General features: G+C 39.1%; 7 protein-coding genes, 1 long non-coding RNA gene and 1 pseudogene across 12 annotated transcripts; 3 read left to right on the top strand and 6 right to left on the bottom strand.

The window, feature by feature from the left end:
- Positions 1–27,044: 27,044 nt before the first annotated feature.
- On the top strand, positions 27,045–30,847 carry kpna7 (karyopherin alpha 7 (importin alpha 8)). The gene is made up of 12 exons (XM_085460921.1): positions 27,045–27,132; positions 27,227–27,382; positions 27,457–27,527; positions 27,787–27,955; positions 28,126–28,225; positions 28,434–28,516; positions 28,958–29,044; positions 29,139–29,315; positions 29,497–29,730; positions 30,110–30,292; positions 30,409–30,555; positions 30,712–30,847. Exons 1-12 carry the CDS (start codon positions 27,067–27,069, stop codon positions 30,796–30,798), a joined length of 1,560 nt encoding a protein of 519 aa, XP_085317047.1. The 5' UTR covers positions 27,045–27,066; the 3' UTR covers positions 30,799–30,847.
- A 625-nt stretch (positions 30,848–31,472) lies between these two features.
- On the bottom strand, positions 31,473–35,947 carry xpa (xeroderma pigmentosum, complementation group A). The gene is made up of 5 exons (XM_085459872.1): positions 35,549–35,947; positions 34,201–34,306; positions 33,518–33,683; positions 32,579–32,696; positions 31,473–32,484 (listed from the first exon to the last, which is right to left on the bottom strand). Exons 1-5 carry the CDS (start codon positions 35,817–35,819, stop codon positions 32,330–32,332), a joined length of 816 nt encoding a protein of 271 aa, XP_085315998.1. The 5' UTR covers positions 35,820–35,947; the 3' UTR covers positions 31,473–32,329.
- Positions 35,948–40,759: 4,812 nt separating this feature from the next.
- Positions 40,760–53,081, bottom strand: LOC146708119 (sodium/potassium/calcium exchanger 2-like). 2 transcript variants are annotated; one of them, XM_085460919.1, is made up of 9 exons: positions 52,125–53,081; positions 46,866–46,901; positions 46,397–46,514; positions 45,059–45,142; positions 44,138–44,217; positions 43,843–43,980; positions 43,536–43,625; positions 41,243–41,409; positions 40,760–41,130 (listed from the first exon to the last, which is right to left on the bottom strand). In XM_085460919.1, the coding sequence occupies exons 1-9, from the start codon at positions 53,043–53,045 to the stop codon at positions 40,881–40,883; spliced, it is 1,884 nt and encodes a 627-aa protein (XP_085317045.1). In that variant the 5' UTR covers positions 53,046–53,081; the 3' UTR covers positions 40,760–40,880. The 2 variants fall into 2 exon arrangements, with proteins under 2 accessions (XP_085317045.1, XP_085317046.1); XM_085460920.1 differs by having other exon boundaries at positions 46,403–46,514.
- Positions 53,082–59,995: 6,914 nt separating this feature from the next.
- Positions 59,996–65,866, bottom strand: LOC146708118 (N-acetylneuraminate-9-phosphate synthase-like). Its single transcript, XM_085459868.1, has 6 exons — positions 65,616–65,866; positions 64,775–64,990; positions 64,597–64,696; positions 61,781–61,935; positions 61,168–61,434; positions 59,996–61,041 (listed from the first exon to the last, which is right to left on the bottom strand). Exons 1-6 carry the CDS (start codon positions 65,745–65,747, stop codon positions 60,832–60,834), a joined length of 1,080 nt encoding a protein of 359 aa, XP_085315994.1. The 5' UTR covers positions 65,748–65,866; the 3' UTR covers positions 59,996–60,831.
- Positions 62,891–79,538, top strand: LOC146708116 (uncharacterized). Of its 2 annotated transcripts, XR_014920921.1 has the most exons (4): positions 62,891–63,055; positions 71,325–71,394; positions 74,380–74,480; positions 78,694–79,538. It is a non-coding gene; the product is annotated as an uncharacterized LOC146708116 (long non-coding RNA). The 2 variants fall into 2 exon arrangements; XR_014920920.1 differs by lacking the exon at positions 78,694–79,538 and having other exon boundaries at positions 74,380–75,791.
- On the bottom strand, positions 70,061–75,519 carry LOC146708117 (N-acetylneuraminate-9-phosphate synthase-like). Its single transcript, XM_085459870.1, has 6 exons — positions 75,320–75,519; positions 75,028–75,243; positions 74,368–74,467; positions 73,797–73,951; positions 71,869–72,135; positions 70,061–70,949 (listed from the first exon to the last, which is right to left on the bottom strand). Exons 1-6 carry the CDS (start codon positions 75,449–75,451, stop codon positions 70,764–70,766), a joined length of 1,056 nt encoding a protein of 351 aa, XP_085315996.1. The 5' UTR covers positions 75,452–75,519; the 3' UTR covers positions 70,061–70,763.
- A 20,460-nt stretch (positions 79,539–99,998) lies between the features above and the next one.
- LOC146708115 (uncharacterized) lies at positions 99,999–101,404 on the top strand (annotated as a pseudogene).
- Positions 101,405–101,894: 490 nt separating this feature from the next.
- LOC146708114 (N-acetylneuraminate-9-phosphate synthase-like) lies at positions 101,895–105,410 on the bottom strand. The gene is made up of 6 exons (XM_085459869.1): positions 105,177–105,410; positions 104,854–105,069; positions 104,440–104,539; positions 103,824–103,978; positions 102,838–103,104; positions 101,895–102,644 (listed from the first exon to the last, which is right to left on the bottom strand). The coding sequence occupies exons 1-6, from the start codon at positions 105,306–105,308 to the stop codon at positions 102,459–102,461; spliced, it is 1,056 nt and encodes a 351-aa protein (XP_085315995.1). The 5' UTR covers positions 105,309–105,410; the 3' UTR covers positions 101,895–102,458.
- A 4,522-nt stretch (positions 105,411–109,932) lies between these two features.
- clta (clathrin, light chain A) lies at positions 109,933–122,819 on the bottom strand. Of its 3 annotated transcripts, XM_085459865.1 has the most exons (7): positions 122,510–122,819; positions 121,825–121,853; positions 120,665–120,782; positions 120,012–120,123; positions 115,422–115,475; positions 112,641–112,676; positions 109,933–111,260 (listed from the first exon to the last, which is right to left on the bottom strand). In XM_085459865.1, the coding sequence occupies exons 1-7, from the start codon at positions 122,685–122,687 to the stop codon at positions 111,089–111,091; spliced, it is 699 nt and encodes a 232-aa protein (XP_085315991.1). In that variant the 5' UTR covers positions 122,688–122,819; the 3' UTR covers positions 109,933–111,088. The 3 variants fall into 3 exon arrangements, with proteins under 3 accessions (XP_085315991.1, XP_085315992.1, XP_085315993.1); XM_085459866.1 differs by lacking the exon at positions 112,641–112,676; XM_085459867.1 differs by lacking the exons at positions 112,641–112,676; positions 115,422–115,475 and having other exon boundaries at positions 122,510–122,816.
- Between the last annotated feature and the right edge of the window lie 6,525 nt (positions 122,820–129,344).

Below are 129,344 nucleotides of genomic sequence, written 5' to 3'. Positions count from 1 at the left end.
GGTGATACTTGTACAATTTTCTTTTGATCACAGAAATACATTTTCAATCAGCTTCATTTTGAATATAATATTGTTAACTTTCACATCAGAGTGGCTGCATTGAAATTTTCAATACTACCACAAGTCTCAAATCATTTTACTCATCAAGTTAAGAACCTGTACTTGTGGATTACAGATGGGTTTCGGATGCCAGGTTGCTGTTTATAGTGGGTTTTATAACCTTTAGTTCCCCTCATTGTGAAGCTTAAGAAACTTCTAGATCAAATAAATTGGATTGTTTTCCCTTTTTAACTTATGTTACATTTTATAGATGGGAAGTGATACCGTAACTTGAGAAACAATGAAAATGTTGGGGGGGGGGGGGGGGGGGGGGGGGGTAATGAAGGAAAAGAAGGGATTAAAGATAAGACAGTAGACACTTAATCCCCTGTGGTTCTCCACCCTTGTGATGTAAAATTATTTATGAGGCTTACTGTGAACATGTTTGCTCAATGTTATGGATTCGTGGACAAATTCACTCTTAAATTCTTAATAGGAGGGGAACTATCCATTAGCATACGACACAAAGGGGACTACAGGGAGAAAGAGTGCAATGAGGAAGAGAAAACAGAAAAATCAAATTTGCATTTAAGAGAAAACAGAAGAGAACAAATATGAGTGCTAAGAGGATGATAACTACCAATATTATGCTTGAGTAGAATATAATATTCACCATTTACAGCATATAAAAGATAACATTTGATTAAAAAAATCTTTTTTTTAACTATATAGATAAATATGTTGAGTTGATATTATTCAGTTTCATTTAAAAAACTACTTTGAAAGGTCAGTTTCCAGTTGTTTTGGCTTTGTTAGCTTGATGTAAAAGAAGCAAGTAAAAGGACATATTGTGTGCGCAATTACATTTTTTGGGAGTAACCCATTCACCACAGAGGAAACAGATCTGGAAGATTCCTTTGTAAAATAAAGGGACTGTATGTTCTTTGCTTTTTAATTTAAAGATTTATGTGTGCAAAACAGATACTCTCCATCCCTGAATTTTTTTCTCTTGGGAAACTAATACTTCCTCTTTGAAAAAAAAAATCATAACTCTCACCTTTATGTTGCTTGTCCATGTCTGGAGTCTGTGTCCTCTTCTTTACCTCATTGTGGTGCATCAAACCCTAGTAGACTTGTTAATTCTTCTTATGACTGGACAGTTGTAAACACCAGTCAGAGTTTGATGACTGCTGAAAAAAGCAGCAGCAGTGAGTATTTTCTCGCCAGCAGGGACAAGTGTTAACAACATAGCATTTTGTGAAGCGACACAAAGGTGAGACAGGCATTTTATTGGGGTTTCAAAGACTGATCCAAACATAAAAACTCTAAGGATAAAGAATCATAGGTTAGTGTGGCAAATGTCCACTTACTCACTTGTTAGTGACAGCCTGCTGTGAAACTTCAAGCTGTGCATTTCTGGCATCAATAGCTTGGTGTTTTAAAACCTGACATGACTACCAAGGGGCTGATCTGACTGAGTAAACGATGAACGTCCCACGCTCGCTGGGAACAGTAATTTTACAAAATAAGCATCGCTTTGATTTAAAAATGACACGAAAGCAGTGAACAATATCAAAAAGCCAGCAGGTATGTGTTTACAAGCAGGGAAAGGCTGCTGGGCTTTTTCTCATGGACATTTTTAAAATCAGACTGCGGGGAGTCCTCCTGTGGTGGCCTTTGGAAAAAAAATGTAGGTTTAAGGCAGCTCTGTATTGTTTTGTTTTGGGAGGGGGGTTAGGTCAAAGAGTGAGCAGCAGTGCAGATACCTTGTTGATACCTGAGGTGAAAAGAGAATGGTCACACAACTTTGAGATGACAGGAAGGTAGTAATTTGTTACTTTCAACATATGTAGAAGAGCATCTTTGAATGCACAACAAATTGAATGTTGAAGTAGATGGACAACAGCAGCAGAAGACCAATGGGTGCCACTCCTGTCAGCTAAGAACAAGAAACTTAGGCTAGAAATTAAACAAATTAGACAAAAGAGTCTTAAAAGTCTTTTTTTTTTAAATGGTGCCTGGTCGGATGTGTCTCACTTTCTGCTGTGACATTTCAATGGTAGGGTCTGAATTTGGCATAAACAGTAAGAAAGCTTGGATCCATCCAGCCCTGTAGCCCACACATTATATGGCTCAGGTAGTATAATGTGTGGGGGACGTTTCTTGGCAGACTTTGGGGTTCTCAGTGGGAACTGAGCATCTTCTAAACACCACAACCTACCCAGGTGTTGTTGCTTTAAATGTATGACCAATTGTACCCATCTTCTGATGGTTGCTTTTTGTTGGATAACTAAAACTCAGTTTTCAAACATGACACTGAGTTAATTATACTGAAATGGGCTCCACAGTCACCAAATCTCAGTCTAACAGGCCACCTTTGGGATATGGTGGAATGGGAGATTCTGCGCCAACTATAAGTTGCTTTCATGTCAATATGGACCAACATTTCTGAGGAATGTTTCCACACCTTGAAGAATTCAGACAGTTTTGAAGGAAAATGCTTTGATGACATGCTCTATAAAACTGCACTCAATCACATTACACAGTTTTTCGTAAGCCCTGTCTACACAAACCCCGAGATCAGTAATTTTATTATTAGTTTCATGTGTTCTAACACACGGACACGCATACACACATACACATGGTGGAAGTAATTAAAGCAAGTGGAGCTAAATTGAAGTGTATTGAACTCTTCTCTCACACGCTCCTACTTTGTCGATAGATCACTCACCAAGCGCTATCGACCGCTACAATGAATTCCCACTGCAAAGCCCTTTGCAGTCCATGTGATATGTTGGAGCCTACAGAACATAGGGCAGGGAGGCAGAAAAAACACTGAAAAAGTCAGGAAAACAGATTTTTTGTGAAGCAGCATTGGCAAAGGAAATTTCCCTTCACGTTGTTTAACTTTTTATCTCTTTCTCTCCTTGCATCGGGATTATTTTATCGGTTCTGTGTCATTGTGTGCCCCACTCTGTCTTTCCAAGTCCTTGTTTTCTCCTCTCTCTCTAAATCCCTATATCTCTATCTATCTTGTGGGAAGGGTAATGATTTTAACTAAATGAGACTCTTGCACTTCTCCAACCCACTAGATTAACAGATCAATGGAATAGCATTTGTGTGTTCATCTGTGGGGAGAAGCCTATGTGTGTTCTCGCCGTCTACACAGTCTGTATAGTAATCATGAATACCCAATAACCCCAGTGACTAGTTATGACATGGAGGACAAAGCTCTGTTGATGGGAAGTGACAAGGGAGAAAAGAAATGACAGCAGAGATTTCCCACAAACAGTAGGGGAGTAGGAGGCCATGGATTTTTACTGAATAATTGGTAGGAATTTTTCACAAGGTCTCGACATGACAAATGTGCATCAAGCACACCATCAGTGGTGGAGTAGAAGAACGCCTCTGCTCCTCTGTTGAAATGCATTTCCCCTGTGTGGGTCGCCCCTTGTGCTTGATGTGAATTCAATTGGAGATAAATTGATTATCTCTTATTTGTGATCAATGCTAAATGTGTTAACATGTATTGGCTCTGCTCTTTCAGTGTGCACCTGTGCTTGTATGAAGCTTTTCTTCCAAGAGGTTTGCTATCTCTCTTCATCCACAAACCTCTCTAAATGCTAGAAAGGCTGTAGAAATTTAGTAGTTAGTGAGAAATATTCACACAGCTGTAAGTAGTTAATTCCCCTGTTTGCCTTATAGGCAAAGAAAAAACATTTATTTTGACGATTCAGTTTAAAGAAATAAGAGAAACCACTGCAGAAAACAGACATTTAAAATTACATTTTCTTCTTTGTATTTCATTACCTGAGTATTTTTTTATTGCTTTCTTAATACTCAGTAAGTGCTCTCTTTTTGTAACTACAGTGGGGCAAAAAAGTATTTAGTCAGCCACCGATTGTGCAAGTTCCCCCACTTAAAATGATGACAGAGGTCAGTAATTTGCACCAGAGGTACACTTCAACTGTGAGAGACAGAATGTGAAAAAAAAAATCCATGAATCCACATGGTAGGATTTGTAAAGAATTTATTCGTAAATCAGGGTGGAAAATAAGTATTTGGTCAATAACAAAAATACAACTCAATACTTTGTAACATAACCTTTGTTGGCAATAACAGAGGTCAAACGTTTACTATAGGTCTTTACCAGGTTTGCACACACAGTAGCTGGTATTTTGGCCCATTCCTCCATGCAGATCTTCTCGAGAGCAGTGATGTTTTGGGGCTGTCGCCGAGCAACACGGACTTTCAACTCCCGCCACAGATTTTCTATGGGGTTGAGGTCTGGAGACTGGCTAGGCCACTCCAGGACTTTCAAATGCTTCTTACGGAGCCACTCCTTTGTTGCCCGGGCGGTGTGTTTTGGATTATTGTCATGTTGGAAGACCCAGCCTCGTTTCATCTTCAAAGTTCTCACTGATGGAAGGAGGTTTTGGCTCAAAATCTCACGATACATGGCCCCATTCATTCTGTCCTTAACACGGATCAGTCGTCCTGTCCCCTTGGCAGAAAAACAGCCCCATAGCATGATGTTTCCACCCCCATGCTTCACAGTAGGTATGGTGTTCTTGGGATGCAACTCAGTATTCTTCGTCCTCCAAACACGACGAGTTGAGTTTATACCAAAAGGTTCTACTTTGGTTTCATCTGACCACATGACATTCTCCCAATCCTCTGCTGTATCATCCATGTGCTCTCTGGCAAACTTCAGACGGGCCTGGACATGCACTGGCTTCAGCAGCGGAACACGTCTGGCACTGCGGGATTTGATTCCCTGCCGTTGTAGTGTGTTACTGATGGTGACCTTTGTTACTTTGGTCCCAGCTCTCTGCAGGTCATTCACCAGGTCCCCCCGTGTGGTTCTGGGATCTTTGCTCACCGTTCTCATGATCATTTTGACCCCACGGGATGAGATCTTGCGTGGAGCCCCAGATCGAGGGAGATTATCAGTGGTCTTGTATGTCTTCCATTTTCTGATGATTGCTCCCACAGTTGATTTTTTCACACCAAGCTGCTTGCCTATTGTAGATTCACTCTTCCCAGTCTGGTGCAGGTCTACAATACTTTTCCTGGTGTCCTTCGAAAGCTCTTTGGTCTTGGCCATGGCGGAGTTTGGAGTCTGACTGTTTGAGGCTGTGGACAGGTGTCTTTTATACAGATGATGAGTTCAAACAGGTGCCATTCATACAGGTAACGAGTGGGGGACAGAAAAGCTTCTTACAGAAGACGTTACAGGTCTGTGAGAGCCAGAGATTTTCCTTGTTTGAGGTGACCAAATACTTATTTTCCACCCTGATTTACGAATAAATTCTTTACAAATCCTACCATGTGAATTCATGGATTTTTTTTTTCACATTCTGTCTCTCACAGTTGAAGTGTACCTCTGGTGCAAATTACTGACCTCTGTCATCATTTTAGGTGGGGGAACTTGCACAATCGGTGGCTGACTAAATACTTTTTTGCCCCACTGTAGCTAAGTGTTTTCATGCGTGATTGAATTTTTTAATCACACTTGTAGATTGCATGATGTTCTGATATAGTTATATACCGTCTTACACATCAAGCTTTTGATCTCGTGATCTAAATTTAGTTCAAAAAATAACAAAATTTGTACTTTGTCAATTATTTCTTTGATGTAACAATGCTTATTTGCAATAACCTTGAAAGCCTGTTTATTTCCCCTCAAATAGTGCCACATTTGTAAGGATTCATTCATGGGTTGAGCAGCAGAGTTGAGTATGTGGGTTGCACCCATGCCAAACAGCTTATTTTGCTATTGACTCTTGTTTGGCATCATTTATTGGATTGGATGATTGAATTCTGAAGAAACAAGACATATTGCCAATTTAATAATATATTTTTTTAACAAACAGTAGGATGTGGAAAAAACATATACAGTCACAAGAGCCTGGCACCACCTCCTCATGCTCATTTTGATATCTCCCAGCATTGAGATTTCCTCTGTATTATGACAAGTCTGGTTTTTCCGTTGAGAGAGATGTGGCCCAATCATAATAGCCTTCTCTGTGTATTCTACACACTTTGACCGTATGATCCAACTGCTGTAGGCAGAATCTGGACTTTGGTCACGCGACCTGATTGTCAGCTGTTGGGGTACCAGAAGCTCAAAACAAGTGTCAGTAGCAGAATAAGCTGTTTGGTATTGGCAGATAAGATTTGGTAAGTTTTACATGAGTGCAACCCACATACTCAACTCTGCTGCTCAACCCAGCATTTTCTTTACAAATGTGGCAAAATTAAAGGGGAAATAAAAAAAAAGGCTTTCCAGTGGTATAAGAATTATTGCCAAGAAACTGTTTGTTAGAAAGAAAAATATTGAACAAACACAAACAAAAGTTTATATTTTTTAGTCATGTGGAAGTCGTGGTATTTTTTGGTATTTAATGTTAATATTTCTTATGAATTTTTTTAAAAAAAGGAGACCAATACACATTAATTAACATGAGCACTTACTTTTTTCATTCATAGACACTGGCAGGTGTAAAAAAGGAATATACAAGTATCTAACAAAAAAGAAAAAAGACATTTTCACAGGACTCTGTTCAATCATGTACAAAATTACACACATCCTGCCAGTAATTAAGAGAGTAAGTTGCAAGGTGCTGCTAGTCAAATGCAATTGATTAACTGATCATCAGCAAGTGTGATCACCTCTATAGAAGCAGAATTTTCATAATTTGATGGTTTGGAGGATTTGGTTGTGTTAACACAATGCGAAAAGGAATAAATGCATCACCAAACTCACTCCCAGGCCAGAACCTGCAGTGCTCAAAGAAACTGCAATGTTGGTCCACTCAAAGTCCAGATTTCAACACGAGTGAAATATTGTTTTGGCACCTTAAGAAAGCTGTGTATGTCTGAAAACCTCAATGAACTGATTTTTTTTTAAAGGTGGGCTTAAATTCTTCCTGAATTATGTGAAAGACTGATAAAGTAATGAAAATGAATACTTCAAGCTATTGCTTATTACTAAACATTGTTCCCCAAGCTATTGAATCATGTATTATAGTTTTTTATAGGACTGTAGTGAGTCCTGCAGGGTTTACTATCTTAGCTCTGTGCTGTTTAATAAGAAAAGACTGACTGCCCAAAACTAATTTTCTGAAATGAATTTTACAGTCCACTTTAGAAAATGTTTAGATACGTGTGGGTGTGCTTTATTTTAATACATATTAACTTCCCCATTTTTGTCCAAACAGTTATAAAAAAATATGCAGCGACTTAAAATGTTACTCAGTAATTTGTGTGCCCCCAATGTGCTTGTATTGCTGCCTGAAAATGTTGGGACAAGCTCCTAATGAGATAAAGGATGGTATCCTGGGGGATCTCTTTCCAGATCTGGACCAGACCATCACTGAGCCACTGAACAGTGTGACATGTCATTGAACTGAAACATAATATCCCAGAGGAGTTGGATTTAGGTCAGGTGACCAAGACTTCACTGATCTTCTAGGAACTGCCTGCATACTCTCGTCATATGAGGCTGGACATTCTCGTGCACCAGGAGGAACCCAGGATCCACCTCAACAGGTAGAGTCTGAGAGTGGGTCCAAGGATTTCATCCCAATACCTAATGGCAATCAAGGTGTCATTGTTTAGCTCAGTGATAGTCCCTCCCTGGATATACCTCCCCAGACCATCACTGAGCCCACCACTAAACCTGTAACGCTGTAACGAAGTTACAATAGTGTTATCCAAGCTTTCTCCAGACCCTTTCATATTTGTCACTATACTGAGATGAACCTGCTCTTATCTGTAGGACCCACCGGCCTACACTTCACACCTCCTCTATTCACCCTGCTCACTCCCCCCCACCCCCAACTGCAGCATCCAATACACACTCAACACAAGGCTCCAGCCTGTCTCTCTCAACCACCCAGGTTAGGAGGGAACTGAGGAGGATTAATGGCAAGAAGGCAGCGGGCCCAGATGGCATCAGCTCGAGGGTCGTCAGGTCCTGCGCGGACCAACTGTGTGGGGTGATGGAGCACCTCTTCAACCTGAGCCTGAGGTTGGGAAGAGTCCCACAGCTCTGGAAAACCTCCTGTGTTGTACCAGTGCCAAAGACTTCACGCCCCAAGGACCTCAACAGCTACAGGCCGGTGGCTCTGACATCCCACCTGATAAAGACCCTGGAGCGGTTGGTCCTGGCTCAGCTTCGGCGCCTAATAAGCTCATCACTGGACCCACTTCAGTTTGCCTACCAGCCTGGCATTGGAGCGGATGATGCCGTCATTCACCTCCTACATCGTTCCCTCGCTCACCTGGAGACCGCTGGAAGCACTGTGAGAATCATGTTCTTTGATTTCTCCAGTGCCTTCAACACCATTCTTCCCTCGGTTCTAAAGGACAAGCTGGTGAACTCTGGAGTGGACCATCACCTCACTACCTGGATCCTGGACTACCTCACCGACCGACCACAGTATGTGAGGACTCAGGGCTGTGTGTCGGACAGGGTCGTCTGCAGTACGGGGGCCCCACAGGGAACGGTTCTGGCTCCGTTCCTCTTCACCATCTACACTGCAGACTTCTCCCACAATTCCACCCAGTGCTTCCTGCAGAAGTTCTCTGATGACTCTGCAATAGTCGGCCTCATCACTGATGGGGACGACAAGGAGTACAGATAGGGTTGCCAACCGTCCCTTAAAATACGGAATCGTCCCGTATTTCGAAACAAAAGTACACGTCCCGTATTGAGCTAATAAGGGACGCACTTTGTCCCGTAATACAGTGAGAATCAAAAGTAGTCTATAACTTTTAATGGAATTAACGCTTTGTTTGAAAACATAATTCCCAGCCCCTCTCCTGCTTTGTGACCAATGAGCTGACAGCACACTTATAACAATTCGAGTATGACAATTCAGATTACCGCTCATCTCATTGGTCGAGGAAAGGTCGCTTGCGGAGAAAATACCGGAAGACAACAGATGACCACAACAAGAAGCATGGCCAACAGGGAAACAAACGCCGACACTGCGGTGCAAGTCTCGGACGACAGTACACCTAAAGCTGGGCAAACACTGTGCGATTTTTTCAGTCACGTTATTCAGCTCCTGCTCAAACTGCACGATTGACTCGCAGGGGTTAGAAGTTGGTAGGTCACGATGCAGGTCTCACACTATACCGCCCGATGCTCTGATGCGACCTGAGTGCGCACACTGTGCCTCCATAAAATGAAGGTTATAACAGAAAATCTCTCTCTCTCTGTCTTTCACTCACACAGACACACCACCACCATCAACTTTGCTAAATTGCTAATGAAAAACATTGATCAGGCAGCTGTGATTAAGCAGCAGTGTAGATCCAACTATTTTCACGGTTGTTGTGGTCGTGATAATTTTGTGATGCCACATCGAAAAGGCTCGGATGAGCTTTCCAAAGTTCTACAAGTTGTGCCTCCATCGCTTGTGTCCAGATCACACGCTGCACAGCCGTGCTGCTCCGTCTTTTACACCAACGTTTACGTGTTTGCGCGTGTGCAGTGTGAGCGGCTGTGGTGAGACCCTCACGAGCGATTGATGATCGGGAGCTGGTCGTGAGGTGTTAATCACTTCTCTTTACCCCACGTATACTACACGACGCACGATGAAGGCCAAAATCGGTCCGATCACTCAAAAATCGGCTCAAAATGGGCCAAAAATCGCACAGTGTCTGCCCAGCTTAAGCCCAGCATTAGAGCAGCAATGTTTGTTCCCCTCAGAGAAAGGGAAGAATGGGAAAAGGAAAACACCTGGCTGGAAAAAGTTAATATGGGCATGTGCAGTGAATATCAGCGCTATGTGGCCAGAAGTGTGATAATATAATTTATTTTGTGTAATAAACAACTGCAAGGATAGATGATTACAACAAATAGATGACTAATACATAAAAGTAATACATAGATGAATAATGATGATGAGTTATGATGCGTAATCATGGGAACAAGCGGGTTTACAAACAGGAGCAGCTGATTAGCATTAGAAAAGTTGAAATAATACCTCAACTGAAGCCAATTGTACTAAATGCACTAAATGTGCACTGTTACAAGAATGTTTTTCTTTCTATTGTTTTCTATTATTTTAAGTTAAGCAGGACAGAGTTCTTTTAAAGAAAGATTTACTTATATTCTCAAAAGTTAAGCATGACAGGCTTCTGTTTAAGAAAGAGACCTGTTTTACTGTGTTAATGTTGTCATTTTGAGCTAAAAATAAATGGCTAAATGATCATTTGTTTCATATGTGTTCATATCACAAAGAATACACATCTACTTAAATCAAATTCAAGTCAAAGGGTTAAAAAAATAATTTCACACATAAAAAAAGAGCTAGAAAATTCACCACACTGGGAAGGGTGAAGACAACTGGGTCGCCCGGCCCTGGCCACGAGGTGTCCCTTATTTATTTTTCAGGGAGTTGGCAACCCTAAGTACAGAGGTCTGACCCAAGACTTTGTGGACTGGTGCCAGCAGAACTACCTCCAGATCAACGCCAGTAAAACCAAGGAACTGGTGGTAGACTTCCGCAGGCACAAGCATTCTCCACTGCAACCACTGAACATCCAAGGTATGGACATTGAGGCTGTGGACAGCTACAGGTACCTTGGTGTTCATCTGAACAACAGACTGGACTGGACTCATAACTCAGACGCCCTCTACAGGAAAGGGCAGAGCAGGCTGTACCTGCTGCGGAGACTCAGGTCGTTTGGAGTGGAGGGCCCACTCCTGAAGACCTTCTATGACTCTGTTGTGGCTTCTGCTATCTTTTATGGTGTGGTCTGCTGGGGCGGCAGCATCTCTGCTGGGGACAGGAAGAGACTGAACAGGGTGATCCGAAGGGCCAGCTCTGTTCTAGGATGCCCTCTGGACCCAGTGGAGGTGGTGAGTGACAGGAGAACGGCGGCTAAGCTGTCATCACTGTTGGACAACATCTCCCACCCCATGCAGCAGACTGTGACAGCACTGAGCAGCTCCTTCAGTGGGAGACTGCGGCACCCACGGTGTGGGACGGAGAGATTTCGCAGGTCTTTCCTCCCCACTGCTGTCAGACTTCATAATAAAGACTTTAACTGATCAAGCACACACATCCATACATATGCAATAATACTAAGTGCAATAATCCTTTCTGTCATCGTTGTATTTTTACTCAGTTGTATATAGTATTTGTATTTGTATTCTATTTTTATCTTATTGTATATTTATTTTATTTTATTCTACTGTATATAGTATTTTATTCTATTCTGTACAGTTGTGTACTGTATTTATTCTTATTGTATTCTAATTTTTGCCTCATAACTTTTGCACTGTCCACTTCCTGCTGTGACAAAACAAATTTCCCACGTGTGGGACTAATAAAGGTTATCTTATCTTATCTTATCTTATCTTATAAAACCATTTCGTTTTGCCAGTTGTCTCACTGTTTCCCCTCTAGTGCTCATGTTGCTAATTTCATTAACACCAAAGCAGTTGAAACTGATTACCAATCCCCTCTGCTACTTAACGGAGTTGATATCAGTTAGCCTTATTGGCTGTGGAACCTGACATCATGATGCACTGAAAGCACAAACACATAAGCACACACATGTCCAAGCATGCTGTGTTCAGATTTCTGTTCAGTGTGGAGAGCCTATCAAAGCATGGTGATTTCTGCCTTTTAGTGTGACAACTCTTAAGCCTCAAATGTGAAAGATTGACAGGGAGGTTTTATTAAACCTCTTCTCAAAGTATATGTGAGTGCACAGAGGTGTAGACAGCAGCCAAATTTTCAGAACAAAACATGACTATATAACAACAACAGATTTCCTCAGGGTTTTTGTCTGTGTGCTCTTTTCTGAAACATGAAACTGCGAATTCAAATATAAAGGATTATATCTTGCACACTACGGGTGTCATGACAACACAGTATCCATAATGATGATGTTTAAAAATGAAATGCTAATATTATTTCAATAACGTGTATATATTGTTTGTAACCATTTGTCACCTTTTTGGTGACAAATGGCATCACTGACACAGAAATTGCAGTAATTTATTTTCCTCTGTTTGCAGCTTCAAAGCCATCGGTTTCTGGTTTCCCCATTGACAGATGAACCCAAAATAACCAAGACCTAGAGACTATTTTGAATTGAGTCTTTGCATAATAATTGACAACAATAAAAAGGACAAATGCCCTTGAAAAATGATATTGCCCTAATAAAATACTTGAATGTACACATGACACAAATGATTAGTTTTGGTCATTGTTGCTTTGTTAACACAGGCACAAACAAGCACACAGACAGGATCATGTCTATTTTGTGGTTGTGTCACCTCCATCTAGCCGATGATTTCATTTATAGTGAGAGAAACTTCAACAAAGAAGTACAGAAAGACACCGGGATGCGTTTGGCTGTGATGAGAATATCCATACCTGAGGAGTTAGAACATGTGGAGGTGACAGACAATATTCGTAAAGGCATTGGTGAGCGTGTGTGTGTGTGTGTGTGTGTTTGGAGAACAAATGGCAGAAGAGCTCTGGAATGTGTGTCTTATACATACTGCTGTAGATCTACTTGAATGCAGACAGCAACTATGACAATAGAAAACATCTTAAACACTGATAAAAACCACACACACACACACACACACACACACACACACACACACACACACACACACACACACACACATTGTTATCAGAAGATCAGGATATGAGTGATCACCACCTTCCCACATACACAAACAGTTTCCTTTCATGGTTGCTTGTGTGTGTGTGTGTGTGTGTGTGTGTGTGTGTGTGTCTGTGATTCATACATATATTACATGTTGTGGGGACTTAAATCAGTCTACTTCTGCTGATTATTCACGAATGAACTTTGGGCAATGCCGCAAGAATTGGACAATGTCCAATTCTGTCGCAAGAATCGTGTACCCCGGCCTTGCCCGGACAGATTGATAATCTGCTGCTGAGAGATAGACAGCCATTCACACACACAGGCAATTTAAAAGAATCACTGACTCTAACAAACACATCTTTGGATTTGGAAGTAAGCTGGAATATCTAGAGAGAATCCAGTGAGGCACATTGATAACTTCAGTGTCTAAAGGCAAAGAAAGATGCCCAACGGATTTACTTTACCAAACTGACCATCCCAGCCTTGCCGTAATGGTCCATTTGATTCACCTTTTATTGTTTATTTTATTTTCACTTACTGAATACGGGACAGACTTGACTGGGGGAAAGAAGGGGAGAAAGAAAGAGGGAAAGCAAGCAGAAGAGAACAAGAGTAATAGAATAAACAACATCACAATGATATATGGGAATATGACAGTAAATACTAAATGTTAAACATTATTGTGCAGCACATAAGATCAACAGAACACAGTGTGCTTTGAGGTAGGAGCCAAAAAGGGTGTAGTTTGTGGGTGTGATCACCCGTGTGTACACCTGTGAGCATGGACGCGCTTGTTTTTTGTTTTTTAAAAGGTTCCTTCATGTAATAATCTGCTAACTTCAGTGTCACAGAGTAGTGTGAGAAAGTAATACCCAATGTTGGCTAACTGTTTACCTTTAATACGTTTTTAAAATGACTGACAAATCTTGAACGTAAGCAATGATCACACTTTATCATGAATTAATTCTGTAGCAGTGCAACTGTAAATGACTGTAAATGAAAGTAATTGCAGTTTTAGAAAAAAAACCCCCAAACTGATCTGAAAACACTTGGACAGGACGACACATTCGATTTTAATGGGATTTAGATTAAAACCAGCAAATGTCAATTTTTAAAAAATAATATTAACAGTGAAATACTTCCTATAAAATTCCTCCACCACATCAAAGACAAAGTCTAACGTACACGTATGCAAGGAAAAATATTCCTGCATTCCGTTTTTAGTCTGGTTCTTTCTTCCAGCAACTCCAGGCCGATCTCTTGTGCTGGGCCTGGACATGTCAGGACACGCATACCCCGTGAACATCCACAGAGCTAGTGATTTATCTGTGTGACTTTTGTGTGCTTTAATCACGGACAAGGAACACACACACACTCATACAGGCGCATGCACAGATGCAATGACAGGTGGGGTTTGCAAATGCAGCATGTGTATGTGGGACAGTGGTGCATGGGTGCATGAGTGTTCGTGTCCCTGTAGCCATGTTGAAATCAGGGTCCAGGGTCCTCTTTGAAGGTGTGTTCATGTACACAGACAGGCACACATGCACTGACCAGCTGTTTCTACCCTTTGATGTCTGCACTTTTTTCATTCTACCAACCATAGTTGCATCTCTCTCTCTCATCATTCCCCAGCGCAGCTTTCACCTTTTCATCTCCTATAACTGCAGCTTTTTAAAAAAAAAAATAGAAATCCTCTGTCAACGTAATGTCACAGTTTGTGCAGTCTACACAATTCCATAAAACCTTCCTTGCAAACAATCCCTTTTTGCAAAACAGCCCACAATTTACTATTAATGCATTCTAAAATTGATTTTTTAAAATTCGGTAATCCTTAATAATGATCAAAAAACTAATCACAGAAAACTCTATTGGGTGAAATTTGATTCAATTTAATTGTGATTTATGGAGCAAATCACAACAACTATTGCCTCAAGGCACTTTATATTGTAATGTAGACATCACAGCATTAAAAAACCCCAACAATCAGACCTTTGTGCAAATGGATTGATTAGACTAGATTAAAAATCTATTTTGCAAAAGTGTCTTGGCCAAAATATCTCACAACTTGCACTTCAGTCATATTTTCTTTGATTTGAAATCCACTGTTGTAGCGTTCGGTGCCAAAATTACAAAAAACCGTGCCACTGTAAAAATATGGAAATATTTTCAAATGTGCGAAAGATGGACCTAATTTATCTTTCAAAGATGGACCTAATTATATGACTCACACTAATTGATCTGTATCATTCCTGAGCACATCTGACTTCCAAAGTCGTTTGACAAGTGTGGTTTCTGCACAGGTGCAGGAAAGCATATTGTGCGCTGGACTGCTTGAAGAGGTGAGTCTTGGTGTGGTTCAGTTAGATTTCATGTAGTATAATCATGAATGTTCACCCAGTACAGCTGCCTTCATGAAAAACTGCTTTGTTAAGTAGTTAACAAATGTATATAAGGCATGTAAGGATGGTGTTTCACTGTCTATAAAATGTCCCCAATAAAGCCAAAAAATGCATGAAATCCTGAAATTCATTTTTCTCTTGAAGTGTGATTTTCAAAGGTGCGTGTCGGCACTGTTTTATGAAAGCGAGCCTACGAGTTAGAGACAGGAGGCTGGATTGTTACGAGAAGTGTGAGTGCATGTCAGCATGGGAGCAGGGACAATGTGCTTTGGCACGGAACAAGGCAAACATGCCTGGTGTGAGTATAGCCTTAGACCTTGTTTTTATTTAGTCCTCAACAAAAAGTTCTGTACGTCTGTATGTCAGTGAGGTATGATAATTATTGTTTAGATTTACTTTACTGCAGTAGGTATGTTTCAGCAGCAAAACATACTGAACAATGCAGAAATCAAAACGTCTTTTCTTTCATAAACTTTATTAATGGCGTCTCAGAGGGAGGCTGGTGCTGAAACAAGGATCGGTTTCACACACACACACAATCTCTTTCAACAAGAACACACACAGAGATGTAATAGAATTACATTAAACAATTTTTTCCATCATTCCAACACAGCTGAGCATTTGAAGTATTTGCACAAGACCTAGTCTCATCTGTTCACTCCTTGATGTACTTGGATTTTTTTTCCAACTTCACAATCAAAAACAGCTGTAAGAGTTTTTTTAATAACTTATTATATGACATGAATAAGACGCAAACCACTGTTTTGGTTAATATTTTGTGAGACATCACACATGCCATTATTAGCAAGGCTTGTGGTGAGCGAGTGTACTAGGTTTGAACTTTTTCATCTTTAGAGTATCATAATACAAATGTGCACATATATGCCTGTTAATACAACATGTGAACCATCTCCCCTTTCTATTATGACTTTCTATAATTACTGTTATTCTGCTTAAAACCAATTGGGCAATTTGGGCAATACCATTATCTAATTTTAGCTGGAAACATGGGGTTATAGGGTTAACCTCTCCACTAACCTGGACTTTTTTTTTACCCTTTTTATTCAAACAAAGGTTAAGAACTGTGGGATAATCTTTTATGCAAATTAGAAATTTTGGAAACAAATAAATGCAGTATTTTTCCGACTAAGAACAATCTCCGGAGTAATCCTTATTTAAAACATTTAAGCATTCCTTTGTTACATCTAAACTTGTCTACTGTACTGCTTGGTATACTGGAATTAGTCATCTATTGCTTGTTTTTAGTATTTTTTTAGTAACTAGCCCAAAATGCTGTCGTCAGATTACTGACTGGGACAGAAAAGAGAGAGGACATTACTCCAGTGTTAGCAGCCTTGCACTGGCTCCCTGTGCATTACAGAATTCAGTATAAGCCTTATGTGGTCTTGCACCTGCATATGTGGTAGATATGATGTGCCCTATACTCCTTTGAAATTTTTAAAGTCTGTGTTTCAGTCACTCCGGATGATCCCACAGTCAAAGTGTATTTGTTGCACCAAGACCTTGGAATGAGCTCCTCAGTCACCTGATACAGACGAGAACTGTAAGCTAAAGACATACCTCTTCTGTCAAGCTTTTATAAACTTCTGATTTCTGAATTAGCTGCTGTTGAGCTATTGAGTTATTGCATAAACACTGTACAGACTTTTTTAATGACCTCAGTGAACTGCTGTCTGTGATCTGTGTTGATTTTGACTGTGTAATTATTGCTGGGGATTTTAACATTCATGTGGACAACCCTCAGGACAAAGGGACTAAAGACCTGAGTAACACTCTGGGCAACTTTGGGCTGACTCAGCATGTAACAGAGGCCACACATAATAGAGGACACACTCTTGACCTACTGATCTCCAAAGGCCTGAGCATTTCAAAGGTTACTGTGTCTGATGTGGGCCTGTCTGATCATTACTGTGTTTTCTTTGAAAGTAAAATCTCAGCCCACACAAATATATCAACAACAGTGATCACAAAACGGTGTATAACTGAACACAGTAGTGCAATTTTTAACCAGGTCTTCCCATTAACACCTGACCTGCCCAGAGGGTCAGTCAATGAGCTCGTCAATAGCTTCAATGCTAACATGTTAAATGTAATGGACACTATTGCTCCCATTAAGGTGAAGGTTATCTCTGGAAGGAAAAAGTCTCCATGGAGAAACTCCACACTGGTGAAAAAAGAAAAAAGAGAGTGTAGGAAAGCTGAGCGCAGATGGAGAAAAACAAACCTCCAGGTTCATTATGACATTTATAAAGAGAAACTTCACAATTATAATTTACAACTGAGGAATGCAAGGAGGTCCTACTTCTCTGACATCATCACTAAAAACAGCCATAATGCTCGGGTCTTATTTTCTACAGTTGACAGGCTAACAAACCCTCCTGTGTCAGTGGCAGCTGAACTTCATTCGACCATGGCCTGCAATGACTTTGCCAAATTCTTCACAGACAAAATCCAAAAAATTAGACAAGCAATTGGTACATCAACAGCAGATCCAGGATATGTACTGTGTCCACCAAAAAACTGTTTAAACACCATGAAACAGTTTCAACCTATTAACAGCAAAGACCTGGAGGACATCTTAGGTAAACTGAACTCCTCCTCCTGCTGTTTAGATGTCCTGCCAACAAGTTTTTTCAAAAAGGTCTCAAAGACTTTAGAGTCAGACCTGTTACAGATCGTCAACTTTTCTTTATTATCAGGTGTGTTTCCAGAATCACTAAAAACTGCTGTAATCAAACCTATACTGAAAAAGGACAATCTTGACAAGACACAAATGAACAACTACAGGCCGATCTCAAATCTCCCGTTTTTAAGTAAGATCATTGAAAAAGCAGTTTCTCAACAGCTCAGTTACTTCTTAAAACAGAATAATTGCTACGATGCCTTCCAGTCAGGTTTTAGACAGAACCACAGCACTGAAACCGCTCTGACCAAAGTGTTTAATGACATATGTCTGAATACAGACAGTGGAAAAATGTCAGTCCTAGTTTTACTGGATCTCAGTGCAGCATTTGATACAGTTGACCACAACATATTACTCAAACGACTGGAGAACTGGACAGGTCTTTCAGGAACTGTACTAAACTGGTTCAAAACATACGTAGAAAACAGGAAATACTTTGTATCAATAGGTAACTTCACATCTGAGCAGACAAGTATCACATGTGGAGTTCCCCAAGGTTCCATCTTGGGACCCCTTCTGTTTAACATCTACATGCTCCCACTGGCACAGATTATAAACAACAACAAAATAAACTATCACAGCTATGCAGATGACACACAAATATATATCACAATGTCACCAGGAGACCGAGGCCCTGTACAGGCTCTTGGTAAATGCATTGAGGAAATCAATGACTGGTTGTGCCACAATTTTCTCCAGCTAAACAAAAACAAAACTGAGGTAATAGTCTTTGGCGCCAAAGAAAAACGATTACAGGTCACCAGAGAACTTCAATCTATACATCTAAAAACCACAAACCAGGCGAGAAATTTGGGTGTAGTGATGGATGCAGACCTAAACTTAGAAAAACACATTAAGACAATAACAAAGTCAGCTTACTATCACCTCAAGAATATATCAAGGATAAAAGATCTGATGTCTCAACAGGACCTGGAAAAACTAGTCCATGCATTCATCTTTAGTAGGCTTGATTACTGTAACAGCATCTTTACAGGTCTACCTAAAAAATCAGTCAGACAACTACAGCTCATTCAGAACTCTGCTGCTCGAGTCCTCACTAAGACCAAAAAAGTGGACCACATCAGTCCAGCTCTGAGGTCCTTACACTGGCTGCCTGTCCGTCAGAGGATAGACTTTAAAGTTCTGATGCTGGCCTATAAAGCTCTGAATGGTTTAGGACCAAAATACATCAATGACCTCCTGACCCAGTATGAACCATCCAGATCCCTCAGGTCATCTGGATCCGGTCTTTTATCAGTTCCCAGAGTCAGAACCAGACACGGAGAAGCTGCATTCAGCTTTTATGCTCCTTATATCTGGAACAAACTCCCAGAAAGCCTCAGATCAGCTGAAACACTCAGTTTATTTAAATCCAGGTTGAAGACTCACCTGTTCTCAGCTGCATTTGAATAAAGCACCAAATCCACACTTTAAGCTTAAATTTCAAAACTTACATTTAACTACTGATTTTATCTACTGTTCTGATTTTATCTGTTTTGATTTTATATACTGTTTTGTTTGTTTGTTTGTTTGTTAATTAGTTAGTTAGTTTATTTGCTTGTTTTAATCAATTTTAAATCATGCTTTTTATTTGTTCTTGTTTCTAATGTCTCTGTAAAGCACTTTGAATCACCTTGTTGTTGAATTGTGCTATACAAATAAACTTGCCTTGCCTTGCCTTGCCTTGCCTTACATACATGTAGCATACATTTTTTAGGAAACTATTTATTCTAGTTTTTTATAAAGCAGTTTGGTTTTAATTGTGCTATATAAATACAATTTACTTACTAACTACACTAATAAGGTTTCATTTTTACTATCCCTTCCACAAAACTAATTTAAACCAAATTCAACATGTGTCTCTCTGCATTGCCCCAATTAAAGAAACAAAATTAAAAGAAACACTGATAATTAATAATAATTAATTTTAAAGATGTGTACAAAAAAAATAAAAATAAAAATAACGAAAATTCATATATTAAATTTTGAAAAAAGCTTTTTATAAACTGATCAGAGTGCTCAGTGCATGAAAGGCACAATTTGCTTTTTTTTTGCAATAATCAGATAAATTTGGTCTTTACATTTTTTAATCACACAAGTAATGAAACTGGCAACACCAGGTGTAGTCTTGCAAAAACTGAACTGGTTTCTGAGAATCAACATTTAAAATAGCAGTGTGGGAAACAAGTCACGTTGGTGACGGCAGCACCTCAGATCATCAAAAAGCCGTGTTTTTAACCCAACATTTTCCCATGTTGTAATCTTTCAACCATCTTCCCTTCATCTTGGAGCCATTAAGACCTTCTAGGGTTACTTGGTTTGTCTGTGGCCTAGCAGAGCCCCAGAGCCCCAGTCTTTGTCCAGATCCAGGCAGCAGGTGAATAGGATGCCCATGTAAGGGGCCTCTCAGCCTAGATACACCTGATACCTGGCTCAGACCCCCACAATAAAATCTATCCACCACCTAACCTTCCAAAGACCTGACTGGACTCCTAAAGCCCCCCAACTTCTCTTGACAGCCTGCCAGCTGCTTCTTTTTTTTGGTACGCACAGACTCACAACAAGAGTGAAAGAAGTTATTGTTGACAGTATCGGCAATGCAGACCCCCCACCACACACACACACACACACACACACACACACACACACACACACACACACACACACACACACACACTCTGTATATTGTACGTATGTTCTTAGTTCTGCCCCGTCTCTTTTTTGTATGTCTATGTGGGCTCTGCCCTGTTGTCTGAGCCTCATATCTGTGTGAACTCTGTGTTCACCTTTGAAGTTCTCTACCATGCATCTCTGCACCCCCTCCGCCCCGCCCTGTCTCTCTCACTGCTTTGATTCCCTTTCTTGTTACGGGGAGTTGGCTGATCCACAGATAATGCCACTTGGTCTCTCCGAGGCTGCATGTTACTTGAAAAATACAAATCAATGTATAATTCAGGAGCAGAGCCTATACAGCTCAGAGCCTAACTAAACTTTGTTAATTTGTGGATTTATTTGCTTAAGTATGCAGCCACAAATTAGGGCCAACAGGTGCGCAGGCTAAAAATGGGTTAATAAAATGGATTGATGGGTAAGAACCATGGCACCATTACTGGACTGGGTTAATTGGTGCACTTTTTCCACAAACTCCACGTTTTACAGCGTGTCACCAAGGTGCTGAAATAGCACAGCTGCTTTGAAAGCACACAAATGGATTAAAACAAGACTAACATTTGCATGCTGATGATAGTTTGACTGGACTGGCCCAAGAACAATATAATGAAACGTCTTCATTCCCTTTTACTACATCCACAAACAGTTATCACAGGTGTTAACTATCGCACATCTGTGTCAAGTTGGCACAGCAGTATCTTTCTTTTCAGGACAAAACGCTGTACTTATGTTGCCTTCATGTTTCAGGAACACTCTTATTTTTGGTTTGACCTCCTGTGCAGTTTACATCTTTGACTGAGAAAAATGAAAACTTAAATTGGATTTCTGCAGTGAATAACTTTCCTGAAACAGTAGCTGTGATTTTATCTAAAATGGAAAATTCAACCTTGACTTTGAAGCAGTTCTGTATTCTCACCAAGCATCAGTGTAGCATAATAAAAGTCAAAAACCTTCATGAAATATTCTTTTTCTCGCTAGTTCACAGAGCCAATGTAAACATTTCAAATTTCCTAACCACAACTGGTCTGACTGCAGCTGGTATCAGTGAACAGCCAGTTTTTTATAATTCATCAAAATAAATACACACAAACTTGACCGATTTTGTGTTTACCGCAACATAAACTTGGTATATTTATACATATTAATGTAGCAACATGGGAAAAAATCAGGGAATTATCTGCTAAAAGTACTGTATAGACATGTGGTGTGCATGGCTGCACAGCAGGTATGCTTAGCTCTCCGGATTTAAGCATTTCAATAACATGAAGGCAGAAAAGTCTGTTCAACACATTTGACATCAGAGGAGTATGACGGCAGGGCAACACGATCCAGGCAAATTGTTTGGTTCTCCCCATACTAAAGCCTGACTACTTTATATCTTTTTCATACAGTACACCAGAAATGCAAAGAGCTGCATTGAATTGCATTTTTAAAAAAATCAATTTTGGTTACTAATATTAAAGAATGAAACGATCCGTTAATTAAACCCAGCTAAAAAAAAATGTATTCAGTGTTTCTTAATTTTTCATATATTTTTTTCCTTAGTTGCCTGATTGACAGTAAACATCTGTTGTGTATTTATGTGAATGTCTACGCATTTATGTGCACATGTAACAGTGTTAATGTGTAGTTTTAAAGTAAATGATGAATGGCTTTCGATCTCCCAGCTGTTGAGTCTGTCTATATAGACCAACAACTATGGCTTTGTCAGCAAAAAGAAATGATCCATCAACACACACAAACACATGCACACACACAAACACAATTCTGCAGCCTGGTCAGTAATGAGTATGATGGATTGCACCTGAGGTGTGTCATGTCTGGGATATTGATAGGCAGGTATTGGAGGGCCAACATGAAATATTAATAGGCAGGAGCTAAATGCAGATCTGACATAGAGCGAGAAGGAGAAAGAGAAGGGCAAAAAAGAGAGATGTTTGAAATGCAATTGGTTGTACCTGAGGCTTGATAGCAAGTACAAACTGTGCATAGTGATAAAAAAAATGCAAGCATTCATGTAAGTTTGTTTGAGAATTTGAAAGATGTCTAATATCAGTATCAAATTTTTGGTTTTCTCAATGGAAATTCCCTCCATGTTTGACACATCTCACATAAACACACACACTCAAATCTCTCTCTGTCACTCTAACCCATATCCTGTTGTGGTTCTTGCTCTCTCCTCGGCTTTGATATCTGAGAACCGCTGACTTTCACAGACAGACAAGGGACACCTTTGTCTTTGCCACACTGCACGAGTGTTTGTCATCGTTTTTGGAAATGCGTTTGTTCGACTGCGTCCAGGCCATTTCTAAAAAACAATAGCGACTAACACACTTAGAACAAGTAAAGTCCTGCCAAGAATCTGTCCTTGGTAATGCACTTTAAACAGCAAAGAGGGCTGCAACATATCTCCCCTGCTAGAAGTGGGGAGGGCATGTTATCTTGATGTCTGTGTGGGTGTGTTTGTGTGTGTGTGTATTGATGCAGCACTGCAGAGCAATCTATACTAATGATTTCCCATAGACACCTCAAGTTGTTCTGAGAATCGGGGAGGATGGGAGGGAGAGAAGTCAAAAGAGACGAACGATAAGATAGATCTATAGGGAGACAGACTGAAGGAAGGTAGGGCCAGCACGGAGGAAGGGAGGGAAGTTGTAAAAGGATTATTACCAATATTATCACACTTAATGCACAAGCCACAGTTTAAACATGTGCTACCTTTTAAGCTGCAACATTGAGAGCCCTGCACAGGGTTTATAAGCCATAAATGATGACGTTACTAAAAGGTAATGAAATACTTAGAACTTTAGACTTACCTTTTGCTAGTAAAACCATTAACTGTCATTATTAGGATATTAGGGAGGCTTTTAGTAAAAATGTTATGTATAAATGTTGTATAAAGGTAAATGGTCACCTTTACTTATACAGTCATAGACTACAGAGTAGATACACCTGTTTAACTGTTTAACACAAATATCTAATCAGCAAATTGTAGTACAGTAACTCAATGCATTTAAGCATGTAAACATAGTCAAGAAGGCTTGCTGAAGTTCAAACTGAGTTCAAACAGAATTGGGAAGACAGGTAAAATCACTCAGGATGTGGCAGGTTTTTGGCTTATGACAAGCTGGTCTGATTATTTCAGTAATGGCTGATCTACTGGGATTTTCACATTTTCACAGCCATTTACAGAGAATGCTCTGAAAAACTTCCTTGTTGATGGCCAGGGGACAGAAAGACAGAGAGGCAACAGTAACTCAAATAAGTAAAAAATAACTTGTAACAGTAACAACCAAAGTATGCAGAAGAGCATCTCTGAAGGCACCACCTTCAAGTAGATGGGCTACAGCAGCAGAAGACCATACGTGGTGCAACTGATGTAAGAATAGGACATAGGCTACAGTTCACACTGACTCATTAAAAATAGACAAAACAAATTTGGAAAAATATTGCAACAACATTGCAAAGCTCAAATGACCTCAAACTAGTTTCTTGAACAGTGACAGTGAGTTCACTGTACTCAAATGGACTTCAGAGTCACCAAACCTGAATCCAGAAGAGCGCCTTTGGGATGTGGTGGATTTTGTGGAATGGGAGATTCAGATGTGGTGTCGGTAAATCTACAGCAACCAGATCAACCATCATGTCAGTATGGACGTCTGAGATCTCTGGGGAATGTTTCCAGCACCTTGTTGAATCTATGACACAACGAAGGCAGTTGGGAAAAGGTTCAAACCCACTGGTAGTGATGTGTACCTAATGAAATGTTTGTTGAGTGTAAATGGCAATTCTCATTCTAGCAGCTGCTAATAAATTCTTAAATGCAGTTTGTAGTTTGTAGCCCAGATGCTGTACCAGTAAAAGCTGTACCGCTCATTCAGTAACAAAAATCTTGGTACTAAAAATCTTTTAGAAATACCTCACAACTGACCAATAACGCATCAATAAACAATGCATTAATCACCGTAATGATTATGTGTCTTTTTGTGAGCGTAAATGTCATGCTGCACTTTCATCATATAGTAAAAGTTGTCCGTGCCATTAAAGTACACTTAACCTGGTAAAAGGAAAAATATGAAAGGGACTGGTTTTACAGTACTGAAAGTCCCCAAATATGAGAAATCACTTTGCATGTGTCCACAAACTCTGCCTATATGGCAAAATATTAGAGGAGCATTTTAAGAAACTCTACTTTCTTCATATATATCATATTGGCCTTGTCGTTCTGTTTGTTTCCCTTGTCTATATCTACCTCTGTCTTTCTTTCCCTTCTCAGTTTTTATCTGTTTAGCATTTCTAATATATATGTTGTGGGTTTTTTCATTAATTACTAAAATGCATTTATTGTGTTTGCTTGCTTTGTCATTTCATTTGAACTTTTTTGAAATGTTTTTATTTATGGAAAACTGTTAAAATTGAATTGAAAGTGATATTTAGTCATTTCAGTACATTTTTACATCTGTAATTTGGTAAGAAATGTTTTTATGATAAATTATAAAATTGAACTAATACTTTTCTGCTAAGGTCTGCATTGGAGTTCCTGATATATGATACTGTGTTGTGTAAGAGCAAGCGTTCCTGCTAACTTGTATGTGGGCTCTGTATGTATGGTGTGACTGTGTGAATGCCTTGAACTTGCACAGTGGAATTTCCTCCAATCACTCCACATTGTTCACACGAACAACGAGTCAAAGCAACAGGGCAGGACAGAAACACTCCACACCCTCAGGGGTGTCTCTGAGGAACCATAAGCACTTCCAGGTCAAAAGTCCAACAGAAACACACACATGGTAGCACACTCTAATTCACCAGGTAATTGTCCAGAAAGTTCACATTTCATTAAAGAAGTGGGTCTTCATAGAGAGGGATGCTTTAAGTCTTTGTGTTTCTTATAACACTTTTGCTGAAGGCTCACAGCTGCTTGGTTGTCCACTCAAGGACATTCTGACCTCTCAATGACAATAAAATAAGTTGTCAGAGAGCATGAGAAGTCATTCATCTCTATTATCCTCTGTGGTTTCCTGCATCTGACAGTAACAGTGAAGCAGGACTGAGAAAACAGCAGAGCTGGAGAAACAGACACAGGGAAGGATGACACAAATGGAGAATTTACATTCTTTTTCCTTGTTTTATAATTAAATTTTTAATGATTCATTCAAATGACTGACACTGATGTATAATATTCAGTATAAAAACCTTTTCAGTATAACATCTGCCTTGTAGCTGCTTGGTGACCTTCTCAGTGGGCTATACAGGTGGGCAGAGGTCGAGCTGCAGTGGGCTGAGCTGTTTTATCTGTATATATAAAGCACATTTAAAGTAAACCTGAGCTGGATAGATTTATGTTTGCATGCCCTATTTATATATATATATATATATATATATATATATATATATATATATATATATATATATATATGTGCGTGTGTGTGTGTGTGTGTGTGTGTGTGTGTGTGTGTGTGTGTGTGTGTGTGTGTGTGTGTGTGTGTAGAAGAGAGGCAGTTGGTCTGGGAAAGACTCTTGAGGTGCTGCATTAGAGGAAACAACTGTGATGAGCATTGTGTTGTGCGTTTGATTGTAGGCGAGGAAGTAGAAAAAATTGGTGTGTTTATACAGCACAGTACAGCACATGAGTCTGAGCCCTTACAGTCGCATGACCCTCTGCGTGTGTGAGTGTTATCAAGAGGAAGTGATTACTGTATAACTTGGTCAGAGGGAAACCTCTGACTATTGTTCGGCCCTTCCTGGTCATTACAGAGGAAGACGAGACTCCATCACTGTCACTTTTTCTCTAGCTAGCTTTCTCTGTCAGTGACTTTCTTCTCTTTCACTACTTCGATCTATTTATTTTCTCATTTTCACTGTTTAGCTCCACCTTTTTTTTCTTTTTCTTTTATTCTTCATACTAAAATAAACAGCTGAATTAAAACCAACTGTTCGATAGGCACGAACTAATTAATTATACATTTAAAATCTTCTTTTTATTTAGCAGGGACTTTAACTTCGTCACAGTTCTTTTGATCAAATGCAAGCAGTTTGTCTGTTATGTTGTGCTGCCCTCTGCCGTCTAAGATTAATCCTACGCAAAAGCGTCTGCAGCCCCCAGAATTTCCAGTGCGAGGAATTTAGGCTGCTAGCGTTTAATTATTTCTCATAACTGTGTACATATATATATGTATTATTATGCATGTATCATGTGTATTCCAGAGTGCATTATAGGAAAAAAAATATTTAAAAATGGAAATCCCCAGCCTTTAATTTGAGCTATGATCCGTATAAAATTAAAATCTAGTAAAAGGCAGTCTGTAGTAGAATTACATTTTTTGCTTTTATTTTATTTTATTGTTTTTGCGAATATTTTTAAAAGAAGCAGTTCGTTCTATTCTTGCTGTAGACTGAAAGTGACCTTGCGGGAGCCCTAAAGTTCGTTACTTAATTGAAACCTGCACAGCTGCGCTTGAATGAATCAGCACGACTCCTCCAATAATCACATCTAACTTGATTCACCTGAGGCGGCTTTGACAAATATAATCACCCGGCGGTTGGTTTCACTGAGTTTTTATTTCAGGAGCTTGGATTACTGTGCGCTCAAAGGCCAACATGCCCACCAAAAACGTTACCGACGAACGGCTCTCCAAATTTAAGAATAAGGGGAAAGATCCAGCAGTAAGTTGACTATGATTTTTTTTTTAATTTATTTATTTTTTTAGGTTCTATGTAATGGGTTATTTTATCTGAGCTACACCATCTACTCCTGTAGAAACTTCGGGAGAAAAGGATCACGGAATGCGTGGAGTTGCGCAAAGCTCACAAGAATGAAAATTTCTTGAAAAGAAGAAATATAACGCTGTCGTCCCTCCCGGACGAGGAGGCCCTGTCTCCAGACTACATCCCCAACGAGCTGGTAAGTTTCCAGAAACCTTTAATAACTCTACTAAAACTAGCAGAGACTCTAACAACATACCTGTAATCCAGGTGACCCACTTATCCATTGAGGACATAATTAAAGACGTGAACAGCGACTGCAGGAAGTCCCAGACCCGAGGCTGTCAGGCAGCCCGGTGAGTGTTCAGGGATGATTATGATCTGTCTGATACTGTCTTCAAATGTAACCCTTGCTTTTTGCCATCTCACAGATGATTACCAGCTCAGTCTGTCTGTAAAGAAAAACATCAATTTCAGGGATCACATGGGACCTGTGGGGAAACCGTAATGGGCGTTTATACAATGTTAATGACACCCAAGAATTTATTGGGTACAAGTGAACTGAGCAAAGTAAAGCCTGTACCTTAACTTTTTTTTTTTTAATCGTCTCCTCAGGAAGCTGCTTTCTCAAGAGCGTAACCCTCCTCTGAAGGAGATTATAGATGCTGGTTTGCTGTCTAACTTTGTGTCCTTCCTGTCTATGGACGATGAGCCAACTCTGCAGTTTGAAGCAGCTTGGGCTCTAACAAACATTGCCTCTGGGACCTCTTGGCATACACAGCAGGTATTAAAGCTGTCTGATATTAATGTTATGTTGGACAGATTTCACAGTAATCTATCAACATGTTGGATATTGTCAATATTCAACATATTATAGTCACATGTCTGCTTTGGGTTTACCTTGTAACCTCAAGCCATTTTCAGAGCAGACTAAATGTGTGTGTCTACCCTCAGGTGGTGGAACATGGGGCTGTACCAGCTTTCATCTCTTTGCTGTCCTCGCCAATGCTGCACATTAGTGAACAGGCTGTCTGGGCTCTTGGGAACATTGCAGGTTAAATCTTAAATACAATGTATTGTCATGTCTGGCTTTGCTCTAACAAAGGGGGGTGTTGAAAATGGGAATCTGAGATGAGTTTCAAAAAGCGCCTCAGTTGCTGAGTAACTCTATGGTCTTCCCACTAAACAAAGGAATATGGAAAATAAAATCCAGTCCTCTACTTCAGTTTCATTGTTATGCTTACAATGTAACTACTCCTCAGGTGATGGTGCAACTTATCGCGATGTCCTGATTGAGTGCAATGTCATCCCAGCCTTGTTGTCTCGAATCTCTCCAGACACACCGGTCAGTTTTATGCAAGCTTTGTTTGTGTTTGTCCTCTTTTTCTGATAACTTCTAAATATTCTGGATTTGAGATTGTCCTGCACTTGGTAGAGTCTAGGTTTAGCTTTGCACTTTAACCACACTGCCAAATCATGACTGGTTTAAATGCATTATGCTGAAAAATCTATGGTTTTAATTTGTCAAACTGAAGTTTCCACAAAGGAACTTGACTGCCTTTAACTGGTTCTAGTGTATAGTAATTCATGTTGATGGCTTTCAATGCCAATGAGTGCATCAAATTGGTCAAATGTGATCAAATAAGTTCTAATGAGGAAGATTATTATTAATAATACTTCAACTGCATGATTCTTCAACTAAAAGCTACTAAAATAGTATTAACAGATAACTAGTAAAATGGTGAAAGAAACTTCAAGTCTAAACTGTAATTGACTCTAACTCTAGGTTGGCTATTTGCGTAACCTGACATGGACTCTGTCCAACCTGTGTCGAAACAAGAATCCATTTCCACCCTTGTCTGCAGTCCAGCAGGTAAGATCAGGAACTGTTGTATTGACACGTGATCAGATTGCACATCTTAATTCCAAATCCACCAGTTGATAAGCTACATCTTCTGCTTCTGTAGATGCTTCCTTCACTGGTCCAGCTGCTTCATCTAAGTGACAAGGACATCTTATCTGATGCATGCTGGGCAATCTCCTACCTTTCTGATGGTGACAATGACCGCATTGAAATTGTAGTGAAAACCGGTATTGTTCCTCGACTGGTGGAGCTCATGAGTCACCAGGAGCTTGGTGTCATGGTAGTGTATATACACACACCCCTACTCTGAACTTAAGGGTCTGTCACTTGAGCATAAGTTAAAAATCTGACATGAGATACGAAGATTTAATACTTTCCCCTCTGTCATTACTCAGTGTTGCATTTGAATATGAATGATCACTTCATATACTTTTTTTTTTTCATAAATCTTTGACAACCAGACCCCAGCTCTCCGCTCCATTGGGAACATAGTGAGTGGCTCTGACCTACAGACTGAGACTGCAATTGATGCTGGAGTTCTAAATGTCTTACCCAAGTTAATGAGGCATCCAAAGGCCAGTATTCAGAAGGAGGCAGCATGGGCCTTGTCCAACATTGCTGCAGGTCCATGCAAGCAAATCCAACAGCTGATCACCTGTGGTCTGCTTCCTCCTCTAGTACACTTACTGAGAAATGTGAGTAGCCTTCAATCTGTAGTCTGAATTCAAAGTGTAAAACTGTGTACACCACCTTTGTGTTTACTGGGTTACTTGATCCAACGTAGTTTTAATGAGCCATCACTCTGTGGATAAAGGCCACAATGAAGTGTAGGAGTTTAGTTCTTTTCCAAGTGAAGTTGTGATAAATGGGCTGAAATCAACACCGAAAGTTGGCACTTAAACACTAGTGCCGTTCAGATTCTGAGTAAGCTAGCCATCAGTATGTTAGGTTTTTTTTTATTTTTTTTTTTATTTTTCTTTAATACAGAAAATTGTCCAATTTCACAAGTAACAATGGGCTTATCTGTTCAGCTGCCAAATATTTTATTTTTGTAAATATTCTTCCTCGTCTCAGGGTGACTTCAAAACTCAGAGGGAAGCTGTTTGGGCTGTGACAAACTTGACTAGTGGGGCTACTGTGGAGCAGGTAGTCCAGTTGGTGCAGAGTGGTGCTCTGGAAGCAATCATTAACCTACTTCAGGTCAAAGATGCTAAAGTCATTCTGGTCATATTGGATGCCATAAACAACATCTTCATGGTGAGGGCAGAAGATGTCGCAGATTATAAAATGCATTAATCTGGCTAAATTAAAATGCAGTGAGATTTAAGTCTAAATGATACTATGTTTGGTGGGGTTGGCTGTGACTTTTTCAGGCTGCAGAAAAGCTTGGTGAGATGGAGAAGCTTAGCCTGTTGATTGAAGAGCTGGGAGGACTGGACCGCATTGAGATGCTGCAGAACCATGACAATGAAATGGTGTATCAGGCTGCACATAACATAATTGAGAAGTACTTTAGTGATGTAAGTCTTAGCTGTGTGGATGAACAGTTATAATGTAAGCCTTAAACTTTGTAATCTGAAGTTGGGAACTTGTACTAATATTTGTATTTTATTTTTGCATTTTGATTTGAAAGCTGACTAAATTTTTTTTTTTTCTCTCTTACCCTCTCTATCTAGAGTGACACTCATGGTGAGAAGGTTGATGCAACAGAGGATGAATTTGCTTTTCAAAGCCCTGATGTCCAGAAAGCCTTTGAATTTTAAAACTGACTCTGTATGTTTTGAATTCATGTTGAAAATTTGAATAAAGGAATGATCTCAATGGTACTAAACAGTCATGGGTAACTTGGGCAAATCTCATTGCACCTGTGAACCACAGCAAACTAAAATGTCACAAGTTTTCCAACATTTAAAACGGTTAAATCTGCAACTTCTCAAGTGTAAACTTGAGTAAGGGCTAGACGTCAACTGCATTGCTGGAATTCGGGTTGCTAGTTTCACTTTACTACTTTCCTGCGCTGTAACTTATTCTGTATCACTCTGGGCAAATCATTAGCTTGCAGAAGACTGACAAGAAAATTGGCCTCAGTTAAAGGTGCTTTATTTCTGCCTCTCGAACATTTGTGGCACTCTCCTTTATCCCGTCCCCACCTGCTTCATCCACCAGTGTCTAAACTGTCAGGATCATGTCCTGCTTCCTACAGTTGGTAGTGACTCTGAAGTTTATTAAAACTGAACATGAGTTGGCAATCCCTCCTTTACTGAAATTTAAGCATTCAAGTCTGGCTGACTACACTCTGAACTAGTAATTCAGACACTCGTGCAAAAAGTATAATGAAGTACACTTTCCACCCCTCACATGCACTGTGAGGAAGTAGAAGACTAAGTCAAAAGCATGAATTGCCAAAGCCACCCATCCTCTTCGCATACCACTGAAATGTAGTTGAGATGTGGCTGCACACTGATCACGAACTACAGCTTTGCTCTGTAGAATAGCATTACAGACGACCTAGCTAACAGAAGGGACCTATAAATAAAGCATTTTCAGAACTTTACAACTAGAGAATTTTTAATTACATCGTTACAAATAAAGAAATTTAGACATTTCCTTAAAGCTAATACAAAATAACATTTATAAAAACCAAGATGTGAAAATTCACAATGGTCAGACCAGGCTGAAGTGTGTGCACTGGTGCATCTGGCCAATGCTCTTTGATAATGTCTTTATCAATTGAAAATTGATACTCTTGGCAGACTGGCACTGGACTGACTCCCAGAATGCCTTGAGCATAAAGCCATGATGAAAACAAAACTACAGCAGGTGATGTGAACTTCTAGTCTTAGACATCTGGCAACAGCTGCAGACTTCTTTCATAACTGCCCTCCTAAGATATGACTTTTTCTAAGAAGGCAGCAGCTTTGGAAAATGTCCTATTTGTCACAAGGAAGACCTACAATTTTTTACACAACATTTTACACAAGTTTCAGTATCATGCTTTCCTTGACTTGCCAAATTTCAAATGATGCAGAACAATGAAAAGCAATGTGCATAGGTATGGCTAAAAATACAACTGAGTCAGCAATCAAGCTAAGATGTGCAACAGCCATTAAAAAAAAGAACTTACTGCTAATGTGTTGAATACAATGGTGATTTTGGCCCCTATTATGTGATCTAGGTGGAGCATTTTATTGCTATTTATTATAAATGGAAAAAATACAAATAGGAATTTGGAAACTTGCGTTCCTGTCGAAGCACCAGACATCAGTCTTTAACAGTGTTTGTGGACGTGTGTCTCTACATTTTCTCATAGCTAAGCTCATGTCCACAAGTGAGGCACGTTTTCTTGTAGAGGTCTTCCTCTTCATCTACAACCTCTTCTGGTCCGTACTCATGCTGGTGAGCGGTGGTGTTTTTGGTCCACATACTGCTCCTTACTGTTCTGCGTAGCTCTGATACACGCACAGAGACACACAGCTGATGTTTAACAATGCTCAGTGTAACCCATTTGGGAGGGGAGAATTTTGGCTCAAAGCAAACACCAACCTTTGACCTTCTTGTTGAAGCGTTTTTGCTTCTGCACCTCTCTGTTCTCTTCTCTTGTTTCTCTGGCTTCTTCTAGAGCTTCCTCTGAACCCCACACCTCCATACATCTTTTCTCCACCTGTAATATACAAAAACCTTTTAGCAGGTCCATAGACTGTACAGGTAAGATGGACACTGGCACCATGATGCCCCCCTTGGAATTGTAAAATTCTGCTTTAAAGTTGAAATTTAAGCATTTCGCTGCAGCCATCTTTGGTTTTGGGTTGAAGCTAATATCTGGAAAACCGAGGACTAGTCAGCCACACTGTAGCTAGTAAATTCTAAATGTTTAAAAGTGATTAATAAGTTACTAAACCAAGTGGGAACTAAGTTTTTTTTCATAGATCTTTTTGTAACCAAAGGAATCGCCCCCTGCTGTCCATTAGAAAGACTGCAAGTTTAAATCACTTTTACCATCTTCTTCACTTTAAGATTATGTAAAAGAGACTTTTACATAATCTACAAAACATACACCCTAATACATTTCCTGAACATTTAGCGGTACTTTGGTTTACTCACACCTCAGCCTCTCATTTCTTGGGTAATAGTATTTTCACATTATTTATGTTATCACAAATCTAATGACTAACGATTTTTAACACACAGTGTGTTAAAATTACAGTTAATTGGTAAGCTTGTGTCATAAAACGTGTGCATTGTAAACTTAAAACAAAACAAAACAATTATCTGCTTGTTTTTAGTGAAGATTTACGAACCAATCACTTCACTTTTTTTATATGAATAAAGTTTCACATACATTAAGCTTTTTAAGACAGAAATACTATATTTAAGTTCACAGTGAGCAGTCTAGCCACACAACACTGAATGCTTAAGAATATTAGCATAACGTGAATATAGGTTAAAAAAGTTGTATGAACTGCCCTTCGCATATTTTCATACCTGCAGCTGGAGGTAGAGCTTCATATCTCCCCAACGTGGGTTATGGGGGTTTTTCTTCAGTATAAACCTGAGAGGAGGCTCCCTCTTGTCCAGGTCACAGTCCTTCAGCAGGTAGCGCTGCTTAGCCTCAGTCCTGGAGATCAGCTTGTGCTTTTCCTCATTGTCCCTGAAAAGGAAATAGGTTTAAAATAGATCTTTAGTTGTACGACTATATAAAACAAAGTTGACAGTTATACACAAAAAAAGTTTGAGGCAACTAAATGACCAAAACATTGCACTTTAAAGCCCCTAAATACATAGACTGTGATGGACACCAACACAAAATGTTTAGGTATCTTAATGCTTAATATAGAATGCACAAGCAAATACAGTAAATGACAGCAAATCATCCTTTTTTTAAATTTCGTCATGATGAAGCCTTAGTTTAGTTTTGTTTAAAAAAAAAAGGTTCAGTACATGTAACATGTAACATGAGGAGGTGTTAATTCATCCTCCAAATTCTTCCAGATCTCAGGGAGCATGACTGTAAACAGCTGTTAAACACTGGAAATCAGTGAGGCTTGCAGGTGTTTATGGTTCAAAGTTTTAAAATATAAGTCACCAAATAAATCTAATAAATATAAACGTATTAATTGTGCACACAGACTGCAGCAAACACATCAGGTGTGTGTGTAAGTGTATACCTGCAGTTGTCGCACACAGACAGGTCAAAGCTGTTGCTCAGGTACGAGTCCATAAAGGGTTTCTGACATTCATCACACATCAGGTACTCTGGTTCAATCACCGGAGCTGAAAACAACGCAGACCCACAGTGATCAAGAACAAAGGTAAATACAGTTTTTCTCAAATGTTAAAACACAAAAGCCAATCCTGCAACCCAAATGACCAGTAGTCTAAACACATTTACTAAATGTAGCCACCATATTCCAGTACCATAAACGCATGTCACATGAAGACACAATTCACAAAACACAACCCTCTGTACTCATAAATCTAAACACATTTTTCCTTGCTAAAACACATGTTGCAAAACAACTCTGCTCATATTCTCAAATGAAAGCCCATGTGATGCAAAATGCTTGCCACAGTCACCAATCTTTGAACACAGGGAACACACCTGGCGTCATTCACTACACACAATGACTCAAAATTGAAGACACTTGTTGCTAATGCTGTACCCACATGTAAAAGCAAGTTCAGAGTGCACAGTATGCTGAAGGTTCCAAACAAACACAATGGATGAAGGCAGAGTCAGGGGAAGAGGAATTTGATGCAGAGGAGGGAGAAGAGCTGGCCCTGGAAGAAGAGGAGCAGGCCAATGAGGAAGAGGAGTTCAAATGAGAGGAGGAAGAGGAGCGACCAACGAGGAAGAGGAGAAGGCCAACATGGGAGAGGAGAAGGTCCAGGAGGGAGAGCAAGACAACCTCGCACCATCATTACGGACGAGATGCGAGCAACAGCTCAGCGACATGATGCCGCACAGTGATTGTGGTGTGTGTGTGGTGTGAATAACGTAAATAAAAAAACTTCACACCCTGTTCATGTTTTCAAGATTACTGTTGTGTGCAATAGATTCTGTTTTTGCATTGAGTTGTGTTACAGTAGTGTACGTACATGCAGGATTTTCTATAGATTTATACTACTCATATGAAACTCACAAATCTAAATGCCTAATCCTCTGCAGAGATCTACGACGATCCGTTACTGTATAGTTTCTAAAATATGCATTGGCAGTTATGAAACAAAGAACCTTCTCACAAATTGAGCATTGTGTTTTCAATTGTTTTGCTGTAGTGTGTAATGCTGTGTATAGTGTTTACAGTTTTGACAGCTTCGAGCTGCTCTCTTGGTGTGGGAGTTTGAGTTTTGCAGTGGGAAGGTGTGGTTGTGTTTATGTAGCTTTAGAGAAGGGTGTTGTGTTTGGACATTGGGGGACCTGGTGGTAACGTTTGTGACATGTGTTTTAGCATTTGAGGAAAAACTGTAATGTAAGTACGAGACGAGCACGTATTTGTCTAACTAAACACACACCTGGCTGATGCACCACTACCTTGATCGTCTGCTCTCCCTCTATATTTCCCTCCTCGTCGATAAAGAACCCAGCTCCCGAGTCGATGGTCTTGGAAACTTTGGCCGCTGTTGCGCCCTCCACAGCGGACAAAGGACGACTCGCAAGACGGGCTTGTCGGAGCATCAACGCCCGCTGCCGGTTCCTCTCGATTTTAGCCCGCATCGCCGGGGAAAGCTCGAGTTTGGGACTCGAAGCACCACCATCCACTGTCTCGGCCTGTGACGGATCCATGGTGCTCTCTAAACACAGCGATCACGGCAGAGCAATGAATTAAATTACTCTGCAGAACTTGCCCCGGTCCCTCTCGCTCCATGCAAAGTCCAGCACTAGATTGTTGTTACAAAACTGACAGCTGAATGCTTCCGGCTTCTTTTTCGTTTGGGTCTTTTGGTGATTTTCAAACAGCTTTCGGGGGCAATACCGCCACCTTCTGTCTGACCCCGTGTGGAGTAAAGCACACCGCTATCGGACTAATAGTAACTGAATTCAAAAACGTCCACATATCTATTTATTACACTTTATATAATAAAATATTGCATATTCATTTTGATTCTTATGGCTTAGTGATTGTAAAACCAGAAATTCAATATTTCCAATTATTATTATTATTATTATTATTATTATTATTATTATTTTCTAAACTTAGTCAAAAAGAAAGGATACAATGTATCCTTAAATAAAGCTCCCAATGAGCCAGAGTTTCTTAAAATGTTTCAGTTACTCTTTAGTAACAGCTATCCAGACTTTTTCTTCATTCAAAAGAATTGTCGGGCCTGAAACACATACAGTATCTGAAAGTCATGTCTTGAAGAAACAACAGAGACCAGACCCAGGGCCTGACAGGTGTATATGGTCCTTCAGTAGCAACAGGGTTTATGGACCTGATGGTGGATATTAGGAAAGAAGAGCTAAGCAGAGCCTACAGTCATTTGTCAAACACAAGGGAGGCACTGTTATTGTTTGGTGTTACATTTTAGTCAGCGGTCTTGTCAAAATTGATGGATGTACAAACAGAAAAAGTATGGTAAGATTCTGATCCACTGTGTATTATCATCTGGAAAACATCTGATTGGCTGCTCAGATTGGAAGATCAGATTATCTACTAATCAGAAGATTGGTGTTTTCATTACTAGCTGCTCCAGTCTGCATGCCAAAGTATCCTTGTGGAAGATACTGAACCCCGAGTTGCTCTCAGATGCTTTCGTTGTAGTCTGTATAGAAAGCACTTAGGTAGAAATAGCATTTTAAAAAATTGTATGAATGGGTTTAAATGGGTCCATGAGTAATGTCATATAAAGTGCTTTGAATACTCGAGTAGAACAGTGCTACATAAGAACCAGACCATTTACTATTAACAATGATCCCAAAGACACTGGTAATGCAGCGAAAGCATTCCCAAATAGAAAAACACACATTACTATCAGTCATGAATTGGCTTCCCCAGAGCTCAGACCTCAATATTAGTGAAGTTATGTGAGATCATCTTGGCAGAGAGTGGAGCAAAACACCGCCAACATCAAAGAAGAGCTTTATATTTGTAAACTTCTTAAAGATTGCTGCAAATTACAGCATCAGCGTAGCATGGCCTGGAGACAATCAGCTTGTGCTTCTGCTGAGTTATTATTAATTTATTATTAATTTATCCAACAGTTATAACCAGTCCTGTCATACTAATGTAAGAGTAAAGCATTTTGACTGGAAAGCGTCATGGAAATGTGAATGTAATTTTTTTTAATTATTTGTAATTTCCAGAAGTATTAGTCAGAGGAATTATGGCTAATATGATATCTCACACCATTCAAAACTCTTTTTCCTAAATAATCTTGCTTTCTTTTTTCTTTCTTTCTTTCTTTTTAAACGATCTCCAATATGAAAAGGAACCTGCACAAAAGTAAAACACTTGCACCCTTAATGGCTTCTAAATATAGTATTTCAAATTATAAATCTTTCTTAATCCTGGTTTTGTGAGAATGTAAACTCATTATCGCTGCACCAGAATGCCACTCATTACGACTTTCACTGACCTAATGCCCTTGAACCTTTACAGGGCAAAACTCATTAGCTTGTGTGTGTCCACACTCAACATTAGTTATATTCAGTTCAGTTATTCAGTTACTCCCTAACAAGCACATTTTAAATGTCATCATACTTATATCTGTATACAACTTCTGTAATCCTAAAACAGTTCCACCCCAAAAATGATCATTCTTTTATAGGAATCAATAGCACACACATTTACTCAGTTACTGACAAAGACACTTGATACATATATGGGAATTTGGCTGGGGTGATTTTGTAGCTTGTTAACTGGCAGACAGGTACTTGAGTTACTCACAACCTAAATTTATAGGTAGTGAGGAAATGTCCTCAGATATCCCCCAAGAACAACCTTTACCGCTGTCCTCAGCTGTCCATTTAATCTTGGTTGCATCTCACTGGTCTTTGCAGCGGGCCATGCCTGCTTTTGTAAGAGGCTTGTGTCTATGTAAAGCAAACCACATCCTGATGGATGACACTGCTAATCTGTGTTATGAGGAAGGTTGAGTGGTAAACTGACCTCCCTATTTACGTGATTTAAATATGTCAATGTCACATTTTGTTAAGAATCTAGCAGGCAAAGTATTCCAAGATCTGCAGAGTAATTCATATGATTTTCATTCACAAATTGCAAATATACTGCAGTTAAATTAGGCTGACAAGGCTGTCGGGAGCATCTATTTCTTAATATTAACTAAAAAAGTTCACCGACATTGATTTTTTTAATTTTTTTTTATTTGACCATATAACATTTTATACAGAGATAAATTATATATGTTTTTACAGTATAATACATGTTTCAAGTAGAACATTATAACATTGTTGTTGAAACTGGTCGGAACGAATCTTTCTAAATGCACTCATTCACATACATTCCTCACATTCTTATGATCCATCAAAGCACGAAAAATGTAGTAGTGATACTGCATAGACTGGCTAAATCTGAGCTGGAGTCTGAGAACATTGTGCTGAGTTTTATAAGCTGCTGTTTGTTATGACTTTGACATACAAACGCTTACAATCACATTAGTCTCAATTAACGATTACAAAAAAGTAGTATACATAAAAATACACAATAAACACACATTTTGACGTTCGGAATAGTTGGTATCAGTTTTATGGAAATAAACTGTACACTTATTTTAAAAAAATAAGAATACAGTTAAAGTACAATGAAAAGAAAAATCAGAAATATATATGCATATATATATATGTACCTGAATAAAGCTGATATTTTTCATGACATCTTTTCAATATTAGCATACAGAATTTAAAAAAAAATCCAAGAATAATTTTAACAAAGATGTGATATATTGTTTCCATTATTTATTTATTTTTTTACTTGTTTTAAATGCTAATGTTTGCACTTCCAAGAATTAACAGCAGAGGGAGGTGATAATGGTCTACAGCTCATTTAACTAGCAAGGACCCCAACCCAAATGACAAAGGTTTATTCAAATGAAGCAACAAGGTAGGCCAGAGACAACGTTTGGGTTTGGGGAAGAATCAGCAGAGGCTGACTAGAGAAAAATGGAAGGGAATGCAGAAATATATGTGTAGGCATTTATAGGTGTATGACTGAAAGGGCATTGTTTGCGGTGTGGACATGCTCCTGAAATTCAGATAAACTATTTTTCATTTCTTCAAGAATTATAAATTATTGCCCAGATTAAAGTCTGCTTCAAATTCTCCTGAGAACCGAGGGGAAAAATTTTTTTCCTTTAGAACTTTTTTTTGTGTCATTTATTTATTTTGAGTATTTTGGGGCAGGTTAGAAGAGATTTTAAGCCATCTGTGGTCTATGCTGTATATGAGGACAGGCGGTTGGTAGCAACAGGTGGTGCAAAATGCTCAAGATGGACAATATGGATACTAACTTGCCTTTTTAGCAAGGCCCCATGTTACTAAATGGGCCACAGTAGTTGGATTTTGCTCATGAAACAACAACAATAGAGTAAAAATTTCGCACCATCAGAGAAAATGCCAAAGAAGTAAAAGCCTTTCTTCAGTTTAACATTTCTTTATTGTATTTTTCTGTAAGTATTTAAAATTACAACCTCCTTAAACATTTCCATTCAATCCCGAAGAAAAAATTTTAACATTTGCATACATTTGAATGGAAACATTGTACTGTGTTTTCTTACTACTACTAGGGATGTAAAATTCCCTGCTTTTTACTCAGCGTTATGTCACTAACTGAACAATGGCTTACAGCCTGTAAGTCTAACAGAAATAACACAAATCTGTGTTATCTTTTACAGTACATTAGTTGTTTTACATCAAAATAATACAGATGAAAAGCAGTGATATCGCTTATATTGAACACTCTTTTTTCAGGAACATATAAGTTGAAAAATAACCTTGAAGTTTAACAAGTAAAATAAAACAACCTCTGTTAATCTTTAGTCCAGCACTCGTTGTCCAAACTGCATCTCTGGGAATCAACCCTTCACTAAAGTCATGCAATGTAAAGGCAGCCAGAACCGAAGAAGTCATGTTCACAAGCTCGTTATAGATAGTTGGGATATACATATTTAGGCAGTACTGACAACCTTAGCCAGTTTTATCCATGTGCAGCAACTATTCAGTATTTGATATGTGCTACAATAGATTTCAGTGGATTCTGCCAAATATGACCCCAAATGTCAAAATGTATTTAAAAACACATAACATTTCTCTGATGTAGCAAAGTACGTGGAGTATTGGACATCGCCCTCATAATGATCTTATATACTAAATATCTGCTTGTAAGAGTAATGATGTCTCATACTTGGTTTGAGACATCTTCATCAACAAACCAAAATCAGCTGAGATCTGAGATCTTCAGCTGACATTTCAATCTGGCTTTTCTTTCACTGACCATCAATTATTTTCAGCATGTTTCAGCCAACACAGGAAACTGCTTGCAGTCACGTCGGAGAAAGAGAATTCTTCTTATTCGATGGCATGAAATCCATAAAAGAAGCACAGGTCTGTTTTCCACGGATAAACACCTGTGATGCACCAGCCTGAATTTGCAAGATTGATTTATGTCACGGCTTCTGCCTAGCTGACATCAACAACCGTGTGTGTGTGTGTGCGTGTGTGTGTGTGTGGGTGCAAACTTGTATGTCTGTGTGTGGACAGTGGCTATGCAGACCTCTACTGTGTGCATATTAAGTGACAGTGTGTATATGTTTGTTTTATGTAATGGTCAATATGTGCTGTTATGCTTAATTTCTGCTGTTTGACCAGCAGTTAACCAGAGTCCCTCCCTCAGACTGTAATGGGGCAGACAATAATTCTGTCCTCCAGCATGACACTGACAACAAGGAAAACAAAGTACAGCAAAAACATAAGTAAGCCCAGACTCTTGCTCATTCTCCACTTGCAAGCGGCAATGGACATGATGACAAACAGCAGCATGAGGAAGAGAAGGACGATGGCGCAGAACAGGCCATTGCTGCTCACCTCCACTGGCTTCAAGTCATTGATAATGTTGAAAATGAGCCAGGGGAATGGCAGACTGGAGGGAGGACAGAGGCATAGAAAAGACAACAGAGAAGAATTGGGTTTTCTTGGCACATTCTTATTTAAAAATGAATGGCTTGTGTGTTCTTGTTTATTGGCAGACTCACCCCACAGTGATGTCAAAGATGTTGGAGCCCACTGAGCTGGACACAGCCATGTCACCGAGGCCCTTTCGAGCTACAATCACACTGGTGATCAAGTCAGGAATTGAAGTGCCAGCTGCTAATATTGTCAAACCCATGATTTCTTCTGTGATCCAGAAAGTTTCTCCAACCTAAAATTAATAATATTCCAACTCAAATCTTCAGTTCTTTTCAGCCACACAAAACCTAAATCTACTAATGTGACAGCATCCTGTCAAGGAAAACATAGGTTAAAGTTATGATAACTCTGTCATTCAGACGTATGCATGAAAGTGAAAGACAGGGCCCCTACACTTCACAGTAATTGTGACGTGACGTTACATTTAGTTTAGTCAACAAGTGTCACTAAGGGCAGAGTTTGTAAGTCTCTCTCTCTCTCTGTGTGTGTGTGTGTGTGTGTGTGTGTGTGTGTGTGTGTGTGTGTGTGTGTGTTGCACACTGTATCAGCTGCTCGTGTTCCTCACACAGAATTTCAGAAATTGAGAAATATCTTCTGTATCAGGAAAAATCACCAAGAAGAAACATTTTAAGTTTCAGATGATAAATGTAGCTGATTAGACATGTCCAGTTCTAGCTGTGTGCAGTTTCATGCATTCAGGCTTGCATATTACTGAAAATGATGCACAAAACATTACTTTCTTCAACCTAATAACACTTCTAAAATTAATACATATAGACATGAAGTCTATAAAGAAAAGAGTCCCTGGCTGAAAGAGTGATATATTCTCTTATTTCTTTGTATTAATCAGTTTATTTTTTATGGGTTGACTTTCATCCATCCATTAGTTTCTGGTTATCCAGTGCCATCAGCAGCGTTCTGACGTATGGATTTCTAGTGTGGTTCCCCAGCTGCACCAAGGCCGATCAGCAAGCACTCCAGCGGGTGGTGAAAGAAGCTGGCAGAATTATTGGAACAAGTCTGCCAGAGATCAGTAATATCTTCCCCACTCGCTGTCTGAGGAGGGTGCACAGTATCCTGCGGGACCAACATCACCCTGCGCGCCACCTTTTCCATCTGCTGCCCTCAGGGAGAAGGTACAGGTCTATACAGGCCAGAACATCCAGACTGGCCAACAGCCTGTATCCACAGGCTGTGAGGCTCCTGAACTCTCTGCCCCCCTCTCACGGACAATAACCATATCCAACTTCTTAATAGCAATGAACTGGTCTGCATTGGTGCATCATATCTTTATTCTCTTCCCCCTCCTGCCCCCCCCCCCCCTCTTTCTTAAATAGATAACTATCATATCTGATATCATATCTCACAGTACAATAATATTGAATGGGTTGCATTGTTGTATTTTGTCATGTTTCTCAGGTCTTTGTCTGAATTTCTACGAACATTATTGCTAAGGATTGTCTTATTGCATTGGAGTCACACTGGGTTAAATATGTACACTTGGGTTTTAAGGGGTATTTATTATTTTCTTCTTTTTTTTGGGTTGTATGGAAGCCCCAAACGCAATTTCATTGTTCTTGACAATGACAATAAATAAATAAATACTAAATACTAAATACTCACATTCACAACTACGGCCAAGACAGAATAACTAACTAGCCTAACATACATGTCTTGGACTCTGGGAAAAACCTGGGGAACACTCACACAGACACAGGTAGAACATCCAACCTCTTTTTTTTTCATTAATAAATATTTCTGGATAACACACATTCATCTGCATGCATTGAGTTAAATCTGCTATACAAAAAAATAATAATATTTAAATATAATCTAATCCTATTTCAAAAAAATATTATAATATTTTCATTAAAACAAACCTAAGAGAACAATTATATTTCATGTATTTTAGAAGATAAAGGGAATCAGTCCATGGATGCTGCTTTAAAAACTAAAAATGACATGAGGCTTTCAATATCTGAAAATGTACTTATTTACGCATTGCCACTCACAGGTGAGAGCGTAATGACCAATTCTTATTGCACTTTTGGCAATGCTTTTTCACGTGGCGTGCTGCACCTGTAGAAGCTAAATTAGCAGGTGCACTTTGTCAGTAACCTTGTGCTTTTGTCCTGTCGCTGCACTTGTGCTCTTAAAATAGAGTGCTACAGGTTGATCTGACTGTGGCTCAAGACAGATTAGCCAGGATTAGTTCCCACGGTCACACATTTAACACCCTGACAGCTGCGCTCTGACGAGAAAGGCCTCAGATATAGTGTGTATAGACAACAAGGCTGTTGTATGCTGCAAACAATCATACTCTAATATTTGTTTGTGAGTGCGTTGTGTGGGAAATACCTGATGAGCCCACCACACCATCAGGTAGGAAAAGAACGCAATCCAAAAGATGGAGCCGAGGAAAGTGACCGGGAAGAACCTTTCTGAGGTCTAAAAAACATAAAATAAAGCAATGTAGCTTCTTAGTCTATCACTTCTTTTTCATCTAACTTAACATGTAAAATCAAGCAGTAGAGAGCATTCAAAGCACAGCCCTATACCCCTAAACTAAAGCTGTGTGTGTTACTCAGTAGAGCTGTGGAGCTCTACTCTATTTTCAAATAGGGTTTCAGTTTGTATTTTCATATTTGGTTATGTGTATATCTACCTCTCTCCTGACATCAGGCAGCGTGAGCCAGAGAGGGAGGATGATTGGCAGGATCAAGAGGTAGGTGATTTGTTTCCTGGGAGTGTCAGGCCATGCCAGGCTCAAAGGCTTGTCTTCATCTTCATCTTCCTCACCACCCTGAGGATTAGGTCATGATCTTACATTGTAATATTGTGCCTATGTTGTACATAAATATATTTGGACATATTTCTTTGGGTAAACATAACTAAATTAAATTTCCTGATTGTTTATAGGTCAAACATTTTGCTTTTGAAAAGGAGTGATGCTTCCATACCTCATCTCCTCCTGCAGCACCATTCATTGGTGGTGTAACTTCCACTGCAACATTTGTACTTTTTGTGATCTTTTTATCAGCTGGAGGTAGAAAGTAAGTAAAAAAAAGTAAGTGCATTTTATTTATATAGCACAGTTAAAAACTGTGCTTAAAACAAGCAATAAAGGGTGTGTTGAAACAAAAAAGAAGAAGAAAGAAACAAGAAAGATAGAGGGACAATACTGACAATAAAAAAAGAGCAATAATATCATGGCAATAATTTATCAATAGTAATTATAATATAGTTAGTTAATATAAAATAACAAATTAGAAATAAAATAATCAAAGATCATGTTTAATCTCCTCTACTGAGAAAAATAAAAGATAATCTCTTTGTTTACTTTTTTTTACAAGTATAAAGCAGTTTGTGCATCTTTGTGTAAAACTTCTTGGATGATAACAGATCAGCTGTTCAACTAAAATGTATTAAATGAAATAAATCAGAGATTAATCCACAACCAGAAAAAAAACCCTCTAAATTACAGCCTGACCCATAAATGTATTAATGCAATCACTGTCTATAAAAATATAAAACTTTTGTCATTTTAACTGTTTCTTTAACATCAGTGACGCAAGGGACAGTCACGTTACTTACATTAATGAGGGAAAACATAAAAAAAAAAAAAAGATTCAGTCTTCTCGTGAAATGAAAAGGTAGCATTTAGTTTTCCTTTTCAAAGCTTTATTGCCTGAACAATTCTTTCTTGTGTAGCCTGCCCATGATCTATTCCACTATTTTTTAAATTAACATACTGATAAATTTGTGTGCCGTTTCAATCATTCATCTATAAACTGATAAATAATTGCACAACTGATTTGTCACTTTATCGATTGGTGGTTGACCAAAAGTACATTGGCGTTTCAGTATTCACTGGTACACACCTACTCCGTTGGCAGTGGCACCGTCTTCTTTACACTTCTTCTTGGCCATTTTGTGAAGGATTGAAGCCTTCTCTTGAAAATGTCCTAAAACAAAAGAAACAGTCCTTAATGCAACATGTCTTAATGCAAGCTCAATCATCCAGTTATGGAAATCCCAAAAAGTTGATTCTGTTCATTTGGACGTAGCATTTTCAGTGGGGGAGGCGTTTCGTCACTCATCCAAGTGACTCCTTTAGTCTCAGCTGACTGTAGGTTTCCCAACCCTATAAACAGTACATTTGCACAATGACTGAAACTAGCCCACTGAATGAACAATGTAAATTGTCATGACCATTGATCAGTGGCTATGGTGTCATCATGGAGGCAGATGAAACAATGGTCTCGTATGATGTTACATCTCTCTTAACTTGTGTTGTTTGTAGTTCGTAAGAGATTTCAGGATGGCCCTAACCTCAGCATCAGGACCACTCTCAGCAGAAACAGTGTGTTTGTTCTTGGAACTGTGTCTTCATTACACATATTTCACATACAAGGGTCATTACTACAGGCAGAAATATGGGCATGCCATGGGTTACCCTTTTACACCCACCGTGGCCAACTTGTACATGGAAGAAGTGGAAAAAAGGGCTAGGGTTAGTATTGGAACAGCTGAGACACATTTTTCTAAACACAGCGCCTCTGTTGTTTTTAAACCCCAAAACAGGCTGCACCAAAAATTGGTGTTCCCCAAGGATCTGGTCCCCTGGTATTATACTATAGTATAATGCCAGGAGGATTCCCATGATTTATACATCAGGGAAATCAAACAACCTCTGTTTCAGCCGATGGCACAACACAGAAGAGCCACCTCGTCAGGTCAGGACTCCTCAGTCTATTTACACATACAGGCCAGTGGACACTCTTTCAGTAAGGAGGACATACACATCCTGGACAGGGAGGAACGCTGGTTTGAGCGGGGAGTCAAGGAGGCCAAGGGAAGGACCGTCTCTGAATCAAGGAGAAGGCCTAAGGGTGCATCTTTATTGCAATGCTGTGATTGCAGCCATTCTGCAACTCTCTTAACTGTCTATGCTCTTAAGCCTAATCCTAGATATAAACCTTTCATAGGATATCCTTTTGATCTTGGGCTAGGCTTAATCTGTTTCTTGGAAACCTGAAGTTATTAACTTTTATTTAATCTCAAGAAAAGTCACATTTGAATTTGTTGTGGTGAGGGAATGTAATCTTTATGTCAGCACATTGTATGTGTCACATTCTGTGTTTATTTGAAACATTTCGAATTTGGGAAGATTATAATGTTTGTGAGAGTGTACGTGATTTGTATCTGCGCATGCTCACTCATACCCTCATTACTGAGGGGATCCAGTGTGTGTATCATGAGCTGGAAGATGCTGTTTCTCATCAGCGAGTTGTGTAGAGAAGCACAGCTGCCTTCCCTCTGCAGCCTGGGTTTAGCCTGTAAAACATAAAAGCACAAATACCAAATGTTTTTATGGATTCAAATGTAAATGCACACTTATTTTACGCATCATTATTTCTCTCTGTGTCCACTCATGGGCTTATTATAGTCTTAAACCATTGTCAGGTGGAGCCGGTCACAGCTTCAGTTCTTTAAATAAATACAATTAAATTTGCAATGTTCCAAAGGGGAAAAGAAAGATAATAAGACGTTAAGCTACTATTTAAAAATTAAATGAAAGCACAAGAAACACATTTTTAAATAAACATTTTTGAAAGATTTGAAATATAGTGAAATATAGAAGCGGTATACTATGTTATGCTTATAAAACAGTACAAATAAACTTACCGTAAGCTTGTTCTCGTCATCACTTGGGGCATTTACCTTTAGGAAAGAACACAGAAACAATAATATAATAAAAATATAATAATAGACATAATAATAGATTACTGTAATGGAGAATATAATAAACATATTAAATATGTAGTCAGTATATTCAGTATATTTAATAAAATGCCACCAACACTTTTTGTATTTGTGGCACTGGATTGGATTGCATTTAAACAAATGTTAATTAAAATAAACATGGAAATGGTGATGGAATAGGGAAAGAATAGGACCTCAGCTTGAGTTATTCACAAAGCACTTTGGAAGGCATTTTTAGATCAAGTATATGTAAATTATTTCTAACAGCAGGGAGGGTAAAGACACCATTAATCAAGTAATTATGCAAAAATGAAAAGATTAAAAAATATTTACTCAAGATTTATCATCACCTTCTTTTTCAGTATCCCAGCTATTTTAGAATCAGAATCAGAATCAGAATACTTTATTCATCCCGAGGGAAATTAGATGTATAACTTCAGTGGAGATTACATCACGTTGTTCATGTCCAGTATTTATTTAAACTTCCTCATGAAAGCAAACCATTGCACGTTTTAGGTATCTTTCCAACACGAAGACTACACACACAGGAGGATCTCACACTAATCTCAATCCCAGCCATGTCACTTTATAGCTACATACATACATACATGTCAAAGCTCCCTCAGTCCTAACTCACACTGTGCCACTGAGGTATACACGCCGTGGTGAAAGAAAACAAAAAAGCTGGATTTTACTCCAGAAAAACTAGCAAGGATAAAACAAAGAAAAGAAAACATGCACACAGACTAAAAGGACAAACCATGAGCAGCATAACTACAAACTACAAAACCATTTGGCTTTGGAGGGGGGAAAAAATCACAAATTGGATTCATATTAAAGGCTATAGAAGATTTTTTGCACCATTTCCAAGGTGAAAGGCAAATTAAAATAATATAAATTCTCAGTGTTTACTGTTCCAAAGTTGTCTCCCAAAATATTACTTCTGACAGGTTTGTATAAACATGATAATCCTGTATTTTTACTCACTTTGTTCCAAAGATGTAAATCTTATTAAAGGTAAAATAGCTTCCAAAGAACCAAAGAACAAGATAAATGAGAAGATATAGTTACTATCCTGAGTGCAATTAAAGCTCCATTAGCAAAGCAACAGCCAAAAAACCCCCAAAAACCATTTAGACGAATATTAGATTAATATAGATTTTCTGGTCCTTTTACCTATTTGTTGTGTGATTGTGCTTGTCTGTTGTTTATAATCATGACAGTGTGGTCCAGAAACCTGACTGGGTCACAACTGTGCAAGAGGAAGCCATGGTACCATAAAGTAGTATAAATGATGGTAAATGGCCTGTATTTGTACTGGTAAATGATGCAAGTGACATCATAATAAAGTACAGTTTCAATACTGGATGTGGTCCAAGACCTCATTGTTGTCACTGCTGGTGTGATCTTATTGCTAAATGGTCTCCACTTAATCTAAATGAGGCGTTTTACAAACACAGAGTGAACATGCTAAACTCAACAACAGAGGGTTTTCTAACTAACTTGATGGTTGGTTTTGTTTTTAACAACAGGTACCCTTCCTGCCACAACACCAAAATGGAATTTATGTCTCCAAATGAAACAAAACCAGCAACATTTCACTTGCCAAGCAAAAGCTTAAACCATTAAACCGGCACACTCTGGAGCCACAAAGTCATCTTATACTCAACAAGTATCTCATGAACAAAATCGAGCACTAAAGTGGTCTCTGAGAAATATACAAACACAGACAAAATACCACACCTGGCACGTTTTCATGACTGAGTCTTCAGAGATTGAGCAGATAATCCCTTTAATTAAAACACCTGCCGCTGCTAGGGTTGCTAAACCAAGACACGGGTGGTTAAGTATTGTTTTTTGAAGTCATCACTACCAAATTGCTCTGGTCCACCTGGTTGTTTGGTAATAACAATTGTGTCTAATCTTGATAGAGATCAGTTTTCAATTTAAATCTAGTAAAACTATGTATCTTATCAGTCAGAGCCTTTTCTTCCTTTTTATATTGTTGTGAGTTCAAACATTGTATCATATTTCTCATTAGACTTATTAAACTCAGCTAAACAACATAATTTTAGAAAGTTTTGGCCAATCTTCTAAAACCATTTGATGGTTGAAGATGGAAGATGTGAATACTTCACAGCATTCATCTTACCCTTGTAACAAAAAAATATATATAAAATGAAATAATAATATGGATGATGATGATGATGATGATGATGATAATGGTAATAATAATGATGGTGATGATAGCGAGAAAAACATGGTCAAATGAAGGACCAAACCTAAAGTTAAGGAAGCTTGCCTTTTGTTGTCACCTGTCTTTCTTGGCCTCGTGATTTCTGAGCACTGTAAGCAGAAGCCAGCTTGGCATTAGGTCATGTTAGCTAATGCTCACATGGCTCATAAGAGTGGCTGCATGACAGAAGACACTTGCAGCCTGCTGTAGAATCTGTTGAGCCTGAAGCTGTTCTTTGGTAATTCCTCTTTGAAAGAAGCATTTTTTTTTTATTTCAATTTATTTTCTGATTGAAGTTGTTAATTAGATACTGCAATCTGACAAGTAACTATCATTTATAAAGTTTGGGTGTTTTTTTGCATTTTACATAACATATTACTTTTTTACCAAGCTCTTATTATGTGTCATAATAACAAAATCATCTCCTGCTACCCAAATGAAATGCATGCACTGAGCAAACCAACTTGAAAAAGTCCAGTGTACATACAAAATACAAGCTTCACAGCACTATGAGCATAACTGCAGGCAGAGAATGAACTGTGCAGGATTGTTTCTCTCTGAGATCTGCTGATTCCTGCTCCTCCAGGTACCACCTGACTATTATTAGTGGCTCTAATAGGATTAGAGAGCATTAACCTGAGGGATTATTTAGGAGCTACCAACACATGAGAGCAAGACAGCTTGACATCCAGTGCTGGACAGCAAAAGAAGAAAGCTGTTCTTTGGTTCAAGTGAGGCAGCTTGGGGAACAGCTGATTCCCAGAAGGGCACAGATGTCAAACAGAGCTTCTGTAATAACAGTGATATTAAGTTTGATTAGCACACATGTGTATGTAATCAAAGGTTTAAATAATTCAGTATGAACTAAAATATAACAACTCTACAATGGAAATTAATTCTTAAGAAATTGTGTTGAAAAAGCTTAAATATATTTATATCATACTTCATATGCCATTTGCCATTAATGGCAAAAATGCTGAAATAAAACCACTTGGAGTAATATTTGGAGAACATTTTGTCTTGTTTAGACCTACAAGAAAATTTCATGGGCGGAACTTTAAAGCAAATACCATCACATCAGAGGTCAAGAGCTAATATGCAATGTGAAATGTGAGTATTACTGAAGCAGCATGTATAGCAATGGATTGAATATGACCCTGATGGACTGATAGTGGACGATGGCAGATGAGGTTACACACATATGATTAAGAAATCGCAGAGCAACAGATTCAACTCCAGCTGTACCCAAACAATAATAGGATAGATGGTGAGTCACTGAACAACTGTTTCTGATTCCATTTGTTTAAATGATTAACGATGTGAATAACGACAGAAACCGATGCTTAAATTAAAAAAAAAAAAACAGGGCCAAACATTACTCTATCATAGATAACAGCTCCCGCCCACTTTTTTTCTAATGTGAGGACACAGCTGGGAGAGCTAAATGAGGGACAGGACTTAACAGAGCAGAGAAATGCACACGGAGGTTTGTACTAGTACTTTTCCTTCTCACATCATTGCTTCAGTTTTGGCATTTTAGACTATATGGAATACATGAAGGAATTAACAATAAAAGAGTCCAATTGATGGTTAAGTCATCACAAAAAAATCTTAGTGTGGCACTTTGGTGGCAATTTCTGCATGACATGCCTTTTCCTGTTATTATCTGAAATAAATTGTAAAGTGAGTGTATATGTTAAATCTGTTCAAGCAAAACTTTGTGGTTAAGTAGTTTGGACCACCAACTTGGCTGATGCAAGTCTTTGGCAAATGTTCAATAATACCTGTGATGATCTCGATAGATGGGAATACAGTAAAACCCTAATGAAAAATACAAAATTTGAATGAAATTAAATGCATGACAGATTAATCTAATCTTTAACTTACTTAAGTTTTCAAACATAAAAAATCTTAAGTCTTGTAATCCAGTTTAAATGGGGACATTGACTGGCTCTGTTACATCACTACTGTTCTAAGAGCCCTGCTGGACTCTGGTCTGAACTCCATTACTAAAAGTAATGATTAAAGATGAAGCCTGGTCTTAGTCAGCATGAATATGGTGTAATCTGGCTGTCTATCAAACATCATCTGAAGTACACAGGTGCACAAATGTTTATATCCTTTGAAAGTGAAATTAAGGAGATTTTGATGGATGATAGAATGCAGTCTGTTTAGTACTCAGGTCTCTTTTAACACCCTCTCAAATTCTCAAACCATGAATACTATTATTCTAAGGCTCAGCAGTCTATGTAAGTTTTCCCTGTTATGTAATTTACTTGAAAAATTTTAAACAACAAAATGACAAGAGCAACAACAACAACAACAACAACAACAACAAAATAAACCATTTTGAAGCTTATACTTTGTACCACTCCTTTCCTATGCAAATCAAGTGGTATAGTGTTGCTGGAGAAGATTCAGTGTCCTTTTTCTTTGTTTACCTATTTACAGTGCACTTTTCTTGGTTAATTTTATATACATGTTGTTGTTTTTTTTGATTAATTGATTTCATGTAAATCATTCAATCTATCTATCAATCAATCAGTTTCTTCATTTCAAATTAGGCATTTTTCTTTCTGAGAAACTCCCTAGTTTTAGTATCCGAGATGTAAGACTCATTCTCCTGATACACTCTTTTAATTTAAAGTCTTCATGGTTGTTTGACCCAGTAGATTGAAGTGTGGATGAAATCTTTTGTGAAATTTTTTGGCATTTCTATTTACTTATTTATTTATTTATGTTTTACGTTTTGGAACTTAACCTTGGAAGAATATTTATAGACTATACAAAGCTGTCGCTTGACAATGATCAAGGGTGTTGTGGAGTAGAAAACATCTGGGTAAGAGTAGGGAGGATAAATGGATGGATGGATGGATGGATGGATGGATGGATGGATGGATGGATGGATGGATGGATGGATGGATGGATGGGTGGAGTCAGCTCACCTTCTGTGCATTCTCCAGCTCGTCCACCTGGTTGCTGCCCAAAATGCTTCTGATGATCAATTCGCATTTGGGATTGAACTTCATGAAAGTTACATAGAAGGTGTAGAATAGCAGCAGACTAACACTTTCTTCCAACACAATTTGATTATCCAAAAAGAAATAGATGAGCATGAGCAAGCCAACGATATAGAATGAGACATCTCTGAACAGAGGCCACCAGGTGAGATTCAGCACCTCTTTGGAGAACAAGGCGCACATCCCAATTACAAATAGGATGTTGAAGACAGCCGATCCCACAATGGTACCAATACCCACATTGCTGTGGGAGATGAAGACTCCTATAATAGATGTGAAGAGTTCTGGGGCAGACCCACCTGCAGCCATAAAGGTGGCTCCTGCTACATCATCAGAGATCTCCAGCTTCTCTGTGATGACCGTGAGTGCAGGAACAAAGAACTCATCACAGACAATGGCTAAAGCTATGAACATGTACAACATGCCAAACATATGAAGCACTACGTAGCCCTGGCGCCTGTCCTCCACACTGAAATAGTCCGTTGGGTAGTCCCCATGATTCATCTCTATACTGGAGGATTTCATGGCCACTGGTGTATCCTCTGGTGCTGCTGAAAGGTTCCGGTACTGCAGAAGAGTTCTTTGGGGCATTGCTCCCTCAGCTGAGCGTTCAGCAGCTGAATCTACCTGAGTGGTCACTGATTTGGCCAGCATCAAGGCACTCCATGAACAGACTGTGCAGACAACCACCAGGCTGATGATAAAGCCCAAAATCCGTCCAGGCCGTAGCTTTCTCTTGACACCATGGTACAAGTGCATGGTACTCCTACTTTGAGGGCCCAGGCGAGGTGGTGAGCTGGAATATGCTATCAGGTCTTGATTTCTTATGGGTAGGATGAAATCCATTCTGTTTGGTGCAGGTTGTCAGAGTGGAAGTGTCTAGAATCCCCCAAAAGCTGGGTTGGTGGTGATATTGGCTATAAGGGTGGGGGTTTGACAGGCCACGGCGGTTTACCAATTGGTTTGCATGCTGCTGCCAGGTTTAAACACAACGGAAGCCCTTCAGTCTGATTCCAGGATCTATGCCATTTAAAGGTTTCCCCATATTACACACTGCAAGACAGAGAAAACAGAAGTTATAATACAAGTGTGCAAATGAAATATAGACATAAAAAGATATGCATAATAATTAACTATTTATCTATCAAATGGAAATCACACGAGCCGTCCAATGACAATAATAATCAGCAATTTTGATGAGTATCCTTTTTTTCCTTTTATTTCTTTCCTTAAAAAAAACAAACATTTTCACTCCTGCTATTAGCTTTACTGTGGCCTCCTTGGCTCGAGTATGCCCATTCACCTACTTCTTTGCTATTTCTCAGAGAGAAACTTTGTTGGTTTAACTTTACTCAAGTGTTTGATGAGTTGTTCCCTTCTGATTCTTTAGTCTTTCAAGCATTCTTGTTTCCTTTCAAGCATCCCTGCAAGTATTGTTTTTGTAACAGTGTCACAAACTAAAACCCTTGTTAAAAAGCAGCTTCAGAAATAGCTATTCTCAAATCTAGAGTAAATCATATTTTATTCAAACACATAAACCTTCAAATATATAATTTTATTTTGGTAGAACTTAATTTTAAATAACAGTTAAAATCACATATAGCAACATTTTTTTTTCACTTGTAGTTTTTGTAATTTTGGTGTTGTAATTGGTCCTGAGAAGATGCAGTGAAAGCTTTTCTTTAACTGTAGCTAGAACATTAATGAAATCGCATTAGAGAGCTTTTTAATCCCCCATAGGATATACTTAGATTAGCCTCACGTCCTGCACACAGGTACCAAAAGGTAGGCACCAACAAAATGAACAGAATGAAAAATGAGACCTGATGAGATTATTTTGCACATTAGAGTTATTAAACACTTATTCTATTCTACAAAAGCAACAATAATCTCTGAAGTCTTACAATTTTGTGCAGTCTCATTTCTATCATTTAAATGTTTTAAACAAGCAACAATTTGCTGTCAGATGAATACTAAATCTTTTAGGTTATTAGAGTGAAGACAAATTGCAGCTACACACCAAACACACACATTCATCTTTTAGGTTCTCATACCACTCTTGGATATCTCCAGTTCAGTGGAGAAAAGTACAGCAGTCAACAGCTTGTCAGATCCTGAATCTCTGAGTGAATATTCCTGTAAATTGACTCTTAAAACAAAATGATCCCAGGTGTTCAGTGCAGGTCTCAACAGTAAATCCTCAGTGAGATTTTCTTCTCTAAGCACAGAAAGCTTCAGGACAGCATGTCCTGAAGGAGCTCCTCCCTCTTTTTCAGTGTTCCTCCCCCATTGACACTGGCCACCTCCTTTTACTTTCTCCTCCTTCCTTGTCCTCTCTGTCGCCAAGTCACTGTTAAAAAATGAGGATCACTATATATGTCAATCGTATCTGCTTCCTCTGGCCACCCTTCCTATCGCCCCACCTCTCCAAATCACCTGCATAATTCCTTCCTAGCTCTACAAACAAGTGAACAGATAATGGATTGAGAACAATAAGCTTACAGCTTGATGAGGCTGAAATTATCAGATCACAGTCTTGTGTATAAAGCGCTTGAAAATGATCCTACTTACTCTGTTATGCAATACTCTGCAGCACAGTTCACAATAGATGCTGCATGATATTTGTATGCGTTAGAGGTTTATAACCTATAAATAGGATGCCAAACTATTTAAAAAAATGAAAGTTATAGGATGTCATTTTGCCATTTAGTTTTATTAATTTAAGTAATTTTTTTCTTAGAGGGTTAGATACCTTATTAAGCTGCATAAAACATATTTACATGTGAGAGAATAGATTCTGAGGTATGTATATACTTTGAAAGTACAAAATAAGTTACTGTGATTTCTTACAAAGATGGACAAACCATAAATTTCACATTTCATATTTGAAATATGATGCAGCTCTGCTTTTTCTTACCTAATCTCCCCTACTCCCACACCAAAAAACTCAATTAACAGAGAAGAAACCTAAATAACTTAACATTTACTTTGTAGGTAGCAAAACCAAAAACAATTTAAGAAAAACATTTAACCTGATGTATAAATACCAAGTTTAAATAGATCAGAATGATTCATGAAACAAGATGCCTTTGGGTGCTTCTTCCCCCAAACTTTAGATTTTATGTTTTTGTAACAAACTTCAGCATATATCTTGTGTGCATATTAGACTGGTTTTCAAAATAAATTAATAAATAAATAAAAAGGCTATGATGTATACAAACATATATTTTCCTTTTAGTGGCGAATTCTTGGATTCTTGCTGGACAGTACAAAGCTGCAAAAGCTGTTCAGGAACTGCTTGAGGAACATAACAAAGAGTCCAAATTGATGACCTGACCTCTACACTCCCTAGAGCCCAATCCAATCAAGCATTTGGAAGATCCATTCAATGTAGTGGGATCCAAAGATGTCCCACTCTGCAATTCACTGCTAAGATTTAGCAGTCAAACAAAACTGACCTTTAACCCCTCCCCCTCTCAAAGAATTTACATTAGAGCTGTTTTGGCAGCACAAGAACCATCTGATATTAGGTAAGTAGTTTTGATGTTGGGATTGATCAGTTATGCTAATGTCATAAATAACAAGTTGTTATGGAAGTGATATCACCATGCTGTCTTTTATTTACTGAATGTATGTAATGGGCTTTGAATGCCACACCCACTCTTAGGAAACAGTCTTAATGTCAGGTCAGGGTTAAGCCGGAGCAGCTACCTGAGGGCAAGATCAAATGATGCTGCCATTTCTGTTACCTAGCATGTCTCTAAGACAGATGTATGAGGGAGAATAAGCATGTAATAGGCAAATGTATTGTACCAAAAAAATACAGATTTAGCCTCGTTATAAAAAATCTCATCAGAAAATTCTTCTAAATGGTAAATGGCCTGCATTTGTATAGCGCTTTTCTAGTCCCTAAGGACCCCAAAGCGCTTCACACTACATTCAGTCATTCACCCATTCACACACACATTCACACATTGGTAAAGACATACTCATTTTGAATCGTGTATTCAGAATAACATGTAGAATAAGAATAATCCGAATAATGCTGTTTCAGTTTCCTTACAAACCACAAACCCTGCTGGGATTAAATCCTATGGGACCTTTCTCACCTCCAATTGCTCTTATCCAATTAAATGGGAGTATACTTAATGGAGTGGACTGCTTATTTTCCTTTGTAAGCAAAATTTGCATCTTCATTTCTTTGTTTTCTCACCAAACCAAGACTATTTAAAATCTTAATTACATTTTAATATCATGACTGAGACTTTTGTTAAATTTTCTTGAAAGGATAAGAAAGATATTATTTCTAATGTTTGTCCAGGTGGTTTGGATACTCTCTAAGACCATGTCACATAAAGGAAGGAAGGAAGGAAGGAAGGAAGGAAGGAAGGAAGGAAGGAAGGAAGGAAGGAAGGAAGGAAGGAAGGAAAAAGGAATTTACAAACTATAAAAACTTTGCATTCTCTCTGGTTATATATTTCCACATGGGAAAGCATAGTATTGCCATGTCCTGAAGAGACACTTGGTTTTGTGCAGACAAGTTTGACCTCTGTACTGACTGTGTATCTGTAGCTGAGAGATTAAGAGCTATGTAAAGTCCTAGCAAGGCTAAATGTGTTGCATAATCAGCCGAGCTAACCTAACCTTTGGGGTAGGCGAGGTACACCTAGTATATAATTTGAAATGTAAATAATTACAATCACAATGAGCAATAACACAAGCTAGGGAATAACCCTTAAATAGATGTAGATTCCGTGCAAAGGTCTAGCCACATCTGGGTGACTGAATTTGATCAAACCTAAGCAAACATAAATATACCTGCAGAACTTTTGCATGAAAAATAAGCTGCACAATTAACTGCATATATATTTTTTATATTAGGTTAAGAGCTGAAGTGGGTTTCTTTCCTTCCTAGGTCAATGAAAAGAACGCAAAATGGATGTTCCTCTGTGAAGCTAGGATCAGCAGCAGCTTATTGGCTAAAAGCTCCTGTCTGAAATAGCAGCTAAGTTGGAAAGGGAGGGACATTTTCTCTGTGAACAGGGACGGCCCAGGTAATTGGTGAGATCTATATAATGAGTCTATGAATAGCTGAGTTCACTTACTCTCCAAAAAGTGACCTTTCAATAAGCTCACCCCTTCAATCACCACACCTGCCAGGCACAAAAGCAATTTACAGTCATAAAGACGTCTAGATATAACACTCATTTAAAAAAGAAAATGTAATTTTCGCTGTTAGTCTCTCTCAACTGTTAGTGGCAAATTTATCAGCTTTAGCTGTTAATAGAAATATAGAAATCATTTGACATAAGAATAATTGTTGAAAAACTGAAAGGTTTGAACACAACATTTGAAAATGACCAGGAAATTCAAATGTATTTTATATTATATGTTGTATATTTATATATATCCAAAGATATGAAATAAAACAATAACAATAATAATAATTCACCAAATATTTATGATGCAGCCTACTGATGATTCAAACAGGAAAAAAATGTTTAATTAAAGGGTTACAGTGACCAATTAAAATAAATTTGTATTGATTTGCAGTAATTCTTTTGTCTGACAGGACAAGGAGACCCATGCTAGCAAAATGTCTCGCATCACATAACAGCGTAACCAGATCATCCACTGTAGAGTTTACATTTTCAGATTGCAGATAGAGACACTAATGTATAGCAAATTCATGAATGCATGTTTTGAGCAGATAATGATGCTCAGTTCAAACATTTCAATCGTTAGGATCACAGTAAAGTTTGCAGGACTGTCCCTGTTCACACATGAGTTTTATACTGGCCTCTGAGCAGGTCAGATACAGTCTTTGTACTTGTCATGAATAAGGCTTCTCACTGTAACGTAAACCCTATAATGCATATAGCTTATAACACTAAGCCTTGAGCTGAACTGTTACTATTGAGCTTAGTTCCCTATAACAAATAAATGAATTTAAACCATGCAGATTGCGGTTTCTGGAGAAATGCAAAGCTAGAAATATCTCACATTTCTTTGCGGCTGCTAAGCTACAGTGTTCAATCAGAGAAGTAAATATTACGTCAAATTTATTTAATGTATCAAATGTATCTAAATGATTTAACTGTGATGTGGAAAAAGTTCAACTAAAGCAACGCTGCACACAGGCATAAAAATATTAAACCTCGACAACAGAAATAGTATGAAATATATTTAAATAACAAGTACAATATAAGAGTGTATTAGAGACTTACTTGAAAAAAAAAACTAATATAACCCAGTATATATAACCCTAGCAGTATATAACCCTAATATATACTGCATGTTATTTGGCATAATCACTTATCATACAGAATGGGTAAATTCTGTATTCTTCGTTCTTACTGGAACGAAACCAACATTTACCACAGGACTGCACCTGCTTCCTCTGCAGCTGACACTTTATTTTAAGATTGTGGAGCAAATGTTTCTCCTCGTATTTCTGTCGACAGCAGTTAGAGATGAATCTTATTTTGTCAACAGGGTATTTCCTCTCAACAGCAAACTGATAAAGTTCTGTTACACATGAAGATTGTGATATTAGTAGCTAGGAACGATGTTAGAAGGCCAGACCAGAGTAGTGATTAGTTTGCATTAGCTTCAGTTTAATTTCCGACCCACACCACAAAACCAGAACGTTATATATTTTATGATATTGTCAGGGAAATCAGCAGCAAGTTGGTTCAGCTCTGGCTCAGGGGGCTCAATAGGACAAAAGTTTCTTATCTGATATAATTATGTTTCACATTTACTGAAATGGCAGTCATGCTGTGAATGGAGTTACGGGAGGATCCAGAGCAAACATCTCCATCTAGTGGAGAATGAAATTAGTTTTTTACAGTCCCAATGTAAAACCTTTCATTTACAGAAAATACTCCATTAACATAAAAACATGTTTCACAGTGATTCACAGATCATGAAGCACTGATTTATGATTAATGATTAAGGTACTAGAGAGTAGTCCTGCTTTCAGGTTAAGGACCTCTACAGTCCTGTCCACCTCCCCTAGAGTAACTGTCTGTCTCCTGGTATCTCCTTGAGACTGTGCTGGGAGACACAGCAAACCTTCTGGCAATGGAACGCATTGATGCGGCATCCTGGAGAAGATGAGCAACTTGTGCAACCTATGTATGATCCAGGTATTGCCTCATGGTATCACAGTGACACTGACCCAAGCCAAACGCAAACACAGTCAGAAAATATGAGGGGGGTAAAAAAAAAAAAAGTTCAGTGGCCCCAAATCATAGCTGTTTTGGGGGGTTGTCTCATTATTGCACTAAATCAACTGAAACTAATTAATAACCCCTTTTACTACTTAACTGACCAGCTCAACATGTCATGAAGTAAATATTCAGTCAAATTTATTTAATGTATCAAATCTATCTAAATGATTTAACTGTGATGTGGAAAAAGTTCAACTAAAGCAAAGCTGCACACAGGCATAAAAATATTAAACCTTAACAACAGAAATAGTATGAAATATATTTAAATAACAAGTACAATGTAAGAGTGTATTAGAGACTTACTTGAAAAAAAAAACTCATCTATAAGAATTCACTAAGCATTTACTTTGAAAATAGTATAATTATTCACCTCAGTATTTAAAAACCCAGGTTCTTATTTTTCCATTTCTAAATAATGTGTATTACCCAAGATGTGGAATTTATTATATCTTCATATATGACAACTATAGTAGTAGTAGTAAATGATCCATGACATGAACATTCTCATCCATGAGAATTAGTTCATCTATGTAAAGAACAAAAAACAAAACAACATCAGTGTTGAGGCAAAATTTTAATTTGAAAAATTTTCATTCTTCCATTACATTACAGACCTCAACAGATATCAAAATGTTGACATTTACAGGTGTAAACAAACATTTTTAATCTGAAAAGTAGAAGTGCAGTGTGTTATAAGTGCCGGAACAAAAATGAGGAATTTTCAATTCATGACCCCCCCACCAAAAGAAATTAATAAAATAAATGAATCAAGAATGGGTAAAAGGGCAAATGCATGTGTAACGTGTAAGGTGTCTGATTTAGTTTTGCTTCCCTCTCAGCATTAGTCTCATTTTCCTCTTTCTGAAGAAACGATATAAATACAACTTCTTTCTGGCAAAAGTTGACAACCTCAGCTGGTCAATGAGGTCGTACACAAAGAGCAAATAGCCTCCGTGACCTCACTGCTATGGGATGAGATGATGGGGCCACAGCAGTGCCTATTCAACATTTATATAATCACTCAAGTGTAGGCAAAAACGGTAGCACAAAGAACGCAAGGTTAGCGGTAACAACTCTTGTGCCATCTCTCAAAGTGTTGGACTTAAACCGGATGCTGAGATCAAAGTGTTTGCCAGAAAGTGCATTATGTGAGACCACTTGTAGAAAATGTAAAAACTCTTTGGCTAAAGAGAACTAAAGCAGGGGCACGTGATAACATTAAAACCATCTGATGAACTGTCCAATTATGTAACAAATTACTGATCACCCATGCCTTTCAGCAACACCAAGAAAAATAACCCTTACTCTCATCCACGTTTCAGATTAAGCACCTTCAGAACTAACCTTCAATGAATCAACTACACTTTCTCTAGTGACTTCGGTCTTCCCTTCAATTTTCAGTACTTTGCCTTCTTGGCATAACAATCGACGACCTCAGGCACGATGCTGTCGTCCTCTTCCACGTCATCTTTGACGGTCTTTCCGACCAACTGGAAAATGTCCTCAGCTACAACGCCCATGGGCTCTGCCACCTTCACCGTCAACATGTCCTCAGTCAGAACTGTTCCTTTGGGGATCTTTACTTTGGCTACCACTGACTTACCCAGCTGAAGGAACAGCAAACAAAGCAACATTATTAAAGGAAAAAGTTGGACATTTGCTTGAAAAGCTTGCTAAACAGTAAAGCTGAGTATTTTTAATTAATTTTTTTTTTTAGAGAAAGGCGTTCTGACCTTGTCGTGGCACGGCTTCTCACAGGGTAACATCCGCTTGATTCCGCTTCCCAGTGCCCTCTCCACCAGTCGGATAGAGCGAACCAGCTCAGCAAGTTCAGCGGGCTCAAGTGATGCTTCATGGTCACTTCCTTTCCACGTCTTGTCCAAGGTTATGTGGCGCTCAACAACCTTTGCTCCCAGAGCCACAGCCGCCACTGTTATACTGACTCCAGACTCATGGCCTGAATACCCAATGGGAATATCTGGAAAGTCCTTCTGGTATTCCTGCAGCCAACAAATGGGTGACATACATGTTATTCTTAAAAGTTAGTCATTTTACAATTTGCAACATGTACTCATGTTCATGTGGGGTTTTTTTTGACAAGATGCTACAGGCAGTTGCTATTGACATGATATAAAAATGCTGTTGTGCAGATCACCAGTCATTTTAAGTCCAGCCCACACGGCAGGGTGACAACAATACCCCAAGCCTTTCAGGCTGAGGGATAAAAAATAAGCTTCATAACCTGTAAAACTGGATCATTCTGGACTCTCTGGATTATTTTGCTCATACCCAAAGGAACACACCCTTCAAAATAATCCCACATGCAGTTTGAATTAGAAGATTCACCGTAATCACTCTGAGGTTGACATCTTCAGCTTCCAGAGGATAGGCGCTGGTACACTGCAGGATGGCAAAGTTTTTGTTGTGCTCCTTGACCGTCTTGTAGACCCGACGCATCGTCTCCATGGACTGCATCCCGCTGGACACCACCATGGGGCGTCCTGGCAAATGAAAGACAGCAACACTAACACTATAAGAAACCTCATGTTACTGGCAGTAAGCTAAGCGCTACGACACCCCTCAGTATTCCTCTGGAGTTATTGTACACTGCCTTGCTTGTACAGTGTAGAGTTCATGTCATCCATATTTATGCAGAATGAAAACAGACACAGACTCCTCGAGGTCCAACTATATTTAAAGTTTAAATTACATTCTAAATATTAAATTGTAATTCTGTGTCACATTTTATAAAATTATAAATGTATGCTTCCTTTAAGACACATTTTATATATTACATGGTGCATGTATTGAGTTGTCTATCGTTTTCTCTTTTTTTCCTTTTTAAAGTGTACCTGTGCTTTTTCTTGATTTCTGTAATATAGTCTATCTATTTAATCTACATCTAATTAAAATGATGGATGGTCAAATTAAACAAAACCAAAGCGTTAAATGATGAGGTATGTATATGCAAAGGTAATCTCTGAGCATTAAGTTCATGTTTTAAACAACTTTAGCTGAACAATTTCACAGTTTTTTCCTAACATTCTACTGCTGTATAACAGCAACTATTCACAGAACCATAATCTTAGGTATACAACTCTGGCTCTGGTTACAGAAGCCTCAATCAGGTGCTGCTCAAATCTTTTATTTGTAAGGGGGAGCCAGAAGAAATGTGACTTAAAGGGACAGTGGCCTTAAACAGAGAGGATGAATTAGGTGTTCACTAAGAATCAGTAGAATTTAAATCAGGATTCTTAAAATTATATATATTAGGGGTGCAACGATATTCGTATCGATATTGAACCGTTCGATACAGTGCTTTCGGTTCGGTACGCATATGTATGAACAATACAACATTTGTAATTTATTTTATCAATTTTCCTTCTGACGATGCTGTCTGTGTTGAGCGCTCAGTGAATCTGTGTTCGACTACTCCGCCTAGGCTGCACTGTCCAGCGCAGATCCACTGAGCGCTCAACACAGACAGCATAGTCAGAAGGAAGAGCGCAGGGCAAGCTAGCGAGGCAGAAGTTAAGCTCTCCTTGCAACAGGCAAGTTGAACCTCATTCAGATCTGGCGTTTGGAATTATTTTGGTTTTCATGTGACGTATGACCCTGAAGGTAAGCGAGTCATGGACTAAAGTAAAACAGTATGTTGGATGTGCCATGCAATGCTCAATTACATTGGTGTGAACTAGTGTGTTAGCGCAGTTAGCTCGTTAACGTGTTGGCCGTCTAGCCCCATGCACGGAGCGATCGGCGGTAGCTCGTTAACGGAGATTTGCCGTGTTGTGGCGTTAAGGTCATTTCAACGAGATTAACCTGAAAGCACTAGTGGGAACACAACGAATATGACTGCACATTTACGCCGACATCATCCTAGTGCAAAGACAAGTGGAAGCAGACAAAAAAAAGCAAGCATGCTACTAACTTTAGCCGAGTCATTTAGACAGCTGTTAGCACATGATTCTCCTTATATGTTTAATATGCTGCTGAGAATATAGCCCAGAAGAAGCGGATAGTATAGCTTTTATTTTGGAAAGAGCCATTTCTCTGTAATAAACTCTCTTTTCCAAAGATGAGTGATTCCTCAATCAGATACAGGGCTTGCAATATTGCTAGCCCGACGTCCCGGAGCTAGCGATTTTTTCAGTCGGGCTACCAAAATCTATCTCTTCCCTGCCCGTCGGGCTATTGTAGGAAAAATATATGTCAATGCTTTTGCATTCTTTCAGAAATGTAGCTGGGTAATTATGTCATTGGCATCGGTGATCCACTGTCAATATGTGACATATTGAAGTCGCGTTTGAATTTGTGCTTGTTTTTTTGCTTTCACTTTGCAATCGTGCGAACTGTGTATAGAGAGCGACAGCACTGATCTGTGAGTGATGATAATTTGTGCACCAATTCCTCTGACATCGTCTTATTAATCGTTAGCTTACTATGCAAACTATGCAAATCGAATTTCCCAGAGGAACCCACCCGAGGGATTAATAAAGTTCTATCTAATCTAAAAAACATGACAAGTGAAATCTCCCGCAGCTTAAACATGTGAGAGGTTGATCGCGCAGAGAATCGCTGAGCTTATGTGAGTGCATGTGTAAAAGCATTTCAGTTCTGCTGAGCCAAATAAGACAGGTCAGGGTGAAGAAGTGACAGCCAAAGAAAAGCTTACCACAAAACGGAGAAGTTATGATAAATCAGACTATAAGGCAAAAAGAAAGTGCAGCTTTATGGTTTCATGGACAAAACAATTTCTGTGGCTGCAATATGATGAGCTAAATAACCAGGGCTGCACATAAGTGGTCCGCAGGTGCGCATATGCTGTCAAAATAAAAAACACGCACAAGGGTTAGGGTTAAATTTGAAAAACTGTACTTTTGAGTTAAAATATATATTTATAATTTTAATAAATGACAAATTAAAAATGCATGAACATTTTTTTGTATCGAAAAAATATCGAACCGTGACACCAAAGTATCGAACCGAACCGAATCGTGAATTTTGTGTATCGTTGCACCCCTATTATATATATATATATATATATATATATATATATATATATATATATATATATATATATATATATATATTGAACACTGATGCCGATGATTGAGTTTCAAACTTGAGCCATTTCTCCACACATGGTATTTCACTCTCACCTTTTTTGGCAGTTTTAACTAGATAGGGGAAGTTGTTGGTGTCTCCAGAACCCACTTTGAAGAAAGGCACATTAAGCTCATGAAGAAACTCCACCGCCATCTGAAGACAGAAAAGCTTATGGTTAAACTTCTCCACTGAGTAAAGTACCATAATACTATGAACAAAACTCTCCCTTACCTCATCCATTCCCGATGCAGTAAAGTAGATCCCCACCTCTTCTGCATATTTCTGCAGTTCCCTGTACTGATCGTGGCTGAACTCCAGATAGCGCTTGTGCTCACCGTAGGTTTCCCCCCAGGAGTGTTTGGAGGTGTATGGGCGGGCCAAGGCTTTCTTGTTGAACTTAAACTCTAATTCACTCTTCTGAAATTTGGCACAGTCTGCACCACAGTCCTGAGGAGGTGGGGATAAGATTTTTGTTTTTTGTTTTTTTTTGAATGGTACTAGTTTCTTGAGTTGCTCTCACGTATCTTTTAAGATCCTACAAGACACACTTGATAAATACCTGTAACTTGATAGTGTTCTGGGAAAAAAAATTGTAAGTGTTGTACTAAAAAGATGTGGACATGATAAAAATCCTTCATAACAGGTTTAATGGGCACATGAACACAGCTAACGAATTTAAGACAAATTTTACTACAATTGAATACAATTCACGTCTGGTTTGAATCAAGCAGCAGGCACAAGAGGGCGCTATAGGACAGGCACAGAAAGAGAAGCCAAACTCCATTCATAAATCTAGTAATTTAATATTTTGCAGCTTATGCCAGAAACACCGTTTAAATGGCATAAACTGGTTAAATGAAGCATCCAACTTTGCTTTCAGGATTTCATGTCTGAAACGAAAAGTTTCAGACCAAGTTATTTGCTTGGGTGAAGCAGAGGAACGTGTCATATTGCTTTCTTATGAATGAAGTTCAGGAAACATACGGTATATCGTGTGCGTGCGTGTGTTTGATTGTCTGTGCGTAAATATACCTAAAAGACAAACCGATACGTGTTTGCTTTTTTACATTACCTTTGCCATTTTTATCATTTTCTTTGCGATCTCAATGTCTCCCTGGTGGTTCTGTCCAATCTCAGCTATGATGAAACACGGATGGTTCCCTCCGATCATACGACCGGGACACAGCTCAAACTCTAACGGCATTTTGTTGGTAGAAAAGAAAGCGAGTACAACCAGTGAAAGTAATAAAGACAACTAAAAAGTGTCAACCCGGGTAGATAACCGGAACAGTTAACGTCATGCACAAACAGGATGTGCCGCAACTTCCGCCTTTGTGGATCAACGTAGCAATCGCGGATTTTCTTTCAAAATAAAAGCAACCATTCTGTTCTGTTTTTATTTGCATCGACAAATTTACAGCTATGGAAAATCACATTTATGGATATGTACATTTATATTTATAAACTTCCCGTGAAACAAGTGGTTGAATAGACATTTTCCAATCAAAGCTTTAAGCTTTCCAACCAAAGCTCAAAGCTACAAGCAAAGTATATATATATATATGAAATTTAGCCCAGTGGGCACGTACCGGGCATTTTCCCGGTGAGCCGAGTCCGACTCACTTTTGGGCCGATGGGACGGCCTGAAGTGCCCGCTGCGCACCAGCCATACAAGAAATGGCAGCAGCCCATTCGTTCATTTTCATTAGTGAAACTGGATTAGCCAATCAAATGTCCTAACGCTACCGGCCCCTCTCCTACCTTCGCTGCACCTTGAAGAAAATGTTTGGTGTGGAAGAAGCAGCGAGAAGGTGGAGCTGGAAAGCCGAGAGAGGACACTGAAAGAAACTAATATGAGATGCAGCTAAATGTGTCAGATTAACCGACATGTTATTTTTGTTTGTTTGTTTGTTTGTTTGTTTGTTTGTTTTTTGCCTGTCCCGTTTGGCTCTTTTGCCATCAGAATTGTTGTCTAAAGGCAAAGAAAGATGCCCAACGGATTTGCTTTACCAAATTGACCATCCCAGCCTTGCCGTAATGGTCCATTTGATTGACCTTTTATTGTTTATTTTATTTTCACTTACTGAATACGGGACAGACTTGACTGGGGGAAAGAAGGGGAGAAAGAAAGAGGGAAAGAGAAACAGCTGAGAAGAGGGACGGGGGAGAAGGGCAAAAGACAAAAACCAACAGAATGGGCAGCAAAAAAAAAATGCATATATCAATCACCTGGATCACCTGCTGAGAAAGAAAAAAGAAAGCAAGCAGAAGAGAACAAGAGTAATAAAACAACATCACAATGATATATGGGAATATGACAGTAAATACTAAATATTAAACATTATTGTGCAGCACATAAAATCAACAGAACACAGTGTGCTTTGAGGTAAGAGATTAACCGACATGTTAGCATCGGTCTGGCTGTGACTGTAACAGAAGTACCAGCAGCATCTAATAATCAAGCTTTACAATCAGAGAAGGCTGCTGGTGCTGAGGAAGAGACACGTGAATTTCTCACCACGTGAATTTCACCTTCACGTGGTAAGAAAATAGATGGAGGGACATAATTAGGAAGGGATAGATTCAGGGATTCGGGTAAAATCAATGGCTGCTTTGACCATAAACCATTTGCTAATAGTAGATTTTAATTATTATCACACACTGCAGTGCAACTGAGAAATAACACAACAACAACTGTACCGACCCGATTAATACCTATGTTAAAATCAATAGTCAAACAAAATGAAATGATATATAGAGATCATGGTGAGTCGCCTGGACCACAAATGCCTGGGCTGATTATTTTATCTCAGTTCAGCCCTGCCCAACAGCAGTAACTGATTTAGCCTATTCAAAGACATGAAGGTCCTGGTCTCACATAAACAGCCTGTGGTCTTAAAACAGAGAGTAAAACAAAGAGAGGACAGTCTTAACACAAAGCAAACAATGTCTGAAGAATTTATTAAATAAATAAATCCACCCACTTGAGATGACTCAGTGCAGACAAACTGAAAATTCATGTTTAACTTGTTTATACAACAGAATTAAGAAAATGGTTCTAGAAGAACATGTATGAGCAACTTTTCAGTGTATGTAGCAAACCTGAGTACTTTAATTTAATGTAGATGTGGCAGGAAATACTACAAATAAAATCACAAAGATAACATAAGAAATATTTATTTGTTTTTGCTACACAAATTGGTCCGTTTAAAAGACAATAACAATTTGAACATTGCCTTCTGTTGCCTCACAGGCCTCTTCCAATCACTCTTCCTCTGTGCTCTTGCTTCTCCATCTTGTTTCGTAACACCTGTATAAGTCACTTGAGGCCTTGTTTTTATCCTGACACATGGCTGAATTGTCTTTCCAATTGAGTGCGCTCAGGCACAACATGAGTAAGATTAATTGGTATTCAGTATGTTGCATTTTGAACACCAGTGTTCCTACCTCGACCAAACACATCTAAATGATGGAATTTTTAAAGATTTATAAAGTTAATATTGGTGAGACAAATAGAACTGTGTTTAGAGTTTTGAAATCTTGAGTCAGTTGGTTGATACATACTTTCAGAACTGTGTGAATAGTCAGTGAAGCTTTGAATGTAAGTACAGTATTCTCATACACCAGTTAATCAAGCCTTCTATTTCTGAAGAGAAGCCAATAAGAGTTAGTGTTGTTTTTTCAAAAACCTCCACCTTTTAAGTGTATTTATTATTGTGTTCTTTAAATCAACAGTTATTAATGAAAAAGGATCTGAGGTTAGATGTGTTTTGCTTTTTTGTTTTTAGATGGGGACAACAGCATCAATTAACTATTCTATATTTTTGCTAAGAAATTATTATATGAATTCAAAGTAATTTCACAATAATTTTCCTCTGGTTGTCTGCACCCATTCTTAAATGGCTGGATGGCCACCAGTAGAGGGCGCCCACAGTTTGAGAATCATTGCTCACAGGGAAGGGAAGGTGGCCTTAAACGGGGAAGACCTGAAATTAAACAAAGGGACACAATTTTTTCCCTTTCTTTAACATTTTTTCAAAGAGTTTTTTTAAGAGACTTGCTTTAAAGACACTCAAGGAGTGTTATGGTGTTGTTTGGTGGATGATACATGAATGTTCTGTGGTGTCCTCTGCTGTCTGGTCTGCATATTTGTTTCTTAAAGGATGTACAGATTGTACTTCTTATTTATTTATTTGTTTCTGTATATTTTGAGAACCCCAAGACAGAAAATGCAAACAAGCTGGTTCATGTCATACATTAGTACCTATATAATAACACAGGGCTTCTTCAGTTTGTTAGTCAACCCCATAGGAATTGTAAACAGAAATAATAACCAAATATCCTCTTTGATTCTATGACTAGCTAGCTTTTTTGTTTGTTTTTTGTTTTTGTCTTGTAGTTGGGTTTAAATTGAAACAAATTGAAGCTGCAGCAATTTTTACCTGGCAAGCAGCAGTTAGAAAGTAAGAATTTTATTATTCATTTTAGCTCATGTCTTTTTCATTAGAGTAAACTTTACGTGCTATTTGCTTGCCAACTTAATTAGAAATGTAACACTATTTATTATTTATAATAGTTAGCTTTTTTTGTTACCTACAACCCGATGTTTTACAACATTAAAGTGGTGTTTGAGTTTACTATTTAAAGCAAAACCTATGAAATGTCCAAATTGCCCCAAATTCCTCCATGCTAACAATGAACTTTAAGCTATGCTGTGGGACGAGCTGCCCCTCAGCTTCTGTGCTGCTGTGGAAAATGAGTCCACAGAAGCATAACCTAATTAACGTTGAATTTTAACTGCAGGAGGTTCAGTATATTCAAGCTGAGAGTAGCCTGTGCCTTAAGTTGCTCAATGCTTCTCTCCTAAACCCCTCCCAATCCTTCACACTCTCATTGCAGTATTCTGTAAAGCTGAAGCGGGTTAAGGTTGACTCTTGCAATAAAGATTTGTATGCTGTTTATCACTTTGTCCTTTGCCTGTTTCCATTTTTTTCTTTTCTCTTTTGTCATGTCAAAAATAGCCGAGACTTTTGTGGTACTGCTGGCCTTCCACTAACAAATGCTTAAGCGATAGATGATCTTCACTTTTGATGAGGTCACCCATTGTATTTCACTAACAACTATTAGCTCCCTGAATTAGCCATGGATTGCAATAAATGTTTATAAAACTTGACAAAATTTGTTTTAGTTATAAATGTACATTTAACTATTTTGCATATAAATGATTTGACCATTTTTGTGATGGCATGAACAATTAATAGAGACGATTGTTTAAATGTTGATTCCACTGTTTCTAAGGTTAAAAAATGTCATTATTATATTTAAACTTATAAACTGTTTTTGTAAACTGTGTTTGTAAATTACACACTGATGTGTACCTAACACCTAATTATACTCAGTACTGCATACTTATATCTAATGTTACCATCTTGGGTTTATTAATCTGTGTCTAATTGGTGTGAAGCCTCTGTATTGACACATTTTGCCATATTTAAATGTTTGGATGGGAAGGGATGAATCACTCCAGAATAAAGATGATGCAAACTAGATGTTTTCAGAACTTTTTTATTTAAAGGATAATTATTAAAAAATCCAGGACCATAATCATTTCTCCAAATGTAAAGCCTGCAAAAATGACAGAGGTGGTAAAGGTGTGTTTGATTGGTGTGGAACCTATATAACCATATATCACCATAATCACCCAATAATGTGTGCTGGGAAAACAGAAGCAGGAAAAAAATCACTCACAAAATAGTGAAGGTGTTTGTATATTCTTATAAAGTGCATGTGTCAGTTTTGACAAATCTCATACACAGTTGTTTCCTTATTTTGGGGGAAATGTTTGCATATCAGATATATTTGCATCTGATGCTATAAATGTAAACATTCATTCCTAACATGAGAATATGCAGATATTTTTGCCTTTACATGCAAACAGTGCATGGAAGCATACAGATAGAGCACCTTAAGCTGCATTCTAATTCTGAAGTACAGACATGTTCACATTTAATTTGCTTTATTTGTGCAAATTATGCAGAGGAATGACAATTCCGCTCTTCCCATTAATTTGACCAGATACACACCTTATCTTCATTTAAGCCCATATTTTCTTCCCTTATTTGTTGTTTCTCTATCTGTTCACATCACCTGTCCAATTTCTTTCTACATTTTCTAACCCTCTCTTTCTGGCTGCCTCTATTCCAACAGTTTTGAAGGTTATTCATTCTATCATGTCTGCCAAGATGCTGTCATCTTCCTTCACATCCACTTTGATCTTCTTGCCCACTAGGTTCTGCATGTTCTCTGGAGGGATGCCCTTTGGCTCACCAACCTTCACGGCAAACATGTCGGGGCTGAGCACTGTACCTTTGGAAATGGCCACCTTAGCTATCACTGACTTGCCCAGCTGTGCAGAAAACAAAGAATACAGAAATCACAGATAGATTAACAACATATAAATACTAAACATTTATCATTTTTATGGGAACAACTTGATCTATCTCACAAATAAGGTATTGCCACATTGCCAAATGTTGCCAAGGTTTAGTCTTTGTTTCTCTAAATAAAATTTATACCATAAGTATGTATTTTATGGTAATTATAAGCTGCTATTACACAACGTGGCACTGAAATTGTTAGCACTATTAATGTATGAATCTATTTGTGTTTGCAAGTTCCCACAGTGAGTTTTCTTCCAAAGTGCAAGAACATCTTAGGTTAATGATTGATTTTAAATTGATCATGGATGTGACATTGTATTGTTGTCTCTCTGTTTGTCCAGGCTGTAACCTGTTTCATGCCCAGTGATGGTAGGGAGAGGCCCAAGCCCCCTTTGGCAGAAAATTCAAAAGGTACTTTAAAATAAACGTGATGGATAGACCCTACATGAAATGAGACTTACTATAAACCTTATATTATGTAACATCAACCAAGTGTCTAATTTCTGGCACATATGCACTTAAAGTAAAAAGATAGACATATTTGGAACAGAATAACAGAGAAATATCTTGCACAAAGACATGTGAAATGTGTGTGGTTGTACAAAAGGGACCCCAGTAATTTTTTAGTGCACCTTAATTCAGCTATGGGGGTTTATGTGATTATTGGAGTTTTCTCTGTATTATTGTAGCGTTATTTATCTTATAATATAATGTGCCTTGATGCAACTGTTGTTGTGATTTGGTGATATATAAATAAAACTGAATTGAATTAAATTAACGAAGTGGCACTTGTGAGAAATAATAAAAAATCAAGCTTGAAATGCAGACTTCCAGTCTCAACATTTAGCTTTTTGCTAAAGTTCATCCTAAATGAATCAAACTGACCTTATCATGGCAGGTCTTTTCGCATGGTAACATTTGCTTGACTGGTGACCCCATTGCCGTCTCCACCAGTCGGATTGCTCGGACCAGCTCTGCCAGCTCGGAGGGCTCCAGGGATGCCTCATGGTCATTTCCCTTCCAGGTCTTATCTAGGGTCACATGGCGCTCCACAACTTTTGCTCCCATTGCAACAGCAGCCACAGTGATGTAGATGCCTTGCTCATGTCCAGAATATCCAATTGGAACATCTGGAAATTCTTCCTGGAATGTCTTCCAGAAAAAATGGAAAAATCAGAGTAAAAAACTTGTTTGCCTGTTTGTGTACCCACCACTTTCATACAATACAGTGGTCACACATACACAATTTAATTTAACATCTAAGCAAAGTGTGTAAACAAACACTGGTTTCTCAAGTCTTTCATTGGCAGGTTCCTTCTCTCTAGAAAACAGTACCTACAAAACTTTGTGATAGTGTAAGATGACACTGTAATATCATATAACATTTAAAGAATGGATTTGAAGTTAAGTAACTGTTGAGCTAAATGTTGTGTTAGCTTGTACGTCTTGTTCTCTTGTTGACAACAAGATGTTTACAGTTGACAAGAAGGACTTTCGAAATGATTACTACAATGACCTGTGGTTAATGAGTCTTCATCTCTGGCAATGTGCCATGTATGAAGAGATGGAAAAACAATCCCACACTCTACCTCTCCAGTGCGCTCCATTTCATATGACTTTTAGTTTCCTTTGGGACTGTTCACCATATTCCAGAGAGAATTTTCTTTATTGTTTAGACAGTTTAAAACCTTCTCAGCAACCACAGTGATGTGATTACTTGAATGGACACAACACCGGTCACTAACTGGTCCAGCTGGAAACTGCCAAGGCTCCATAGACCCTTGATCTGCTATTTTCCATGGTATAGACAGTGGGATATATAATGTGGGATCTGTTTGGAATTAGTAACTTTAAGAAGGTATGTTTCAGAAGGCATGCTAATACAGCCGATCCTTATAAGAGGCTAAGCTAGCATACATTTGGGCAGTCTTTTCTTTAATTGCACAAAGATGCAAAATCTGTATCGTTAATGATAGGAGCAATTAATGGTATAATTGCAGAAAATAATAAATCTTTAAAAAGGCACTGGAGATTAAACTTTTTGCAAAGAGTCAAGTGCAAAAGGCTAAACGGCTCAGTACCAGAGTAGAACTACAAATAATTACTTTTACTAAATGTCTTTATTATTAATCTCACATTTATTGTGTTTGATCTGTTAAAAGCATTTCCAGTGTTGTGATTGCTGATAGATGCTAAATATAATTAGTGGTGCGAAGAGTGATTCAAGAAGATTCCTGAGGAAGTGATAACACAAGAGTTAGAACTGTGAGTCCTCCTTGCACTGTGGGAGCAGATCACCAGAGAGTAGCTATGAGTGAGGTCAAATGGCTTCTTAGAAGTGTCAGTTGCTGCCACATTTTTTAAAAAAAAGAAAAGAAAAGAAAAAAAAGAATAAATAAGATAAGTGAAAAATTGAAAATATATTATAAAATAGAATTGTCTGACAGAATTTTTTTAATTAACATAATTGGCAATGGGAAATCTTCCTATGCTTAAGAAACTAACTAAAACCAAACTTCATGTGTGCAGCAACAGCTAGAGCCAAAAACAAAGGAGAGAAAAAACAAAACAAAACAAAAAAATGCCATGAGTAGCTGCCACTGAGGACAAGACTAATCCGAATGGGGAAACTGAAGGTTCAGGTAGTGTCCTAAGAATTGTCATTTTTACTAAAAGTGTTGAGGAATGTTGCTTGAAGGGATTGCCTTTTTTGGAACATGAACGTTCCCTTGTTTGCTGCTATGGATTGCAATAAAAGCATATAATCAGAGAACATGATGACTGAGTATGAGGAAATTATTCACCAATATTACCTTGATCACACTGAGGTTGACCTCTTTAGGATCCAAAGGGTAGGCGCTGGTGCATTGCAGGAGGGTGAAGTTCTGCTTGTGCTCCTTTACGGTCTTGTAGACACGCCGTATGGTTTCCATAGACTGCATCCCAGTGGATATCACCATGGGTCGCCCTGACAATGACATATGTATTATGTAATCCAATATACTGTTTAGATGGGCATAAATGCAAGATCGGTAGTTAAATTTAATAATGAAAATTAGCTAATCATGACAGAGCAGACAAACGAAACTGACAGATTCAGAATAAAAGAGAAAATTCAGGTGATATTTATAAATAAAATAGCAGTGTAGCAGTATTTTGTAATTTTTTGTTGTCATGTTGTTGTACGTTTTAATGGTGCCCACTATTTCAGCGCTCAAATGAGGTCTCTATCAGGGAGCTGGGGGGTTTTTTTGTTTTTTTTTTACTAAGGCCTACACCCACAAGGTGGGTTCAGCTATAAAATGCACTGTACATTGCAGATTTGCTGTTTCCCATGACAGTTTAGGTGAGAGTGATTTGAAGTACTCGCAAAATGCCTTGTACCTTTTTTGGCAGTTTTCTCAAGATATGGAAAGTTGTTCGCATCACACGAGGCAACTTTGAAGAAGGGCACATCCAGCTCATGAAGGAACTCCACAGCCATCTATGGATGTCAGGTACATATATGCACTGAAAAATTCAATCATATAACCAAAGAAAGCTAAGATGGAGTACATCAGGCCTAATGGCTTTATTGTGTCTCGGCACTGAGTGTGTAAATCTCCCGAGATCTACAGGAAGGACGGAACATTATCCTGCAAAAGATTTTGCCTTTGGCCATTATCTCTCATAGGTGTTCAGACAGGTTACGGTGTCTCAATAGGTCATAGCATACTATTCACATCATTTCCTCAAATTATTGAGGGATTCCTTGTGCTATATGGAGTGGAGTATTTTTTTTTTTTATCTTGGAAGAGACCACAATGACAAGGACAGAGGATAAATGTAATTATTGACATCAACTTAATATTGATTTGCAATAAACCTTGATTTTGTGTCCACTTAACCCTTGATGGGGTTTTACAAAATTTAAATTTCCCCCCACAACACAACAGAACATGTTCTTGCATCAATACTCAGCACATTGTTGAGTACCACACTGTCCCTGTTGATTGAAGTGAAATTCACTGCACACTCCTATTAATCATAATTTTTATCCTATACCTCATCCATGCCAGAGGCGGTGAGAAAGATGCCGATGTCTTCTGCATACTTTTTTAGTTCCCTGTATTGATCATGACTGAACTCCAAGTGACGCTTGTGGTCACCGTACGTTTTCCCCCAGGAGTGCTTTGAATTGTAGGGGCGCTCCAAGGCTCGTTTGCTGAATTTGTACTCTAATTCACTTTTCTGGAATTTTGCACAATCGGCACCACAGTCCTAAGAAGAGAAGAGAAGTATTTTTTAAATAATATTCTTGAAAAGCTCTTTAAGGACAAAATTTCATTTAATTTACCTTTGCCATCTTGATCATTTTTTTAGCAATCTGAATGTCTCCCTGGTGGTTTTGTCCAATTTCAGCAATGATGAAACACGGATGGGAGCCACCGATCATTCTGCCGGGACATAATGCAAACTGAAGAGGCATGCTGCTAACAGAGAAATTGAACAGATGATTCAAATTCAGATTGCAAACGACCAAAGCATCCGAGTTGCGAGAGGACAGGAAGTGGTTACTGCTGTATGTTGTACTTTATACACCCGAAGTACCGCCTCCACAAACTTTTTTTTTGGACACATAGGCAAGAATTCATATTTACTTATCCCTACCTTAACCTAAACCAGATTTTTAACATTTTTCATAACACTAAGTTTGAACACTTAATTATATTTTGGTTCAAATCTCAAACAACCCTTTAAAGTCCAATTGAATCCAAATGTTTTCATTTTATTTGAACAAAATATTAAAAAAGAAATTCAAAAATGAATTTTGTTGATGTTTTCATAAGTCGTGAATGTTATTATAAAACGTCCTCTATAAGTCCTCTTCAGCTAAACATTTTCATCAGACACACTTTTCACCACCTTAGGTGTACTATAACATAAAATTCAAGAATTACAAATAAGAAAAGAAATTTAGTAATTCAACAAAATGCTGATAATGTTTGACAGATACATTTCATGGTTTATTAGAAAATATGAAACTGAATAAGGTTACCAATAAATGTTGCAGTACTGCATTACTAAATGCTTTTGATTATGCCATATCTTAGGGGGGTTGCATCATGAATGTTCAACAATTTTGCGATGCTAGTATTTAGTGATAACAAAAATGTGCAATGTTTCCAACACTTTTGGAACCTACAGATCACTAGAAGCAATTACATCAGAGTACCGACTGCTTTAATAGTCTTTTAGATATTCATCCTCAAACATTTATGAGTGTTTAATGTGTGAAAGAAAGGCCAGTGGGTCAACTGACCATTTTTCATAAAAGTATATCTTAAAGTATTAGATACATGAAGCTAAAATTTCACAGCACTCATACATGTTAAAAATTGATACCATTATCTTTTATGCAAATTTGAGACCGTTGAGCAGATGGCATGTGCTGCGATGGAACGCCTTTTTTGAAAAGCAAACAAAACTTTGTTTTTTACAGTGTATTCACCTCAAACAGACTGTTAAGTGGACAGCTACATTAGCTTTTGGGTGTAGTAAACATATACCTTAGATGAAGAAAAGAGTTTATGATATGCAAATATTTTCCCAGTTTTATAATGGTTGTACCACTTGACAGGCAATGCAACTGTCTATAATCTGAATTAAGCTATTTACCTATATATTCAAGAGAGAGGTCCAAAATTCAACCAGTAATAAAGACCCCTCTGGATAGTAAAATATACTTTGCATTATTGTTATCTTTTTACTTCGAATTAAAAGTCTCATATGGCAACATCAATTTCATGACAAAATGCTTGCTTATTTTAATTATATCAACAGCTTTAAAACTGTTGTTTGTTTTTTACATTTATATAAATTATATACATTTATTTAAAAATGAAATATTATATATAAAACATAATATAATAAGAAAAATAAAATAAACAGCTTATATTTTAAATTTACTATTATTATCACTTAAACACAATTTTAATACTCTCCATTGTCTTACTTTACATGGGCTGCCTCACTGTCTGACATGTTAGGGGATTTAGATATCAAAATCTGAAAGAATTTTATGAATGCACTGAAAAATTATTCAAACTAAAAATGTTTTATAGGTTAAACCCCTAGAATGTTTTGCTTGAAGTGAATTAAAAGTATTTATACAATTATGCATTTAATGTCAGTGACCACCATGCCTAGCACCGTGTATTCACCCTGTATTTCTGGAAAACAATAGGGTGGACATTTTAAGTAAGGCACCTATTAGTAAGCTGAGAGAATGAATCTCCCAGATCATGTACTAGCACACAATATAGCTGAATTGTTTCTCTGTAAGAGTGTCACACACATATCTGTTCCCAGGATAACGTTAGAAAAGACGTTTATAAAAAGGCTCAGGAAGATTGCCCTGATACGCACTTACATAGACGTTCACTGTGTATGCTATCGCTCCCTTGCAAGTAAAGGGAGTTTACAATGCATATAACTTTAAGTCAGCTATTACTGTTCGTCATGCTCAACTATCACAGAAAGACTACAAAAATGATTTTTAACATGTTTAAAAGGCATATATTTAAAATTACATGAAATATCAGGTTATGCTGTAAATAACGGTGACAAGGTTGAAATGTTATGCTTTAACACCAGTCTAAAACCTGCCACAATTGAAACCATGCCACATGAAATAGTAGCAAACTGGTGTGGCTTTATATTTGCCATTAAATCAAACAATAAGATAAGCTTATCTTGGCAAGATTTTTTATGTGGACCTATAACTCTTGAAATTAGTTCCAGGAAAGACAGGCTATTCGTGTAAAGGACTAATGCAACACATGCGAATCTGTGGCGGGGCTTCGTCTGCGGTGCTGCTGGTGGACGCACCTGAGCGGTATCGGCAATCATGCTTCGCCGGCTTAAAGTCTGAATTGGGTCTTGCTGCAATTGTTGTTTGTTGGTGATGTGCGCGGCTGCAAGCTGCAAAGCTGCAGCCGATTGTAAAACAGCAACTGTAAGAATAAAGTGTATGTGAAAAGTGTTACCATATAGTTGGGTGTGCCGTGGTATTGTTACAGTGGTGTCAAAACCATTTAAATGCACATGTTGCATTCAGCCCTTTCCAGGAATAACCTTCCCTTCCTCGAACTAATTTCAAAAGTTGCAGGCACACACAAAAGTGTTGCAGAGATAAGCTTATCTCAAGGTTCAAGAAGTTTATTGTCATGTACACAGCCCAACACAAATGGTTACACAGAGCAATGAAAGTCTAACTAAAAGCAAAGTATTAAATAGGTAAAACAATGTGTGGGTGTAATAAGAATTTAAAGTGCAAGTAGTTGCAACACTGTCACAGTGATAATATATACAGAGTATGCAATATTAAGATGTTTATGTAAAAATATATACAGAATTGCAGATTTACAGTTATGGATAATTAGTGAGGTTGCTATTCACCTCACTGATGCTGTTAGGAATCTTGGAGTTTTTATGGATAGTTCCTTCAAACTGGATAAACAGGTGTCTATTGTGGTAAAAAAGTAGCTTCCATCAACTATGCCAAAAATCTAAGGCTTAACCCTACAGGGAGTGCAGAATTATTAGGCAAGTTGTATTTTTGGGGAATAATTTTATTATTGAACAACAACCATGTTCTCAATGAACCCAAAAAAACTCATTAATATCAAAGCTGAATGTTTTTGGAAGTAGTTTTTTGTTTGTTTTTAGTTTTAGTTATTTTAGGGGGCTCACTGCAGCTGTGGGGTCTCAGAACCAAAAGAATGACAACACCACGGAACAGAAGCTTGATACCATCATGGGGAGGCTCGCAGCGCTCCAACGGGAAATCGAGGCCCCAGTGTCAGAGTGCTAAATTCGCTGCTCGCATAAAGGAGAAATCAACAATATTCTACATTTGGACACTACGGCGCCAGCTGCTAGGCCCAAGGCTGGAGCCCACCAAAACAACTCCCTGATAACGACTGTGTGATGACTATTCTTCCCATCCCATGAAGGACACCTGGATCGGCTGGAGGACTGTTTACTTAGCCTGATACAGCGAAGGACACTGTCTCAGCTGAACTATGGACACGCACACACATACACTTACACTGATAAGCACGCACTCATCCCCCTCCCTTCCAAACGCCTTCGATGCTTGTTCCTGCGGGGGAAGGCAGCGGGTCTGCGTGCCGCGCTGAAATGATAGCATGGTGCAGGACGACTGCTGTGTTCCTTCGAATCACCCCCCACCCCCCTATCCATCCCCTGTGGCTTGTCATGTGCTCTGATGTTGTGATGTGGACATTAATGTGCTCTCTGTGCAGAGGAGTTTTTTTGTTTCCTGTTCTCATGCTGTCCTCCCATAGGTTGCCCAGCGTGTGAAGAGGTCTCTTTTTTTCCTCTTGTACTTTTCCCAATGTTGTGTAATTTTTTCAGTGTTATTCTCCCAACGCTGCCGGTCTCCAACTGTATTCCCTTGTGTTGTCTTGTTGTTGTGTGTGTAAGTCGGGGGGGGTCCTATTCCTCTGTGGGGCAACCTGCATATGGCCAATAAAGCATTCATTCATTCATTCATTCATTCATATCTGTGTGTGCAGGTGACTATTACTGTGCATAATTATTAGGCAACTTAACAAAAAACAAATATATACCCATTTCAATTATTTATTTTTACCAGTGAAACCAATATAACATATCCACATTCACAAATATACATTTCTGACATTCAAAAACAAAACAAAAACAAATCAGCGACCAATATAGCCACCTTTCTTTGCAAGGACACTCAAAAGCCTGCCATCCATGGATTCTGTCAGTGTTTTGATCTGTTCACCATGGTCAAAGGAGCTTGCAAAGAAAAGCGTCTGGACTTCTTTAAGTTACTTGAAGACGTTTCACCTCTCATCCAAGAAGCTTCTTCAGTTCTAAGGTCAAATGGTGGAGAGTCCCAGATATAAACCTAGTGGGAGTAACCCCCCACAGAGGGACAAACGGACCCCCTGATGATCCTCTAATCACCTGAGCCAAGGTGTGAAACTGGGTGTGGGTCCCAATCAGCCAGAGTTTCGGGTGTGTTCATTGTGAAACCTGGCCCCACCTTATCATGCGAATTCCTGAAATCAGATGGCCCAGGATGTGAGTGGGCGTTAAGGCGTCTGGGAAGGGATCTCAAACTGGATTATAGATGGCAGAGAGTTGGTGTCGTAAACCCCCGCCACTGTTCAAAGATGGTCGCTCACAGTGGACATAGATGGTAATGGTAAATGGCCTGTATTTGTATAGCGCTTTTCTAGTCCCTAAGGACCCCAAAGCACTTTACACAACCTGTCATCCACCCATTCACACACACATTCACACACTGGTGATGGCAAGCTACAATGTAGCCACAGCCACCCTGGGGCGCACTGACAGAGGCGAGGCTGCCGGACACTGGCGCCACCGGGCCCTCTGACCACCACCAGTAGGCAACGGGTGAAGTGTCTTGCCCAAGGACACAACGACCAAGACTGTCCAAGCCGGGGCTCGAACCGGCAACCTTCCGATTACAAGGCGAACTCCCAACTCTTGAGCCACGATCGCCAGATGGCTTCTTTCACTCCTCTTTCAAACCATCTGTCCCCTCTGTCCAAAATGTGAACATTGGCATCCTCGAAAGAGTGTCCTTAGGATGCAGATGGACTGCTGAGTCTTGTCCTGTGGAGGTGGCTCTTCTGTGTTGTGCCATGCGCTTGTGAAGTGGCTGTTTGGTCTCTCCAATGTAGAGGTCTGGGCATTCCTCGCTGCACTGTACAGCATACACCACATTGTTAAGTCTGTGTTTTGGCGTTTTGTTTTTCGGGTGAACCAGTTTTTGTCTGAGCGTGTTGCTGGGTCTGAAATACACTGGGATGTCATGCTTGGAGAAAACTCTCCTGAGTTTTTCTGATACACCGGCTACATAGGGGATGACAATGTTGTTGCGTCTGTCCTTCTTATCCTCCCTCGCTGGTGTCTGGTCTTCTTTTCTGTGCCTCTTTGCTGACTTTAAGAATGCCTTCCCAGACGCCTTAACGCCCACTCACATCCTGGGCCATCTGACCCCAGGATGTAAGTGTGTGAACTCACCCGAAACTCTGGCTGACTGGGACCCACACCCAGTTTCACACCTTGGCTCAGGCGATTAGAGGATCATCAGGGGGTCCGTTTGTCCCTCTGTGGGGGGTTACTCCCACTAGGTTTATATCTGGGACTCTCCCCCATTTGACTGAACAGGGTGATCCGAAGGGCCAGCTCTGTTCTAGGATGCCCTCTGGACCCAGTGGAGGTGGTGAGTGACAGGAGAACGGCGGCTAAGCTGTCATCCCTGATGGACAACATCTCCCACCCCATGCAGCAGACTGTGACAGCACTGAGCAGCTCCTTCAGTGGGAGACTGCGGCACCCACGGTGTGGGACGGAGAGATTTCGCAGGTCTTTCCTCCCCACTGCTGTCAGACTCCATAATAAAGACTTTAACTGATCAAGCACACACATCCATACATATGCAATAATACTAAGTGCAATAATCCTTTCTGTCATCGTTGTATTTTTACTCAGTTGTATATAGTATTTGTATTCTATTTTTATCTTATTGTATATTTATTTTATTTTAGTCTACTGTATATAGTATTTTATTTTATTCTATTCTGTACAGTTGTGTACTGTATTTATTCTTTTTTTTTGTTTTTTTGTTTTTTTTTTTCCTGTGTGAGTCTTTATTGTCTTAATTGGAAAACTACAGAGCCTTTTTTTTAAAAACTGATTTTTCATGTTGTGAGAATAGGACACATTCTGTTCACTTTTTTTTTGCAACTAACTTTTATATCTGCTCATTAGATGTGAAGTTAAAATCCACAGCTAGTTAGCTTAAGTGGTCAAAGACTGGAAAATTAGTGATGCACCAATTGCAATTTTCTTATCTGATTCCAATTTCCTTTTTTTTTTTTTTTTGGCCTGTCCCGTTTGGCTCTTTTGCCATCAGAATTGTTGTCTAAAGGCAAAGAAAGATGCCCAACGGATTTACTTTACCAAACTGACCATCCCAGCCTTGCCGTAATGGTCCATTTGATTCACCTTTTATTGTTTATTTTATTTTCACTTACTGAATACGGGACAGACTTGACTGGGGGAAAGAAGGGGAGAAAGAAAGAGGGAAAGAGAAACAGCTGAGAAGAGGGACGGGGGAGAAGGGCAAAAGACAAAAACCAACAGAACGGGCAGAGAAAAAAAAAATGCATATATCAATCACCTGGATCACCTGCTGAGAAAGAAAAAAGAAAGCAAGCAGAAGAGAACAAGAGTAATAGAATAAACAACATCACAATGATATATGGGAATATGACAGTAAATACTAAATGTTAAACATTATTGTGCAGCACATAAGATCAACAGAACACAGTGTGCTTTGAGGTAGGAGCCAAAAAGGGTGTAGTTTGTGGGTGTGATCACCCGTGTGTACACCTGTGAGCATGGACGCGCTTGTTTTTTGTTTTTTAAAAGGTTCCTTCATGTAATAATCTGCTAGAGGGTGTGGGGGGGGGGGGCACAGCCCCGTCCTCCAGGGCGTGAAGCAGGTGTGGAGGAGATCAAAACTCCAGACATCCAGAGGCCCCCAGAACACAAGAGACCAAGGAAGACCAACAGAGGGGCAGCTGCGCCACTGTCCCGGAAAGAGCTGAGGAGAGTCCCAGATGAGGGCTCACTCAGCAGCCGCGGAGCAGAAGCCAGGGGGGGTTGCAGTGACGCGCCCGTGAGCTCCGCCGGCAGCCAGCTGCGCCTGAGTGACCGAGCCCCAGGCCGAGAGGCCGGGGGCACCCCACCTCCGAAGTGGCCCGAGCGAGCCCCAGGCTCCAGGCCCCGATAAGCGGCCGCCAAGGAGTGAGCCGGTGTGTACCTGGACGCCCATCCCCGGACACAAAGAACCACCAATGCACCGATGTCTGAGGGGGTCCGCCACTGGCAGGGGAAGTGGTGGTAGGGGGAGATAGGCCTCCAAACCTTGGAGGGCCTGAGATGTCCCCAGAGAGGTGGCGCCTGACACCCAACCTGACATATAGACACAGATATACAGGGACACACAGATACAAACATCCATTCCCACCCTCATGCTCTCATATGCACTTACTCCACACTCAACCAACCTGGAGACAGACATAAAGAGACGTTGTACACACGATCACACTCCCCAAGCGTACTCTACAAACCGGGTCTAGGTGCCCCCGCCCCTGGAGGGGGGAACTGCACCCAGACCCAGGTGGTGTTTCCCTTTTCCCTGCGGTGGGGGGAGGCAGACCGCCCCGACTCCGCAGCAGCAGGAAGGCTCCACACTCCAGACCGCAGTCGGACGGCCAACTCCTCCTCCTAGCCCCCCTGCTCCAGCAGGTCGCAGAGAATGGGGGTGAGAGGGGTATTCTAATTTTTGCCTCATAACTTTTGCACTGTCCACTCCTGCTGTGACAAAACAAATTTCCCACGTGTGGGACTAATAAAGGTTATCTTATCTTATCTTGACCTTAGAACTGAAGAAGCTTCTCTGATGAGAGGTGAAACGTCTTCAAGTAACTTAAAGAAGTCCAGACGCTTTTCTTTGCAAGCTCCTTTGACTACGATGACCTGGATGACTGAGAACCATCACAGACATCTGTTCACCATCAACATTGCGTGCAGCAGCAACCACAGCCTCCCAGACACTGTTCAGAGAGGTGTACTGTTTTCCCTCCTTGTAAATCTCACATTTGATGATGGACCACAGGTTCTCAATGGGGTTCAGATCAGGTGAACAAGGAGGCCATGTCATTAGTTTTTCTTCTTTTATACCCTTTCTTGCCAGCCATGCTGTGGAGTACTTGGACGCGTGTGATGGAGCATTGTCCTGCATGAAAATCATGTTTTTCTTGAAGGATGCAGACTTCTTCCTGTACCACTGCTTGAAGAAGGTGTCTTCCAGAAACTGGCAGTAGGACTGGGAGTTGAGCTTGACTCCATCCTCAACCCGAAAAGGCCCCACAAGCTCATCTTTGATGATACCAGCCCAAACCAGTACTCCACCTCCACCTTGCTGGCGTCTGAGTCGGACTGGAGCTCTCTGCCCTTTACCAATCCAGCCACGGGCCCATCCATCTGGCCCATCAAGACTCACTCTCATTTCATCAGTCCATAAAACCTTAGAAAAACCAGTCTTGAGATATTTCTTGGCCCAGTCTTGACGTTTCAGCTTGTGTGTCTTGTTCAGTGGTGGTCGTCTTTCAGCCTTTCTTACCTTGGCCATGTCTCTGAGTATTGCACACCTTGTGCTTTTGGGCACTCCAGTGATGTTGCAGCTCTGAAATATGGCCAAACTGGTGGCAAGTGGCATCTTGGCAGCTGCACGCTTGACTTTTCTCAGTTCATGGGCAGTTATTTTGCGCCTTGGTTTTTCCACACGCTTCTTGCGACCCTGTTGACTATTTTGAATGAAACGCTTGATAGTTCGATGATCAAATCAAATCAAATCACTTTTATTGTCACATCACATGTGCAGGCACACTGGCACAGCACATGCGAGTGAAATTCTTGTGTGCGAGCCCCACAAGCAACAGAGATGTGCAAACACAACAACACAAACGAGCAAAATACAAGAATGGCCAACCTGAAACTAATAAATATATGTACAATATATAATAGTGTATGCATTTCTGGATGTGTATACTAAATATTTTCCTACGTGTGTGTGTGTGTGTGTGTGTGTGTGTGTGTGTGTATATACACACACATTTTTACAAATTAAATATTAAAAAAAAAAATCATGCTTCAGAAGCTTTGCAATTTTGAGACTGCTGCATCCCTCTGCAAGATATCTCACTATTTTTGACTTTTTTGAGCCTGTCAAGTCCTTCTTTTGACCCATTTTGCCAAAGGAAAGGACGTTGCCTGATAATTCTGCACACCTGATATAGGGTGTTGATGTCATTAGACAACACCCCTTCTCATTACTGAGATGCACATCACCTAATATGCTTAATTGGTAGTAGGCTGTTGAGTAAGACAACATGCATGAAGAGGATGATGTAGACAAAATTTTTGCTTATTTTGCTTGTTTACATTATTGTATTTTGCACAACTCTGTTGCTTGTGAAGCTCGCACACAAGAATTTCACTCACATGTGCTGTACCAATGTACCTGCACATGTGATGTGACAATAAAAGTGATTTGATTTGAAAATACTCATTTGCCTAATAATTCTGCACTCCCTGTACTGTATGTGTATGGTTTGTGTATTTATACACAAGCACTCATATATATTCAAATAATTAAAAAAAAAAAAAAGTTCATTTACCTGCTACTACCACACACCAAATCCAGTCGTTGCTGGCTGGTGTAGCCACTAGGTAACAAAAGCTCAACACTGCTCCTAGCATCCTGGAGCACTTCTGTTGTGTTTTGTACATGTTTTGGAGTTTTTATCTCCTTTTGTCAAGAGATTTTCTACATTATACAATATAACCAAATCTCTATAATACAATATAATCAAGTGTGCCTTATGTTTTATGTGTTCATATATTTTCACATAACCAAGCTTATTGTTAAAGAGAACATAATGCATTCCTTACTTCAGTGTGTGATGTCAGATAAGCATGATATACTTCTGCATTGTTATTTTCAGTGTATGTGTGCAAGGTCAGATAAGCTGAGATAATCCCTGACCTCTCCCCTTTCTGTTAAAAGAGGAAGTACTATGTAAACTTACTTTCACTATAAATAAAGCAACCGAGCCTGCACTTTGTGTGTGTGTCTTCTCAGAGGCATTCACCCGTGTGCACGTTTCTAATACTCTCCGAGTCGGTCTGCAGTGTCTTATTTCTCTTACTTGTGTTTGAACAAATGTCTACCCCTGACACCTTTGTCTCTAGGGGCCACCGTAAATATACTTTTATTTATTCACTCCACATAAAATGTAATAAATAAATCATATAATACAAAAACCAACTAGTCACAGTTCAACTTTTAACTATTTAAATTTTCAGCTTTTTCCTTTTAAACAAATTTAACATGAAACACAAAAACTCGCTGTCTCTTTCTCTCTCTTTCCCTCCGGCTCTGTTCCTGTGCTACTGCGAGTGTAACCACCGCCTTTCCCCCCTCTGCTCAGCGAAAACACAATGCGCTGTGAAGCAAAAAAAAGAGAGAGAGAGAGAGGGTGAGAAAAAAATAAAAATAAAAAAAAATAAAATAAACACGGCTCCCAATAAGGAGCTGGCGCCCTTTGTTCACTTCAAAGACCCGATTCTGAGCAGTTTCGTTCGCGACCGACACTAATCACTAATTGTGACGCACTGGGAACATGTCCAGGCTGTACCCTGCCTCTTGCCCAGTGATGGCTGGAAGAGACACAAGAAAATTGGGACAGAAAATTCAAAAGGTACTTTAAAAATTAATGGATGGACCTGACAAAAATCTATCACTATTGTTTTTTGCATGGAATGCCTGTATGACCGTTGTATGATTGTAACGGTCACACATTATCACACAATTTAACATCTAAACATAAAATCTGAGTGTAGATACTGCTCAACAAAAACACTGGTTTTGTTTAGTCTTTCATTGTCAGGTTCCTTCTGTCCAAACAATAGTACCTTACAAAGCTTTGTGATAGTGTAATGTCATATAAAATTTAAGGAATGGATTTAACTAACTGTTGAGCTAACTGTTCTGTCTAATTTACTGAGAGCAAGACCTAGACTCTTAATGTTTAAAAAAAAAAAAGAGAAAAAAAAAGGACATTTAAAATGGTATCTTGATATTCTTTACTGTACCTTTCCAATGTGACAACACCGTCACATTGGAAAGGTACAGTAAAGAAAATGAGTGACATCAAGAAAAGAAGCAAAGTCTGGAACCATTTCAATCTTATTGACAAAACAAAGGCAGAGTGTAGAGTCTACAAGAAAATTACATCATATAGAGCCGGCTCCACAAACAACATGCACAGGCACCTAAGAACTGTCCACCCATCAGTGCAATGGGAAGATAAAACGCAGTCAGTTGAGTGTGATATTAATATTTCTAAATGCCAACCTTTGCCTTAATTAAAGATCTGGGCGTTCTTTTTTCCCCCCTGTTTTTCCATATTTTAATTTAGATTTTATTGTGTTGTGGTTTGCAGTGTTTTGTGTTGTTTCACTTTAAATTTGTCTATAAGGAAAAAGCTGAAAATTTAAGTAGTTAAAAGTTGAAATGTATGAAACGTGAATAGTTGGTTTGTGTATTTTATAATTTATTTATTACATTTTATGTGGAGTGAATAAATCAAAGTATATTTACAGTGGCCCCTAGAGACAAAGCACGTACAAACTCCGGAGCACGTACAAACTCAAAAACACAACAGGAGTGCTCCAGGATGCTAGGGGCCATGTTGAGTTTTTGTTACCTAGTGGCTACACAAGCCAGGAAGTATCAACAATCAGATTGGGTGTGTGGTAGTAACAGGTAAATGAAGTTTTTTTTTTTTTTTTAATTATTTGAATATATGAGTGTTTATGTATTAATACAAAAACAATAGACGTATGAATTTCAATTGTGTAATTTAAGTTATCTAGGTAGCTCTGTTTTGGAAGTTCAGTTAACGCTAGAAATGTGTTTTGGAGTTTGTACGTGCTTCGTCTCTAGAGGCCCCCATAAATATTTATATATAAACATACATAAAGAAAACCACATTTTTTTACATTACTAATTCCTTTTGTGCATAATTTTATATTGTTGTTGATAATTAATTATTTAAAGCAACAAAACAACCTGAAGAGCCGGTTCGGAGCCAAAAGAGCCGGCTCTTTTCAGTGAGCCGAGCTGAAAGAGCCGGTTCTCTAAAAAGAGCCAGAAATCCCATCACTAATTACTTCTCAATGCACTCTGGGTAGTGACGTCTTACGGCTGCACCGCATCGAGTTCACAGTTAGCAGCGCACTGGAAATGGCTTCTGTTCAATCTTTCCAGTTTGAACCAGAGCAAACTGAGAGAGAGGATGAAAATAGTCAACCAGTACTTAGTTTAGATCAGTGGTTGCCAAACTTTTTTTGCTAGGCCCCCCTTTGTTTTACAAGAAAAATGTTTGCGCCCCCCATTACACGAGATGAATTGCAGAATGGCAGATAGAGACAAAATACTGTCAATCTGACAGGTTTTACACGCTTACATACACGCTTTTACACGCGCAATTACTGCCCCTCTATTTAGAAAGGCAGAGGCGTCACGGTGTAATTATTTTACATGTAGTTGTTTTTTTCCTGTGTAATAATATTCAACATTGCTATCAATACATTTTCAAAAAATGCCTCTCTGTGTAAAATGGGTTTAAAAACATAAACAACAATAGGATTCTGTTTGTCCGTAATTTAGACAGGAGGAACAAATCGTGGCAGGATCAGTCTGATATTATTTGTATCCCACTGTAATATAAAGAGCTAACATCTCCAAAAAGGCAGGAGTATTTAGTCATTACAACAAGTGTTTGTGAACTAAAAATCAAGAATGTGGGATACTGTTTGTCCGTGATTTGAAGAGCCCAACGCGTGCTCCCGACGAACTGAAACCCAATTATGCAGGGGAGACCTATCTTGGCACTTGTGCAGCCCTTGTTAACCTCCCGGTATAGTGCTGGTCTACCAAGTCGTAACCAGGTCACTAATAGGCAAGTTAATTAATACCGCTACACTATTTAAAAAAAAAAAAAAAAAAAAAAAAACAAAAAAAAAAAACAGGTTAGGTGAACGAAAGCGCTTATACTGCCGACAACCAATACATGTCATCATCCCAGAATGCATTGTGCGCGAAAAAAAACATGGCCGCTCCCACGGCTCCAAAATAGTTTTAAACAACAAAGATTTAATGAATAACAAAACAATTGTAGTTATTCTCAAGTATGTTTTTATGTAATGGAGATAATTTGTAACATATTTAGAGTAACTTGTCATAGTCGGGGTTTCTTTTAAGAAGGCATGCTAAGCCAATTGACCTTTATAACAGGCAAGGGTAGCACTCGTTTTGGCTCTGTTTTTTTCCCCATGCAGAAAACTGAAACATTTTTATTTTTAATAATACAACCTATTAATGGTATAACCGTAGAGGAAAATAAATCTTTAAAAAAGCACCAGAGACTAAACTATTTGTGAAGAGTCAAGTACAAAGAGCCCAAACGGCACAGTACTAGAGCAGAACAATGTCAAAATTTATAGAAATGTATAAATTAGGGCACAGTAAAGAAAACATGAGATTTGTTTTATACACTGTGGATCTGTAGCTGACAGTTGATACCTCATGACCTTAGGCTAAGGTCTTGCAATGTTCACATTGTGACAGTTTGTGAATAGTTTGCTTTGTCTTTCATTATCTAAGAAAGCACCATGAGTAGATGTCACCAAGGACAGTGTTAATCTGAGTGGTGAAACTAAAGGCCATGAAATATTTGGGGAAATTCCTAACACCTGCCCTAACCTAAGATCAATAAAACTTTCATATGCAACTGTCGGTTTCCTGCCTCAACAGGGAGAGTGAACCTTCATGTAACCGCAACATTCCCTTTTTTACTACTACTATTACATACTACAATAAAAGCACATAATCTGTCATTGTGATGACTAAGCGCACACCTTGATCACATTGAGATTGACCACTTTAGGGTCCAAAGGGTAGGCACTGGTGTACCGCAGGAAGGTGGTGTTCTGCTTGCGCTCCTTGGAGACACAGTGTTTGGTTTCCATGGACTGCATCCCAGTGGAAATCACCATAGGTCAAAGATAAGCAACGTTTAACACCCAAAGAGTCATTTGGACCATGTTTCTATGGAAAAGAAAACACCGGGAGCCGCAAATACTTGTTGACATCTAAAATAAAAATAACTGTATATATTGGGGGTTTTGTTTTTTTATCTTTATGCTTTGTATAAACAACTATAGTGTTCTGCTTATGAAATTCAAGTGCTACAGAGAAAATTAAAAGTTATGTAATGAACACATTTTGAACTCTTAAAAAATGATAACAACAAAGTAAGACACCCAGTCGAAAGTCTCTTTTTAAAACCCTTGGAGGGTCTTAAGGACATTTATTGTCCTTAGGCCTAAAGGTGGATGTCTTTTTAAGGACCCTCCAAGGGTTAATTAATTAAGAAGCTGAACTTAAATTATCCATGTATCAAACAAAAAATTGTTGTAAACCATCATCATTATATCTCCTTTGGGCTTTCACAGCCTGTAGCGGAGCCTTGACCTGAATTTAAAAAATATATATTTGGAAAACAGCACTATGCTACTAAAAAATTAAACATAAATATTTGCAAAATAACTGCATAAATATTTATTTTACCTAGTTATTGTGTGTGGTGGGGCGTGGACTGCAGGGGAGGCGGACGCACCTGAGCGGCATCTGCAATCACATCTCGCCGGCTTAAAGTCTGTATGTGTCGGGCTGTGAGCTTGAAAGCTAAAGCCAGCTGTGTGCACAGCAACTGTGTGAGAAAAGTGGTCAATAAAGAGATGCTGCTAGGCGTGTTCGTGCAAACATCGTCGAGTCTACCGTGGTATGTTTACAATGGGATTTTTGCCCCTAAACCTCTGCGCACACAATCTGCAAATCGGGGCTTTTATCTTTACGCAGGACTGTAAGCTGTCATCTGTGAGGTCTGAGCAGTGTTTGTTTTTAACATAGTTTATGGTGGAGAACAGCTACTTACTTTGTGGATCTGAACATCGACAATCCACAAATTAGGCATACTGATAGGCAACTCTCTGCCCAGGCATCATAATATATTCTAGTTTCATCAAATATTTTTCTTTTGTTACATTTCTCCATACAAATAAAAGAAAGTATTCTATTTATATATTATAAGATTACAATGATCTAATTTAGAACTACAAGTAAAAAAAAAAAATAAAAAATAAAAAATAAAAAAAAGAACCAGACACTTCAGTTAAATACTTAATTTATTTTTCCAAACCACGCCAAGCTGCAGTATAAGGACTCAAGAGTCGGATGTGGCGCCTGCCATAGGTGGTCCTGATATTATAAGATGTATTATGTGATCCAGATGAACATGGGTGTGTACTTAAAATAATAAAAATTAGCCCATCATAACAGAGCAGACAAGAGAAGATTTGGGTAGTATTTTAAAAGAAATAAAAAATTCAGTTTTGCAGTATTTGTAATTTAGCTCTACATCTTACTGTTGTACTTTTTAATGCTGCCCACTTTTTCAGCTTTCACATGCAGTCTACATCAAAGATAAGAGGTTTTTGTTTTTCAAACCAAGAACTACTCTCACAAGGTGGGATCAGCTATAAAATGCGCTTCAAACTGCAGATTTGTTGTTTCCCCACGTCAGTTCAGATAAGATTTGAGGTTTTCAATGAAAAGCCTTGTACCTTTTTTGGCTGTTTTTTCCAGTTCTCTCTCACATACAGCTCATGAATGAACTCCACAGCTATCTATAGATATCAGATACATGTATACACACTGAAAAATTCACACATAACAAAAAAAAAAAAAAAAAAAGCTATGATGGAGTATATCTGGTATAATGGCTATGTGTCTCGGCACTGAGTGTTTAAATCTCTACTAGTTGTACTTCTAGTTCTACTGGAAGGCCTGAACAGTATTCTGCAAAAGATATTGCCAATATCTTTCACAGTTGTTTAGATAGATTATGATTTGTTGACTGCATAGATCATTGCATAGGATTTACATCATTCTCAATAAATTGTGTGATTCATTGTGCTGTATGGATTGGGATTGTTATCTTGGAAGTCACCACAACGACCAGTACAGAGGTGCTTCAACGTAGGATAAAAGTAATTATTATCTTACTCAGTTGAATATAGCATTTCTATTCTATTGTACATAGTATTTTATTCTACTCCATTCCAGTGTTTTCTAATTTCTGCTACATAACTTTGCACTTTTGCTAACGAAACAAAATTTCCCACCTGTGGGACTAAAAGATCATATTATTCATTCATTGAATTGCATTAAACCTTCTTGTCCAGGAGGATAATCAACACAAACCATATATTTAAAATTCCACCCACAACACAGCAGAACCTCTTGACTGCAAAGTCTAAAGGTTTTTCCTGTAGTTTGGATCTCTGTATTTAAAACATGTTTTCTTTCATTGCAGCTTTAAGGAATATGGCAGTGCATCAATACTCAGTACCATACTGTCCTCTGTGGGTTGAAGTGAAATTTGCTGCACACAGGATTCATTTTTTCTTGTACCTCATCCATGCCAGAGGCTGTGAGAAAGATGCCTGTGCTGGTTTGTACACATACATGAGAGACACAAGAGTTCTTCTTTACAGATGTTTACTGTACTCCTTTTAACATACACAGGTATAACGTAGAACTGGTGAACATAAATGTACAATAAAATTATATTTCAACACTAAAACATCTTACAAAATTGTAATGTTATGTGCACATTGAGAATTTTAACATCTCCTAGTGGTTAGCTTGGAGACTGCGGTCAAGTGAATTTTTATGTGGTTTGGCTTGTATTCCTATTGGATGTTTAGAGTCACATGAGTGGGGTGATACAGGAAGAGTTTCCTATTGGATGTTTAGAGTCACATGAGTGGGGTAATGCAGGAAGCCATTTTAGTATTGGGATTTGGACAATAAGGCGTACCAGAAGTCTCCCTGTTTAATCCTTAAGCATCCACCTGTGTTATGCCATGGAGAAGCATTGTTTGTAAGTTTGAATTGTGTTTCATCTTTATAAGTAGTGAGTGGTGTATATTTTATCGATTTTATGCATATTTGGAGAGATTTATATATAAATGCCTAGATCTGTTCGCCATGTGAAGCAAATGCATAATTCTTTATTGAGCATATTTCTTTTTGTATTTTTTGTAGTTTCACAAGTTCTGGGAAATCACTGTAAGTTGTACGTTGATGAAGACAAACAAGTAAACAGCCCTCAACTTTACTTTCACGCCTGACTCATCATTCAACGCTTTCAGTGCTTACGGCATATGTTTAGCTATCTGTCACTTCGTGTACCAGAACCACGCACGCAGGGGACAGAATAAAAATACATTTCACAAAAATAAAACAAACATGACACTTTGGCCTGCAAGTGGACAAACCGGCGTATTTGGAAACTAAGTACTTATTTCTTTCTTGGCTTGATATTCAAAGGCTAGACCGTCACTATAGCTGTGTCTCAATTCAGGGGCTGCATCCTTCAGAGGACCTGGCCTTCGCGGTCTACATGGGCCAGGACCTCTGAAGACCGAGAAGGCTGGAAGTGTGAGGATGTGAAATGGGACGGTCTAGCCTTCAGATTTGCATCACTGCTGTAATAAACTCAGCTGTTGGCTCCTTGCTATATAAAATATAACAGGACATTGGAGTAAATTCTCTACCATCTCACACTTCTGTTTAATCCGTTTTCTGTTTGACATTTTATTCAGCTGTGTGAAAACTAACTTTAATCTCAGCCAAACAGATTTACTCAAGAATAAATAAAACACTGAAAAAAGCCAAACAATAACATTTTTAAGTTATTTAAGTGATTTATATATCATGTTTAACTTGAGTAGCAAAAGACGCCGTGGGGTCTGAAAACATTACTGATGAGGCACTCATCAGTAATGTTTGTATAGTGTGCCTAAAATGTTGCATAATTTTACTGAAAGATCTTTTACTTTGTGGTAATCTTAGATGAGTAGTTTTATGGACAAAACCCACCAGGTCATTCAGTGTTCCCTTAGTGCTAATCAGTGTTGGTCAAGTTACTTGAAAAACGTAATCAGTAACTAATTACTTTCCCCAAAAAAGTAATCCCGTTACTTTACTGATTACGTTTTTCAAAAGTAATTAATTACTTAGTTACTTTTGAAAAAAAAAAAACCCACATGATTTACAACCTGAACAGGTGATAAAGCGATAGATCTCTCAGCCCAATTATACTTTTTCTGCCTAATCCATCATAAAAAATGTAATCAAATGGAAAAGTCTCTTTTTAAAACTCGTTTTATTAGTTTTAATCTTTTAGCTTTATGCATCAAGCAAACATTAAATTATATGCAACATTCACTCACTGGAAGAAATTTGTTTAACATTTGAACCTATTTTCTGCACAAATCTACGCCCTTGGTTTAGATACCTTGATTTCCTTTACTTACATTGTGAAGCCGGTGGCGTCCTCCCAACACCCGCTCTACATCACTCCTCTCCGGCACCCACCCACAAGGGCAGCGCTCCAAACTCCGCCCGCCTCTGCCTTAGGCTCAAGCGTGTACCAGGGCTCTCGTTTCCTTGTCCTCGGGTCTAGCCGCTGGCAAAATATCCTCTGGTTCTGCTCATCTCGGTCTCAGCCCAGGACGCCGGGCCTTCCACAACCTGCCACCACCACCAGTCGCACTCCACTCTCTCAGAATGTCCTCTGTCCTCTCACCTCCCAGGCTGCCTCTTCTGGCTTCTGTGCTGCTCCCCACGACAACTGCCTGCCACCAGCTACCACTCCATTTCTCGCCTTTTCTCTGCTCTGCCAGGCCCTTTTATTCACCTCTGTGCCTTCCGACTTTTACTTCCTCTAGATAGTCAAGTTTGATCGTCTTCTCGGCGCTCCGCCAGGGCCGTGACCGACTCCGGGAAGGCACAGGTATGTGCCTTCCCAGGTATGTCCAATTAGTGATTAGAAGTGGGCGGAGTCTCAACAGTGCACATCAACAAATATACGCAGTTAGAACATGCAATCACTGCAAGGATAACAACACTGAAAAAGAAAGAAAAAACGCAGAGCACTGCAACACATGCATAACAACATATGCAAAGTTAATACGGGTCAATTGCGCCCGGGGCGCAACTTCCTTTTTTTTAAAATCCAAAACAATTTGGATACTTTTCATCGGTCCCCTCCCCAGTCTTACAAGGCGTAACATGTTGCTGGCTGAGTGGCATCCAAAAATAAATGTGGGTTTTATAGATAATTGGATAACTTTCTGGGGAAAACCTTGTCTTGTTAAGTGAGACGGAATCCATCCCACTTTGGATAGAGCAGCTCGTTTTCTAAAAACCTGTTGAAATTTATTCTGTGGCACCAAAGAGTAAAACAGTTAAATGTGGACTATTAAACATGGGGTCTCTCTCTTTTAAGTCCCTGTTGGTATATGATTTAATAATTGATCAACATATTGATGTACTCTGCTTTACAGAAACCCAGTTACGGCACCATAATTATATTTGCTTAAATGATTCCAGACAAAGTTTCAATTAATTTGAAAGCCGAATTCTTAACCTTGTCCACCCTAACAAGATGTATTATGTAGCATAGCATAGCATAGCATCTTTATTTATAACGCACTTTACATCCAACAATGTTGACCAAAGTGCTACAAATATAAAACAGAGAGGAAACAGTTTAAATTACATATAAAATATCTTAAAATTAAAAATAATATAATTAATAAGAAACGTATTAAGAGACATCAACAAGTCCTGCTGTGCTAAAAGCCAAGGTAAATAAATATGTTTTAAGACGTGATTTAAAAACAGATAAGGAAGGTGCCTGTCTAACATGTAAAGGCAACTCATTCCACAATTTTGGTGCTGCCACAGCAAACGCCCGATCCCCTCTGAGCTTATTAGTCCTGGGCACGCTTAGGAGGAGCTGGTCTGCCGACCTGAGGGACCGGGAAGGTATGTATGGATGAAGAAGCTCAGAGAGGTACACAGGGGCAGCATTGGACAAACATTTAAAAACAAATAAAAGCAGCTTAAAATGGATCCTAAAATGCACGGGCAGCCAATGAAGTGAATATAAAACTGGGGTGATATGCTCATATCTACGAGTGCCAGTTAAAAGGCGTGCAGCAGCATTCTGGACTAACTGCAGTCGAAAAACAGAAGATCGACTCACCCCAAAATAAAGAGAATTACAGTAATCCAGCCGAACGGTTACAAAAGCGTGGATTACTGTTTCAAATTGCTGTCTCGTAAGAAAGTGCTTAATTTTGGCCAGTTGCCTCAGATGAAAGAAACTAGACCTTACAACCAACCCGATCTGGCTTTCAAGCTTAAACTCAGGATCCATTTTAAAACCCAGATTAACAATCTCTGGTTTACAGAATGATTTCAGGGATTGCAAATCAACATACGGAACAGCAGTGGAGGCAGGTCTGAACACCATTACTTCAGTTTTAGAAACATTAAAACAAAGAAAGTTTAGCGCCAACCACGACTTGACGTCCTCCAGACATATTTGTAAACGATTTACAGACGACCCATCTTTCTTTCTAAGAGGAACATAAATCTGGCAGTCATCTGCATAACAGTGAAACGAGAGTCTGTGTTTTCTAAAAATTGAGCCCAATGTAAGTAAATAAAGTGAAAACAGGATAGGGCCCAGAATGGAACCCTGTGGTACTCCATGAGACAACGGAGCACGGGAGGACTCACAGTTTCCTAAGCGAACTGAAAAGGTTTGTTTTGTTAAGTAAGACCTGAACCATTTCAGAGCCACACCTGTTATACCGACACACTGCTCCAAACGTGAGATTAAAATTTCATGGTCTACAGTGTCAAATGCAGCAGTTAAATCGAGTAAAATAAGAATGACACTTTCACCAGAATCACATGATAAAAATATATCATTAAAAATTCTTAAAAGTGCTGATTCAGTGCTATGCATTGCTTTAAAACCAGATTGAAAAATCTCCTGAACATTTTGTGCATTCAAGTATGAGATCAATTGGTCATATACAATATTTTCCAAGACTTTATGTAAAAAGGGCAGCTTAGATATTGGTCTAAAGTTCTCAAACGCTGTGTTTGTATCTAGCCCAGGTTTCTTAAGAAGTGGTTGCACAATTGCATCTTTGAAATTCTTTGGAACCACACCTGAAGTAAGGCTGCTATTTAAAATGGTTAAAATAGTTGGACCTATGGTAGAAAAAACTTCTTTCAGAAAAAGGGGAGGGATAGGATCATAAGGTGAGCCTACAGGCTTTAAATGATCCACCACCTCCTGTAGCTGAGCAAGAGTAACCGACTCAAACTGTTGAAAGACAGCTGAGCAAATTGGAAGATCAGAGGGGTCAGATGTGGGCAAAATAATCTGCGCCCTAGCCGAGGCTACCTTGTTTATAAAGAAGTGCAGAAACCTTTCACACATTTACAGCGCTAATGCTTTAACGTGCTAACACGTTGACATTGTGCAGCCCCACGCACAGGGTGATCCGCACTAACTCGCTAACGGAGATTTGCAGCGTTATGCAGTTATGGCATTAACGTCATTTTAACGAGAGTAACGCTGGCAGCACTAATATTAAGTAATTCATAGTATTCAGAATACGTTACTCTCATTAAGTAACTTAACGGAATACGTTGCAAAATACATTTTGGGCCAAGTATTCTGTAATCTGTAGTGAAATACATTTTAAAAGTAACCTTCCCAACACTGGTTGTAAGGTAAGTGAGGTTCTTGTGATCTGTCACTATAGTAGGCTACTCGGCTCCCTACAGCTAGTGATGCCATTTCTCCAGCGCCAACTTCACTGTGAGCAGCCTCCGATGAGTCATGTCATAATTATGTTCTGTATGGGCATCTTATGTTTTGTGTTAATTCATATTTTGTATTAGTTCTTAGGGTTTGGTTTTTGTGTTTAGTGTTTTATCAGCCCTACCTGTGTCTGTCCTCTGTGCTCTGTTCGTGTCCCTGAGTTTGTGTTGTAAAACGGTCTGTGTGTTTCCTGTTTTACTTTGAAGGTTTGTGTCTTGTCTTGTGAATTAGGTTCAGCTGTGCTCCCCTCCTGTGTGTCATTCCCTTATTACCATGTGTGTATTTATAGTGTGTATTTGCCTGTGTTCCTTGTCGCATCGTCTGCATTACTCTGTGTTACTCAGTGTTTCTCTGCATATCTCTGTCCCTCTCTACCCCTCTCCGCACTGCTTTCTCCATGTCTTTTCTGTGTACCTTCATGAGTTATGGTTTTGTTATTATTAGCTTTTCCCAGTTTAGGTTTATGTTCATTTCTGCCCTCGCCATGGTTATTTTTCACTGTAAATAAACTCACTTGCACCTCTGCCGCTGTCTCCTATTTGGATCCTCCTTCTCACCTCCACACGACTGCTGCCCCAGCTGTGCCACCACCTGGGCATGACACAGAGTGTCTCTCTGATTTCTCAGACTTTTTATCTGATAGTGCTCAGCTCAGATCCATGCAGATGCTAAAAATGATAGCCTCAACACAGCACTTAATCTGTTATTAGACTTAATTGGCTTTTATCAAAATGTAAAAGAACCCACACACCACCTGATAACATTTACATTAACAATAATTGATTACAAACCAGTGGAGAGTAGATTTCTTCACAGACTATGTCTTTCTGAAAGTGTTGTAACTGAGTTTAAGAAAATAATTTGCATGCTGTTATCACTGTCAATACCCTGTACCAACACAGAGCAGAGCAGCTACCTGAACACTAAAACAGAGGTTGATTATGTTGTTACTGATTTTGCCTCCTCACTACGTATGACACTGGATACTGTAGCTGCTGTCAAGAATGAGCCTCAAATCAGAAGTACCTGACTCCCTGGTATAATTCTCAAAAATGTAGCCTAAAGCAGATAACTAGTAAGCTGGAGAGTAAATGGCGCGTCACAAATTTAGAAGGTCATCATTTAGCCTGCTTGTTGTTTTATAAGAAAATCCTAGAACATCTTACTATTCGTCACTGATTGAAGAAAATAAGAACAACCCTAGGTTTATCTTTAGCACTGCAGCCAGGCTGAATAAAAGTCATAGCACTGTTGAGCCAACCATCCCTTTAAATTTAACTAATAATGACTTGTCTGTCAAGGTTCTCAGTCATCCAGGTCATGAAGTTGCTTGAAGACGTTTCACCTCTCATCCGAGAAGGTGATAGGGTGGGGTGGGGCCTCACATATGATAGGGTGGGGCTAGGTTTCACAATGAGCTCACCCAAAACCTTGGCTGATTGTGATCTACACCCATTTTCACACCTTGGCTCAGAAATTACTCCTATCCATCTCACAGATGTAACATTATCTACAGCTACTCTTTCTCCAATTGATCTTCCTGAGTTAACTTCAGTAATTACTTCCTCCAAACCATTAACGTGTCTTTTAGACCCCATTCCTACAAAGAAGTTCTGCCATTAATGAATGCTTCAATCTTAAGTAGGATCAACCAATCTCTAATAATCAGCTATGTACCACAGCCTTCAAGGTGGCAGCAGTAAAACCACTGCCTAAAAAGCCATGTTTTGACCCAGTGGTCATAGCTAATTATAGGCCAATCTCCAACTTTCCTTTCATGTCAAAAATTCAGAATCTGATTATTTTTTCAAGTAACGAGTAAAGTAAGGGATTACTTTTGAAAAAAAGTAATTAGATACTGTTAATTTCCCATAAGCACGCTGCAATGATGCGTTACTAAACTGTGATTTTGTTTCTGAGAATGTCTCATGATAATGAAGTACGAGCGTGCGACATCCGTGGTAGCAACAGATGTGTGTAGATCAACAATGCATAATAGGGAGTGTGGGGGAGAGTACGACCATGCAGCGTTTAAAGCTTTAGAGTACCAAAAAGTGATAAAAAACATTGGTGTCCGCTGTACACTCTGCGTGGGAAGAAAACTTCTTTCTACAGCGAAAAATTTCCAACACATCATAGAAAAAATACAGACTAAAAGTGGTGTCAAGCTGCCCCAGAGAAAGTGATTTGTAAGATACCTTGAGAGAGAATACGATATAATAAACTCTAATTTGAAGGCTACACTCTGAGAGGTAGACTTTGTTTCCACCACTGCTAACATCTTGACAGTAAATAATAAAAGTTTTATGGGTGTAACATTTTACTGGATTCATTCCACTTAACACTGCAACAAGGTCACCCTAGCATGCAAGAGAATCAGAGGCAGCCATACCTATGATGTAAATGGAGCAGAGATTCCCATCATATGGACTTCAAGGTTGCCACTGTAACTGTCAATGCATCCAATTTTGCCAAAGCATTTAGAGTATGTCAGCCCTGGATTTGGAGTCTGAATCTGAAAATGAAGAAGGTGATGACGATGAATCAACTTTTACTGATGTCATAGAAGCTCTTTCAACCTCATCTGGTTATTCACAGTTTAGCCGCCCTCCACAGTACAGATGTTCATCGCACACAATAAATCTGATTTCAACAAGTTGACAAACATCTAAATTCCCGTGCAGACAAAAAGGCTGTATATAGGAGTAGCATTGCAAAATGCTCTGCTCTGTGGCCTAAAGCATGTCAATCAACATTAGCCTCTGAACAGGTGGAGGAAGTCAGCTGCAGGAAGCTAATGGTACCCACACCCAAAAGGTGGAATTCCCTTTTGGGGCCATTGCCAGAATCATCACAATTCCCTTGAATTAACTTAATCCCCTGTGTCTAAAAATGAGAATTAAGTGCCTTAACGAAAGGAAGTACAAATTCTTGAAAGAGTACTGCACTGTGATGAAGTCCCTGACAGTAGCTCTGGACATCTTACAAGTGGATGAGTGACCTATGGAGCTTTACTACCAATACTCACAAGCATGATATCAAAGACACTTGCCCTGAAAGATGACCCTCTCTAGAATAACCAGATGTCATTGTAAAGGTAAGATTGCTTTGAGTGGATTTGTTGAATTTATTAGACCATTCATGGTGGGCGGATGTTACCCTTTGTTTTAAGCTGTGTGTGCAATTATAAGACAGAATAAACTAAATATCCACCCCTTGTTAAATATCAGGGATATTGATCATCATTAATCATGAATATTAATCATAATATCAACAGAAGCCTCAACAAAATTTAAATCTCATACAGTATTGAGAGCACAAAAGATGGTTTAGGGCAGTAAAACCTACAAAATAATTACAGCAGCTAATTATATAGTAAATTATTGTTATTCTTAGTTGCATCATATTGTATGTTACAGGCAATCAAGACTTGTTTTGATGCTGTTCTGGATAGCTAAGAAGGACTTCTCGCAGCCGCCACTTGTCCCAAGTTTAAACTTCCTTGACTGAGAGATGAGTGTTGGAGAGAGCATGTGAAGGAAGAAGGAAAGATGAAGGAACTTCTCACAGCAGAGTGTCATAAAGTTGCTCCTGCAACTGACAATGTTTATGTGTCCCAACGGCCAGCCAGCCCAGCCGGAATTGACTTGTTTGAATTTGAGAACCAGCCCTCAGTGTATGAGCTTGAGATTCTGAATCTGTTCCCAAATCTCATAAAGATGTACATGCAATACAACACTCCAACTCCATCCAGTGCACCAGTGAAATGGCTGTTGAGTTTAGGTGGATTGGTGCTTTTCTTCGAAAGGTACAGACTATCTGATAGAAGGTTTGAGAAGCATCTGCAGATGCGATATAATCACTGTGATATAATCACCAAAAGAAAACAATAAAGCATAGGTAATTTTCTGGGTAGCCACAAAATGAGACTGTATCAACAGCCTGAATGTAGCATGCAATAGCATTTTCTGTTTTGTTAATTTGGTAAAGTTTGGGGGCAGCACGGTGGTTAGCACTGTTGCTGCCCAGCAAGAAGGTCCTGAGTTCAATTCTTTCTGTGTGGAGTTTGCATGTTCTCCCCGTGTTTGCATGGGTTCTCCTCAGGTACTCAGGCTTCCTCCCACCGTCCAAAGACATGCAGTTTGTGGGGATAGGTTAATTGATTAATCTAAATTGCCCATAGGTGTGAATGGTTGTCTGTCTCTGTGTGTTAGCCCTGCAACGGACTGGAGACTTGTCCAAGGTGTACCCCGCCTCTCGCCCTATGACGGCTGGGATAGGCTCCAGCGACTCTGAAAAGGATAAGCGGAAGCGAATGGATGGATGGCTGGATGGATTTCAGTGTTATTTGTAAACTGTTAATGAACAATCAAGAATACAGAGCTCTTTAAAGCCTTGTTTATTTGAAGTATTAAAATTACAGAAACATTTGATTACAGTTATAGCCCACATGTGACACCTGGATGATTAAGAGAAATTGTATATGAAGTCCCCTAGATGATTTCACAATATTTTTCCTGACACATGCGCTGCATACATATAGGTGTTTTGTATAATTGGGAGAAATTGTGTCAAACTGGATTAGTATGACAAATATGTGAATCTTATCACTGGTTGAGAAACTCTGATAGATGTCTCAATTTGGACAAGGCTGGTAGTGTGAGTATTTCCTCATGAAAGGCCTGTGGCCTTAAGAAAAAAGTGTTTACATTTATTCAAATTACATAAAGGTCATATAACTGCCATGTAACTTCACCCAGACATATGTTTCAAGTTCAATAATATTCACATTTGTCTTATCCCTCATTAAATGCACCATATCCCTTTCTGTTCACAAATGACATCATTATCTGTCCATTTTCTAGCTACCTGCCTATGTAACTCTATTTTATTTTCTACCCTTCTCTATTTGCCTGCCTCTCTGTCCCAATAGTTTGGGAAGATCCTTTATTCTATCATGTCTGCCAAGATGCTGTCATCTTCTTCAACGTCCACTTTGATCTTCTTCCCCACGAGCTGCTGCATATGTTCTGGAGGGATACCCTTTGGCTCACCAACCTTCACTGCAAACATGTCCAGGCTCAGCACTGTTCCTTTAGGGATTTTCACCTTAGCAATGACTGACTTGCCCAACTGGAGTAGAAAAAGAATAGAAATACATAAAAGATGTATTTTAATCCAGCTCATGTACGTTTTGCAAATTTGCACAGTTATGGATGTTCAGTGAACTGAAGAGGGTGGACGTAAACACAGTTAACAATGACTGGTTTGATAGTGTTATGACATGATAGAATTTCAAAACTCAAGTCAAATGACTCAAACTGACCTTATCATGGCAGGTCTTCTCGCATGGTAACATTTGCTTGACTGGTGACCCCATTGCTGTTTCCACCAGTCGTATTGCTCGGACCAGTTCTGCCAGCTCAGAGGGCTCCAGGGATGCCTCATGGTCATTTCCCTTCCAGGTCTTATCCAGGGTCACATGGCGTTCCACAACTTTTGCTCCCATCGCCACAGCAGCCACAGTGATGTAGATCCCTTTCTCATGACCAGAATATCCAATTGGAACATCTGGAAATTCCTCCTGGTATTTCTTTAAAAAAAAGAAGTAGAAAATAAAAAAGCCTATAGTATTATTGTCTGCTGCACGCACTGCCTCTTTGTGTACCTGTAACTGTCATACAATACAATGCTAAGACATACACAAACAATTTAATTTAAAATCTAAACACAAGTCTGAGTATATTACAGTCAAATGTGTTGTACTGCCCAACACAATCACGGGTTTTCATTGACAGGTGTCTTCTCTCCAGAATCAGCATCTACTTTGTGATTGTGTTATATGACACTGTAAAATCATGTAACATTTAGGGGCTGGATTTGAAAGTAATTGTTTAGCTAGCTGTTGTGTACTATAAAACCGCTAATGTTTATAGTAATGTGCCATTTACAGTGCACTGGCAGTTTGTATTCTCTGTATACTACTGCAATGAAGCTTTCATTCATGATATATGTTAATCATTAGATTCTAAGTATATGTGAACATAAAGGACAGATAGGAATTGAATTTAGACTAGTTTATGTTGATCTGATTAGAGCAAATCCTTGACTCTTGGAGTAAACAAAATAGTATCTGCTGAACCTATTTCCCACTTCAAATCTATAACTAATAAAAAGCTAATATAGCTGATACAATCATATGTAAAAACAATATAAAAATATTTTCTCGTACATTTCATGTAGTTTTTGGCATATTGATTATTTCACCACATTTTACCCAGAGGAGATGATGATGATGTTCATTCATCTTACCCTGATCACACTGAGGTTGACATCTTTAGGATCCAGAGGGTAGGCGCTGGTGCACTGCAGGAGAGTAAATTTCTGGTTGTGCTCCTTTACTGTCTTGTAGACACGGCGTATGGTTTCCATGGACTGCATCCCAGTGGATACCACCATTGGTCGCCCTGACAATGATAGATTTGTATATATGTAACCCAACAGACTTATTAATAAATGTAGTTAATATTTTAAGCAATAAATAAAACATATTAATAATTGTTTTATTATAGGTAAATAATTCACAATTAATTATTTATTAACCTTAATTACACATAATTAATTCATATTTAAAATGTATTATGTCATTATTTTTATACTCCCACTTGATTTATACAGCTACATGTTGAAATAGTCTGCAATACAAACAGCAAACAAACTTCCATTCACAGCTCGTTAATCCTGCCCACTTTTATACCTGTCCAATGCAGTTTCTCATTTTTCTTTTCGTTCTTTTTTTTTCTTTTTTTACAAAGGACCACACCCACCTTGTTACACAGTGTTTAATTCACTGCACACTGTCAGTTTCGTGTTTCCTTAACATTGAGGTAAGAGTGCTGTTGAGGTGTAATACAACAAAGGCCTGTACCTTTTCTGGCTGTCTTTTCCAGATATGGGAAGTTGTTTGCATCGCAGGACGCAACTTTGAAGAACGGCACATCCAGCTCATGGAGAAACTCCACAGCCATCTATGAATATCAAGGTAATTGAGGCACAGAGTATCATCAGTGATCTGTGATATATGTACTGTTCTACGTGTTAGTTATGTGCCTACAGTATGAAAAAGAATGTAAACACTATTAATTCTACATTTTCAGGACAGAATTTGAAACTTTCATTAATTTCTGATGCTCTGTGCATGGTGAAATCATTATCATCATTTTTTGTACATTTTCTTCCAAGTTTTGTTTTTTTCAGGGCTACACATACATTACCGCATCAAAAGTAATAAAACATTTAAAGTGAATGTTCCTGATAATACATAGTTATTTGCAGCTCATACCTCATCCATACCAGAGGCGGTGAGAAAGATGCCGATGTCCTCTGCATACTTTTTTAGTTCCCTGTATTGATCATGACTGAACTCCAAGTGACGCTTGTGGTCACCGTACGTTTTCCCCCAGGAATGCTTTGAATTGTAGGGGCGCTCCAAGGCTCGCTTGCTGAATTTGCACTCTAATTCACTTTTCTGGAATTTGGCACAGTCAGCACCACAGTCCTGATAAGAGAAGAGATGAGAAGAGATAGCAAGGCAAGATAGTGATTTTACAGTTCAAATATTTTTTCATCATCATTCACAGGCAGACTATCACATCCTAAATTTACCTTTGCCATCTTGATCATTTTCTTGGCAATCTCAATGTCTCCCTGGTGGTTTTGTCCAATTTCAGCAATAATGAAACATGGATGGGAGCCCCCGATCATTCTGCCAGGACACAGTTCAAACTGCAGAGACATAGTGGCGACAGAAAGTTAACAGGCTAAAATTCTGAGTGGAGTCAAATTCACAGTTGAATCTCAAATGACGAAGGCTTCCAGGTTGAAAGAAAGAGGAAGATGCTGTTGGACACATTGCTACTTATAATCCTGGGAAGGCCCGCCTCTGCAACACCTAAATTTGCATGTTATTCAGGTTTGACTTATACACCTACTGTTTGTTTTTTGTTTTATTTTTTTCTATCCATGAGAACTAGCAGTGGTCCGTTTCTTCTGCCCAGATAGATCGTTGAGGATGACTGGATGATCCTGTATCTAAATAGGTCATTTAACAATTTCTGCCAAATTTCAATCAGGCACCATGTTTCCTCCATAAATGGTGCTGGTCTTGATAGTGTGGAGTGGTCCTTGTTTGTCATCATTTCTACAGTTGAGCCTTTGTGGTTCTGTATATGTTGCTGCAGTTTGGGATAATCTGTGTAATCGCTTGCTGTGTGGTGTATGAATGGCAGAACAGATAGAAACAGAGGCTACAAGCCTGATTGCACGACTGAAGCATTTTGACGCAGTTTGTTACCAGTTTGTTAGCTAAGCTCTGGCTGGTGGGTTGAGATTGACATGCACTAAGCTCTATCATTACTCCGGGTTTCTGGTTCGCTTTGTGTTGTGTTAGAATGCCATCTGTGCAGATGTGTACAAAAAACTAAAGTTGTATTAGCAGTATGCTACAGGGATTTATGTCCTGCATGCATTTTCCATTCTACTATTTCACTCTTGTGCTTTGTGCAATAAAAACAAAAGACATGCATAAGGCATGCATTTTGCTGAAGCAAAAAAGAAGTTTATTTGGCAAAGAATATATTGACAATGAAGTCATTAAGTGCCAAGTGTTTAAGTTCCAAACAGATAATTCATTTCAGAAGCTTTCTAGGAAGAGGTGTGGCTTTTTTAAGTCATTCAACAAACCAATAAGCCACGTGTATACAAAGAACTTAAAATCTAACTGACATGATAAGACAAACAAATGGAAAATAAAATGGATCAGAACCACTATATAAAAAGTTGTGACACCACACCTACAATTGTCATGCTTGTCATCCCATATGGAAAAGATATATATAAATCTTATAAAGTTTGTATCTGTCTTGTGTGAAACTTGTATGAAAAGCATACAAGAGTGAAAACAGGTATAAGATCCCTTGAAAAATTATATAATGAAACTTGTATGTTTTGGATACTTACTAAAACAATGTATGAAAGTAATGAGAAAGTGGCCACTTTCATGAGTAAATCTGTCACGGTCTGGCTGGCAGACCGTGGGGATGTGGGGAAAGGAGGACCCAAAACGCAGACTCTGCGATGCAAACAGTGCTCTTTATTCACAGTGAAAAGCTGTAAACACAATAACTCCCTGCTCCCAGTGAATTTTTATCTTCAGTTGCTCTGTTACTTTAATTCATCTCTATGACTCCCATATAACTTCAAACTTTGAAGCTTCCATTATCATTGTCTTAGAGGACAAAGAAAGAATGCCCCTAGGAAACCAAACAATGTTTACTTAGTTCGTGAAGTTTCACTTGTATTATTGACCTTATGAAAGGGTCTAATTCAATCTATGTTGATACCACAACAGCTTTTATGGTATTACATTATTATATTCCACTATAACAAAGCCTTGTAGGTTCTGTTGTCCAGAGAGTAGGCACCTGCCGTTGCAAACAGCACACCATTTCAAGCATTAGTGATAGTAATAGATTTTTGCTCAGCCATCAGATTTAACAGACCTAGTCTGATCAATTCAACTGATGGAAATGCAATGGTATTACTTGTCAAGCATGGGGAATACTTACAAAAATGTCTATAATTCTCAAACAATACCTGAAAGCTGAGTTTTCACTTCAGGCACAACTTACGGTCTGTGTTTTTTACTCTGTACACCACATACCAACAAAACTACAGAAATTATGTCTTTGTGTAAACTGTAAACAAAAAGCAAAACAAAAATATCCTACACATCTTGTATTTACAATATAGGACACATAAAACATATCAAATTTTTAAACTTTAAACATTTTATTGAGAACCTAATGTAAGAGAAATATGCTTTCTAGTCCCTGTCAGGACTCTTGCTGCAGCATTTTGAATTAACTGAAGGCTTTTCAGGGAGTTTTTGATAATAATGAATTACAGTAGTCCAGCCTGGAAGTAATAAATGCACGAACTAGTTTTTCAGCGTCACTCTGAGACAGGATATTTCTAACTGTAGAGATGTTGTGCAAATGGAAGAAAGCAGTCCTACATATTTGTTTAATATGTGCGTTGAAGGACATGTCCTGGTAAAAAATGACTCCAAGGTTCCTGACAGTGTTACTGGGGGTCAAAGTAATGCCATCCAGAGTAAGAATCTGGTTAGATACCATATTTCTTAGATTTTCAGGGCCGAGTACAATAACCTCAGTTTTATCTGAACTTAGAAGCAGAACATTATAGGCCATCTAGGTCTTTATGTCATTCTTGCAGTTTAACTAATTGGTGTGTGTTATCTGGCTTCATGGACAGATAGAGCTGGGTGTCATCTGCATAGCAGTGAAAATGTATGCTATGTCTTCTAATGATACTGCCTAAGGGAAGCATGTATAATGTAAACAGAATTGGTCCTAGCACCGAACCCTGTGGAACTCCATAATTGACCTGTGAAGAGGATTCTCCATTTACATGAACAAATTGGAGTCTATTAGATAGATATGATACAAACCACTGCAGTGCAGTACCTCTAATACCTACAACGTGCTCTAATAGCTCTAATAGAAAATTATGGTCAACCGTATCGAATGCTGCACTAAGGTCTAGCAGGACAAGCAGAGAGATGAGTCCACTGTCAGAGGCCATAAGAAGATCATTTGTAACCTTCACTAAAGCTGTTTCTGTGCTGTGATGAGCTCTGAAACCTGACTGAAACTCTTCGACAACTACTCTTTCAAGGATTTTTGATATGAAAGGAAGGTTGGAGATTGGCCTATAATTAGCTAAGACTGCTGGGTCTAGAGATGGCTTTTTGAGTAAAGGTTTAACTACAGCCAGCTTGAAGGCCTGTGGTACATAGCCGATTATTAGAGATAGGTTGATCATATTTAAGATTGAAGGATTATTTGATGGAAGGACTTCTTTGAGTGGTTTTGTAGGAATGGGGTCTAAAAGACATGTTGATGGTTTGGAGGAAGTAATTATTGAAATTAACTCAGAAAGATCAATTGGAGAAAAAGACTCAATGAATATCAATGGTACTAAAAGTAGCCACACATCTTTGAGATTATTATGAGTATTTTTTTTCTCTAACGGTTAAATTATATTTGTGAAGAAGTTCATGAAGTCATTACTAGTTAACACTAAAGGAAAAGTTGGCTCAGCAGTACTCTGACCTTTTTTTTTTAGCCTGGCTACAGTGCTTAAAAGAAACCAAGGGTTGTTCTTATTTTCTTCAATCAGTGATGAATAGTAAGATGTTCTAGCTTTACAGGGGGCTTTCTTATAAAGCAGCAAACTATTTCTCCAGGCTAAAGGATGATCTTCTAAATTTGCGACACGCCATTTCCTCTCCAGCTTACGAGTTATCTGCTTTAGGCTTCGTGTTTGAGAATTATACCACGGAGTCAGGTACTTCTGATTTGAGGCCTTAGTTTTCAGCGGAGCTACAGTATTCAGAGTCGTACGTAGTGAGGAGGTAAAATTATTAACAAGATAATCGACCTCTTTTGGAGTAACGTTCAGGTAGCTGCTCTGCTCTATGTTGGTACAGGGCATTGAAGATGACAACAGTAGGTGGATTATATTCTTAAAATCAGTTACAGCACTTTCAGAAAGACATCTACTGTGGTGAAATCTACTCCCCACTGCTGTGTAATCAATTATTGTAAATTTAAATGTTAGCTGGAAATGACCACACAGGAGAGGGTTTCCAGGAAACACTATTAAAGGTTCAGTTTCTATGCCATATGTTAAAACAACATCTAGAGAGTGATTAAAGTGGTGGGTGGGTTCTTTTACATTTTACTAAATCTACACAGCATTTAATCTGTTAGTCTACTAACAGATTAAATGCTGTGTCGAGGCTGTCATTTTTAGTATCTACATGGATGTTAAAATTGCCCAAAATAAAGATTTTTATTTGAGCTGAGCACTAAATCAGATGAAGTCTGAGAAATCAAAAACTCTGTAAGGCTCAGGTGGACAATAGATGATTACAAATAAGACTGGTTTTTGAGTCTTACATCTGACTGAGGAGCAATTACAATCTGCAACTTCCACATATGAACACCCAAACCATTTTGAACAGAGTTCTAAGTAAAATAGTAAAATCTGTCTGTTGAAACTTATTCATCTTGTGAGTATGAGAATATGAGTTTGAGACTTTTACATCATTGCGTTCTGTTAACAGTCTCCCAATAATGGGGGGTTGTGTACTTTTGATAGTGTAATAGTACATAGGTGTTCATATCATTTAATAGCAGGTAGACCGTGGTGTGACCTTAAGGATTTAGATGACATCGGCGTGATGTTGCAATGTCACCATTGTTGCAAAAAATAAATAAAAATGTTGATCAATACATTTACATTAGATGACAGTAAAAAGGAGTCTTCAATGTGGTAAAGTTCATATAAAAACATTTAATGCAAATCTGAGATTGTTTTCCCCTTAGTTTGAAGCAATATCGAGTTATACTCTGACCTCAAGATAAAAAATAAAAAAGCTAAACAAAGACTAGATATTCAATATGAAGTTGAAGGACAGCAGAACAACATCTTTAATTTACTTTTTATTGATATTGAAATCAAATGGACATCAAACAAACATGGTCAACCAACATCCGGCTAGGATCTAGTTCTCTTTAAACCCACAAATGTCTAATTTTAGTGACATAAATGTTTTATATAATGTATATATATTGCCTTCTGTTTATGTACATAGGTACACGCATCAAGTACATACACTGCTGAGGTTTAAACACACATACAAATAGGTCACATTTATTGTAATGACTGGACTTCAGTTCCTGACTAGGAGGGGGAGAGGCTTTCAAAAGAAATGCATAGTTTAACACAATATGCCACAAGCAGGCTCTACACACAGTTTAAAGTACAAACACTGAATTTGGAGTTCTGTCTGAAGAGTTTGGTCCTTCAAATCAAAATCAGAAATGCTTTGTACTGGACATGCTGCGGAAAGAAATGTGAATGAAACCATGTAATATCAACTCTCAAAAGTAAAAATATTAATGAGGCTGACAGATTAACAGCGACAACACAGCGTTATAGGAATGATATCGGGGGGGGGGGGGGGGGGGGGCATTGTAAAGCACTGTAGTGTAGCTGTTGGCCCAAACAAATGTCAGCCCTTCCCTTTTCGTGTCCCAACTCACCACCCTTGCACAACTGTCACACACACCTTGAGACCTTGTGTAGATCTGTCCTTGATTTCATTTTTACTAAACAAGGGAAACAAAGTCTTGACTGATTTATTAAAGAGGTGTATAGGTAAAATCTTTAAGGGGCAGAAAATAGTGAGCAGGTACATCAAGGCTAATCTTTACAGCCCTGCCAGGAGGAAATACATCAGGGTAAGGCAAGTGACTATACCCTGTGAGGTGGGGGAAACAAGGCTGTGCATGACTGACAGATATAGACACAGGGGTGTAAGTGCCCCTTGATATCAGAATACAAATGGAGGGGCATGAGAAGTTGGTTTCGTTGACGTGTCATGGAAAAAGATGATATGGAATGATTTCCCGAGCAGCCTTGGGTGTCTAGCGGACTAGTGGGGACTGCTTCAGGGAGATGAGGACCGAACGCATGCGGGACACATCCTTAGCCTGCTTGCTGGACTTGGGATTAAAGTCACAGAGCCGTGCCACCCGCTCCCACTCTGTGCCTGGGTTGTTCTCATCCAGATCTGAAATCATGGCTTCCTCAGCCGCCCTGTAAGCATTAAAGGAGGAAAAGACAGAAGAGCGAGCCCATCAGTGTGTGAAGTCGTAAGATACACAGCTGTGCAGCCCTGAAGAAGATCTCTGCTGACTAACATCACATACAAGTTCTTTAGACAAAGTCAGAGGCGCCAACAGTGAAATTTTGACTCAAGTTCTCAGTTTTGGTTACACTGAAATTGAACTTTAAGCCTGGCATTAAAAACTCAGTTTTTCCATCTGATTTTGTCTGGGTTGGACTTTTTTAGTTCAGCAGCGTCTACCTCAGGGCTGGACAGTCCAATCACTACACACAAACATCCATCTATCTTTACTCCCAAAACTGAGTAATCAACAAGGAACAAGCTTTCCCGGCTACATTACCTGTGGCATGCCCCCCACTTTACAGAATACAGCAAGTCACCTGTATATTCTACTCTCAACATCAGGGGGAGATATATACACAACAATGAGATATCAAGCTCAAGCCAAAAACAACCAACCCACCCCCCAAAATAATAATAATAATAATAATAACAATAACAACAATAAATTAAGAAAAATGTGTTTCTGGCTGGATAAAATTGCTGTTCATTAAGGAACTCAACAAGAACCAAGTATAGTGATATGTAGTTATCTGTATACTTGTCCTTGATTAATAGGAACAGTAATACATGTTCAGATTTTTAATCAAGCCTAGCAGAAAAACAACAAAACGAAAAAAAAAAAAAATGCATTAAGCATGCATTGGCAAGCAGAAAAGCGGGGTGTTTCAGCTGTGGCAAGGAATGCGCTGACGTTGAAATTATGTGTCTCAAATGCCAAACAGATAATTAACTTTAAAATATTTAGGCACGGGTGTGGGTTCATTAAATCCATCAAAGACCAAAAAAAGGCCTTTACAAAGATTACTTATGTAGTTAAACAAATGCAAACAAGAACAAAAACAAATTAAAATAAATTAAATTGATCAGTTCCACTATTACAAGGCAATTTGAGATTCAAGCCACAGATATGGCTAAACTCTTGTGACACCCCATCCACAAACATGAAACTCAATGCTATTCTTTGGTTCTACTTAAAAGGATCTTTTGTAGTCTCCACCCCACCTGAGCTAATAACTTAAACACAGTACACAAAGAAAAATAGGGCAGGTGAGAAGCTAATGAGCATTCACTTTCACAACCATCTACAATACACAAGGGACTAGAAGGACCACAACATCACAGGAGGAACATTATACCAAACTCTAGGCTCTGGATCTAACTCTTGTGCTATTCAACTGGGTACCTCTGCAATGCACTATAAACACATACACAGACAGAACTGCATCTAACCCCTGTGAAAATGATAAAGTATTTTGAAATTCTGGGGTTTTATATTTTTACTTAACTGGTCTAGGCGGTAGCAAGGATGGTTAATATGTGTGCTTTAAGGTGCATAGGAAAAGAAAACAGGGAGAAACAGTTTCACAAGTCAGAATTTAGGAGAGAGAGAGAAAGAAAGAGAGGGGGGGGGTGAAATAAAAGACAACAAAAATGAGCTCAAATGCAGATGTTTAAAGTCAGCATGCAAAAGCAACATTTTTCTTTTGGCTTTATTTTCCTAAAAATGAAAATGATTAGTGTGCAGCCTTTGGTTTGCTAAACTGAACTGATCTTCTATGTTTTCTATAAATAAAATATCAGCTTCTCAATCTGTAATAAAGTTAATAAATTTAACCATCTGCATCATCTCAGTAATCTGATCTACAGAGTCCAACAGCTCACTTATTTTTCATGAATTATAAACACACAATGTTCCTACATTTGCAAATAACACTCCAATTCTCACTTCCTCCAAATAGTAGGTATAGAGTGACACCAATCAGATGGAGGAAGACGGAAGTGGAGCGATTAAGATTCAGTGTCATTCTGCATTACTAAGACTAAAATTTCATTCTGTGTTTAGGTGAGTACAACAATAAGTTGGAAAGCTCCACGGGTGTGCACATTTTGAGAAAAGGACTATTCAAATAACACAGACAGCGGTAACATGATGCTAATTTTCAGATGAGCAGCTCAACAAGAAAGAAACTAAACACTTTAAAATGCTGGAGGCAATGTAGGAATAACAAGAGGCCTGGAATTTCTTTACATGAAACCAGGTTTTGCACCAATCTAAATTCTTACATTTGGCAACTAAGCTGACAGCAACAAAACGTGCACACCACAATGAAGGCTAATGGATATACCCAAGTAATTTGATAGCAGAACCAAAGGCTGCACAGCTCAAGCTATTCGATAGCTAGCTGGGCGTATCAGCAGGTCATCTTAACATTCTAATAAAGCATGAACACAGCTCAGTTTGAAGCAGTTGTGTATCCACGATTTGATATCTTCACATTTCTTATATATAAAAAAATAAATAAATAAATGCAATAATTACTACTGCCTGGAAACGAACTCCAGGCTCATTCAGCATTTAAGAAAAAACCTGGCATGTGTTTCTAAATAATTACGGTTTTCTTAATCATTTATAGGCTGATGTTTATATAATACTAAGAAACCTCAAAAGTACCATTGTGAAGTGAAATGATTTACCGTCTACACAAAGTTTGCTGCTTCAGTTTAGCAATTTCCTTCTTTGCCGTGAAAACAAATGAATACGAGAGGAAAAAAAGCGTTTGAAAGTTTCAAATCTGAGAGAAGGACAGATTTCCTATCCTGAAACAAACATAATTCATGGGGAAACGGTCAACGGTATCAAAAAAATTCTTTAACCGTGAGTGTCAGGAGTGTGAAGATATATCCGGCCCTCGAGGCCTGGAGTTCAACACTCCTGGCCTATGGCATTCACCCAATAAAGAATGCTACCATTGTTTGTTTGTTTGTTAGTTAATTAGTTAGTTAGTTTATTTGCTTGTTTTAATCAATTTTAAATCATGCTTTTTATTTGTTCTTGTTTCTAATGTCTCTGTAAAGCACTTTGAATCACCTTGTTGTTGAATTGTGCTATACAAATAAACTTGCCTTGCCTTACCAAAACATCCTGCAACAGCAACTTCTTCCAACCACCCAAGAACAGTTTGGTGAATAACAATGCCTTTGCCAGAATGATGGAATACCATACCATGAGGCCAAAGTGATAACTAAGTGGCTCAGGGAACAAAACATTGAAATTTAAGGTCCATGACCAGGAAACTATCCTTAATCCAATTGAGAACATGTGGTCAATCCTCAAGATGTGGGTGAAAAAGCAAAAACCTGCTAACTGTGACAAACTCCAAGCAGTGATTATGAATGAATGTGTTGCCATCACTCAGGATTTGGCCCAGAAGTCGACTGACAGCATGCCCGGGCGACTGCAGAGGCCTTGAAAAAGAAGAGCCAGCAAATATTGACTCTTTGCATAACGTTGATGTAATTACCAATAAAAGCCTGTGAAACTTATGAAGTGCTTGTAATTATACTGGTTTACATCACAGAAACAACTGAGAAAATTTTTTTTTTTTTTTTTTTTTAAATCTAAAAACAATGAAGCAGCAAACTTTGAAAACCAGTAAGTGTGTCATTCTCAAAACTTTTGGCCATGATTATAATATATGAGATTAAGGAAAAGAAAAACCACACACAATTGCTTCAACCCATCTCTACATATCTTACTTGTAAGTAAAACAAGAAAACCAACATTAATAAAGTTGTTAAGTGGAAAAAAACCCAAAACATTTTCATTAATTTTTTACGCAGTTGGTTTAAGCAGGTGTTAATTGTTAGAAATTTATGAAATGCATTTGGATAATGAGTTGCTGAAGAGAATCAAAGAGAAATGAATGAGAAATTAACATGGGCACAGTTGTGAAAGTATTCATTTGATTTCCATGGATGTGATGGCATGCGTTACTGAAATATACCGACAGGCATCAAACTCACAAATGTCATGCAGATGATATGGATATGGAGTTCAAATTATAAATGCAGTTTATATTTGGAAAAAGTTCAAGCTGGATAGGTAAAGTAACGATTATGAATCCAAGCACTTCAAATGTATGACTGAAGGAGAAAGTAACACATGGCAGCAGAAAGAAGGTAAACTGATGCTCTAAGAGATATGTGATGTCAATGGCTGTTGACAATGGGGGAAAAAAACAAAACAAATAAACAATAAGAGGAGGATGTTAGTTGGAGCAACATACACATAACCAATGAGCTCAGAGAAGGGTTGCTTGTAGAAGTCTTCATCCAACACCCTGGACAAATATCCGCCCAAACGACAGAGCAGCAAGAAGGCAGGAGAAAAGAGAGAAAGTGGTAAAAGGGAGAAGAGGAATGGAAACACAAGCACTGCAAGTTACCGTACAATAATATGCTTAGGAATATAACCAATCAGGTGTTTGATCAGTGTCAGAGGGATTTAAAGACTGTTTAAAGAAAGTTTTACATCTTTAATGCCATTGCACCAGTCATGCACAACACACTTTTAGTTCTTCATACCTCTCACATTTTGAATACTTGACACATTTTTAACTAATTAGCCTAACAGTGGAATCTCTTAACCCAGTATGTTATAGCTATAACAATAAGCGTAACCCCACATCAGTGCATGCAACGCTGTAAGAAAAATCATGTGACAGGTGAAACAGCTGCTGTGCTGAACAGCAGTGCAGTGTCTGACACGTAAGCGCAACTTTTGAATCATTCGCATTTGTGCTGAGGAGTAGACGAGACCACTTTAAGTGCCATTTGTGCTTTTAAATTTTTGGCTTGTCATCACCCACTACACAAAGGGACCATGGAGGAAAAAGAACATTTTTCCAATCTGGGATCGTTTAACTCCCGCCCACATACACAAGAAAAAACAAAAACAAAAAAACAAAAACATTTGTGCATTCTGCATTTGACATACTAATAATAATAATAATAATAATAATAATAATAATAATAATAATAGATTGGATTTATATAGTGCTTTTCAAGGCACCCAAAGCGCTTTACAATGCCACTATTTTTAAAACCCATTACCCTGTTCTACACCTTATACGTTTCTGAAGCCAGAATACGGTAAAAGGAGCTCTGCAGATTACCTCGAAAACTGTTAGTCACCCACAGGATGTGTCGTGAGATGTCATGACCTTTAGTAAATTACCTGCATCAAGTCATGAATGCAAAAGTAGAGATGCACCGATTGACCGTTCATAAATTGGAATCAGCTTATTTTCAGTGTTTTACACCTTGTCTGGTGATCAGTCAGACTCCCATATGACCGATTATAAGCCAGTCCTTTTAATGTACGTATGACTCACATACAGCAGCACAGGCTATTAGTTGCACACCTACCCACATGCTACACTGTTAGCACGGAAGTGAGATAAGAAACAAGGGTGGCTTAATCAAACAAACAGAAAACAAAAACGTTCAGAACAACAAATCTAAAGAGATATTTAAACATGGACATTTTAAAGAAACTAACAGAGGAAAAGTAGCTAAAGCTATCCAGAGCTCAGAGGCAGCCTGAGGATGAGCAAAGGATCAAAGCGGTTATGAGGAAAATTACAGAGAAAAAGAAGACAATGTCTTGTTATCTGGTGAAGTCATTTCAGGTAAATGTGGGTGTACAACAGCTTATTTTCAGATAATTATTTATACTGCACTGAAGTAGTTTAAATTTAAAAAAAAGATCCTGTAATTGTCAAGTTTATTGACAATTACAGTTTATTTTACACGGAAGAAAGGTGGAGTTTTGTTTGTAACTGTTGTCAGTTAAAAGCCTGCAAAAATCAGTAACGGCAGATCAGAAAAATATCTAAACTGACCAAGAAAATTGCAATCGGTGCATCTCTATACAGAACCCTCCTGTGATAATAAAAGACACAGTAAAAAGTGTTTTTACCTCACAGGAAATATTTGACTCCATTTGTTTTCCTTAAAATATCACACATTAGTTATTAAATTTCCTGAAATAACAGCAAATTGCATAGACTTGTCTTAGGTATAGGTAATTTTAATGACTGAAGACATGCAGTGAACAATAACTCCAGTGTCTGGGAAACTTAATAAAGTGGAACCCCGACTTACGAAATAAATTCATTCCAGAGGGTCTTTCGTAAGTCAAAATTTTCGTAAGTCAAAATTTTCCATCGCCTTTCGAGTGAGACGATGCTGGCTGAAGACGAAGTTCTTGGTGGAGGAGGACCTCGCTCATACAGTGGGGCAAAAAAGTATTTAGTCAGCCACCGATTGTGCAAGTTCCCCCACTTAAAATGATGACAGAGGTCAGTAATTTGCACCAGAGGTACACTTCAACTGTGAGAGACAGAATGTGAAAAAAAAAAAAAATCCATGAATCCACATGGTAGGATTTGTAAAGAATTTATTCGTAAATCAGGGTGGAAAATAAGTATTTGGTCAATAACAAAAATACAACTCAATACTTTGTAACATAACCTTTGTTGGCAATAACAGAGGTCAAACGTTTACTATAGGTCTTTACCAGGTTTGCACACACAGTAGCTGGTATTTTGGCCCATTCCTCCATGCAGATCTTCTCGAGAGCAGTGATGTTTTGGGGCTGTCGCCGAGCAACACGAACTTTCAACTCCCGCCACAGATTTTCTATGGGGTTGAGGTCTGGAGACTGGCTAGGCCACTCCAGGACCTTCAAATGCTTCTTACGGAGCCACTCCTTTGTTGCCCGGGCGGTGTGTTTTGGATCATTGTCATGTTGGAAGACCCAGCCTCGTTTCATCTTCAAAGTTCTCACTGATGGAAGGAGGTTTTGTCTCAAAATCTCACGATACATGGCCCCATTCATTCTGTCCTTAACACGGATCAGTCGTCCTGTCCCCAACACGGATCAGTCGTCCTGTCCCCAACACGGATCAGTCGTCCTGTCCCCAACACGGATCAGTCGTCCTGTCCCCTTGGCAGAAAAACAGCCCCATAGCATGATGTTTCCACCCCCATGCTTCACAGTAGGTATGGTGTTCTTGGGATGCAACTCAGTATTCTTCTTCCTCCAAACACGACGAGTTGAGTTTATACCAAAAAGTTCTACTTTGGTTTCATCTGACCACATGACATTCTCCCAATCCTCTGCTGTATCATCCATGTGCTCTCTGGCAAACTTCAGACGGGCCTGGACATGCACTGGCTTCAGCAGCGGAACACGTCTGGCACTGCAGGATTTGATTCCCTGCCGTTGTAGTGTGTTACTGATGGTGACCTTTGTTACTTTGGTCCCAGCTCTCTGCAGGTCATTCACCAGGTCCCCCCGTGTGGTTCTGGGATCTTTGCTCACCGTTCTCATGATCATTTTGACCCCACGGGATGAGATCTTGCGTGGAGCCCCAGATCGAGGGAGATTATCAGTGGTCTTGTATGTCTTCCATTTTCTGATGATTGCTCCCACAGTTGATTTTTTCACACCAAGCTGCTTGCCTATTGTAGATTCACTCTTCCCAGTCTGGTGCAGGTCTACAATACTTTTCCTGGTGTCCTTCGAAAGCTCTTTGGTCTTGGCCATGGCGGAGTTTGGAGTCTGACTGTTTGAGGCTGTGGACAGGTGTCTTTTATACAGATGATGAGTTCAAACAGGTGCCATTCATACAGGTAACGAGTGGGGGACAGAAAAGCTTCTTACAGAAGACGTTACAGGTCTGTGAGAGCCAGAGATTTTCCTTGTTTGAGGTGACCAAATACTTATTTTCCACCCTAATTTACAAATAAATTCTTTACAAATCCTACCATGTGGATTCATGGATTTTTTTTTCACATTCTGTCTCTCACAGTTGAAGTGTACCTCTGGTGCAAATTACTGACCTCTGTCATCATTTTAAGTGGGGGAACTTGCACAATCGGTGGCTGACTAAATACTTTTTTGCCCCACTGTATTTATCAATAATTTCTTTGTTTCCATCGAGAGCACTTTACGCTTCTTCTTTTCACTTGCAGAAAGTTTTTTCGGCCACATTATGAATGAACGATAGGCTAATTGCAAACGAAAAGCACACGAAATAGCGCACTGCAACAACAATACGTCTTTCACGTGAACAGCGAAACGCAAGTACGAAAGCCAAGGAGTTTCACATGATTTGGAAGGCATTGTGAGCATTCTGGGCTCAGCCAGCAGATTTCGTTACGCGGGCATTTTGCTGTACCACGGGCAGAAATATTGCAGTTAAGTGCCTTCGTAACTTGAATTTTTCGTTAAATGGGGTCTTTGTAAGCCGGGGTTCCACCGTATTTTTTGGACCATAAGGTGCACTGTCGATGAATGGGTCCATTTTCATACATAAATCGCCCCAGATTATAAGGTGCACTGTCGATTTTTGAGAAAATTAAAGGATTTTAAGTGCGCCTTTTAGTGTGAAGAATAAGTGGAGGTCAAATAGCATTTTAACTAAAAAGGTGGTGAAAAGCCACATGAGATTTCCCCTTAGAGAGAATGGATTTTCTTTAAAATATGAACCTGTAGACAACTGAAACAAAAACTGATGCCACACACAAATGGGGAGACCAGCATACTGTGTTTCTTGAAATTCAAGGATAGGTTATTCCGATTCTTCCTGAAAAAAAAACATATGGATACAAATTTCAGTAATTAGTTGTAAACTTACTCAAGGATACAGAAGTTGAGTGACCGGATGGCCATCATTTCTTCCCCTGCCACAACCGACAGATCTACATTCTTTTTAAGCTGGGATAACTCACATATCCCCACAGTCTTCTTTCATTTTTATTGATCTTCCATCCTGTTTCTATGCGTTGACTATCATTGACTACAGTACCTGTTATTGGTTTTGGTTTTCTCCAGCTGCTCATTCTGCCTGGCATGCCATTCCTCCAGCTCCACCTTGGCCTTCTCCTTCCATTCCGTCTCCTGCTGGCGAGAGTTAGCATCTGCAGAAGTAAACGCAAAAATACAGAAATCACGCTCAAGAGCAGAGACTGATAAAAGAATAAACATCCCCAAAAAGATGATGAACATAATGATGTGAAAGGAAACAGGGACAGAAATAATTGGTTAACACTGTATGTGGAATATCCAGTAAAGGAAGGTCATTTACACAACAATATTTCAATAAAAAAATCTGCGATAATATTTCTGATGATACTTGCATACAGTGACACAACAAGACAAGTTGATGTTACAAAAGTGGCTAGATCAAAAACTATTAAAAAGGTACTAAATGTCATAAGGATCTAATGCTTAGCGATCAGAGATGCCTGGGGTTCACACACTGTCACTCACAAAGTAAACCCCTTGCATTGCTATAGCAACGGTATTGCAACATGATAATTTATATCATGTAAAAATTGTTACCAATATTATCGTTGACAAAGTGATATAGCACAGCCCAAATCTCCACCTTTACTTATCACATCTCACATATCAGTGTTCTGTCCTACCCTATAATAAAGCGTTCTTCTGGGTGCTTACCTAGCTCCTCCAGCCTCTCTCTTTGCTCCTCCCTCCACTTACGTAGACTTTCTGGTTCAGCCTGCAGTCGGTCTGCATTAGAAATTGCTGCATAGGCATCTGATGGACCATTGCTTTCCTGAGAAAGGAGCAAAATGGTAAGCACAGTTTTATCAATATTTCCAATGATTTGGCCATTTATCCATTCATGTTCAGTGTTTCATTTTTCTAACCCGTATGTGAAAGTTGTCATTAAAGTGGAATTGGCTTCCGCACCCCCACACCCCAATACGCATAGCGTACATGTACTCTTAGAAGATTCTCTCACTGACAGGAAAGGAAGAAATGTTGCAATGACAGCACAGGAAAAGGAAGCTGAAGTGACTAACAGACAAATATTCAAAAGCTCGGCTACTAAAAATCACTGTTACGGTGTTAAAAGGAAATTAGTATTTTCCAATGACGCACACAGTGAAAATTCAGCAGAATTGATATATAAACATCTCTTGAGCAAATCTTAGTATTCAAGTAAATGAATTTCAAGGATAATTGCTGTTTGTTATATTTATATAACAAACAGCAATTATCCAGGAAATCAAGGAACATAACTAAAATGAAATGTGTCAAGAAGCAAAGAAGTTTAAATCCAAACATGAGAATCTTCAATGTCATGTTTTTAAACTGATGCTAGTAAGCTGTACAGAGTGAAATGTTTTTTTTTTTTTTTAATAAATCACCCCCTTTGATCTTTACTGAAGGCCAATTGCCTGCCATCAGGCACTACTTTGAGTCACTGAACTGGTTGCAGGTCATCCATGAGCAGCCATGGTGCTGAAAGTCTGCAGTCTTACCAATTTCAAATAGGTCTGTACCAGAAAAGGCCCCACTCATTGTTGTATATCAATGCATCTGTGGGCCCTGTACTATGAAGCAACTTCAACACACTGAGATTATCTTTTTGTTTTGTAGATTCAAATCCTTCTTTATGGTGCAGGCATTTAGTACAGACCATCCTTTTCATCCCTCTATTTATTCTTCCTTTAACACTATACGTTAGTGCATACACAAACAATAATTTCTGTATTAAAAGATTTTAATCCTTTGTGCACTTATACACACAAAACACAGGAACAAACACAAGGTGATTTCCAACATGATAACTAAAGAGCAGATGACATTACCCCATGAAGCTCTCCATTGATGGCACCATCTAAAACAGGTAGAGGTGAGACTGCAGTTAGAAATCAAGCAGACAAATTAAGGCATAAACATGACAAAACATCTTGAAATATTAAATGTCCTAAAAGAGATTTTTACCATGCCTTGAACTTGTCTAATGGAGCACCAATTACTGTTGCTAAATGCACTCCTGTTTCGTAATAATGGATGTCAGCATTTCTGACCAACAATTCCTACAACTGAGGCTAGATTGGAGGAAATGAGTAAGTCATGAACAAAGGTTGTTAAGCTGTGCCCATTTCCTAAGTGGCTGACACAAACTGCTGTAAATGTAGCCGCAAGCAATCAAGTTAATTGGAAAGCAATGAGTGGCAGTGCCAGCAGCAGTAGCTTATTTCAGCATAAAATAGCATGTATTAATAAAGGACTTCAAGTTTCACCTGTACGTGTTCCTTGTGAGTTCAAAGTAATCTTACACAGGTTAATATCAACGCTAACCATGTCCACTTGGCTAATCTGCTAGCTCAGTTAGCCTTAGCTTTAGTGTCCGTTCAGGGCCAAAATAGCGTCTAGATTAACCGCATGTTGAACGTTTAGTTACACGTACACAAAATCCTCTATCACTAATGACGCCAAACAGACAACATACAGCGACATTTTCTTCGCTTGAGGATAACAGCCACGCACCGTTAGTGTCTCCTAGCGAAGAGGGGACATCTCCACTGTCCAAGATGCTGAAGCCTTCGTCGTTTTCAATGCCCGCAATTTCGCTTTCCTGCTGGGCCAGGAAAGCGGCAGCGGGGTCCTCCTCCGAGCCGACACCGTTTCCAGCACTGGGCGCGTTCAGCATGTCAAAATCGTCCATGTTGTCTGTAGTGATAGAGGGATAAAACTGTGAAACAACGAGCAGGTGTAGCACCACTGAAACCGATTAGACCAGCAGGAAGAAGGACGAAAGGGGAAAACGGTAAAAGCTGGCGTAGCGGAAACATCAGAGTAACCAATCACAAGCAAGAATGGATTACTGGCAGTAGTCATGGCCAATCATGTAACAACTTTCTCATAACGGGACCAATCAAATATTTGAAAGCGTTTCATGCGGATCCCATGACCTGCTGGGTGCTGTTGTCAGAAATAGAGAAAAATCTGCAGTATTTTTTTTTTAATCTGCTGCACGTTTAACACACAACTGTTTGCATAGCTATGATTGGGAATTCGTCAGATAAGAAAAATAAAATTAAAATTTCAGCATTTTTTTCTGTTTTATTTCCTCAGGTTTTTCGTTTACCCTCTAACTTTACAAGGCCTGTCATTGATTTAACTCCCTGATATTGCTTAACCTTTATATTGGAAAATTGTCTTGAACTGTCTTATTCGATCACAGACCGTTATTCCAGTTATTTTAGTCTTAGGACTAAGACTTCTGTCGTCTTCTGTCAAAAAGTTTTCCAGCTTCCTCTTCATAACCCTGGCAGCAGTTGTGTCCCGCCCCAGTATAATTCCGCGCTGGTTAATTATTTACAGTTCTGACAGTATCAAAGGGCTCAGGTGGCAAGCGTTCACCTGACTCAGGTTATATAGCTGGGTGCAACTGCTCTTTTAAAACAGGAATACTATCGGAGTTACTAAGGGAAGACTTAAACTATTAGTTTGTTTATTTTTATAGTAATTGAAAGATAACATTCAAAGAAGTTCAAAAACTCCACCACAACTGATTTGAATTACTAATACATATGCTGAGTGAACTGTACACTACTGAAATATGAATTACTTTACTGACAAAAGACTATATTATCATCGCCATGACTTCTCCATGAAAAATCGCCCTTTACAATGCTTTTACCTAAATTAATATTATGCTGCAATTTACTGTATCAGCTAGGCAACTCCAGGCCTCGAGTGCCGGTGTCCTGGAGGTTTTAGATGTGTCCATGATCCATCACAGCTGATTTAAAGGGCTAAATGACTCCTCAGCATTTCTTTAAGTTCTCCAGAGGCCTGAAAATGAACTAATCATTTGATTCAGGTGTGTTAACCCAGGGTGCGATCTAAAACCTGCAGGACACGGGCACTCGAGGCCTGGAGTTGCCTACCCCTGAGCTAAACTCACAGTATTCACAGTTTCACAGGTGATAGCTTTGCACAATAGTCGTAATCTCTTAAACAATACATTTAAGACAGTCAGTTATGTTTGTGACTACAAGCTGGTATGCCCCAAACACCCCTATTTAACTACTGTTGCAATCTACATTATGTAAGTATTTGCTAAACTAAGTAAAGATTTTTTTAAAAAGTCCATCATTATTTTAGACAGGAAGCCTCTTCAAGCACATTCACAAAAATTAACTGCTACAACTACAAAGCATGAATGCGATGATGGAATTGAATAGTAAAACAATGGGCAATTTATTTACTACAAGGCAATCGAATCCAGTTTGTGTTTAGTGGGAGAAACCGTGCTGCTTGGTTCCAGAAAGAAGGCAACAGAGTCGTGAACCACATGACCTGTAGTGCAGCAGATCATCTAGCTTCTCCATTTAGGGGTTGCCACAGCAGCTCATCTCTTTCATCTTCTTCTGTCACACCAACCCCTTGCATGTCTTTGTTCACTACATCCATGCACCTCCTCTGAGGTCTTCCTTTTTTCTCATGACTGGCAGCTCTATATTTAACATCTTTTGCTCAGCGTATCCACTATCCCTCCGTACGTCCAACCCAGACTCAGCCTCGTCTTCCAACTCCTCAACCTGAGCTGCCCTTTTGATGTACTCTTTGTAAATCTTGTCCATCCTAGTCACTCATGATGAAAATCTTAGCCACTGGAATTCTACAGGCTCCACCCCTGTCTTTTTGCTAATGCCACCTTCACCAAACAGTACATCAAAGCAGGTCTGACTACTATTTAGACTTTCTCTTTCACTACTGCTCCCCTGACACTTGTGCCCATCCACGTCACCCTGGCTGTACTCTCTTCTTCACCTCTCTTGCCCATTGTCCATTGCTTTGGATGGTTGACCCAAGGTATTTGAACTCATACACCTTTAGATCCCCCTTTTATTTGTGCAAATGTAATTGTTTTTCATTCCACTTCTTTCCAGGCTCTCTTCCACTTGCTCCCTTAAGATTACAATGTTGTCTAGAAACATAGTCCACTAAGACTCATGCCTCCTCTGTCCAATATGCTGAAGCCATCATTGTTTGACCTTATCTGTCAACCTGTATATGACAATTGCAAACAAGAAGGGGCTCAGAAATGACCCCATCTGTCACCCCTACCACACACCCCTCCAGTGTCTCTCTGTCCACAAACATGTCCTGCACCAGCCTCACATACTTCTCTGTCACTCTTGACTTCCTTATGTAGTACCACAACTCCTCTTTTGGCACCCTATCATTTGTGTTCTAAAGAACACAGGGTGGCCATCCACTATTTGGTGGTTCCCAGCTGCTCCAGCCTGCATGCCAAAGTATCCTTGGGAAAGATACTGAACCCCAATTTGCTCTGCAATGCTTTGATTCAGTAGTGTTTGATTGTGTACAAATGTTAGGAAGCACTTGGGCATAGAAAAAAAGCACTTGTATGAATGGGTGAATGAAGCATGTTCTATACAGCACTTTGAGTGCATCACTGGAGCAGAAAAGGACTGTATGAGATACAATCCATTTACCGTTAGAGCCACAAAAAATACATTGAACCTTCTGTATGTGCCTTCTTTAACACTTTCAAAACAAAAATTAAATTTGCAGTGGTCTTTCTTGGCATGATGCTTTACAGCTTCTCACTGATCATTGCCCCTTTTCTCAGAATGTGAGTCAAACCAGAAGAAACCAAAATGGCTTCTGGTCTATCCCCGTCAAGGGCCAGGAAAGGGGGGGTGAGCAATAATTAAGAACCAATTAGAAAAACAATATAAATATATATATATATATATATATATATATATATATATATATATATATATATATATATTAGGGGTGCAACGATATTCGTATCGATATTGAACCGTTCGTTACAGTGCTTTCGGTTCGGTACGCATATGTATCGAACAATACAAAATTTGTAATTTATTTTATCAACTTTCCTTCTGACGATGCTGTCTGTGTTGAGCGCTCTGTGAATCTGCGTTCGACTACTCCGCCTAGGCTCGACAGTGCAGCCTAGGCGGAGTAGTCGAATGCAGATTCACTGAGCGCTCAACACAGACAGCATCGTCAGAAGGAGCAGGGCAAGCTAGCGAGACAGAAGTTAAGCTCTCCTTGCAACATGAACCTCCCCCACCCTCATTCAGATCTGGCGTTTGGAATTATTTTGGTTTTCATGTGACGTATGACCCTGAAGGTAAGCGAGTCATGGACTAAAGTAAAACAGTATGTTGGATGTGCCATGCAATGCTCAATTACATGGGTGGGAACTAGTGTGTTAGCGTAGTTAGCTCGTTAACATGTTGGCCATCTAGCCCCATGCACAGGGCGATCGGCGGTAGCTCGTTAACGGAGATTTGCCGTCTTGTGGCTTTAAGGTCATTTAAACGAGATTAACCTGAAAGCACTAGTGGGAACACAACGAATATGACTGCACATTTACGCCGACATCATCCTAGTGCAAAGACAAGTGGAAGCAGAAAAAAAACAAGCAAGCATGCTACTAACTTTAGCCGAGTCATTTAGACAGCTGTTAGCACATGATTCTCCTTATATGTTTAATATGCTGCTGAGAATATAGCCCAGAAGAAGCGGATAGTATAGCTTTTATTTTGGAAAGAGACATTTCTCTGTAATAAACTCTCTTTTCCAAAGATGAGTGATTCCTCAATCAGATACAGGGCTCGCAATATCGCTAGCCCGACGTCCAGGGGCTAGCGATTTTTTCAGTCGGGCTACCAAAATCTATCTCTGCCCTGCCCGTTGGGCTATTGTAGGAAGGAAAAATATATGTCAATGCTTTTGCATTCTTTCAGAAATGTAGCTGGGTAATTATGTCATTGGCATCGGTGAGCCACTGTCAATATGTGACATATTGAAATCGCGTTTGAATTTGCGCTTGTTTTTTGCTTTCACTTTGCAATTGCGCGAACTGTGTATAGAGAGCGACAGCACTGATCTGTGAGTGATGATAATTTGTGCACCAATTCCTCTGACATCGTCTTATTAATTGTTAGCTTACTATGCAAACATGACAAGTGAAATCTCCCGCAGCAAGCTTAAACATGTGAGAGGTGGATCGCGCAGAGAATCGCTGAGCTTATGTGAGTGTGTGTAAAAGCAGCAGGATATATATTTGACTACGATGACCTGGATGACTGAGAACCTTCACAGACAGATATATATTTTAGTTCTGCTGAGCCAAATAAGACAGGTCAGGGTGAAGAAGTGACAGCCAAAGAAAAGCTTACCACAAAACGGAGAAGTTATGACAAATCAGACTATAAGGCAAAAAGAAAGTGCAGCTTTATGGTTTCATGGACAAAACAATTTCTGTGGCTGCAATATGACGAGCTAAATAACCAGGGCTGCACATAAGTGGTCCACAGGTGCGCATTCGCTGTCAAAATCAAAAACACGCACAAGGGTTAGGGTTAAATTTAAAAACTGTACTTTTGAGTTAAAATATATATTTATAATGAACATTTTTTTTGTATCGAAAAAATATCGAACCGTGACACGAAAGTATCGAACCGAACCGAGAATTTTGTGTATCGTTGCACCCCTAATGTGTGTATATATATATATATATATATATAGCGTAGTGGCTTAGACTACACGCCTTTGGAACAGAGGATCGCAAGTTCGATTCCTGCCTGGGGCGTCTGTATCCAGTAAGGGTCCTAAGGCTAGACCCCCTATGCTAAGCAAGCCTACCGCAGACATGAGCGAGACAGATAAATATGAAGGCATGCCGGCTCGGACGTCGCCCGGATCAACAAGGTCCGCGTCAGGTGTTGAGGAACCAGGGCACCCTGACGAAAAGTGGGCTACTGGAACAAGAAGGCATCGGTGGGCAAGAGACGAAAACAGGGCGTTGTTGGAATGCTACTACGCAAGTAACCCCGGCGGAAGGGGCTACATGAATAGGATAAGGGACTCTTCGATACCCAACATCCACAATGACGGCGAAACAACTAGTAGCTCAGTGTTCCAACATTCGAAAGAAGGGACTGCTCTCACAGCTAGAGATTGACGAGGTACAACACAAATGCTACGGCAAGGAGGAGTCAGGACGCCAGGTCAGGGGGGAGATATCATCACCCCCACCCGAGATTGGGTACATAGCCCCAAGTGCGATAGGAGAAGGATCGTTGAGTGCCAGAGGAACTGACCTGAAAAATAGGATCATGACCAAGCTTGAAACCTGGATCCCCCGTAGCCGGTTACCAAGATTACGTGAAGTACCCTCAGAAGGTCTGCTAGATGATGTTAATGCAGCACTACGGGCAATACCTACAACCACGATTACCGACACTAACAAGCTGATCTACAATACGGCAACAGTGATCAGTGAGATGCTTGGCTACAAGTTGAACAGCGACAAGGGGCAGTACCCTCCATGGAGAAGGAGGCTAGAGGGCAAGATCAAAGTAGCACGGAGGGAGGTTAGCCAACTAACGGAGTTGCAGAAAGGTGCGACAAATAAGGTGCCTAAGAAATACAGCAAGCTGTCCATACCTGAGGCCTTGGAAACTGCCAAGCAAAGACTCACAGCCTTGGCCAGCCGCTTGAGGAGGTACACCAGAGAGATAGAAGGCAGGAGAATAAACCAGCTGTTCTCCACAGAACCAGCAAAGGTGTACTCTCAGTGGCAAGGGAACAATAAGAGAACAGCACCACCAAGGCTGGAGACGGAGCAATACTGGAAGAGCATATGGGAGAAGGATGCAACCCATAACGGCAATGCTCAGTGGCTAGAGGATCTGAGGGCAGAACACAGCGACCTCCCTGAACAGGGTCCAGTAACCATCACAGTGGCAGATATCCAAGAAAGGGTCTCCAGTATGAAGAGTTGGACAGCACCAGGGCCCGACATGGTTCACGCCTACTGGCTGAAGAAGCTGACTGCACTCCACGAGCGTCTGGCAGCACAAATGAACCAGCTGCTAGTTAACGAGAGACACCCGGAATGGCTAACTGAAGGCCGGACGGTCCTGATCCCCAAGGACCCCAAGAAGGGACCGGTCCCCTCCAACTACCGACCAATAACCTGCCTCAGTACTACATGGAAGCTCCTGTCAGGCATCATATCGGCTAAGATGAACAGGCACATGGGTCAATACATGAGCGGGACACAGAAAGGAATTGGCAAGAATACCAGAGGCGCAAAACACCAGCTACTGGTAGACAGAACAATCAGCCGAGACTGCAAGACCAGACTGACCAACCTGTGCACTGCCTGGATTGATTACAAGAAGGCCTATGACTCAATGCCCCACAGCTGGATACTGGAATGCCTAGAATTGTACAAGATCAATGGGACCCTAAGAGCCTTCATCAGGAACTCAATGGGGATGTGGCGTACAACACTAGAGGC

The sequence above is a fragment of the Copadichromis virginalis genome, linkage group LG6, assembly GCF_057382275.1.
Source record: "Copadichromis virginalis isolate Kocher_CV1m ecotype Utaka linkage group LG6, C_Virginalis_male_GT1.1, whole genome shotgun sequence".
NCBI lineage: Eukaryota > Metazoa > Chordata > Actinopteri > Cichliformes > Cichlidae > Copadichromis > Copadichromis virginalis.
This window is presented reverse-complemented; position numbering and strand designations above follow the sequence as displayed.

Coding starts and splice junctions, on each gene's coding strand:
- kpna7 (XM_085460921.1), top strand. CDS start 27,067: ATGCCCACCAAAAACGTTACCGACGAACGGCTCTCCAAATTTAAGAAT. Junction 28,517..28,957: donor GAATCTCTCCAGACACACCG/GTCAGTTTTATG, acceptor CTCTAACTCTAG/GTTGGCTATTTGCGTAACCT. Junction 29,316..29,496: donor ACCAGGAGCTTGGTGTCATG/GTAGTGTATATA, acceptor TTTGACAACCAG/ACCCCAGCTCTCCGCTCCAT.
- xpa (XM_085459872.1), bottom strand. CDS start 35,819: ATGGATCCGTCACAGGCCGAGACAGTGGATGGTGGTGCTTCGAGTCCC. Junction 34,307..35,548: donor GGTAGTGGTGCATCAGCCAG/GTGTGTGTTTAG, acceptor CGTTGTTTTCAG/CTCCGGTGATTGAACCAGAG. Junction 32,697..33,517: donor AGCTCTACCTCCAGCTGCAG/GTATGAAAATAT, acceptor TGTATATTACAG/GTGGAGAAAAGATGTATGGA.
- LOC146708119 (XM_085460919.1), bottom strand. CDS start 53,045: ATGGATTTCATCCTACCCATAAGAAATCAAGACCTGATAGCATATTCC. Junction 46,902..52,124: donor AGCTGGAGAATGCACAGAAG/GTGAGCTGACTC, acceptor TCTTTCCTAAAG/GTAAATGCCCCAAGTGATGA. Junction 41,410..43,535: donor TGGTGTGGTGGGCTCATCAG/GTATTTCCCACA, acceptor TATTAATTTTAG/GTTGGAGAAACTTTCTGGAT.
- LOC146708118 (XM_085459868.1), bottom strand. CDS start 65,747: ATGCCGTTAGAGTTTGAGCTGTGTCCCGGTCGTATGATCGGAGGGAAC. Junction 64,991..65,615: donor AAATGATAAAAATGGCAAAG/GTAATGTAAAAA, acceptor CCACCTCCTCAG/GACTGTGGTGCAGACTGTGC. Junction 61,042..61,167: donor AGAAGCCGTGCCACGACAAG/GTCAGAACGCCT, acceptor CTGTTCCTTCAG/CTGGGTAAGTCAGTGGTAGC.
- LOC146708117 (XM_085459870.1), bottom strand. CDS start 75,451: ATGCCTCTTCAGTTTGCATTATGTCCCGGCAGAATGATCGGTGGCTCC. Junction 72,136..73,796: donor TCAACCTCAGTGTGATCAAG/GTAATATTGGTG, acceptor TTTTTCTGGAAG/ACATTCCAGGAAGAATTTCC. Junction 70,950..71,868: donor AAAAGACCTGCCATGATAAG/GTCAGTTTGATT, acceptor TTTTCTGCACAG/CTGGGCAAGTCAGTGATAGC.
- LOC146708114 (XM_085459869.1), bottom strand. CDS start 105,308: ATGTCTCTGCAGTTTGAACTGTGTCCTGGCAGAATGATCGGGGGCTCC. Junction 105,070..105,176: donor AAATGATCAAGATGGCAAAG/GTAAATTTAGGA, acceptor TTCTCTTATCAG/GACTGTGGTGCTGACTGTGC. Junction 104,540..104,853: donor CCGCCTCTGGTATGGATGAG/GTATGAGCTGCA, acceptor TGATATTCATAG/ATGGCTGTGGAGTTTCTCCA.
- clta (XM_085459865.1), bottom strand. CDS start 122,687: ATGGACGATTTTGACATGCTGAACGCGCCCAGTGCTGGAAACGGTGTC. Junction 120,783..121,824: donor TCAATGGAGAGCTTCATGGG/GTAATGTCATCT, acceptor CTCCTTTCTCAG/GAAAGCAATGGTCCATCAGA. Junction 112,677..115,421: donor TCTGAGCTCATTGGTTATGT/GTATGTTGCTCC, acceptor TGCACCTTAAAG/CACACATATTAACCATCCTT.